This window comes from Oncorhynchus mykiss, chromosome 24 (genome assembly GCF_013265735.2).
Source record: "Oncorhynchus mykiss isolate Arlee chromosome 24, USDA_OmykA_1.1, whole genome shotgun sequence".
Lineage (NCBI taxonomy): Eukaryota > Metazoa > Chordata > Actinopteri > Salmoniformes > Salmonidae > Oncorhynchus > Oncorhynchus mykiss.
Window position 1 is genome coordinate 20,645,859 of NC_048588.1, and position 144,179 is coordinate 20,790,037.

The 144,179-nt window shown below is 42.2% G+C and overlaps 5 protein-coding genes and 2 long non-coding RNA genes across 30 annotated transcripts; 4 read left to right on the top strand and 3 right to left on the bottom strand.

Moving 5' to 3' along the window:
• Positions 1 to 12,337: 12,337 nt before the first annotated feature.
• LOC110503973 (lens fiber membrane intrinsic protein-like) lies at positions 12,338 to 14,399 on the top strand. Of its 2 annotated transcripts, XM_021582666.2 has the most exons (6): positions 12,338 to 12,534; positions 12,619 to 12,679; positions 12,966 to 13,153; positions 13,506 to 13,655; positions 13,809 to 13,943; positions 14,221 to 14,399. In XM_021582666.2, exons 2-6 carry the CDS (start codon positions 12,672 to 12,674, stop codon positions 14,280 to 14,282), a joined length of 543 nt encoding a protein of 180 aa, XP_021438341.1. In that variant the 5' UTR covers positions 12,338 to 12,534; positions 12,619 to 12,671; the 3' UTR covers positions 14,283 to 14,399. The 2 variants fall into 2 exon arrangements, with proteins under 2 accessions (XP_021438341.1, XP_021438342.1); XM_021582667.2 differs by lacking the exon at positions 12,619 to 12,679 and having other exon boundaries at positions 12,339 to 12,534.
• A 4,680-nt stretch (positions 14,400 to 19,079) lies between these two features.
• Positions 19,080 to 21,389, top strand: LOC118944018. The gene is made up of 2 exons (XR_005039314.1): positions 19,080 to 19,182; positions 19,892 to 21,389. It is a non-coding gene; the product is annotated as an uncharacterized LOC118944018 (long non-coding RNA).
• Positions 21,023 to 30,772, bottom strand: LOC110503972 (heat shock cognate 70 kDa protein-like). Of its 2 annotated transcripts, XM_021582665.2 has the most exons (9): positions 30,679 to 30,772; positions 28,769 to 28,978; positions 28,463 to 28,668; positions 28,133 to 28,285; positions 27,433 to 27,988; positions 26,821 to 27,023; positions 26,395 to 26,593; positions 21,719 to 21,951; positions 21,023 to 21,547 (listed from the first exon to the last, which is right to left on the bottom strand). In XM_021582665.2, the coding sequence occupies exons 2-9, from the start codon at positions 28,971 to 28,973 to the stop codon at positions 21,359 to 21,361; spliced, it is 1,944 nt and encodes a 647-aa protein (XP_021438340.1). In that variant the 5' UTR covers positions 28,974 to 28,978; positions 30,679 to 30,772; the 3' UTR covers positions 21,023 to 21,358. The 2 variants fall into 2 exon arrangements, with proteins under 2 accessions (XP_021438340.1, XP_036817140.1); XM_036961245.1 differs by lacking the exons at positions 21,023 to 21,547; positions 21,719 to 21,951 and adding an exon at positions 25,550 to 25,569 and having other exon boundaries at positions 26,374 to 26,593.
• Positions 30,773 to 51,902: 21,130 nt separating this feature from the next.
• Positions 51,903 to 78,872, bottom strand: LOC110503975. 2 transcript variants are annotated; one of them, XM_021582669.2, is made up of 19 exons: positions 78,112 to 78,872; positions 75,661 to 75,913; positions 64,671 to 64,825; positions 64,097 to 64,205; positions 63,081 to 63,147; positions 62,782 to 62,887; positions 61,356 to 62,267; positions 58,030 to 61,107; positions 56,780 to 56,893; positions 56,594 to 56,644; positions 54,831 to 54,925; positions 54,614 to 54,730; positions 54,184 to 54,353; positions 53,915 to 54,017; positions 53,633 to 53,794; positions 53,281 to 53,359; positions 52,979 to 53,087; positions 52,550 to 52,755; positions 51,903 to 52,438 (listed from the first exon to the last, which is right to left on the bottom strand). In XM_021582669.2, exons 2-19 carry the CDS (start codon positions 75,759 to 75,761, stop codon positions 52,290 to 52,292), a joined length of 5,883 nt encoding a protein of 1,960 aa, XP_021438344.2. In that variant the 5' UTR covers positions 75,762 to 75,913; positions 78,112 to 78,872; the 3' UTR covers positions 51,903 to 52,289. The 2 variants fall into 2 exon arrangements, with proteins under 2 accessions (XP_021438344.2, XP_036817992.1); XM_036962097.1 differs by lacking the exon at positions 54,614 to 54,730.
• A 177-nt stretch (positions 78,873 to 79,049) lies between these two features.
• LOC110503976 (phosphatidylinositol-binding clathrin assembly protein) lies at positions 79,050 to 106,316 on the bottom strand. Of its 19 annotated transcripts, none has more exons than XR_005039425.1 (24): positions 105,742 to 106,316; positions 92,916 to 93,058; positions 92,544 to 92,619; positions 92,278 to 92,395; positions 91,760 to 91,853; positions 91,370 to 91,481; positions 91,035 to 91,141; positions 90,801 to 90,842; positions 90,018 to 90,029; positions 89,108 to 89,193; positions 88,671 to 88,794; positions 88,319 to 88,452; positions 87,946 to 88,046; positions 87,630 to 87,785; positions 85,516 to 85,599; positions 85,103 to 85,198; positions 84,398 to 84,502; positions 84,205 to 84,318; positions 83,940 to 83,970; positions 83,715 to 83,814; positions 83,467 to 83,572; positions 81,369 to 81,476; positions 80,954 to 81,058; positions 79,050 to 80,485 (listed from the first exon to the last, which is right to left on the bottom strand). XR_005039425.1 is itself a non-coding variant. In XM_036962101.1 (24 exons), exons 1-23 carry the CDS (start codon positions 105,869 to 105,871, stop codon positions 80,966 to 80,968), a joined length of 2,214 nt encoding a protein of 737 aa, XP_036817996.1. In that variant the 5' UTR covers positions 105,872 to 106,314; the 3' UTR covers positions 79,050 to 80,485; positions 80,954 to 80,965. The 19 variants fall into 19 exon arrangements, 18 of the variants coding, with proteins under 18 accessions (XP_036817996.1, XP_036817994.1, XP_036817993.1 ...); XM_036962101.1 differs by having other exon boundaries at positions 83,467 to 83,529; positions 92,278 to 92,380; positions 105,742 to 106,314; XM_036962099.1 differs by having other exon boundaries at positions 83,467 to 83,529; positions 88,319 to 88,446; positions 105,742 to 106,314.
• Positions 106,317 to 118,149: 11,833 nt separating this feature from the next.
• On the top strand, positions 118,150 to 126,505 carry LOC110503365 (zona pellucida-like domain-containing protein 1). The gene is made up of 11 exons (XM_036961609.1): positions 118,150 to 118,290; positions 118,632 to 118,745; positions 119,025 to 119,245; positions 119,439 to 119,620; positions 119,986 to 120,058; positions 120,264 to 120,361; positions 120,814 to 120,894; positions 121,111 to 121,282; positions 121,517 to 121,619; positions 125,143 to 125,172; positions 125,484 to 126,505. The coding sequence occupies exons 2-11, from the start codon at positions 118,640 to 118,642 to the stop codon at positions 125,657 to 125,659; spliced, it is 1,242 nt and encodes a 413-aa protein (XP_036817504.1). The 5' UTR covers positions 118,150 to 118,290; positions 118,632 to 118,639; the 3' UTR covers positions 125,660 to 126,505.
• Positions 126,506 to 130,024: 3,519 nt separating this feature from the next.
• Positions 130,025 to 132,341, top strand: LOC110503978. Of its 3 annotated transcripts, XR_005039416.1 has the most exons (5): positions 130,025 to 130,674; positions 130,915 to 130,994; positions 131,203 to 131,292; positions 131,431 to 131,511; positions 131,942 to 132,341. It is a non-coding gene; the product is annotated as an uncharacterized LOC110503978 (long non-coding RNA). The 3 variants fall into 3 exon arrangements; XR_002470542.2 differs by having other exon boundaries at positions 131,431 to 132,341; XR_002470543.2 differs by lacking the exon at positions 131,203 to 131,292 and having other exon boundaries at positions 131,431 to 132,341.
• Positions 132,342 to 144,179: the final 11,838 nt, after the last annotated feature.

A 144,179-nucleotide genomic window follows, 5' to 3' on the forward strand; every position in this document is an offset into this window, starting at 1 on the left:
GGGGATGTCATTCAGAAACATAATGTTAACTTTCACTGCTATGCGGATGACACACAGCTGTACATTTCGATGAAGCTTGGTGAAGCCCCAACATTTCCCTCACTGGAAGCCTGTGTTTCAGACATAAGGAAGTGGATGGCGGCCAATTTTCTACTTTTAAACTCGGACAAAACAGCGATGCTAGTTCTAGGTCCCAAGAAACAAAGAGATCTTCTGTTGAATCTGACAATTCATCTTTATGGTTGTTACAGTTGCCAAGCTTGTAGCACTGTAAAATATATCATTCAAATACTGAGCTACAGTATAGTGTAAGCCAGGGTTCCCCAACTGGTGACCCGCGGGTGGTTTTATTAGGCCCCTGAAGTGTTCGTAGGCAACAACAACAAAAAAAATAATATTTTTTTACATTAGAACAAAAAACACCAGGAAATCAGTTCCAAGTTATTTTAATTTAATTTGCGGTCTACAAATGATTTGTAATTACGTTCCGGCCCCCTGACCATCTGCTCAAGACAAAATAGTCCCGTAGCTAATTCTAGTTGATGTGTAAGGGGAAAAAATTGGGAAATTATAGGGTGGGCAAATGGCGGCCTGCCCCCCTTCGTGGATCAATTCTCTCTACCCCATGGTAAAATGAGTAGAATTGCAGCAAAACTGCTCTACAACTGCAACGTTTTTCTCTACGCTGTCAAGAGGAGCGCCCAAAAATGTTTTGCTGGTAAGGTGTGGAGGCCCCCAAACACAATGTTGCTTAGGGCCTACTTAGGCTACTTTAATTATTTTCTGACTGAATCTGTGGGTATGTATGTGGGTACGCAGACCCGCGAGTCACTGCGGTCCCTCATGATGAGTTCAGATTTTTTTGTGGCCCCACCCCCCCCATCACAGTTGCCCATTCGTATTTGAAGTAATACAATTGCACAGAGAAAGGCATTTTGTTTAAAAAGGAATACTTTTTTTATCTCAAAAAGGTAGGGGTCAAAATTATTGACACCCCTGTTTTCAATGCCATTCAATATCTCACCTTGCGAGGATAACGGCACTCCTTTCTAGCAAATGTTTGATGAGTTGGAGAACACATTGGGATGGATTTTAGACCACCAGTGGTGTGTTTGGTGTCGAAATGAGAATGCATGAGCAGAAAATGATCCCATACCTACTGTAAAATATGGTGGTTTGAAGTTATTGGGCTATTTTGTTTCAACTCAATTGGTCATCATGAACTCTACCCAGTACATTTTAGCCAAAAACCTGATTGCCTCTGCCAGGAGGCTGAAACGTGGCCACAGCTGGATCTTACAGAAAGACAATAACCCCAAGCACACATCGAAATCCACAAAGAAATGGTTAATTGGCCACAAAATCAAGCAGATTTTAAAACAAAATGTAATATACTTAAATCATACTTCATGAATATATTTAAATATATTTAAGTATGCCCCTGATATACTAAATCATATTTAAAATGATTAAAATTTGAACTATTTTTAGTGCATTTAATGACGATTTATTTGTGTCTTATTAGCATTTAAGTACAGTGCATTCGGGAAGTTTTAAAAGACCCCTTCACTTTTTCCATTACGTTACAGCCTAATTCTAAAATGGATTACATACATTTTTTGTTGCAAATTTATAAAAAAATAAAAAAAAGAAATACCTAATTTACATACAGCACCTGTCAAAGTTTGGACACCTACTCATTCAAGGGTTTTTCTTTCTTTTTAGTATTTTCTAAATTGGAGAATAATAGTGAAGACATCAACACTATGAAATAACACATATGGAATCATGTAGTAACCAAAAAAGTGTTAAACAAATCTAAATATATTATATATTTGAGTTTCTTCAAAGTAGCCACCCTTTGCCTTGATGCCAGCTTTGCACACTCTTGGCATTATCTCAACCAGCTTCAAGAGGAATGATTTTCCAACAGTCTTGAAGGAGTTCCCACAGATGCTGAGCACTTGTTGGCTGCTTTTCTTTCAATCTGTGGTCCATCTCATCCCAAACCATCTCAATTGGGTTGAGGTCGGGTGATTTTGGAGGGCAGGTCATCTGATGCAGCACTCCATCACTCTCCTTGGTCAAAAGCCCTTACACAGCCTGGAGGTGTGTTGGGTTATTGTCCTGTTGAAAAACACATTATTGTCCCACTAAGCGCAAACCAGATGGGTTGGCTTATCACTGCAGAATGCTGTGGTAGACATGCTGGTTAAGTGTGCCTTAAATTCTAAATAAATCATTGACAGTGTCACAGTGTCACCCCTACACCATCACACCTCCTCCTCCATGCTTCACGGTGGGAACCACACATGACCATCACCTACTCTGCGTCTCACAAAGACACGTCGCTTGGAACCAAAAATCTTGAATTTGGACTCATCAGACCAAAGGACATATTTCCACTGGTCTAATGTCCATTGCTCGTGTGTCTTGGCCCAAGCAAGTCTCTTCTTATTATTGGTGTAATTTAGTAGTGGTTTCTTTGCAGCAATTTGACCATGAAGGCCTGATTCACGCAGTCTCCTCCTGTGTCTGTTACTTGAACTCTGTGAAGCATTTATTTGAGCTGCAATCTGAGGTGCAGTTAACTCCCCCCCCCCCCCCCCCCCCCCCCGGTGTCGCCCATCTTCCCCATTATCCCCTGTGTATGTACACCTGTGTTCGCTGTTTGTCTGTTGCCAGTTTGTTTGTTCATGAAACCTACCAGCGTTTGTTCCCCTGCTCGTGCCTGTTTCTTGCTCCTGTGTTCTAGTCCTTCCCGGTTTTGACCGTTCTGCCTGCCCTGACCCTGAGCCTGCCTGCTGTTCTGTACTTTACCCGACCTTCCTTGATTATTGACCCCTGCCTGCTCTGACCCTGAGACTGCCTGCCGTTCTGGTCCCTTTGCATCCTCTTTGGATTATTGACCCCTGCCTGCCTTTGACTTGTCATTTGCCTGCCCCTGTTTTAGAAATAAACTGTTGTTTCTTTGACAGTGTCTGCATCTGAGTCATACCTGAAACGTGATAGTACGAACTGACCATGACTGACCCAGCATTCATGGACCAGCTCCGCAACGCCCTCTCCTCCTAAGATGCCACCAATGGAAGGCACGAAGAGTTGCTTCGTGGTCTTATGGAAAGATTTCAGACCTTGACCGAACGTCACAACCAAGCATTGAACACATTGCTAGAGCAATTCCATCGGTTGTCTACTATGCAGCCTACCACGACGGTAATCTCCCATTCAGATCGATGGGTGACTACGGGAACATAAGGAGAGGAGATTTGATTTCACTTGCCTGTCTTTGGATTCCACCTCGCCTCCGAGGTATCACGGAAGTCCCCGACGGCTCTGTTGACGAGAGAACCCGAGGCTACCCGACTTTCCCAGAGTCTCCGAAGGCTGCCGATTCACCTATTCCCGAGCCCATGCAACTAGGCAGAGCTAGGCTGTCTCCAGATAAATGGCTATACAAATAAAATAAAATAAAATGTATTTATATAGGCCTTTGTACATCAGCTGATATCTCAAAGTGCTGTACAGAAATCCAGCCTAAAACCCCAAACAGCAAGCAATGCAGGTGTAGAATATCGGTGGCTAGGAAAAACTCCCTAGAAAGGCCAAAACCTAGAAAGAAACCTAGAGAGGAACTAGGCTATGAGGGGTGGCCAGTCCTCTTCTGGCTGTGCCAAGTGGAGATTATAACAGAACATGATCTAGATGTTCAAATGTTCATAAATGACCAGCATGGACAAATAATAATAATCACAGTAGTTGTCGAGGTTGCAGCAAGTCAGCACCTCAGGAGTAAATGTCAGTTGGCTTTTCATAGCCGATCATTAAGAGTATCTCTACCAAGGGGGGTTTGGTCAAGTGTTTTTCTCATCATTTACATCCAGAAGTAGAGGGGTAGCAATTCTGGTGAAAAAGAACTTACCACTTAAGGTCTTGAATTGTGTGAAAGATACATTTGGTCGCTTTGTTATAATTAATGGTACTTTACAAGGGCAGAACATTTCCATAATGAATATTTACTTCCCCCCTGCTCACCCCCCTGATTTCCTCACTAAGGTTTTTCTAGACTTTTCAGAATTAAACTCGGACACTGCAGTGGTTGGAGGAGATTTTAACTGCTTGTTGAACCCCCTTATTGATAGGTTCCCCAGCAGTATAGCTTCACTCTCTCCTCAAGCTAAGTCACTTAAAGCTATTTGTGATGATCTGGGGTCGGCGGATGTCTGGAGAGCTTTTCATCCCTCCAACAGAGAGTTCACTTTTTTCTCTGCACCTCATGGATGTCAGACTAGAATAGATTATTTTTTTGTGCCCAGGACGTCTCTGCAGTCTGTTCTATCCGCTAGGATAGGAAGCATAGTCATATCTGATCATGCTGAGGTGATCCTGGACATAAAACTCAACGGGGCATTCAATCGGTCAAGACATTGGAGGTTGAACACAACCATTCTTAAAGACCATACATTCACATCATATTTCATTACAGAGTTTAAAGCATTTCTCTCTATTAACTCTCAATGAACAGATAACCCCTCGCTCCTTTGGGAGACCTGTAAAGCGTATGCCAGGGGTCTGATTATGTCATACACAGCTACTAAGAGACGGAAAAAGCGTGAAAAGCAAAAAATGTTAGAGGGTGAATTAGGAACTAAAGAGAAGGGCTACATTAAAACGCCCATTCCTGCCCTATTAAAGGAAATATCAGTCATTAGATCAACGTTAGACTCTCTCCTAACACAGGATGCTGAAAAGAAAATGAGATTTGTCAGGCAAAAGCTATAAGAACATGGCGATAAGCCAGGAAAGTACTTGGCATACCTAGCTAAAAAGAGAGCTGACTCGCAGTCAATTGCTACTATTACTGACTCTGATGGTAATCATTTATATGAAAATAAATTGATAAGTGACTCATTTAAGAAATGTTATACAAATCTTTATGCCTCAGAACTGCCAAATGATGCACCCAAATTAATGGAGAACTTCTTTTGTAAGATTGAGCTCCCTACTATCTCCGAAGAGCAGCGGTCCCTCCTTAATGCCCCTATTACCAAGGAAGAGATAATGTTCGCAATTAAGAATCTGCAAAATGGTAAGGCCCCAGGACCATACGGGTTTTGTAGTGAGTTCTATAAAGAGTTCCATGGCCTGATCCTTGAGCCATTGCGTGATATGTTTAATCACTCATTTTCAAATGACGAACTCCCTCAAACGCTGAGAGAAGCCAACATTTCACTTATTCTCAAAAAGGGAAAATGTCCAGAGTCTTGTTCCTCGTACAGACCAATTTCCCTTCTGAATGTGGATAGAAAATTGCTTTCTAAAATTCTAGCCACAAGATTAGAGGACTCACTGCCACTAATTGTGAAAGGAGACCAAACTGGCTTCATTAAGGGCCGTAAGTCATGCAACAATGTCAGGCGGCTTCTTAATGTAATTCAAGCTTACCAACAAAGTGCCGTGGATGGTCTTGTGCTCTCCCTAGATGCTGAGAAAGCATTTGATCGTGTGGAGTGGTCTTACCTATTATTTGCTCTAAATAAATTTGTTCTGGGCGACAACTTTATAAAATGGGTGAAAGTTTTATATGATGATCCTCAGGCTGCTGTCCTTACTAATGGGCTAAGGTCAAATAGCTTCTCTATACACAGAGGTACCAGGCAGGGCTGTCCTTTATCCCCCCTCCTCTTTGCACTCGTTATGGAACCACTGGCCGAGGCCATCAGGGTAACGCCTGCTATACAGGGGCTGCTCATTGGTGATGTTCACCATAAAATAAGCTTGTATGCTGATGATGTCCTGATATTCATCTCTAGTCCCAAGACTTCAATTACAGCTCTTATTAATATTATTGAATTATTCAGCGAATTCTCAGGCTACAAGATTAACCTAACTAAGTCAGAGGCTATGCCACTTGGTAGCCTGCACTCTGTACCTAATACTTCTCCCCCCTTCCCTTTTAAATGGTCTCCCTCAGGTTTCATGTATCTGGGTATATTTGTAACTTCTAAATTACAGCAAATGTACAAAGCCAATTTTGTTCCCTTGTTTGATACAATAAGACAGGATCTGTAGCGATGGAACTCTCTCACGATTTCTTGGTTGGGTAGAATATCCCTCTTGAAAATGAACATTTTACCTAGACTACTTTACCCAATCCAAATGATCCCAGTATTACTCTCCAATAAGGTAATAAAGGATGTAAATGGATGGCTAAGTTCCTTTACATGGAGTAAACGCAAACCAAGACTTAAGATGGCAATATTGCAGCTGCCAAGTTCTATGGGCGGCTTGGGCCTGCCCAATATCAGGTTCTATCAATGGTGTGCCCACCTTTGTTATATTTCTGACTGGATCACAAATGATGACTCCTCTATTTGGTTAGACATTGTGACTTCTCTTTCAAAATACCCCTTACAGGATCTTTTATTTTTCAGAAGTTTCAAGTCTGTAGAAGATCACTGCAATAATCCCGTTACACTTAACACACTCAAAGTATGGAGGTCAGTTCAACGCTTCCTGGGAAGGTCCAAACTAACCTCTGCTCTTACCCCAATTCTTAACAATCCAGATTTCAGTCCAGGATTGCTGGATGCCGGCTTTAACTTTTGGCTTAATAAGGGCATACGCAGGCTAAATGACTTATTTGTTGATAAGATTTTGTTGTCATTTGAGCAGATGGTCGAGAAATATCCCAAAGCAGGACTTTTTCCGCTTCCTACAAGTAAGACATTATATCCTGAAGAGCACCACCTTAATTGGTAACCCTGATGTGTCTGTCATTGAAATAATGCTTTTTTTTCCCACAAAGGAAAATGTCTGTAAGTCTGTTTCATGATACTTTAAGGTCCCTTTCTGCTGTCAACACACAGAGGGTGAAACAAGTGTGGGAGAAAGAATTATCTGTTACTATTGACGAAGAAATGTGGGAGGACATTTGGAGATATGCAAAAACAATATCTATATGTAATCGTACTAGAGCAATCCAATTAAGAATAATACACAGATTGCATATATCCCCAAATCGCAGACATGCTTTTAGCCCCACTTCCTCTTCCCCTCAGTGTCTTAAATGCAAAACTGATACAGGCACCCTAACACATTGTTTATGGTCATGTACCAAAATACAAAGATACTGGTCTGGTGTTCTGCAAGAAATTGAAAAGATCCTAGGGGTTGATCTAGAATTGGACCCAGTTTCTTTACTGTTGGGTCTCCCTAGTAGGCAGGTTACTTCTGTGGGTAAGAGGAGGCTTTACAACATCCTTACCTTCGCAGCGAGGAAAAACATCCTTTTACAGTGGATTAGTGATAAGGTTCCTTCTATTAAAGATTGGCATAAGATACTATTTGAATGGGTGCCTCTGGAATATCTGACATGTACATTGCATTCTAAAACAGACCAGTTCTACAAAGTATGGGAACCTTATCTAAATTACCTAGAACCTGAGGTATCAGCTATTATGCTGCAAGGATTCTCGTAGAATGACGGGGATGTATGTATTTCAGAACTACACTGTACGTTCCATGTGTGGAACCTAATCTCTTGGTTTAAACTGAGCTTTTTTGTTTAATTTCTGTTTGTAAGTTTGTTTAAAATGTATGTATTGAGAGACGCAATGATGGTGATGGGGTGAGAGAAGCACCGAGCGGGAAGAGGAAAATGGTGTACGTATGTATGGGTGTGTGTGTGTGCGTACGCGTATATGTGTGTATACGCATGAGTGTATGTATATGTATGGGTGTATGTATGTATGAATATGTGTGTATGTATATATATATATATATATATATATATATATATATATATATATATATATATGCGTAGATATGTGTGAGTGCTGTTTTTCTTCTTTTTTTCTATGTGCTTTGTCTCTGTTGTTGTATCTCTTAATATGGGTGAAAATTGTGAAATTCCAATAAAAATACTGTTAAAATTTTTTTTTTTTTAAAAAGAGTATCTCTACCACCCCTGCTGTCTCTAGAGAGTTTAAAACAGCAGGTCTGGGACAGGTAGCACGTCCGGTGAACAGGTCAGGATTCCATAGCCGCAGGCAGAACAGTTGAAACTGGAGCAGCAGCACGGCCAAGGAGTCATCATGCCAGGTAGTACAGGCTTCACATTAAGAGCTGCCTGTATTATAGGACTACTGGTCATTTTGTCTCCACCTGTCCACTAAAAGCCCAGGCTCTCCGGTAGGAGTGAGTACTCTGGTTGGCCATACGGAGAACTCTTCCTCTCGCATTCCTTTTCATGCCATGTTGCTGTGGGGGAACCAGTCTAAATCTCTCCGGGTCCTCATTGACTCTGGGGCTGATGAGAGCTTTATGGACACTACCCTGGCTTCCGAGCTGGATATCCCCACAGCACTGGACGGGCGATCTATAGGTCGGGTCACCCACAATACCACCCCATCAATCTAGCTATGTCAGGAAACCACAGAGTTAAGTATATTTTCTTGAGATATGAAAAGTATACTTTCAGGAAGCATGTTCCTCAGCTGTGCATGTTTCCTTAGTGGAATAAACAATTGATATCATTGTCAACTTTCTCTGCACTCTCCTGAACAGAAATTAAGAAAGTACTTAAAAATTCCTCATTGGCACTGAAACTACATTACCTCGCAAAAGTATTCATACCCCTTTGGATTCTTCACATTTTATTGTTACAAATGGGACTATGCATTTAATGTGATATAGATCAGATTATAAATCAAGCATGGTTGTCATCATGGAGAGAATTTGCAGAGATGATCACATGTTCTGTTGACAAAATACTCCGTAGTCAGTTACCATGTGGAGGATGACAAGAAACACCCACATGCTTATTACCAGTTGGCCAGATACTGGTTAGATGAGTAATAGAGGCCTACGGAACTGGCTCCATACTCCTTTGGACTTATTCACATTTTATTGTTACAAAGTGGGATTTAATTGTATTTTTTTTGTCAACAATCTACACAAAATACTCTGTCAAAGTGGAAGATTTTTTTTTTTTATTGTAAAGATTGATAAAAATGTAATAGCTAAAATGTAGTCATTGCATAAGTATTCAGCCCCCTGAGTCAATACATGTTAGAAACACCTTTGGCAGTGATTACAGCGGTGAGTTTTCTTGGGTAATTCTCTAATTGTTTTACAAACCTGGATTGTGCAATATTATCCCATTATTCTTTTCATAATTGTTCAAGCTTTGTCAAGATGTTGGAGATTGTGAATTCCCCTCCCAGTGTCTGATGTAAAGCAGAATGAAGCAGGTTTTTCCCTACAATTTTGCCTGTGCTTAGCTCCGTCCTGTTTCTTTTTATCCTGAAAAACTCATCAGTATCTGCTGATATCAAGCATAGCCATACCATGTTGCACTTACCACCATGCTTGAAAATAAGTAGGCAGTTACTCAGTGATGTGTTGTGTTGGATTTACCCCCAAACATAAGGCTTTGCATTTAGGCAAAAAAGTGTATTCCTTTGTCGTGTTTTTTAGCAGTCTTACTTTAGTGCCTTGTTGCATACAAGATGCATGTTTTGAATTTGTATTCTGTATATTCGTATTCTTCTGTTCACTCTGTCATTTAAGTGATTGTGGACTCACTACAATGTCGTTGATTCATCCTCAGTTTTCCCCCATCACAGACATTGAACTCTAACTGTTTAAAAATCACCAAAACGGTTGAATACATACAGAGAATTTGAGTTCATTGTTGACAAAAATAATTAAATTAAATACATTTTAATCCCACGTTGTAACACAATATAGAGTGAAGAATACACTTGCTGTATACTTAAGTTTCTGTATACATATAGTGTACTTGATCACTCATAAGCAGAGTTTGAATGAATATACTGAATTCCAATTAGTGTTTGAAGTTGAAGTACAGTTTTAATGAGTCTGTACATTTAATGATAGTGAGCATATAGTATACTTAAAGACTGAAAAACAACTAATTTAAAGTACACTTTTAATAAGCATATTAAAGGTTGATGATAGTGTATTTATAGTATACTAAAAGACTGAAATAGCAATGAATATAAAGGACAATTTGAATAAGTGTGTTAAAGTGTAATTATAGTATAGAATATATGTACTATTATAGTATATATATATATATATATATATATATATGTAGTATATAGTATAGAATATTACATTTCATATTTTAAGTATATTATTAGAAATGTTTATATTTAAGTACACTTTAGTATACTTGTAATTGATTAAATATATTTATTTTTGCTTTGGATTTCATTATCCGGACATGAAACCCACTGAAAATCTATGGTTTGAATTGAAGAGGGCAGTCTATAAGCGCAGACAAAGGATTCTTTCTGTATGGAGAAATGGTCTTAAGATCCCTCCCAATGTGTTCTCCAATGCAAAAAGACTTCACGCTGTTTTTCTCGCAGGGTGTTAATCATTTTGACCCCTACCTTTTTGAGAGAAAAAAGAGTATTACTTGTTAAACAAACATTTTTCTCTGAGCAATTGTATGAGTTTAATAAATCCTGTTGCGACTCTAGGGGCAGTATTTTCATTTTTGGAAAAAAAAAACGTTCCCGTTTTAAACGGGATATTTTGTCAGGACAAGATCCTAGAATATGCATATAATTGACAGCGTTGGATAGAAAACACTCTAACGTTTCCAAAACTGTAAAGATATTGTCTGTGAGTATAACAGAACTGATGTTGCAGGTGAAAGCCTGAGAAAAATCCAATCCGGAAGTGCCCCATATTTTGAAAGCACTGCGTTCCAATGACTCCCTATTGAGCTGTGAATGTGCTATCAACCAGTTTACGCTTTCTACGTATTCCCCAAAGTGTCTACAGCATTGTGACGTAGTTTTACGCAATTATGTTGAAGAATAGCCGTAGGCGGCTACATTGTGTAAGTGGTCACCTGATGGCTCCCAGGGTGACTCTGTAAAATACAGAGGTAGCCATTACTCAAATCGGTCCTACTAAAAAACGAATTGTCCCGACGGATATATTATCGAATAGATATTTGAAAAACACTTTGAGGATTGATTATAAACAACCTTTGCCATGTTTCTGTCAATATTATGGAGCTAATTTTAAATATTTTTCGCCGTTTTCGTGACTGCAATTTCCGGGCGATTTCTCAGCCAAACGTGAAGAACAAACTTAGCTATTTCGCCTACAAAAATAATATTTTGGGAAAAAATTAACTTTTGCTATCTACCTGGGAGTCTCGTGAGTGAAAACATCTGAAGTTCATCAAAGGTAAACGATTTAATTTGATTGCTTTTCTGATTTTCGTGACAAGGTTGCCTGCTGCTAGCAAGTCATAATGCTATGCTAGGCTATGATAAATTTACACAAATGCTTGTCTAGCTTTGGCTGTAAAGCATATTTTGAAAATCTGAGATGACAGGGTGATTAACAAAAGGCTAAGCTGTGTTCCAATATATTTCACTTGTGATTTTCATGAATAGGAAGATTTTCTAGGAAGATTTATGTCCGTTGCATATGCTAATTAGTGTCAGGCGATGATTACGCTCCCGGACCCGGGATGGGGAGTCACAAGAGAGAGAAAAAAAGTATTACTTGTTAAACAAAATATTTTTCTCTGAGCAATTGTATGAGTTTAAAATAATATCATTTTCCCATTTATTTGAGCTTAGCTCAGTATTTTAAATATTTATTTCAAACAGTCATTTTTGCTCATCTTTATCATGGCTGTCAATAATTTCAGACCCCACCGTGTATATACAAATTTAAAACACTCACTGATAAAATGTCTTCTGATTATGTTCCCGCCTCCCAAACGACTTAACTCTCCACCCAAAAATGTAAAATACATAATTATTGATTGCTTTACCTGAAAATGTGTTAATTATGGAATAGCACTGAATAACTAGAATCACTGTTTTGTGACTATGAAATACATTTATCATCATTTGTTCAAGACACCTGCTACCCTAGCAAGGGAAAGTGTTACATAGTGACTCATATTCAGCACAGTGTGTATTTAAAGCTGCTTTTTGTATCAAGGTCAGAGAATTACTGGCCAGTTGAAATTCAATTAATTAAATGCAGTTTTGGGAGTTCAATTGTAGTTTCGATAAAGATTTTAATATTTTAACATCTGATGTTGTTATCTAAATTTAGCTTACCCAACATGAGAGCCCCAACTATACTTACAAAAAAATTCTGTGTGAAATAACTATGTGAAATGTACATTTACTGCATAGTGTGGGAGCCTATTGCCAACCCATGTCCACTGTGGATGGCAGTGCAGCATTTTGAATTGAAACCTCTGTGTCATCAGTATTACTGTGACTTACCCAGCGCTTTAATAGTTTCGTATTTTCAGCAGATTCTCTAAAACACAAAACTCATCCCCTGTGATTGGTTGTGGCTCAGCATGCTCTATTGTGCCTCGGAGCCGTTTGTTCGCCTGGTTTCCAACGCACAAACTAAACTTTCCTGCCAGGCTGGGCAATACCGGGCTCCGGAGTGTATTGACAACCCCCCTGTCTTATTGGAATTTCTGACTTTTTTTCAAAAAGGATAATAAAGGTAGGTTATTACTTACCTAAAATCTGACGTCATGTGTGTGCTTTGACATAATGTAGATGACTTAAAGTTAATATTTCTTCATAGAAAGGACAGAAGAGAGGACAGAAGAGAGAGGACAGAAGAGAGACAGATCAGTCATGTCAGGGTAAATACAGTGTATCAAAGCTAAAACTATGTGCCACATTTGAAAATACCTTGCTCTAACAAACTGTCTAAAAGCAGCAGGCCTATGGTAAAACAAGTGGAATATGAATGTGTACCTTGAAAGATTATTCTTTGGAAAATCTAATTGATTCAGACCCTTTCAACTATTCAAAACATGCAATGTTGTGTTACTCTATGCTGTATTCACCAGCCATGAGATGGTAGTGTGTAGAGATGCTTCAGTGTCCCAACCAGTTGTACTGTAGGATAACTGTCACCTCTGTCAGTGTGCTTGGCAGGATGTACAGCTTCATGGGCGGTGGGTTGTTCTGCGCTGGAGTCGGGAACATACTCCTTATTATCTCCACAGCAACTGATTACTGGATGCAGTATCGTCAATCTAACAACTACATGCATCAGGGCCTGTGGCGCTACTGTATGCCAGGGAAATGCATGACACATACAGATAGCATTGGTAAGAGCAACAAGTCTCCTTTGTCATCAAATGTACTGTAAGTTAAATAAAGGTCTTGATGAGGTCACATTCAGTGATTTGTTCCATACTGTGAATATCTAGTGTAAAATAATTTCCACAATAAAGGAATCAGCTCCATTTATTTGAGCAGGTTAAGTTGTGAATAAATCACCACATTTTAATAGTTGGTGCAATATATTGTGTAATAAGTCATTGTTAAGTGATGTCACATTTTAGTAAAATGTGAAATGTAATTCAGTAGTAGAAAGGAATAGTAGTAATGCTTGTTGGGTAAGTACCTGTACTGTACTGAGTATCAGCCTGGTCCTCTCTGTGCCCTCTCTGTCACCAGCTTACTGGGATGCCACTCGTGCCTTCATGATCCTCTCCCTGCTGGCCTGCTTCCTTGGCATCGTGATCGGCGTCATGGCTTTCATACGCTCCTCCTCCTTCAGTGGGTTTGACAAGACATTTGCTGCCGGCATCCTCTTCTTCATCTCCTGTAAGTGTTTCCTTCCCCCTCCTACTGTCATTTCTCCCTGTCACTCTCCATATCAAGCCTAGAAATAGAATGAATGCATTCCATGCTATCAAGTCCCTGTTGAGGGATGTGATAAAGGGAATAAAGCAGCGTTTGATTGACTACTCTCCACAGGTTTCTTTGTACTGCTAGCGATGGCTGTGTACACTGGGGTGACGGTGAACTACTACGGAAAACGATATGGGAACTGGCGTTTCTCCTGGTCCTACATCATGGGTTGGGTGGCCGTGGTCCTCACCTTCTTCTCAGGTAGGATGATGTGGTTCTGCCTATAGAGCTAAATGCAATAATTTACTATCAGTGTGTCCCAAATGGCCAACTATTGCCTTTAGTGTTCTACGTTTGACCAAGGCCCATAGGGCTCTGGTCAAATGTAGTGCACTATATAACCAGTAGGGTGCCATTTGAGATGACTCAGTCCAACATGATTCATTTGAATATTTTTTTCTTCTTCAGATAAGTAAATAATCCAGTGAACAGTATGTCCATGAACTGAATGGTAATGTCTTCCCATTTTCTTTTACAGGTATCTTCTACATGTGTGCCTACAGGATGCATGAATGCCCGAGAAACTCCAACTCCCGCTGATTTAAAAAAAAACAAAAAAAAACACAGCTGACACCGGGGTTTACACACCAACAGTAGCTACGTAATTTCTTGTTTACCTGATCACTATTGAATAAGCAATAAAAAGGGTAAATCCAATTGTGTTTCCTCTTTCCATTGAGTGGTATTCATCGGTCTGATAAGAATATAAACCACAGTTAAGATTATGTTCAGGTATAAGTTAGAACATTTCTTTAAAGCTGCATTGTAACTTTTTGGGTGACCCGACAAATTCATAAGAATGTGAGTAATAGATCAGTCATTCTGATTAATCCAAATCTAAGTGGTAAATATGTTTTTATTTGCACCATTTCTATGATTTCCTTTCTTAAGTTTCAGTTTTGTACAGCAGCTTCAGACAGCTGAATATACAATATTTTTCATTATGGAAATATATTTCAGTGGTTTAAATGGTACAATGATTCTCTCTACACACTATATGTGCTTTTTTTTTGTCACAACTGAAATTAGGCAAACTACTATAATTTTAGCAACCAGGAAATGGCAAGTGATTTCTGCATAGCACAGCTTTAACATCTAAACGATAAACCCTGATGGTCATCAAGACTGTCATAGGTGTCAAAATTAAAGGAGGATCTGGAAGAGTGTGAATTCAAGAGATTCTTTTTTTAATAGTTATCTTTAGCCAACAGTGCAGTACAAAGGCAAAAACATTTTGCAGTCAGAATTCTACTTGTGAAAAACATGCTCTGTATAGTAACCATTAACTGGTTAAACTGAACATGTTTAACAATAGGTAGAACAGTGCCCATGACAAAGATTCAATTCATTGGTTGCTTTCAGCATAAAAAGATGAATGACCAAAACAAACATAAGTAGTCTATGCAGATTGTGAAAATAAAGGTTCAGACCATTCCAAGCTATAGAATGTGGACCACTATTTAGCCATATCCAATCAGGAGTAAAAGTATGCTCTGTATGGTTTAGTCGACTTCCTCAATGGTTGGTTCAGAGGATCCGCCTCCTCCGGGTGTGGCACCACCAGCCCCTGGCATCCCTCCTGGCATCCCCCCGGGCATGCCCCCTGCACCCTGGTACAGCTTGGTGATGATTGGGTTACACACTTTCTCCAGCTCCTTCTGGTGGTGCTCAAACTCCTCCTTCTCTGCAGACTACAAGGAGAGAGATTACAATGAGGGACGCTATAATTGATTTTAAATATGAATGTTAACCCACTCCATTCTGGTTGAAAGGCCCAGGGCCAGTACTGTACCTGGTTCTTATCCAGCCAGCTGATGACCTCGTTGCACTTGTCCATGATCTTCTGTTTGTCCTCGTTGCTGAGCTTTCCCTTGAGCTTCTCGTCCTCCACGGTGGACTTCATGTTAAAGGTGTACGACTCCAGGCCATTTTTGGACGCCACCTTGTCCCTCTGGACATCGTTCGCAGCTTTGTACTGCTCAGCCTCCTGGACCATGCGCTCTATGTCCTCCTTACTCAGGTGACCTATGGAGAGAGGGACAGACAATGAGATGGAGGATTTGTTAAAGCATTGTTGGAGAGGACATCCCTATTTAAAATGCTGTGCATACTTTACAATGGCATAGTATTTAAAGCTACATTCGGAGATTCAGATGTTCAAGATTCAAAGGGTAAATATCAATAAATTGAAATGAACATGAACAGATTCCCAGATCCCAGACTATAGACTAAAAACGCAATCTGAGATTGGATCATCCATGTTTGGACATACAGTGCCTTGCGAAAGTATTCGGACCCCTTGAACTTTGCGACCTTTTGCCACATTTCAGGCTTCAAACATAAAGATATAAAACTGTATTTTTTTGTGAAGAATCAACAACAAGTGGGACACAATCATGAAGTGGAACAACATTTATTGGATATTTCAAACTTTTTTAACAAATCAAAAACTGAAAAATTGGGCGTACAAAATTATTCAGCCCCTTTACTTTCAGTGCAGCAAACTCTCTCCAGAAGTTCAGTGAGGATCTCTGAATGATCCAATGTTGACCTAAATGACTGATGATGATAAATACAATCCACCTGTGTGTAATCAAGTCTCCGTATAAATGCACCTGCACTGTGATAGTCTCAGAGGTCCGTTAAAAGCGCAGAGAGCATCATGAAGAACAAGGAACACACCAGGCAGGTCCGAGATACTGTTGTGAAGAAGTTTAAAGCCAGATTTGGATACAAAAAGATTTCCCAAGCTTTAAACATCCCAAGGAGCACTGTGCAAGCGATAATATTGAAATGGAAGCAGTATCAGACCACTGCAAATCTACCAAGACCTGGCCGTCCCTCTAAACTTTCAGCTCATACAAGGAGAAGACTGATCACAGATGCAGCCAAGAGGCCCATGATCACTCTGGATGAACTGCAGAGATCTACAGCTGAGGTGGGAGACTCTGTCCATAGGACAACAATCAGTCGTATATTGCACAAATCTGGCCTTTATGGAAGAGTGGCAAGAAGAAAGCCATTTCTTAAAGATATCCATAAAAAGTGTTGTTTAAAGTTTGCCACAAGCCACCTGGGAGACACACCAAACATGTGGAAGAAGGTGCTCTGTTCAGATGAAACCAAAATTGAACTTTTTGGCAACAATGCAAAACGTTATGTTTGGCGTAAAAGCAACACAGCTGAACACACCATCCCCACTGTCAAACATGGTGGTGGCAGCGTCATGGTTTGGGCCTGCTTTTCTTCAGCAGGGACAGGAAAGATGGTTAAAATTGATGGGAAGATGGATGGAGCCAAATACAGGACCATTCTGGAAGAAAACCTGATGGAGTCTGCAAAAGACCTGAGACTGGGACGGAGATTTGTCTTCCAACAAGACAATGATCCAAAACATAAAACAAAATCTACAATGGAATGGTTCAAAAATAAACATATCCAGGTGTTAGAATGGCCAAGTCAAAGTCCAGACCTGAATCCAATCGAGAATCTTTTTTTAAATTTTTTTTTATTTTACCTTTATTTAACCAGGCAAGTCAGTTAAGAACAAATTCTTATTTTCAATGACGGCCTGGGAACAGTGGGTTAACTGCCTGTTCAGGGGCAGAACGACAGATTTGTACCTTGTCAGCTCGGGGGTTTGAACTCGCAACCTTCCGGTTACTAGTCCAACGCTCTAACCACTAGGCTACCCTGCGGAAAGAACTGAAAACTGCTGTTCACAAATGCTCTCCATCCAACCTCACTGAGCTCGAGCTGTTTTGCAAGGAGGAATGGGAAAAATTTCAGTCTCTCGATGTGCAAAACTGATAGAGACATACCCCAAGCGACTTACAGCTGTAATCGCAGCAAAAGGTGGCGCTACAAAGTATTAACTTAAGGGGGCTGAATAATTTTGCACACCCAATTTTTCAGTTTTTGATTTATTAAAAAAGTTTGAAATATCCAATAAATGTCGTTCCACTTCATGATTGTGTCCCACTTGTTGTTGATTCTTCACAAAAAAATACAAAAATCTTTATGTTTGAAGCCTGAAATGTGGCAAAAGGTCGCAAAGTTCAAGGGGGCCGAATACTTTCGCAAGGCACTGTATATATATATATATATATATATATATATATGTGTCTACACTATGAGATTGGAATAATACTGTGAAATTGATTAGGTGGGATGGAGTTTTCGACTGCTTAGCGACATCACCAAGGGTTAAATTAGTTGATAGACCAATAAGAAAGAGAGTTTCAAACTTGTCTGCCAATAACAGTTTGTTTTCAGTTTTCCCCTCCCCACTCAGATCACTCCCAGAGTCCTAGCTTAGTTCTTGCTTGAGAAATGTCTCTTTGCTAAGAATCTATTTTTGTTTATTTTTGTCCTTTTAAATTGAAAACAATCACAGTAAGGTACTAAATTGTTACCCAAAAATGATTTGATATTGAGATGAAAACATAATTTTTTTGCTTGCATTCAACTAATTGCCCCTCCCCTACATTTTGGAGAGCAATTGTATGAATTTAAAATCAGAACATTTTCCCATTTATTTGAGCATAGCTCAGTATTTGAATTATTTATTTCATACAGTCATTTTTGCTCAACTTTATCAAGGTTGTCAAGAATTTCAGACCTCACCGTGTAAAATGTTTTGATAAAATGTTGTCTGACTATGTTCCCGCCTCCCAAAAGACTTGACTCTCCACCAAAAATGTTTGAATACATAATTATTGATCGCTTTTACTCAAAATGTGTTAATTATGGAATAGCACTGAATAACTTGAATCACTGTTTTGTGATTATAAAATAAATGTACCATAATTTGTTCAAGACACCTGCTACCCTAGCAGAGGAGTGTTACATAGTGACTCATATTCATCACAGTGTGTGTTTGAAGCTGCTTTTTGGATCAAGGTCAGAGAATTACTGGCCAGTTTAAATTCAATTAATTGTAAGCAGTTTTGGGAGTTCAATTGTAGTTTCGATAAAGATTTTAATACTTTAACACCTGATGTTGTGAGGGATAAGATTATCTAAATTGAACTTTCCCAACATGAGAGCCCCAACTATACTTACAAAAAAATTCTGTGTGAAATAACTATGTGAAATGTACATTTACTGCATAGTGTTGGAGCCTATTGCCAACCCATGTCCACTGTGGATGGCAGTGCAGCATTTTAAATTATACCCCTGTGTTATCAGTATTACTGTGACTTACCCAGCACTTCAATAGTTCTGTATTTTCAGCAGATTCTCTAAAACACAAAACTCATCCCCTGTGATTGGTTGTGGCTCAGCATGCTCTATTGTGCCTCGGGCCGTTTGTTTGCCTGGTTTCTGACACACAAACTAAACTTTCCTGCCAGGCTGGGCAATACCGGGCTCCGGAGTGTATTGACAACCCCCCTGTATTATTGGAATTTCTGATTCTTTTTTAAAAAGGATAATAATGGTAGGTTATTCAAATCTGACGTCATGTGTGTGCTTTGACATAATGTAGGTGACTTAAAGTTAATATTTCTTCATAGAAAGGACAGAAGAGAGGACAGAAGAGAGAGGACAGAAGAGAGACAGATCAGTCATGTCAGGGTAAATACAGTGTATCAAAGCTAAAACTATGTGCCACATTTGAAAACACCTTGCTCTAACAAACTGTCTAAAAGCAGCAGGCCTATGGTAAAACAAGTGGAATATGAATGTGTACCTTGAAAGATTATTCTTTGGAAAATATAATTGGTTCAGACCCTTTCAACTATTCAAAGCATGCAATGTTGTGTTACTCTATGCTGTATTCACCAGCCATGAGATGGTGGTGTGTAGAGATGCTTCAGTGTCCCAGCCAGTTGTGCTGTAGGCTAACTGTCTCCTCCTCCTGTGCTTGGCAGGATGTACAGCTTCATGGGCAGAGGGTTGTACTGCGCTGGAGTTGGCTCAGCTCATTTTATTTGAGCAGGTTCAGTTGGGAATAAATCACCACATTTCAATATTTGGTGCAATATATTGAATATTGTGTAATAAGTAAATGTTAAGTGATGTCACATTTGAGTAAAGTGTGAAATGTAATTCAGTAGTAGACAGGGATAGTAGTAATGCTTATTGGGTAAGTACCTGTACTGTACTGAGTATCAGCCTTGTCCTCTCTGTGCCCTCTCTGTCACCAGCGTACTGGGATGCCACCCGTGCCTTCATGATCCTCTCCCTGCTGGCCTGCTTCATTGGCATCGTGATCGGCGTCATGGCTTTCATACGCTCCTCCTCCTTCAGTGGGTTTGACAAGACGTTTGCTGGCCGGTGTCCTCTTCATCTAACCACTAGGCAGGTAGCCAAGTGGTTAGAGTGTTGGATTTAGTGACCAAAAGGTTGTGAGATCGAATCCCTGAACTGACAAGATAAAAATCTGTCGTTCTGCCTGAGCAAGGCAGTTATCCCACTCTTCCTAGGCCAAATTAGAGTTTGTTCTTAACTGACATGAGATTTGAATATGTAGGGTGGGAGCAGTCTCTATGTTAGTGATGGTTGTTTAACAGTCTGATGGCCTTGAGATAGCTGTTTTTCAGTCTCTCGGTCCAAGCTTTGATGCACCTGTACTGACCTCGCCTTCTGGACGATAATGGGGTGAACAGGCAGTGGCTCGGGTGGTTGTTGTCCTTGATCTTTTTGGCGAGAAACGCCAACTCCTGCTACTTTTACATTTAAAAAAACAAAAAAACAGTTGAGACCAGGGTTTAGGCACCCATGTAATTTCCTGTTTACCTGACCTCTATTGAATAAGAGTTAATTAAATTGTCTGTGTCTTTCTATTGAGTGGTATTCATCGGTCTGATAAGAATATAAACCACAGTTAAGATTATGTTCAGTTATAAGTTAGAACATTTCTTTAAAGCTGCATTGTAACTTTTTGGGTGACCAGACCAAATTCACATAGAAATGTAAGTAATAGATCAGCACATCTAAGCGGAAAATTTTATATTTGCACCCTTTCTATGCTTCCCATTCTTAAGTTTAATTTTTGCATATTTTACATTTCAGTTTTGTACACCAGCTTTAAACAGCTAAGTATACAATATTTTTGGTTATGTACATATATTTCAGCTGTTTAGATGGTACAATGATTCTCTCTACACACTATATGTGCTTTTTTTTGTCACAACTGAAATTAGGCAAACTACTATAATTTTAGCAACCAGGAAATGGCAAGTGATTTCTGCATAGCACAGCTTTAACATCTAAATGATAAACCATGATGGTCATCAAGACTGTCATAGGTGTCAAAATTAAAGGAGGATCTGGAAGAGTGTGATTTTTTTTAATCGTTTTTTTAAGCCAACAGTGCAGTACAAAGGCAAAAACATTTTGCAGTCACAGAATTCCACTTGTGAAAAACATGCTCTGTATACAGTAGTAACCATTCACTGGTTGAACTGAAAACGTTTAACAATAGGTAGAACAGTGCCCATGAAAAATATTAAATTGATTGGTTGCTTTCAGCATAAAAAGATGAATGACCAAAACAAACATAAGTAGTCTATGCAGATTGTGAAAATAAAGTTTCAGACCATTCCAAGCTATAGAATGTGGACCACTATTTAGCCATATCCAATCAGGAGTAAAAGTATGCTCTGTATGGTTTAGTCGACTTCCTCAATGGTTGGTCCAGAGGATCCGCCTCCTCCGGGTGTGGCACCACCAGCCCCAGGCATCCCTCCTGGCATCCCCCCGGGCATGCCCCCTGCACCCTGGTACAGCTTGGTGATGATTGGGTTACACACCTTCTCCAGCTCCTTCTGGTGGTGCTCAAACTCCTCCTTCTCTGCAGACTACAAGGAGAGAGAAAGAGAAAGGTAGATTAGTGCTCTAATATCCTTGTTGAACCACCAGACATTTGTTTAATCAAATTACAATGAGGGACTACGAGCGCTATAATTGATTTTAAATATGAATGTTAACCCACTCCATTCTGGTTGAAAGGCCCAGGGCCAGTACTGTACCTGGTTCTTATCCAGCCAGCTGATGACCTCGTTGCACTTGTCCATGATCTTCTGTTTGTCCTCGTCGCTGAGCTTGCCCTTGAGCTTCTCGTCCTCCACGGTGGACTTCATGTTAAAGGCGTACGACTCCAGGCCATTTTTGGACGCCACCTTGTCCCTCTGGACATCGTCCGCAGCTTTGTACTGCTCAGCCTCCTGGACCATGCGCTCTATGTCCTCCTTACTCAGGCGACCTATGGAGAGAGGGACAGACAATGAGATGGAGGATTTGTTAAAGCATTGTTGGAGAGGACATCCCTATTTAAAATGGTGTGCATACCTTACAATGGCATAGTATTTAAAGCTACATTCTGGGATTCAGATGTTCAAGATTCAAAGGGTAAATATCAATAAATTGAATTGTCATGAACAGATACCCAGATCCCAGACTATAGATTTACATGTCAATCTGTGATTGGTTCATCCATGTTTGGACTTTTGAATATACTGTATACATCTACACACACAGTACCAGTCAAACATTTTGACACACCTAGTCATTCAAGAGTTTTTCTTTATTTGGACTATTTTCTACATTGTAGAATAATAGTGAAGACATCAAAACTATTAAATAACACATATGGAATCATGCAGTAACCAAAAATGTTAAACAAAATCAAAATATGTTTTATATTTGAAATTCTTCAAAGTAGCTTCAAAATGCCTCATGAGCCTAGTCCAACAGTATATTATATTATAAATATTATAAATATTCAGATATTACACATTTCTAATTTTGTTAGAAAGTAATTTTCATTTAAGTTGAAGTGTACTGTTAGCGAGCTAGCTAATGTTAGCTGGCTCGCTAGCGAACTTTACGGGCATGATCTTTGTAGTAATATTATTCGTACCGCAGAGCAATTTCCTTGCTAGTTATAGCCTAATGTTCGCTAGCTAACACTGAACCTGGTTTTTGTTGCCTGCAGATTCATGCAGGGCAGTAACGTCATGAGCTGGGATTATGTATCATTGTTTAGCCAGCTACATGTCTTGAAAGTTAATGTCACTGACAACTGTTGATAGACGTTGTTGGTAAATTCAGAGCGCAGAATAACTGACAAATTTACAAACGCTCAACAGCCATTGAATATGGCCAATGTCAGTAAACGTTGGGAAAAAAGCGCAATTAAATTATTGCCAGCAGCACAGTTGCAGTCACTTGCGATCTGGATAAAATATAAAACAGCCTAACCAGCTCTGCTAGGACGAGTAAAATGGTCAGAGTGAGCTGTTCTCTCATTTGTGTCTGGAAGTCGCAAGCTAGCCAACGTTAGCCAGTTTGCTTGGGTGCTTGACTGCTGTTAGGACAGAATGCTTGGCTCAACCCTACTCCTCGGCCTCACATGCAAATTCTTAAAGAGATGGGTGGGACTAAAGCTTAAGAGGGTGTGAACTAGAGGTCGACCGATTATGATTTTTCAACGCCGATACCGATTATTGGAGGACCAAAAAAGGCAGATACCGATTAAATCGGGCGATTTTTAAAAACGTATTTGCATTAATGACAATTACAACAATACTGAATGAATACTTATTTTAACTTAATATAATACATCAATAAAATCAATTTAGCCTCAAATAAATAATGAAACATGTTCAATTTGGTTTAAATAATGTAAAAACAAAGTGTTGGAGAAGAAAATAAAAGTGCAATATGTGCCATGTAAGAAAGCTAACGTTTAAGTTCCTTGCTCAGAACATAAGAACATATGAAAGCTTGTGGTTCCTTTCAACATGAGTCTTCAATATTCCCAGGTAAGAAGTTTTAGGTTGTAATTATTATAGGAATTATAGGACTATTTCTCTCTATACGATTTGTATTTCATATACCTTTGACTGTAACAGTATAGCTTCCACTCCTCGCTCCTACCTGGGCTCGAACCAGGAACACATTGACAACAGCCACACTCAAAGCAGCGTTACCCATGCAGAGCAAGGGGAACAACTACTCCAAGTTGCAGAGCGAGTGACATTTGAAACGCTATTTGCGCGCACCCTGCTAACTTGCTAACCATTTCACATGGGTTACACCAGCCTAATCTTGGGAGTTGATAGGCTTGAAGTCATAAACAGCGCAATGCTTGAAGCATTGCAAAGAGATGCTGGCAAAACGCACGAAAGCGCTGTTTGAATGAATGCTTATGAGCCTGCTGGTGCCTACCATTGCTCAGTCAGACTGCTCTATCAAATCATAGACTTAATTATAACATAACATACAGAAATACGAGCCTTAGGTCATTAATATGGTCGAATCCGGAAACTATCATCTCGAAAACAAAACATGTATTCTTTCAGTGAAATACGGAACCGTTCCGTATTTTATCTAACGGGTGGCATCCATAAGTCTAAATATTCCTGTTACATTGCACAACCTTCAATGTTATGTCATAATTACGTAAAAGTCTGGCAAAGTAGTTCGCAACGAGCCAGGCGGCCCAAACTGTTGCATATACCCTAGCTCTGCATGCAATGAACGCAAGAGAAGTGACAATTTCACCTGGTTAATATTGCCTGCTAACCTGGATTTATTTTAGCTAAATATGCAGGTTTAAAAGTATATACTTGTGTATTGATTTCAAGAAAGGCATTAATGTTTACGGTTAGATAGTCGTGCAACGATTGTGGTTTTTTCACAAATGCACTTTTGTTAAAAATCATCCCCCGTTTGGCGAAGTTGGCTGTCTTTGTTAGGAAGAAATAGTCTTCACACAGTTCGCAACGAGCCAGGCGGCCCAAACTGCTGCATATACCCTGACTCTGTTGCAAGAGAAGTGACAAAGAAATTCATGTTAGCAGGCAATATTACCTAAATAAAAATAAAAATATATACTTGTGTATTGATATTAAGAAAGGCATTAATGTTTATGGTTAGGTACACGTTGGAGCAACAGTCCTTTTTCGCGAATGTGCACCGCATCGATTATATGCAACGCAGGACACGCTAGATAAACTAGTAATATCATCAACCATGTGTAGTTAACTAGTGATTATGATTGATTGATTGTTTTTTATAAGATAAGTTTAATGCTAGCTAGCAACTTACCTTCTTACTGCATTTGCATAACAGGCAGGCACCTTGTGGAGTGCAATGAGAGGCAGGTGGTTAGAGCGTTGGACTAGTTAACCGTAAGGTTGCAAGATTGAATCCCCGAGCTGACAAGGTAAAAATCTGTCATTCTGCCCCTGAACAAGGCAGTTAACCCACCGTTCCTAGGCCGGTGGGTTAATATTTAAAAAAAATCGGTGTCCAAAAATACCGATTTCCGATTGTTATGAAAACTTGAAATTGGCCCATTCCGATTAATCGATCGACCTCTAGGGTTTTCGATGCTGAATAGGTGTAGACAAAGAGGGGCTCTACAGTAGATGCGCCAAAACATTCCAAGGCCATTTTCTCAAAAGTGAGGTTCTAAGTTTATCAAACTTTCAAAGCAGAATTACTTTCCCATTGTTCCTCAGCTGTAGCGTATGATATACCATTTTCTAGCTCAGTCTCCACTTTGATCCAAAGTCAAATATGATTAAAAATGTTGCTACATAAGACCGGATCAAGACAGTCGGTCACATATAAGCTAGTTTAATTATCTCCTTTGTTTGTAAACAAAATAATTGTAAACAAACACTGTTCAGTCTCAAAATATGGTTAAAACTAGAATTTTGATATCATGGATGATCAGTCCTTGCATCCATAGCTAGATCTATACATTTGAGAGTGGGTACACATTTCTCCAGTCCCATCCCTCAACTTTTCCCCAAAAACAGTGGCGGGTGGGTGCGTTTTTATTGTTTGAAAATCAGATTTGTCCTTTAACCTGTTAGAGCTCTAGGGGCGCTATTTCATTTTTGGATAAAAAACGTTCCCGTTTTAAGCGCGATATTTTGTCACGAAAAGATGCTCGACTATGCATATTCTTGACAGTATTGGAAAGAAAACACTCCGAAGTTTCAGAATCTGCAAAGATTTTGTCTGTAAGTGCCCCAGAACTCATTCTACAGGCAAAACCAAGATGATGCATCACCCAGGAATTAGCATATTTTGAAAATCTGAGATGACAGTGTTGTTTACAAAAGGCTAAGCTTGAGAGATGGCATATTTATTTCATTTCATTTGCGATTTTCATAAATAGTTAACGTTGTGTTATGCTAATGAGCTTGCTGATAGATTTACACAATCCTGGATACAGGGTTTTTTTCATAGCTAAACGTGACGCAGAAAACGGAGCGATTTGTCCTAAACAAATAATCTTTCAGGAAAAACTGAACATTTGCTATCTGAGAGTCTCCTCATTGAAAACATCTGAAGTTCTTCAAAGGTAAATGATTTTATTTGAATGCTTTTCTGTTTTTTTGTGTAAATGTTGCCAGCTGAATGCTAATGCTAAATGCTACGTTAGCCATCAATACTGTTACACAAATGCTTGTTTTGCAATGGTTGAGAAGCATATTTTGAAAATCTGAGATGACAGTGTTGTTAACAAAAGGCTAAGCTTGAGAGCTAGCATATTTATTTCATTTCATTTGCGATTTTCATGAATAGTTAACGTTGCGTTATGGTAATGAGCTTGAGTCTGTATTCACGATCCCGGATCCGGGATGGGGAGATCAGAAAGGTTAACTGTAACTACTACTAAGTCTACCTTTGTCATTGGTGATGGTGATCTTATTCTCCTTGCCAGTGCTCTTGTCAGAGGCGGACACGTTCATGATGCCGTTGGCATCAATGTCAAAGGTGACCTCTATCTGAGGCACACCCCGGGGGGCTGGTGGGATCCCACACAGCTCAAACTTCCCCAGTAGGTTGTTGTCTTTGGTCATCGCTCTTTCCCCCTCATACACCTGACAGGACACAGACACACACTCAGGTCAACACTCATGTGGATACATTCTGATTCAAATCTCAAGTTTTAATGTAAACACTAACAAATAAATTAGTGTGTGGGTCAATATTGACTCCGATCCAAATTCAACTTAAATATCAACTAGAGTATATGCTAACATTTTGACACTGATGGACACAATCCATTGAGATACCTAGGAATGAGTCATAAGTACGTTCCGCTCACCTGAATGAGCACCCCAGGCTGGTTGTCTGAGTATGTGGTGAAGGTTTGCGTCTGCTTGGTGGGGATGGTGGTGTTCCTCTTGATGAGCACAGTCATGACCCCTCCGGCCGTCTCAATGCCCAGGGACAGAGGTGTGACGTCCAGCAGCAGCAGGTCCTGCACGTTCTCAGACTTGTCTCCGGACAAGATAGCCGCCTGGACAGCTGTCAACAGACACGGGGTCATCAGTCATTCTTAAACAAACCATCAAAGAATTTACAATGTCTTTTCCATATTAGTCTCCACCCGGCACAGCCAGAAGAGGACTGGCCACCCCTCAGACTGGTTCCTCTCTAGGTTTCTTCCTAGGTTTTGGCCTTTCTAGGCAGTTTTTCCTAGCCACCGTGCTTCTAAACCTGCATTGCTTGCCGTTTGGGGTTTTGTGCTGTACAGAAACCCAGCCTTTTGATATATCAGCTGATGTAAGAAGGGCTATATAAATACATTTGATTTGATTAGGGCTTCTCTGGATGAAGGTTAGAAATGGTAGAACAGGAAAAGACAGTTGACAAGAAGGTTTACTGGGCAAAGCTTTAGATAAAAGAGGGAGCTAAAAAAAATAAAGAGCCTCACCTGCACCATAGGCGACAGCCTCGTCAGGGTTGATGCTCTTGTTGAGCTCCTTCCCGTTGAAGAAGTCCTGCAGCAACTTCTGAATCTTGGGGATGCGCGTGGAGCCTCCCACCAGGACAATGTCGTGGACCTGGGCTTTGTCCATCTTGGCGTCCCTAAGAGACTTCTCAACGGGGTCCAGGGTGCCTCTGAACAGGTCAGCGTTCAGCTCCTCAAAGCGAGCCCTGGTGATGGAGGTGTAGAAGTCGACACCCTCATACAGAGAGTCGATCTCGATGCTGGCCTGGGTGCTGGAGGAGAGGGTGCGCTTGGCACGCTCACAGGCAGTGCGCAGACGACGCACTGCCCTCTTGTTGTCGCTGATGTCCTTCTTGTATTTGCGCTTGAATTCTGAGATGAAGTGGTTGACCATGCGGTTGTCGAAGTCCTCTCCTCCAAGATGGGTGTCTCCGGCAGTGGACTTCACCTCAAAGATCCCGTCTTCGATGGTCAGGATGGACACATCAAACGTACCACCGCCCAGGTCAAAGATTAGGACATTTCTCTCCATTCCCACCTAAAAACATTTTATTTTGTGAGTTAAATTATTTTTAGGGTGAAATTTGTCTCTCAAAACACATGGTCAATGGGCCTCAGGTATGCATTCCAGTTCTGAGTTCTAAGTACTGTTGTTAGTGTTGATAAATATATATAAATGAACCTTCTTGTCCAGGCCATAGGCGATAGCAGCAGCGGTTGGCTCATTGATGATGCGGAGTACGTTGAGACCTGAGATGGTCCCTGCGTCTTTGGTGGCCTGGCGCTGAGAGTCGTTGAAGTAAGCTGGCACAGTGACCACTGCATTGGTTATAGTCTGCAGGAGGAAATATTTACAACTAAGTGAACAGACAAGACAGTCTTCATTTTTGAAAGTCACCTCTACAGTGTGAGAAAAATGCATTTATATTTTGTTAAACAATTCAGTAACACCCAAAAGACCATAACATGCATTGCTATGAAGACAGAGTGATAGGACTGTTGTGATGCTCACCTTGCCCAGGTAGGCCTCTGCAATCTCCTTCATCTTGACCAGCACCATGGAGGAGATCTCCTCTGGGTAGAAGGCCTTGGTCTCCCCCTTGTACTCCACTTGGACCTTGGGCCGTGTCGAGTCGTTGATCACTGTAAACGGCCAGTGTTTCATGTCTGCCTGGACGACATTGTCGTCAAACTTCCGCCCAATCAGCCGCTTCGCATCTGGGAAAAGATAAGGGGGTAAACAGGAGTTAACGCCACACAAGTACATCTTATATACCGTACATGGTATCCGATCAATTTCTCCAAGTGAATTTCTTACCAAACACTGTGTTTGTGGGGTTCATGGCCACTTGGTTCTTGGCAGCGTCCCCAATCAGCCTTTCTGTGTCTGTGAAGGCGACGTAGCTGGGTGTGGTCCTATTGCCCTGGTCGTTGGCAATGATCTCCACTTTGCCATGCTGGAACACACCCACACATGAGTAGGTGGTGCCCAGGTCAATGCCAACTGCTGGTCCCTTTGACATGGTGTCTGAAAATGAAGAGCGATATCATTAAAACAAACTGTGTGGTGGCAAAGTAGAGATTTTTTAAGAGATCTAGGTATGAACTCATTGACCAAGGTAAGTGATCCTGAGGGTAGACTCTGGGACAACTCTGTACAACTGGTCAAGTTGGGTCTATTTTGGTATAGGCCTGTGACACATGATGCTATTTTCAGAAAAGTTCATACTTTTTGTTGTAGCCTATTGTGTCATTGAAAGACCCCGGGACCACCTGTTCAAAAAGGAGTATTGCATTATTGGATACTCCCACTGCTCTCAAGGGAGTTCTGCCGGTTTTTACTAGTGGATGTGACTTTTCATAGCAGGTTTATGAGAACTTAATAAGCAGGTTGGGATAATTACTGTGGCTTGTTAGGAGAATGAATTGTGTAATGTTAGGATAATTAGATTAAGGTTAGGAAAAGGGTTAGAAATTGCTAAAATTGTCCCAACCCCACAAATCTAGATACAAACAGGTCTGCCCTGAGAACAGTCTTAGTTTCCACTAATGCGATTCTGCATTCAAAAGACTCATCCTTGTCTTGACCTTCAATGCAACAGCTGTCTTTCAACCAGACATTCTTCAAAGCATTTCGTCTTGATACAGACAGTTATTTTAGTAGCAGGTTAGAAGAGCCATTTCGCTAACCTTAGTCTCATAAGCTGCTACGACAAAGTAACTTTGGTATCGAAGCAGCGTGAAGTGTGTTTCCCTGGTTACAGGTTGGGAGAAGGCGTGCTTTATTACAGCATTTTACATTTTAGTAATTAACAGACACTCTTAACCAGAGCGATTTATAGTTAGTGCATTCATTTTAAGGTGTCCCAACCACATAACACAGGCATAGAAAGTACATTTCTCCTTAAGTAGCTATCTGCAGTCAGTTAGAAAGGGTGTGTGTGTGTGTGTGTGTGTGTGTGTGGTGGGGGGGGGGGGGGGGGGGGGGGGTTAAGTGCAAGTCACGTTACTGTTTACGCCTGTTTTAACTGAATAGCTAAAGTAACTCCATACTTATTAACACTTTAACCAAATTAACATGATAGTGAGGAATCGCTTCCAGGATTTGTTCTATCACCTACTCAAATACAAAACAAACATTTCGCCGGGAGTTGTGTCACTGAGGGCTCTGCCCTGCCGCGGGTGGGTTGGGAAATTGCTGGAACATTCAGTTCAGCTTCATCACCATCCAACTCACGTAGGCTAGACTTGATAGGCTTGCCATTAAAATAAGTTTCACACGCAATTATTTAAACTCGAACATATGTTACCAGCACATTAGGCTACATCGACAGAGTAAACCAATTGTTCAACTGAATTGGTTAATGTTGGAAGGCAAGCCTTCTTCACAGTTAGCCTAACAAGAGAGCGTCCCTTTAAACTGCAAGCAAACTGAAACTGCCATATCCGATGACGCAATCGTTGAAACTATTTTTGCGTTCAAAAATAATGTAACCATTTTCAATTAGAATTTGGGCTTACAGGAGACGTTGAATATGGCGATTCTACAGGAGACTTGAATATGAAACCCAACCGTAGGTAACGTTTCCTGTGAATCCAGATTATGCCTAATATAGCCATTTATGCTTGCCGTTTCAGTATTGCGTCAAGCTTGTTAGCCTAACTTACTGTTTTTCCATCTCCAACAATTGTAATGCTGATATTCAACCTCAATTTATAAATGCTTACCTTATTAAAGATAAGAAATCAGACAGAAAATGTAGCTTCACCCTGAACAGTACCGAAGGTTTCCGCATCTACAATATTCTCGCAGAAACTGGGCGGGCTGGTGATTTCTGAGATATATAAAGATTTCCGCAGAACAGTCTAGAACTGAACGATGTAACCAATCAAGTCAAGATTCTTGTGTGCCCCAGGGAGGGGCAGTTAATTGAATGCAAGTGTCACAAAAAAAGTGATGGTGATGTCCGAGGCAGGCCAAAACTCCATCCCACCTTAACAATTTCACAGTATTATTACAACCTATTATTATTTTTTTTAACCTTTATTTAACTAGGCAAGTCAGTTAAAAACGAATTATTATTTACAATGATGGCCTACCAAAGCATCAGCATCCTGGGGTCCAGCGAAATTAAAGCAGTTATAAACAATTGAAAACATTACATTACATTTCACAACAGATTTCACAACACATTAAGGGTGCGTTCATAAATTCACTCTGGCTGTCTACTCCGATTTCAGAGCACTCTTGTCTGAGAGTAATACAGTTGTTGCGAGAAGTGTTAGTGTTCAAATACTGGAGAGTTGAGACCAAATCACGGACGCTGGACAGAGTGGATTTCAGTTGTAACGAAAGACAGTTTTAATGAGTCAGAGATATCTTGTCCCGCAGTTTTACGTGCACGGACCTAGTTCACATAACTCGGCAAGGAGCCAGGTGAAAAAGAGACCTATACAATGGTTACATACATTTTTATACATAGAATAAAGTAGGTGGAGTCTTGTCGTTTCGGTCTTCTTGACTGGTCGGAGGGTTGGAGGCGGGCCTTGCTCTAGCCAGAGCGGGCCCCATTGGTGCACAGCAAAAGTTCTTTGCTCTTGGGACCGGCCAGTTAGAGGGAGATGAGATGTGTGTTTATATAAGGAAGAGGGGGTCAGTCTTCTGGCTGGGTGTATGTGTTCTTACGACGGAATGTCTTTGTTTATATGAGCTATGTGTATGAATATTTATATAACAAATCCCCCTCTTCACGTCTATTAGACGTGAAAACTATAGCAGAAAGGTGGCGGTTGCAATCGTGGGTATACATAAGGTGGTGCTCCTAACCTTGTCTGATTTGCATGGTGGGTCTGTAGGTGTAGTGCTACGTTTGGGACGGGAGTGATTGGAGGGAGTGATATCAGGAAAGGAGTTAGGGACATGTGTAGGGGTTGGTGTATGTGATGTGGCAGGGTGAAATAGTTGTTCAATTAACCATGTGAAAGTCCTAGGGTTACTCCAAATATCAGTATGAATATCACAAATAAGGGACCAGATATCCCCAGCCTCACCCAGAGAGGGAGAAATTTCCCTCTAACTGGGCGAGGTTCCCTTCTCAGGGGAGGCGGAGTTTGATGCCGCATCACCTGAGGAAGGAGTGTCTTCATTTGGAATCGAATTTAGGCCGCTCAAATCAGCTCTGACTTTAGTCAGTGTTCTAGAAGGAATTGGGGCTGGGGTGCAATGTGTAAGGCGGTGTCAAGGTGTGCCTGATTTACCTTTGACCTGGACTGAGTGTGAAGTAACCTCCTTCACTTCGTACGGTCCAGTCCACCTGGGTTCCAGCCACTTTCTCTTGTGGACTGTAACCCTCACCCCGTCACCAACCTTTACCTTCAGTAGTGTCGTGTCCCCCGGCAGCTCCCCCTCCTGGACCTTGTGAACCTGGGTAGAGAGTGCTGCAGAGAGAACCGTCAGTTTTTTCACATAATTAGACATTACAATTTGTTGTACATCAAGGGCGGGCATATGACCTCCCTCCCTTGGTGGACCATGCATGACTCTACCAGTCATTATCCCAAAGCTATCTTAGCTTTTGGTTTGACGTTCCACCAGATTTTGGGATTGGGGCCTGTACACAGATCCAAATCTGTGGGTTATGCCAAATCTTTCTTCCACCTGTCTCAGGTGTTTGTTAAATGTGAGCCATTTGTCAAATTTGATTTGTCTTGGGATGCCATACCTGGGTATTAGTTTGGTTTGTAGCCACTTAAAGACTGACCTAGCATCCTCCCCTTTTGTTATTATTGCCTCTACCCATTTGGAGAACCTATCTACTATGACTAGGAGATAGAGTTTGCCTTTAGATAAATTTTCGGGGCCCATGTCGGTGTAGTCTATACTAATATCCTGAAAACATGCATTAGGTGTTACGTATGAGCCCATTGGTGTTTGATATGGTTTCTTTGGGTTGTGTCTGTCACAACCATTGCATTCGTCACAAAATAAATCATCGTCATAAAATAAGTCAGTCATATTTTTTATGTGAGGGTGCCACCAGATGTGCGAGGCCTTTTTGGAGGGTCTTTAGTTTGCCTTCGTGTGTGGGGCCATGTGTTTCTCATAAAAGTTCTGGGTCCATCAGTGTGGCCTGCTTCATGGGCATGGGCTGAGTCTGTATAGATATTCAGTCTTTCCTTTTCCTCTGATGAGGACCTGCGTCAATCCGATGATTTCAGCTAATTTGGCCGATGCTGGTTGAGGGATGATGGCTGATTGAAGGGTGACATCACGAGGTGAGCTGTTTTTTTTCAATAGCTTTTGCTACTGCAGCAACGTATCTGGAGCATGTTGACTGTCCTACCTCAATGTGGTCAAGTTTGAAGAGTAGTACATCAAGACCCTTCTCTCCCCCTCTTGTTTCTGGAATAGGACGGATGAGGTGAATCCTTCCCTTCCAGAAACATCCAAATGGAACTTGTTCTTGTAGTCAGGTGCAGTCAGAGCTGCTGCCGCTGATAGATCCGTTTTCAGGAGTGCTATGGCTGTTGATGCTTCAGCCGTCCAGGCCAGGGGTGCATGGAGGTTCCTTGATCGTAGGATGACCGGTGCTGCCACCCCCTCTGGGCCACACCCAATGGTACAACACCTGATAGGTGGGGTCAGGTGCATCATGTCTTCGTCCCAGTCTGCAGTGTAGAGGCAGTCATCAGTTTCTGTTGCATTGAGTGTGCAATGGATCTCAGCTTGGGGAGTCTTATATGGGTGCAGAGTGTAGATTTGAGCTTTCAGTTGGTTGAACTTAAACTGGATGTGAGGGGTGGCAGGCCCTGTGGGTAGGCATTTTAGCCAGTACACTTCTTGGGCTTCAGACAGTGTGGTCATCGGCAGGAGTGGCATCCTCATCATTCTTACTGGGTGATCAGGTGTTGAAGTGGGAGGGTTGGTTGTAATCTTGCTGCTCCTGCTGCATGTGGCTAGATTCTGGGTGGTTGTATGCTGGCTGTTGCTGATGCATGGGTGTGGGTCCTGGTAGCTGATGTTGCAGAGGTGGGTTTCCCCCACTTCCTCTTGCTCTCCATTGCTGTTGCTGCGGGGAGAGTGGTTTCATGCAATCTCTGGCAAAATGACCGGTAATTCCGCAGTTAAAACACTGGTAGTTTCCCCCTCTGTGTTGTCCAGTGTAGGGACCCCGTCGAGCCCATACTGGGTGTTGTTGTTGCAGGATATACTGCTGTGGGGGAGGGTATTGGGGTGGTGGGGCTGCCTGCTGTTGGATCATCTGAGAGACAGTCTGTGCCACGATTTGGGAGATGTCTGTTTTGGTTCCCGGCTCCTTCGTTTCTTCCGCCACCATCTGTTTCTTAGGTTTTTCTCCTTGTTGTGCTTCCTTCAATTGGAGTTTCAGGAGTTGTACCTGGAGGGACTGCACCTGGCTCTCAGCACCCCCTCTTTCCTTGTTGTGCTGGGTCACATGGTGGTGCACATGAGTGTTGAATTGGGTCAGAGGAAGTGCAAACAACCCTACCGTTCCTCTGAGTTTGGTTTTAACATCTCCGGGACACCCGTTGACCACCATTTCCTTCCACATGCTGAGTGTGGTATCAGTGTGATCGAATGGTTCTTCGTGGACCGATCTCCATGTGGTCTTAGCCCTGTCCAGGTATGCTGCAGGTTGCTCACCTGGGTTGATTGTAAAGGAGGATAAGGTGGCATGGTTTCTTTCTGTAGGGTATGCTCTCCGTAGAACTTCCCATAATCTGGTACGGAAGTGGTCTATGGGCAGTGTTGGGGCCCGCCATCCAAGGTCAGCTGCTGTCATGAGAGCCTCCATGGTTCCGTGGTCGGTGGCTCTTGCTAGAAGTGCTTTCATGTCTCCTAGGCAGAGTTGCAGGCCTGACGTAAGTGTCTGCAGTTGAAGTAGCCACGCTGAAGCTCCTCCATGTAGGCTAGGCATCTGTCCCATCAGTGTTGTTAAATCAGTCATTTTCCAGGGCTGGTACTCCACAGTGTGTGCATCACCTGGTGTCGGTCGCAGGGGGTACTGTCCTGCCATCTCCTGCTCTCGCTCTCTTCTATCAGCAATTCTGGAGGACCGACGGAGTGTTTCGGACCCCATTGATTCGGTAACTTTGGTTACTGTTCCTCTCATTATGCTTTCCACACGGTAGGCTCCCTCTCTGTTGTTATCTTGGTTAGCTATTAGCTCCCTGAGTTCCTTAGCTCGAGCTATTGATGATTTCAGCAGCTCCTGCATCTTAGTCACGTTTGGAGCTCCCATCGGAGCTGGGGTGAGCACCATGTCAATTTCTTCTTCGTTTTCGATATCCATGTTCTGATGACAGTCCTCCCTATCCGTCTGATAGAAGTGGTTTGAATCTAATCTTGTTTGTAAGTGTCCTCTGGTTTCAGAGGTGAGAGAGTTCACAGAGGAGCATTGCGGCCTCCGTTCCTGGGGGAGGTCTCCTGCTCCTGGAATCCCAGTTTCGAACTGTTCACATACCATATGGCCAGCCGTTATCCCCAGGGTAATTTCCCCTTTTAACTCCCCTTGGTCTATTCTCAGAACTGGAGCCTGTATTGTGGGAGGTGCCCTGGGCAGGAATGGGTTGTGTGACGGGCTCCGGTGATTTTGTCCCTTTGAGTATGGCGGGGGCTGAACTGCCTCCATTGTCAATTGTGGATATAGTGAGGGAGAAACGGCCACAGGGGGAGCCGTGGGCAAGTTCTCAGGCGGAGCTTTAACATCCCCCGACGCCACAATAGCCACGCCCATCATGTCTGGTGTGTTTTTGGGCAGCACCCTCCTACTCTCCTGTATGGCCCATGTACCTATCTTGAGCTCCCCCTCTGCTCTCTCTCTCTCTCTTGTACCTACTTTTTTGAACCTGTGTATGTTGTTTCTCTCCGCCTCACTCGCTTTTGCATGCTCTACTGCGTCCTCTAATTCTGTCTGCATATCTTGGAGTTTCCCCCCTGTAGGTGGTCCTCCGCTAAAATAACCTGCTTGTGTCCATCTTATCCGTAATCCTTTCCACACTTTCTCCACTTTCCCATACTGTTTTTTACCTCCCGCTCTATCAATCATACTCTGATCTAAATAATCATTGAATTTTAGTTTGGGCGTGGTAGCTGCAGACATTTTATCTAGTTCGTCTGATAATGTGTATAATGCGTTATTTAGGTATATTCAATCCTTACTATGTGGTGTTTATTTCTATCGTTGTATGCTTAGCCTGTCCCTGGTCGAGACAAAGGGGGTTATCAATATGTGACGCCCGCCACGTGTGTATTTCACCGGTATTTTATTTGAATTTGTTCAGCGATTCGTTTAGGTATTTTCTATAAATGATTCTGCGATTTCCTTTTGGAACAATATATCAGTGAATATATGCGGTTCTATAACAATTTTCAGAGTAATTCTAGCTCTTTAGGAAATATCGATAGAATTTCTAGACAACTAAGAGTTGTTCAGTGAATTATTTAAATACTTTCTGTAAACAATTCAGTAAATTCCTTTATGAACTTATATCAGTAAATTCGAGCGATTCTATAGCAATTGTCAGAATAATTCTATATATTTAGGAAATATGGATAGAATAGAAAAACCCCAAAATCAGTGTGTAGCTTTTAGCGTCTGTAAAACAAAGTCTGTATTAAGCTCGGCGGCTTATTTAAATACTTTCTAGAAACAATTCAGTAAGTTCCTTTATGAACTTATATCAGTAAATTCCAGCGATTCTATAGCAATTGTCAGAATAATTTTAAACTTTAGGCAATATCAACAGGAATGAAAAAAAAAACGAAAATCAGTATTTCGGCCCGGCTGCTGTCAATCAAAATTGCACGGCCATTCGATACTAAGGTGGCTTTGTCTACCAGCACGTGTGCATAATAGCCCAGTTACGTATCCCAACCTACTCCGCGACAAACGTTTCTTTCAATTTAATTTCCCCCATCTCCAAATCATGGAATGTCAACTCTGGTTCATCTTATGTTTATTGTTTGATGTGCAATAGCCACATCATTCCCGATCTCTGTCTAGTGGAAGGCCAAACTTACATATCCTGTATCTACTCGACTACACCTCTTACAAAACCTATTAAATAATACACAGCTTTTTTAATAGGGCATTTTTCATGCAGATTCATTCAATCCAACCACACCTCCACAAGACCTATTCGATGTTATATGTATCAACAGGAGATTTTACTTGCAGATCCGGTTCATCTATCATTCAACTATAACCACACCTCCACAAGACCTTATTCGATAGTACAGAACGTATCAAAATAGGAAATTTTTACTTGCAGATTCGGTTCATCTATCATTAAACTATAACCACACCTCCACAAGACCTTACTTGCAGATTCGGTTCATCTATAACCACACCTCCACAAGACCTTACTTGCAGATTCGGTTCATCTATAACCACACCTCCACAAGACCTTACTTGCAGATTCGGTTCATCTATAACCACACCTCCACAAGACCTTACTTGCAGATTCGGTTCATCTATAATTCATTCATTCGTATGAAATTCTCATTGAATTTCCAACATCCATAATTGTGTCCATTACGTGTTAAAACACAGCCACTATTTAACGTCACCTCTATACACAACCCAATACATATATAATTAGGACAGTTTTCTATGCAGATTTCAGAACAAATAGGGTCCCTGGAGGAATTTAACACATTGGTCAATCACAATTCACACATTCCTATTAAAATAACTGAGTATAGGCCCATTAATAAGAATATGTATATATATATTTTTTTACAAAACAAGATATCTTTAATCAATGTCTTAGGTTCTTATGTAAAAAATTTGGGCACCGATTCATACTCACGCCCAGTACTTTCTGATCAAAATTTGGTTTAGACTATAATACAATATGCAGATTTCGATATAACGGGCTCTGCTCACCTTTATATAGAGCGCTCCGATCAGATTTCCTGAGGCAAGATGAATGGCTGGGGAAGTCACTCTTCCGTCTGATTTTTTAGCCGTGATCAGTCTCGTCCTCTCACACTAACTTATAATAGATCGAATTCAAGAACAACCATCCTCTGCTACCAATTTTGTTAGTGTTCAAATACTGGAGAGTTGAGACCAAATCACGGACGCTGGACAGAGTGGATTTCAGTTGTAACGAAAGACAGTTTTAATGAGTCAGAGATATCTTGTCCCGCAGTTTTACGTGCACGGACCTAGTTCACATAACTCGGCAAGGAGCCAGGTGAAAAAGAGACCTATACAATGGTTACATACATTTTTATACATAGAATAAAGTAGGTGGAGTCTTGTCGTTTCGGTCTTCTTGACTGGTCGGAGGGTTGGAGGCGGGCCTTGCTCTAGCCAGAGCGGGCCCCATTGGTGCACAGCAAAAGTTCTTTGCTCTTGGGACCGGCCAGTTAGAGGGAGATGAGATGTGTGTTTATATAAGGAAGAGGGGGTCAGTCTTCTGGCTGGGTGTATGTGTTCTTACGACGGAATGTCTTTGTTTATATGAGCTATGTGTATGAATATTTATATAACAGAAGCACAGTTACAGTCACCAACGCTCTGGAAAAAATGGAAACAGCCTAACCAGCTTTTCTAGGGCAAGTAAAATGGTCAGTGAGGTGTTCTCTCATTCGTGTCTGGAAGTACTGTAGCTAGCAAGCTAGCCAACGTTAGCCAGTTAGCTTGGGTTCATGACTGCCGTTGGGAGGTCAGAACTCTCGGATCAACCCTACTCCTCCGCCGGAGCATCCAGTATGCAGTCTGAACGCTCCGATAGAAACGCTCGGAGTACACTCTGGCACTCCAGAGTGAATTTACGAACACATGCCCTCCGGCCACTCCTCTATTTTTACATATCTACAACACAAAATCCATGTGTGTATGTGTGTATAGTGCGTATGTTATCATGTGTGTGTATGCATGTGGCTGTGCCTGTGTGTCTCTTCACATTCACCACTGTTCCATAAGATATATTTGTATCTCTTTTTTAAATCCGAATTTACTGCTTGCATGATTTACTTGATGTGGCATAGTTGAATGTAGTCATGGCTCAAGGTAGTTCTGTGAGCCTCCCATAGTCTGTTCTGTACTTGGGGACTGTGAAAAGACCTCTGTTGGCATGTCTTGTGGTATGGATGGGTGTCTGAGCTGTGTGCTAGTAGTTTAAACAGACCGCTCAGGTGCATTCAACATGTCAATCTCTCCACTTACTTTGAGCCAGGAGAGATCGACATGCATATTATTGTTAGCTCTTCATGTACATTTAAAGGCCAGCCGAGCTGCCCTGTTCTGGGCCAATTGTAATTGTCCCAGTTGTAAAAGTCCCTTTTTGTGCCCACATGACTGGACAGTAGTCCAGGTGTGACAAAACTTGGACCTGTAGGGCCTGCCTTGTTGATAGAGATGTTAAGAAAGCAGAGCAGCGCTTTATTATGGACAGACCTCTCCCCATTTTAGCAACTGTTGAATATGTTTAGACCATAATAGTTTAACATCCAGGGTTACTTCAAGCAGTTTAGTCTCCTCAACTTGCTCAATTTCCACATTATTCATTTCAAGATTTAGTTGAGGTTTAGTGAATGATTTACCGCAGACAATGCTTTTAGTTTTGAAATATTTAGGACTAACCTATTTATTGGAAGTTACACTACCGGTCAAACGTTTTAGAACACCTACTCAGTCAGGAGTTTCTTTATTTTTTACAATTTTCTACATTGTAGAATAATAGTGAAGACATCAAAACTATGAAATAACACATATGGAATCATGTAGTAACCCCCCAAAAAAGTGTTTAACAAATCAAAATATATATTTGAGATTCTTCAAATAGCCACCCTTTACCTTGATGACAGCTTTGCACACTCTTGGCATTCTCTCAACCAGCGTCATGAGATAGTCACCTGGAATGCATTTCAAGTAACAGGTGTGCCTTCTAAAAAGTAAATTTGTGAAATGTCTTTCCTCCTTAATGCATTTGAGCCAATCAGTTGTGTTGTGACAGGGTAGGGGGTATACAGAAGATTGCCCTATTTGGTAAAAGACCAAGTTCGTAGTATGGCAAGAGCAGCTCTGTAACGGATCTCGTCCTCCTCTCCTGAGGTGTAGCGAGAAGGATCGGAGGACCAATGCGCAGCGTGGTAAGTGTCCATAATGTTTAATCAAAACACAACAGAACACTGGAACAAAACAACAAACGAAACAGTCCCATGTGGCAACAAGCACTGACACGGAAGACAAACACCCACCACTCAAAAGTGAAACCAGGCTACCTAAATATGATTCTCAATCAGGGACAACGATTGAACACAGAAATCCCAAATGATAGAAAAACTAACATAGACAACCCACCCAACTCACGCCCTGACCATACTAAAACAAAGACATAACAAAGGAACTAAGGTCAGAACGTGACAGTACAGTACCCCCCCCCCCCCAAAGGTGCGGACTCCGGCCGCAAAACCTAAACCTATAGGGGAGGGTCTGGGTGGGTGTCTGTCCTCAGTGGCGGCTCTGGCGCGGGACGTGGTCCCCACTCCACCATAGTCTCTGTCCTCCTCAACCGCCTCCGTGGCCTCTTTCGAGCCGCGACCCTCGCCGCCGACCTCGGACTGGGGACCCTAGCAATGGGTCCCAAATGGACGGGAGATCCCGGCAGCGCCGGACGGACGGGAGATTCTGGCAGTGCCGGCTACAGGAGGCCTGGTGCATGGAGGGGGCACCGGATGGACCGGGCTGTGGGGGAGCTCTGGTGCGCAACCTTGGCACCACTCCTCCAGGCTGAATGCCCACTTTAGCCCGGACCCTCCCGAGTGCACGCACAGGTTGACCCGGGCTGTGGGTAAGCACTGGAGCATACCACTCGCGCCTCTCCCTTCGGCTCAATACCCACATTCGCCCGGCACGCGCGGAGCGCAGGCATAGAACACGCACTGCACCCTCCCAGCGCCTCGGAGACACAGCACGCAGCGCCAGCGCAGGATACCCTGGACCGAAAAGGTGTACTAGAGACCAAACACGCTTGGCTGGCACAACACGCCCTGGCTGGATGCCTACTCTCGCATGGCACTTGCAGGGGGCTGGCCTATTGCCTACCGGGCTATGAGCGCGTACTGGCGACACCGTGCATTTGACCGCATAATACGGTGCCTGACCAGTACTGCGCTTCTTCCGATAAGCACGAGGAGTGGGGCAGAGTCAGGTTGGAGACCTGGGTTGGAGGCCTCTCGTGCCTGTCGCGCTGCCGTGCTGCCTCCTCATATCGCCGCCGCTCAGCTTTCGCTGCCTCCAGCTCTGCCTTGGGGCGGCGATATTCCCCAGCCTGTGCCCAGGGTCCCTTGCCGTCAAGTATCTCCTCCCATGTCCAGGAGTCCGGAGATTGCTGCTGCCCGATACCACGCTGCTTGGTCCTTGGGTGTTTCTGTAACGGATCTCGTCCTCCTCTCCTGAGGCGTAGCGAGAAGGATCGGAGGACCAATGCGCAGCGTGGTAAGTGTCCATAATGTTTAATCAAAACACAACAGAACACTGGAACAAAACAATAAACGTGAATAAACGAAACAGTCCCATGTGGCAACAAGCACTGACACGGAAGACAAACACCCACCACTCCAAAGTGAAACCAGGCTACCTAAGTATGATTCTCAATCAGGGACAACGATTGACAGCTGCCTCTGATTGAGAACCATACTAGGCCAAACAAAGAAATCCCAAATTATAGAAAAACGAACATAGACAACCCACCCAACTCACGCCCTGACCATACTAAAACAAAGACATAACAAAGGAACTAAGGTCAGAACGTGATAAGCTCAAATAAGCAAAGAGAAACGACAGCCAATCATTACTTTAAGACATGAAGGTCAGTCAATATGAAACATTTCAAGAACTTTGAATATTTCTTCAAGTGCAGTCGCAAAAACCATCAAGAGCTATGATGAAAATGTCTCTCATGAGGACCGCCACAGGAATGGAAGACCCAGAGTTGCCTCTGCTGCAGAGTATAAGCCTCATAAATTGCAGCCCAAGTAAATACTTCACAGAAATTCAAGTAAAAGACACATCTCTGTGAGTCAGGCTGTGTGAATCAGGCCATCATGGTCGAATTTCCGCAAAGATTCCATTACCGCCGTTGTGACGTCAGAACTCTCGGATCAACCCTACTCCTCCGCCAGAGCATCCAGTATGTGCAAATAATAAGAAGACACAAATAATAAGAAGAGACTTCCTTGGGCCAAGAAACACGAGCAATGGACAGTGGAAATCTGTCCTTTGGTCTGGAGTCCAAATTTGAGATATTTGGTTCCAACAGCCCTGTCATTGTGAGACATGGTGTGGGTGAACGGATGATCTCCGCATGTGTTTTTCCCATCGTAAAGCATGGAGGAGGAGGTGTTATGGTGTGGTGGTGCTTTGCTGGTGACAATTTCAGAGATTTATTTAGAATTCAAGGCATACTTAACCAGCATGGCTACCACAGCATTTTGCAGCAGTAAGCCATCCCATCTGATTTGGGCTTAGTAGGACTATCATTTGTTTTTCAACAGGACAATGACCCAACACACCTCCAGGATGTGTAAGTGCTATTTTACCAAGAAGGAGAGTGATGGAGTGCTGCATCAGATGACATGCCCTCCACAATCTCCCGACCTCAACCAAATTCAGATGGTTTGGGATGAGTCGGATCGCAGAGTGAAGGAAAAGCAGCCAACAAGTGCTCAGCATATGTGGGAACTCCTTCAAGACTTTTGGAAAAACATTCCATACGAAGCTGGTTGATAGAATGCCAAGAGTGAGAGAATGCCCTTGAATGAGTAGGTGTTCTAAAACCTTTGACCGGTAGTACATGCTTGACCCGCTCAGATTTCCTCCACAAACACAAAAAAATTGCCCAAAACAATAAAACCATCTCACCTGCTTTAACACTATGATTTGACACTGGTTTTCATTCAACCTTTTAATGTTTTCATCCAACCTTTCAAAACAGCATTTCTCTGTAAACTTTCCAAAAGTTGACAAAACAAAATACGCTAGACCAGGTGGATCTTTTTATGTGGTAAAATTAATTACACAAAAAATGTCGGTGGAAACGTTTTTATGCGCAAATATTGATATAGGCCAATCACCATTATACCAAAGTAGTCACGTGGAGTCACATGACGACGTGATGACATGTTGTGTGGTTCTCCCACTACAATTCATCAGGAAAGCATACAGTTTATGAGGTTAAAGATGAAATAAATTATGATGAACTTCACAGGGTCGAGAAAGTGCAAGGTGATGTGCTTTATTCTCCTTTCCAATAAATATCAATGGTCTTAAACTGGTTACATGATAATCTATGCTTGGCAAATACAAATACATTTGCTAATTTGTCCATAATAATCTCATCATGTAAACTATACATCCGCAGATAGTACTGTTGGCTAGAGCGCACCTAACAATACCCGAGCCGGCACACTCGCTATATAACCCAACATTTGTTGTGAGAAAACCATCAGTAGAGTAGAAAATGCGATGGAAACCCATTTAACTTGTCGTTTTTTATTCGGTACATTGGAATTTAACCGCAAAAAGTTATTTTTATGAGCATTACATCATCACGCACAACATTTTAGTAAATTTGATGGAAACACATCTTTGGTGCGAAAATGAGCATATTGTTTTTATGCAGATTTTTGAGTATTCGCATGAAAATCTGTCACTAATTGGATGGAAACCTACCTACTGAGATAAATATTGAAAAAAGAGTTCAGTTCACATAACAGGGCTGACCTTAAAATGAGGGACAGGTTGTTGTTGTTTTTTTTGCCAAAATATTAATCACTAATAACATGAAATAGATAATAATCTTCAGAAATGACAATGATGGTGAAAAATTTGAGAAATGTTGGGCTTAAGTGGGTGAAAATCTTACTAGTAGTCACAGAGGATGCATGTCAAAATGCATGTCAAAATGCTGAATTGTTTCACTTTACAAAGTCTGTTCAGAGTTATTGAATTTTACATGCAATGTGTTCTATATTAAAGGGCACTTAATTTAATATAACAGTCTTTAAAAATGCAATATTTGTACACAATTTCTACTTAAAATATCAAAGGGACACAAAATACACTCATTTCGTGGAATGACCTCTCATGGTCTTTCACTTTAGTTGTTTAATTTATACTGTCAGCAAAAGCATAGGCCTACCATGTAATTGTAATATGCATTGCATTTTGCATATCAACAACATAATGTGAGTCTGGTTTTATATAATTACAGTTTTTCTCAATTGCTAAAACACAATTTCTGTAACCTTGCTCCATTTCCTGAAAACATTAAACACAAAATCTCATCTTCAAGCACTATTTACATAACCTCTGACTCCTCTCGCAAAATGAAACATTCGCCTCAAAACAGTTTTACCTGTGTTCAAAATCAAACACCGCTCTCAAATCATAAACCAAGTGATCAAATTTATATACACTCTCAAGCAGTCAGTAAACAATACACAGAAAAATAGAAAACACAATGTTTAAAACTTACAATTCTCAGGGAGAAGTACATTTTTTATCTAAAAAAATATTCATATTTTTCCGCCATTGTCTTTTAATGAACGAAAACATGTTCTATCATAGTAGCTCAAAATTGATCAGAAATTACTACTCTGCTTTGCTCTTTGCAATTTAGTTTTTTGTTCTTCCTCCTCCTATTTTTACAGTACTGTACCCTGCATCTCACAAACGTGTCCTTTGTCTCTGTGATACTGTAATTCTTGTTCTTTGTTGATATGAACCTGCAACCAGTCAAAATCTATTGAGCAGTCAGTACTGTTAATAAATGGAAAGCACAATGTTCAGGGCCATACAATTTGTCCATTGTACAGTATACAGCCTACAATGCACTGTACTACAGTATACAATACTGTAAAAAGGGACAAAAAAAAGGGACAAAAAAATCAAATGAGTAAACATGTGATCAATGTGCTTCTTCTTGTCTTTGGGCTGGGTCAGGCCAGAGCACTTCGTCGACATCACACGCTATATTGTCCCTCCTGAGGCAACAGGGGAAGAAGCCTCTTGTGTGCCGTGTCCAGCCCTGACATGATTCCTCACCTATATCACCACAGGCTAAATCCATGGCTTGCAGCAGATTTACTCTGGTGTAGGGTTGTCTATCATACACTTTCCATCTCCAAGAGGAGAAAAACTCCTCAATCGGATTCAGGAAAGGCGAGTATGGAGGGAGGTACAAGTTCATAAACTGCCCATTGATGTTAAACCATTCCCTTACCTGAGCAGCTCGGTGGAAACTGACGTTGTCCCACACTATCACATAGGTGGGAATGGGATTCTCATTTAGCTCTTGACCCTGCTGCTCTTGAACCTGCTGCTCAAATAAAATATATATTAGATTGGCAATAAATCTTAGAAGGTGCTGGGTGTTATATGGCCCGAGTGTAACATGGTGATGTAGAACACCATAGTTGCTGATAGCAGCACAGATTGTGACATTGCCACCTCATTGACCAGGGACTGCAACAATGGCCCGCTGTCCAATCATGTATCGGCCTCTCCTTCTCCTCTTTGTTAGATTGAAGCCTGCTTCATCAACAAATATGAACTCATGGGGTCTGTCCAAGGATTCCAAGTCAAATATTGTCTGTGTAGAAATACAATATACTGTATGTAGGATTTTGTAAGTCGTACAGAGACAGTGCTATACTGTAGAGTACAATTAGGCTTCTGATTCACATACATTGTATGTACTGAAGAGTAATGTCATTCACATAGTATGTGTTAGTACTGTAGACAATCTGGATTACAGTAAATGTTTCTGAATGTACACTTACTTGCACATACTGAGCTCGCAGTTCTTTCCCCCTTGGTGAGTTGCACTCAAAAGGTACTCTGTATACTTGTTTCATTCGCATCCTGTTACAATGGAGGACACGGTCAGTTGTGGAAATGCTCACACTGTCAATTCCCTGGAAGTGTGTGTTGTCTTGTATCACTCGTTCCTGGATTTCTCTGAGTCGTATTGCATTATCTTGAAGGACCATGCCAACTATAACGGCCTCTTGCTCCCGAGTGAATATAGCTGTCCTTCCACCTGCATGTGGCAGCCTTGCAATTCTACAAAAAGTAGTTGTGCAGTTACAAAACATATTCATGCAGTACAATACATACAGTGATTAACTTTACAAATGTCTATTGAAACAGCTGCATATAGTGTAGTACAGTAAATTTGCAATTACAAAAATACAGTAGTGTACTGTACCTGTTCTCTTCTCTGAATGTCCTTACTATGGTGGACACAGAAAATCGGCTCAAATTGAGTTGCACTCTAAGTCCTGCTTCCCTCATTGTCAGTCCATGGACAATAATATAATTCAGTATTTATGCTGCAGTAGTTTATGTGTCAGGGGGCTAGGGTCAGTTTGTTATATCTGGAGTACTTCTCCTGTCTTATCCGGTGTCCTGTGTGCATTTAAGTATGCTCTCTCTAATTCTCTCTTTCTCTCTTTCTTTCTCTCTCTTGGAGGCCCTGAGCCCTAGGACCATGCCTCAGGACTACCTGGCATGATGACTCCTTGCTGTCCCCAGTCCACCTGGCCGTGCTGCTGCTCCAGTTTCAACTGTTCTGCCTGTGATTATTATTATTTGACCATGCTGGTCATTTATGAACATTTGAACATCTTGGCCATGTTCTGTTATAATCTACACCCGGCACAGCCAAAAGAGGACTGGCCACCCCTCATAGCCAGGTTCCTCTCTAGGTTTCTTCCTAGGTTTTGGCCTTTCTAGGGAGTTTTTCCTAGCCACCGTGCTTTTCTTCTACACTGCATTGCTTGCTGTTTGGGGTTTTAGGCTGGGTTTCTGCACAGCACTTTGAGATATCAGCTGATGTACGAAGGGCTCTATAAATAAATTTGATTTGAACATGGTCTATAACTGTTGCTCGAATTTCATCAGATATTTCCACTCTTTGTATTCCTCTTCCTCTTCGTCCTCCTCTTCCTCTTCCTCGCATACGCACTCGTCCTCTCACATTGTTTCTTCTATCCATTCTCAGACTTTCTCCTTCCCACCTTCAACAACCTGTTTGCTCTCTGAACTGGCTTATATTGGTTGTGTCGCATCATTTGAAACAGGTTAAATCAATTTTGAGTGGTTGTGTTCAATCAATGACATGTCTTCTCTATTTGTATTTGATTGTTGCCACTTGTGTTTACCAGTATGGATGACATGTGGATTAGAGTGCAGAATGTGTTTTGAGAATGAGAATGTGTTTAGAGTTTTGCTGAAAAGTCTAACTGAGATCTGCAAATTGTGTTTTACCATGTGAAATGGTTTAAGGTATTGACAACAGACTGCATATTTAGCTAAATGAAAAACTTTGTTCAGCCAATGGGTTTTAGTGTTTTAGCAATTGAGAAAAACTGTAATGACACTAAACTGAAGAAATTATAGTTATCGTTATTTTACTGTTCGAAAGGTCAGGTGTCATAACATGAAAAAGGAACCGAAGCAAGTCAAAACATGTAAACAGTCCCCTGTTGCTATGTGGGGTTTGTTTGTCCATTGCTCGTGTTGTTTGTGCTTGGATGGAATGGAACAGGGAAACTAGAGTACACGAGATGAGAGCAGAGAACACTTTTGTCTCCTCTCCTGCCATCTGACTCACACCCCACAGAGAGAGAGAGAGAGAGAGAGAGGGGGGGGGGGGGAGAGAGAGAGAGAGAGAGAGAGAGAGGAGAGAGAGAGAGAGAGAGAGAGAGAGAGAGAGAGAGAGAGAGAGAGAGAGAGAGAGAGAGAGAGAGAGAGAGAGAGAGAGAGAGAGAGAGAGAGAGAGAGAGAGAGAGAGAGAGAGAGAGAGAGAGAGAGAAAAAAAAAAGTTTGGGATTTAGCTAAAGAGACTAGTATAGACTGCCGAGTTTCAGAAGAAAGTTCTTTGTTTCTGGCCTTTTTGAGCATGTAATCGAACCCACAAATGCTGATTCTCCAGATACTCAACTAGTCTAAAGAAGGCCAGTTTTATTGCTTCTTTAATCAGAACAACAGTTTTCAGCTGTGATAACAGAATTGCAAAAGGATTTTCTAATGATCAATTAGCCTTTTGAAATGATAAACTTGGATTAGCTAACATAACGTGCCATTGGAACACAGGAGTGATGGTTGCTGATAATGGGCCTCCTTTCGCCAGCTACAATAGTCATTTACAACATTAACACTGTCTACACTATATTTCTTTTTTCTTTTTTTTTGAATTTTACCCCTTTTTCTCCCCAATTTCGTAGTATCCAATTGTGTAGTAGCTACTATCTTGTCTCATCGCTACAACTCCCGTACGGGCTCGGGAGAGACGAAGGTTGAAAGTCATGCGTCCTCCGATACACAACCAACCAAGCCGCTGCTTCTTGATCTGTCTCTCCGTGGCCCTGTTCATTGGTCTGTTCCTGAGGAGGGTAAGGTTATCCATCTTCCAATTAAATATGGTCTACGACTAGGGACACCGTCTCTCCTGACATGGCTGAAGACTGGGACCAGTCTCCTAGCTAACAGTCAGTGGGGTATTTTACATTCCCAGAACACGTAGACAGCTGTTGTGAATGCATGATACAGTGGCAGGTTATGGGTCAAATTTAGTAAAGGATGCTAGTAAAGGATGAGTAGTTCTCAATCCATGAGTCAAGGATGATTAGTTCTCAGTTCATAAGTAAAGTATGGTTAGTTATAAATGCATAAGTAAAGGATGGTTAGTTCTCAATCCATGAGTAAAGGATGGTTAGTTCTCAATCCATGAGTCAAGGATGATTAGTTCTCAGTTCATAAGTAAAGTATGGTTAGTTATAAATGCATAAGTAAAGGATGGTTAGTTCTCAATCCATGAGTAAAGGATTGTTAGTTCTCAATCCATGAGTCAAAGGATGGTTATTTCTTAGTTCATAAGTAAAGCATGGTTAGTTCTTGGTAACATGAGTAAATAATGGTTAGTTATCAGTTCATGAGTAAAGGGTGGTTAGTTCTTAGTAACATGGGGAAAGGATGGTTAGTTTCCAGTTCATGAGTAAATAATGGTTAGTTCTTGGTAACATGAGTAAAGGATGGTTAGTTCTCAGTTCATGGGTAAAGGATAGTTAGTTCTTGTTAACATAAGTAAAAAATGGTTAGTTACCAGTTCATGAGTAAAGGATGGTTAGATTTCAGTTTATGAGTAAAGAATGGTTAGTTCTCAGTTCATGAGTAAAGGATGGTTAGTTATTGGTAACATGAGTAAAGGATGGTTAGTTCTCAGTTCATGAGTAAAGGATGGTTAGTTCTCTGTTCATGAGTAAAGGATGGTTAGTTCTCAGTTCATGAGTAAAGGATGGTTAGTTCTCAGTTCATGAGTAAAGGATGGTTAGTTCTCAGTTCATGAGGAAAGGATGGTTAGTTCTCAGTTCATGAGTAAAGGATGGTTAGTTCTCAGTTCATGAGTAAAGGATGGTTCGTTCTCAGTTCATGAGTAAAGGATGGTTAGTTCTCAGTTCATGAGTAAAGGATGGTTAGTTCTCAGTTCTTGAGTAAAGGATGGTTACAATGTTATACATGTTAGGTGAGAAATAATGAAGCAACATTTCTTGCATAATGTTACAGAAATATAGCATTTTATAATTGAAGTAGCAGCAGGGCAGAATCATTTGTATGGTAGCTGACTGCCAGTCAGAGTAAATGTTTGATAGCTAAAGGCCAGAGCAAATGTTGTATGCACTTGCTTGACAGATTCATATTTTAGACTATTTGTCTTATTTAAGAAATTTCACCTGGCACCTATCTTTTGGTTTCTGTATATTCAGTAGCCTAAATACAATATTAGTTCAGTCAAAGTAAAAGTCTAAAGAAAACCTAAACCAGCAGCATAACAAAGTACAGTTTTGGTAACAGATTTAAGTACTAGTAGTCTAACTTCTCACATCCATCAGTAGACTAAAACACTCTTTTGGCGTGATATGTGTGTACAGAACTGTTTGGGTTCTCTTTGGGTGTGTGTACTGAATGCATAGTTGACTGGCAGGGCTTTTTTTGGCTGCACTCCTCCTGGCTATGGTCTGCCAAGAAATGGATTAAGACGATAAAGAGATAAATTACTCTTCAAACCCACAAGAGAAAAAGGAGCTGATGGACTTTTTGGGCACAAAAAAAAGGTCATAAAAACATTATAAAAAATGAGAGTTAATATATTATCCCATAGGTGACAAACATGTAAAGCATTTAAAAATGTAGCAGGGGGTGGCACCCACTGATGTATGAAGATTGTACTGTGTTGTACTGTACAGTATTGCACTGTGGGAAACTTCTAGATAAGGACATGCATATAGCTCTGCGTCTCTGCCACTAACAGTTTCATACTTATATTTACCCCTATGACTCATGGTCTAAATCCCAAATGGCACCCTATGCCATTGATAGTGCACTAATTTTGACCAAGGCCCTGGTCAATAGTAATGCACTATATAGGGAATAGGATGCCATTTGGGACGCTGATTGATGGGACATTGACTCTCCACTGCCCTGGATCAGATGCACCTGTTCCCTTTACACTCTCAGGGAGGGCTGGGAGCCAGACATGAGGTTGAGGTCTTTTGAGACGGTGAAGACGGACCGCCAGCTGCACTGCAGTGACACGCTGGCCCAGCTCTGTACCTCCCTTTGCTTCTCCAGCACCATGGAGTTCATGAGCAACCAGCCCTGTCTCAATGACCACTTCTGTCATCACCTCGGAACCCGCACAAAGCCCACTAGTGTGAGGATGTAGAGATTACAATTAACATACATAATATATATAATATATATATATATATATATATTATGTATGTTATAGAAGATAGCCCTATTTGGTAAAAGACCAAGTCCATATTATGGCAAGAACAGCTCAAATAAGCAAAGAGAATTGATAGTCTATCATTACTTTAAGACATGAAGGTCAGTCAAGAACTTGCAGTTGCAAAATCATCAAGCGCAATGATGAAACTGGCTCTCATGAGGACCGCCACAGGAAAGGAAGACCCAGAGTTACCTCTGCTGCAGAGGATAAGTTCATTAGAGGTAACTGCATCTCAGATTGCAGCCCAAATAAATGCTTCACAGAGTTCAAGTAACAGATTCACTTTTTGAGGCACACCTTTTAATTGGAATGCATTCCAGGTGACTACCTCATGAAGGTGGTTGAGAGAATGCCAAGAGTGTGCAAAGCTGTCATCAAGGTAAAGGGTGGCTATTTGAAGAATCTCAAATATAAATATATATTTTGATTTGTTTAACACTTTTTTGTTTACTACATGTTTCCAAATGTGTTATTTCATAGTTTTGATGTCTTCACTATTCTACTTTGTAGAAAATTGTAAAAATAAAGAAAAACTATGGAATGAGTAGGTGTTCTAAAACCTTTGACCGGTAGTATATATATATATATTATGTATTAGGCTACAGTCTCACTCTGTGGTTGGTTGTGTGTTACAGGAAGATAACCATAATTCTATGAGAGGTCCTCAGATACAGTAGGACATAAATTCAATTACCCTCAATGAAAAATATACAGGTAATGAAACAAGACATTTGGCAAATGTGTGTGTGTATATATATATTGTCTACCAAAAAGATCCCATTCCAGAATGTTACCAACAGTTTGAAAATAATGAAAATCAGTCACAGGTTCCCAAACCAGCAATTTCCTGACCATGCATGGTAAAATAATAGTCCTGCTGTTTGTGTGTGGGTCCACCTGGTGGGGCTGCTGATGCAGTGTGCTTAGTGCTTTCTGGCCAAAGTGATCTGGCACACCATGTACAAAGTCACATGTAGTGAGGGCCATTACTCAGGCAGTTATGTTTGAAGAGATGTGTACAGAGTAGACTGTACACCACTCCCACACACAGACAGACCATGGAGCTACTAAAACTTTTCACATCTTCTGGACTAACTATCAATGATCAAAACACTGAATACTCATCATTGCACATTCTTTAATTGTGGTTAATAATGTTAGGATGTACACTCGTCATGGAAAATTCTGTCATAACAAATATAAATAATGGAGTGAGTAAACTTGTTGTAATTGAGGATTAAACACCAAAAATAAGTGTGTTTCGGCTGATGATAATAATCATAATATTTGGCTTGTATGATTATCATTAATATAACATAAATGTATTAAAGAGACATATGATCATCAACTTGTTCAGTAGATTTTTACAAGTGCTTCTTCATTCCTATATATTCCAATATAAAATGTATTTGATTAATCTAGATTACACATCACAGTATATAATATAAAAAGCAACAATGTTATTTGAACTGTGGCAGGTTGAAGACTTTCTCTCAGAGTCGTTCTCATTTTAGCACAGTCTTTGCTGTGGTCAGCATTCTCAGTGGCAGCACATCCTCCACCCATTCGTTTGGAGAGGTCATCATTCGTTCCCATAGAGCTACCTCGTCAGCATTCGAGTCCATCCAATTCACCACCGCCCCATAACTTCTGCCTGTATGAAGAGATGGAGAGAATCTAGGCTTAGCCATTGTAATCAATTGAATAAAATGAACGTGTTTCTATGGAGAAATCTAGAAAATGTAATAGAAAAGTCCATTAGTACCTGTGCCAGGCCCCAGTCTTAGACCGCCCAGGAAGTTACTAGCCAACTTGTCACGGTCCCACACGGTTAGCTCCACGCAAGCCTCTTTCAGGTCTTCCTGTCTGAAGCCGTCGTACACCATGGTGTGGTTAAACACCGGCTCCACCGTCCTCCTCAGCACCCGTGTCTTCTGACGACTCTTTCTGCTCGTATCTGGGAGCACGAAGCTACGGAGGAGGTAGTCTTACAATATTATTACATATACAACCTACAACTATCCTGAGCAAAGCAAATTTGAAAGGCTGGAAATCGAGGCTAAGAAGGGAATATGTCTTTATGATAGGCCTCCACATCTTCTGTTCTCCCCAGAAACTGTAGTTCTCCTTGATCATATTTAGCCATTCATACATTTCAAATGTTGATATTATTTATGGCATGTGTCGTACGTACCACTTGACATATGGGTCGATGGTGGCCCCTCTGATGAGGGGAAGGTTCTTGCAGTCTTTCACCCAAATGTGAACCTCACCTTTGTTAGAGGGGGGGTCCTTACCTAGGCCTAGGGATCAGAATCAAGCATGATTTAGTGAACGTGTACAATAGCTTTCTATTGCATAAAAGTAATATTTTAATGTAAGGTAACTAGTTAACGAAAGCAACACATTTTCTTGATAAAATATACATTTTCTATATAATAAATTGCTTATAGAGACTGGTGACAGTTAAGACATGTGAGGCGTATAGACTCTTACTGTGGGAGACCTGAGGCAGGAAGCGTATGGCCAGTTTCATCTCCCCTCTGTCATCTGAGGGCTGCAGACTGGATGTGGGCTGAGGAGACCAGGGGAAGAAAGTCAGCACAGAGAGTACCCCAATTTACGATATAGAACCACCACCTCATTGGACAAACTCCAAACCATACTAACACCTCCACAACCTACTGTGTATAGCGGCATACACATTTCATGTCACACAATACTAACACGCACAGCCATTTAAATAAATAACAAAAGCAGAGATGTGGATTTCAGTTTTGTATTATTGTTTTAGTACAGTGCTGAATGACACCAGTACACCGACAAAGCAGGTGTGTTGTTGTCTTACCCTGGATTTCAGAGCTAAGTAGTTCATCTGGGTGTGGTTAAAGTCCCATTTGGACAGGTCCACATCAACTTCGCCCAGAAAACTGTTCCTGCCAAAGGTGTCATGGTGCCAGACGGAGAGAATGAGGGTCTGAGTTCGGAGGTACTCCATACGAAGCCGATACTGATGAAGGAACAGGAGAGAGAGGTTTTGCTAAAAGCACTTTATGTCAGACCTTATGTATGTGTAGATACATTACTCTATTTAACGTAAATCATATAGAGTTTTTAGAAAATCTCTTACTCTGAGGAGCTCGTTGAAAATGGGGTTGACAGTCTTCTTCTTCACGGACGTTTTCCTCTTCCCTAGATTGGCTTTGTCAGGCACCAGGTAACTTTTAACATACCTACGACAAGAAACACAAGAATCATACACACAAAGTACCATGTATTTCAGCAGTGTCCAATCAAATATGGAATAGTAAATAAGAAAGCAAGGCTATATATTCCCAACATTTAGGGACCATAAGGAATCCAATCAGGGGCCTAGTGTAATAGTGGTACTATACTCACGGGTCAGAGCGGCCCCTCTTCGGGTCGACGGCCGCCAGATCTTGGCACTGAGCCACAAAGATGTGGAACTCCCTGAGCTTCTGGACGTAGTTGATGGAGAACTGGATGCTCCCCTGCACCTCCACACCTCCATAGTCGCCACTGTACATTGTCATCACACTGCCACTCAGCTAACACACACACGCACACAGAGTTAAAAACGTTTAAACAGTTCACATAAAACCATAGCCATGCAGGCAGTTCTCATTAAAGTCAGGATGTGAAAAACTATCAAATTTGTGGATAACGGGACAATTAAGAGATTTAATAAGACTGTTAATATTGTATAATCATGATAGTTGCCAATAGAAAATGGTTAGGCAGAAAATGTGCATGCTTCGAATGTGAACAGTGGTTGCGTCTTAGCAGGGCATGCGTGAAGTGAACATACAGAGGACACAGATGCCATGCCAGAGGAGCTGCTGAGTTTAGTCATGGATCTGCCCGTGTTCTGCCTGCCACCATGGTAACTGTCCTCAGAGGCGGAGTCAGTGTCTCTACCATCGCTCTAAAACAGACAGCAGAGCTAGAATGCCCAGTGCACATACAGACATACAGTGTTCTTTGACCTAAAGCGCTCACATGGAATAAAGCTGCAGTGACTTTACCTCATTTTGCAGGAACGAGGGAACAGACTTGCTCATCTTCTTCAAATGCTCGGTGTCAGAGTAGAGGGATGAGGAGGCAGAGGGGAGGGTAGATGCTGAGGGAGGACATAAAGAGAGGTATGAGAGGTTAATTGTTCGGCTTGGTACTAAAACCATCAGAAACTTTTACAGATGCACAATTGAGAGCATCCTGTCTGGTTGTATCACAGCCTGGAACGGCAACTGCACCGCCCACAACCGCAGGACTCTCCAGAGGGTGGTGCGGTCTGCCCAACGCATCACCGGGGGCAAGGCCAAAAAGATCATCAAGGACAACAACAACCACCTGAGCCACTGCCTGTTCACCCCGCTATCATCCAGGAGGCGAGGTCAGTACAGGTGCTGGGACCGAGAGACTGAAAAACAGCTTCTATCTCAAGGCCATCATACTGTTAAATAGCCATCACTAGGCGGCTTCCACCCGGTTACGTAACCCTGCAGCTTAGAGGCTGCTGCCCTATATACAGTTGAAGTTAGAAGTTTACATACACTTAAGTTGGAGTCATTAAATCTCATTTTTCAACCACTCTACAAATTTCCTGTTAACAAACTATAGTTTTGGTAAGTCGGTTAGGACATCTACTTTGTGCATGAACCAAGTCATTTTTACAACAATTGTTTACAGACAGATTATTTCACTGTATCACAATTCCAGTGGGTCTGAAGTTTACATACACTAAGTTAACTGTGCCTTTAAACAGCTTGGAAAATTCCAGAAAATAATGTCATGGCTTTAGAAGCTTCTGATAGGCTAATTGACATCATTTGAGTCAATTGGAGGTGTATATGTGGATGTATTTCAAGACCTACCTTCAAACTCAGTGCCTCTTTGCTTGACATCATGGGAAAATCTAAAGAAATCAGCCAAGACCTCAGAAAAACAATTGTAGACCTCCACAAGTCTGGTTCATCCTTGGGAGCAATTTCCAAACGCCTGAAGGTTTACAATATAGCCTGTGGAAGGCTACCCAAAACGTTTGACCCAAGTTAAACAATTTAAAGGCAATGCTACCAAATACTAATTGAGTGTATGTAAACTTCTGACCCACTGGGAATGTGATGAAAGAAATAAAAGCTGAAATACATCACTCTGCTATTATTCTGACATTTCACATTCTTAAAATAACATGGTGATCCTAACTGACCTAAGACTTTTTATGAGGCTTAAATCACAGGAATTGTGAAAAACTGAGTTTAAATGTATTTGGCTAAAGTGTATGTAAACTTCCGACTTCAACTGTACATATACTTGAAATCACTGGCCACTTTAATAATGGAACACTAGTCACTTTAATAATGTTTACATATTTTTGCTTTACTCATCTCATGTGTATATACTGTATTATATTCTACTGTATTTTAGTCTATGCCACTCCGACATCGCTCATCCTAATATTTATATATCCTTAATTCCATTATTTTACTTTTAGGTTTGTGTGTATTGTTGTGAAGATATTACTGCACTGTTGGAGCTAGAAATACAAGCATTTCACTACACCCGCAGTAACATCTGCTAAACATGTGTATGTGACCAATACAATTTGATTTGATTAACCTTATCATAGATCACTTACTGTAGCTATTGAATTACCCAACAATGCTAGCATTCTACAACATCTAATAAAAAGCCTGTATTCTACATTATATTTGGTATAAACTGTCTAACCCAATATCGAACCAAAGGCAAATAACATTTCTAAGAAAGGTACAAAACAAATCTTAACCATCACTGCTTCGCCTGATGTCATCAAGAGGAGCCAGCCTTCTATCTTGTCCTGTAGGGAATGGTGGAAAACAAAGACAACATTACTTTTTCACCCCAACCTGCATTAATACTGGTACCTGACCCATCCTGACAGCACCCCTATAATGCTTGTATAGTGGTTGAGAAGACAAGGGACATTTCTCACGTGGTGGCATGGATGCTGTGATGTCCTCAAGACTTTTGGCCAGATTTCGTGGGCGGGCCTGAGCTCTCTTCAATGCCTTCTGTACATGGTCCTGATCCTCATCATAATTGTCACCTAAAATATCAGAAATTAGAGAAAGAGTTGCTCATACTGTACATGCAGATGCCTTCAATAAGGACCACACATGGACGTGTTTAAAAAAACATTACCTCTTTACACTGATAATTTACAGGGTACAAAACATTAACCTTCCTAATATTGAGTTGCACCCTCCCTCCCCCTTTTGCCCTCAGTGCAGCCTCAATTTGTCTAGGCATGGACTCTACAAGTTGTCTAAAGAGTTCCACAGTGATGCTAACCCATGTTGACTCCAATGCTTCCCACAGTTGTGTCAAGTTGGCTGGATGTCCTTTGGGTGGTGGACCATTCTTGATACAGATGGGAAACTGTTGATTGTGAAAAACCCAGCAGCATTGCAACCTGGCACCTACTACCATACCCCGTTCAAAGGAACTTAAAAATATTTTATCTTGTCGATTCACCCTCTGAATGGTACAAGTATACAATCCATGTCTCAATTGTCTCGAGGTTTAACAATCATTTTTTAACCTGTCTCCTTCCCTTCATCTACACTAATTGAAGTGGATTTAATAAGTGACATGAATAAGGGATCATAGCTTTCATCTGGATTCACCTGGTTAGTCTATGTCATGGAAAGAGCAGGTTTTCATAATGTTTTGTACACTCAGTGTATGTAGTCTGTTGTTTACAAGCTTCTTTAGAGTTTTTAAGATGGAAGAGAAAAATATATTTGAGGTTGTCAAAAATAATTTGTTTTACTGGCTATATTGTAAATATCATCACTCATAAAAGTAGACTCAAGAATGTTCTAGATCTATCCTGAACTGTAATGCTTAACTCAAACAAAGCAAAACTTGGCTACTTGGCTGTTGGCTCTATTAGACAACCATGTGATGTCAATAAAGTTACAAAAGAGTATTGTTCAACCCACAAATTAAACACAGGCAGCTGATTCCCTGCACACACTCTATTTACACTGACAAAGATAGCCAAGGACACTGCATCCTGGATGCTGCCTCATCTACAAAAACATCTACAAGTAGATGACTTCACATGGAACCCAGATAAACAAATACATTTTGTATATTTTCATGAAATGACACAGGTTACATAACACTTGTACTAAGACAACAGGGTGTTACAGTATACAGTAGATCATCAAAACTCACGGTTTGAACTGATCCTGGAGTTAGACCAAGTTTCAGACGTGCTGCTCGATGCTTTCTCAGACGCACTGAATGATGACTCACGTCCTGTGTCAGTGCTGCCCTGGCTTGACCAGAGGGCCAGGGGGCGCTGGGTTATCTTGCTATTCCTCCTGCTGTAGCGCTCCTCTGAGCCCACTAGGGTGCTGGATCTGACAAGCCCACCACTCAGGTCAAGTTCAGCCCCAGACGGGCCTTCTGCCTCCTTCTGCTCCTTCACTGCCAGGGCAAGGGCAGTGTGGACGCTGGTCTTCTCTGTGATCCCCAGGTAATGGCGGTAGTCTCTGGGAACAAAGGCCCGAGCGCGAGGTGTCAGAGATTCAGACTCGTCTGATGATTTTGAGGACCTCCTTGAACCAAGAAGTGCTTGCTTGTCAGCACTCTGTCGTCTACCCTGTGTCCTTTTAGCTTGAAAAGGACTAATATCTAGTGTCTTTTTAGGGTACAACAGAGAAGTTTGGTCCTGCTCCTCATTCATGTCTAATGTGAACATACTGGTGGCACGCCGAAGGGAACTTGCACGTCCACTTCCACTTGAGTTTCCAAAACTGTCTTTTCTAGCTTTGTGAGACCAAGATTCCTTTCCTGCAGTGCTTTGGGGCTTCAGGGCCTTTTCCTCTCTGCTGAAGTCCTCTTCTGAGCTCCTTGATACACCAGGGGCTCTTTGCAGCTCTGACTCTACGGTGATTTGAGGTGAGAAGTTGGCTTTAGTGTCAATCATAGCTCCTGATCCCACCGCAACTGATCTAGACTTTGACTGGTGCACTTTAGTGTCAATCATAGCTCCTGAACCCGCTCCAATCGATTTAGACCTCGACTGGTGCTCTCGGTCTTTGTTTCCCCTGACTAAATATGGAGGGCGAGATGGAGAAGATGGTGAAGAAGGTGAAGATGTTTTCTTAAGCCGGCTCTCATCCAAAGGTGGTCTTGCACTGACCTTTTGTGACCGGCCGGGGGAAGATTTGCTATAGAAATCAGGGTCAACACATTGCTTTAACTCAAGCATTGAGTTCTGGGCATCCATTGGCTCCTTCTTTTTGAGGCTTTTGGGTTTGTCAGAAGAGATCGGCCCTCTGCTATTCGAAGTGGCCTCACCCCAGAAGTTACGAAGATTCTTAAACTGCGAGCGGTTTGCTCCAAGACCTGGGGACGAATTCTCCAGTCTTTGATTCATTGTGAAGACTGTGAAATTCTGTCTTTTACTGTCAGAGGAAAGGTTGGAATCGCCTTTGTGGTCGCTGTCTGATTCGTTGCAGATTGACCTCAGGTCAAACTCAGACTTGGTAAACCTTTTATTCAGCTTTCCTGGGGCCGATGATGGAATTTGAGTCATGCTGGAGTCCCCTGCTTCTTTTGATTTACCTGTATAAAATATAGGCCTGTTCTTCTCCTGCTCCCAGAAGCACTTGAGCTGCTTTATCTTGTCTGCCTTGCTATCCTGTCGAGGGGGAACCTGCTTCAGAGTGTGTGGGCTATTTCCTTTATCTGTAATGGTGTGGTCTTGTTTTTTACTGGACACACATGACTGCACAAAATCTTCTTTCATTTCGTTACCCTCCTTTGTTTTTTCATTGACATAGCTCTGCTGAGTTTTGAGGGAAAACGGTTCACTTTCTTTTTCAACCTTGTGTCTAGACTGATGGAACTTCTTAGAGTCTGGGCTGGTTGCAGGCTGGAAGAGTAGTTCAGGCAGTGGATTGGGACTGAACGGCATGCCAGGTTGGGGTTTTGGTATGGCAGGTGAGAGCTTCACAGGCTGGGGGTTAACTGTGGGCTGAAGGAGCAGTTCAGGCTGAGGACTAAGTGTGGATGGGGAGAATCTCTGAGGTTCTGGACTGTGTCTGGACTGGGACACCGTGTCAGGCTGAGGATGGAGTCTAGTTAGGAAGACTATTTCTGCCTCTGAGCTTCTTCTGCCTACTGTCATTGGGGATCTTCTGAGATCTTCTTCTGTTAATGTCAAATCGTCCTCTTCACTTTGAGCCCCATGAGTGTAGCTAACATCCCAGGTTGGCAGTGTACATATCTCTATAGAGGGAGCAATAACAACACTCTGTTTGGGTGTGTATACCTCCTGTTTGTAAGGGCTAACACTCGGCTGAACACTTCTCACATCTTGACTAGCAGAGTTTTGTTGAGTATCTAGGCTTAACCGTTCATCCTCTTTTCTATCCCCGAGATTCTTCCTGGACGACCCCTCCACACTGTATGACTCTGGGCCAGGAACAGTTCTATGAGACTTATCTGCTAGTTCTCTCTCTTTCTCCATTTGTTGCTGTCCTTTGCCAGTGATTGATCTGCTGATGAGTATCTTGGGCCCGGTGTTGCCCTTCTCCCAGAAGGACTTCAGGTGGGAGATTTTGGGTGGTTGGTTCTCATCTTGGACCTCCTCCTTCTCTTTGACTTCCTGTGTTGTGACCTGTGGTCCAGTAGCTTTGGCTGGAGGGCCACTGACGTTCTTCACATCCTCTTGCCTATATATCACATCGTCTTCTCTATCTAACATCACTTGCTTGAACTCCTTCCTATATGCTGCTCTCAGCCTCTCAGCCTCAGACATGCGTCTCTTGGGCTGGTATGATCTTTCTGTATTCAGAGGTGACTGGTCAGGAGGTTGATTCACAGAGGATTCAGACTGAGATCCATCCTCTACATCTGGTGTTAAACACACTGACACTCCTTCTCCAATACTTTGTATATCCAGGCTGGGGTCAACATGCTTTCTCTTCATCTCTAGAGCTTTCCCCTCCGTCTGCTGAGACCTGCTCTCAAAGGTAGGCCGATCATCTGTATCTGTTTTCGCAGGGCCAATCACGTCTTCCTCCATGTCTGGTTGATCACTTTCAGTCTCCAGCCAGTCATTGCTGTCGGTGCTGCGGCTGAACCACTCTAAGACTTTAGATATGGAGTCGCCCTCTTCCCCTGTGGATTGGGGACTACGGGGGGCTAATTTAGAGGCAGGTTTGTGCCCTAATCGTTTTTTACGAACATGCTTATCAGGCTTATCCCCAGGGTTTTTGAGTTCATGATGCATCCATTGTTCTGAAAAAAGAAAGTTAATGAAAGTGTTATGATGAATGACAAAATAAGCTGAAGATCTGAAGGTTAGACATTTCAACAGTGGCCTAGTAATATCCTTCATCATTTGGGAGAATTCCTTTGATTGATCACGTTCCTGTATCAACAGTACCCTTAAGCCAAGCACTTGAATGACTTTGAATACATTTTCACACTGGTTTTAGATTGTAGTGTGGGCTCCATGAATTCTCACTTTCTGTCTTAGGACTTACCTACAGTGCTTGGAGGCAGACTATCGTCCTCCTGTCTGCTTGCAGTGCCCACAATGCAGGTTCTTATCATCTCCTTGTCCTGCATCTCAATGAGTTGAAAGGCTGCATGCTGAGCAGGCTGGTGGTGAGAAGGGGCTGTTAGTTCTGAACTCGGAGAGAGTGGTATGGACAGAGGTTCTGAAAATGGACCATCAGACCTCTCTCTGCTCTGAGGAGGACTCATACTGACGAACTCTCTCTGGATGAGACCATCGCTACTCTTCTGACCACCTCTGTAGGATTTATCTGTGTGTCTGTCATTATCAGAGTGTGTGACTGGTCTAAGCTCCAACAGTCTGAGAGGCTTTGGCTCACTCAGGGGCCTCAATGGAACTTTGGAACTCTCAGTTTCCCTAAGAAGAGAGGGGGTCCTCAGTGAGTTATCTGAGGGCTCCTCTGCTCTCTTCTCTCTCTCATGGGCCTCTTTCTCTCTCTCCAGCTCAGTATTGGTGGAGACTAGGGTTAAATCCTTCAGTGGCTTATGGGAGAGGTGACTCAAAGTGTTCAGTTGCTGACTAGAGGGAGAAACTGGAGTTGCATTGTTCTGTAACTCACAGATGGAAGATGGAGTACTTTTCTCTGACTGAACATCCAATGCCCCCTGGCTGGACTGGTTGGAGCCCCAGCTAGAGCCATGTTGGAGACTTCCCTGAGGGGCAGGGGCGGTAACCTTTGACCCAGCTACATGACCTTGCTGCCCAGGAACGGAGACATCACTGCCTGTAAGAGAGCTCTGAGAGCGCCGGGAGAGGAAGGTTCTCTTCTTGGGCACAGGCCTGAATCCTAGAGAGGACCCTTCGGAGGTGGCAGACCATGCTGAGTTGTGACTGGTGGAGTCTGCTGTCATGTGAATCTTCAGGGGAGATAAGGGCTCTGTGTGCGTGAGAGGGGATGATGGAGGAGATGATGATTATTTACTGTGATAAGTTCTTGCCTTGTCACAGGCCTGGTTGACATCAGTATCAACTTCCTACAGATGTAGGATCATAATTTGACCTATATTGCCACAGCTAAAATAATCCCGCAGCAAAAGGATTTGAACATTTAGTCCATAATTTTGTTTGATTGTGAATATGCTATTAGCTAGCCAAAAGGTGGCTCCATGAAAAGTGCAATACTGTTAATATAACAGTGTGTTTTTTCAGAATTTATGTAAATCACAGAGCTCATCTGAAGTCCAGGAACATTCTGAGCAACAAAAGAATGACCAAATGAAGATCCTACATTTGTAAATCAGCATTTACATTTGTAAATCAGCCAAAATAGGTTCTCATAGCATCCTGAAAGATCAGGTTACTCAATTTGACTCAACCTCATTTTCTTCTATTTACCTGTATGTTTGCATAATGCTTGATTGTGTAAAAAGGTGTATGCACTGCACTCTAACCCGTTTCAGATGCTTTCTCAGCCTCTTGATTTCCATTGGATAACTGTTTTTCTGTCTTTTCTACTTCCAGAATAAGGGATGCTCGATTAAAAGGATTGTGCCTTGGCTGGAATGAGAAGAGAAGAACATGATTAGGAAATGCAATTGGTTTATGAATCTATATTTCATAATACTGTCATACGTGATATGTCATATGGTGATTGGAAAATCAGAAGTAAATCAGAACAAGATGAAAATGCTTTGTTTGTTTATTCTGTTCATGCTTCACATATATTCTCTGCAAATTAAATCTCACATACCCTTCCCGGGGAGCGTACCACTGAATTTAGTCTCTCTTTCTCTGCATCTGATGCACTGGGGCTTTCGCTGCAAAAAAAGACAGAATGACCACTATCAAAATAGAATAGGAATTGGGGTTGTATACTATAAATGAGTAGCCCTCAGAGCACCAGGATACACTGTACTGGAATCTGTGGTCTATTTGCATTTCCTCATGAAATTCCTGAGCACCTCTGTGACTGGCTGTTCAGTGAACACGCCTCCTGCATAACTGATGCCTGCTCACATGTGATTAATTGTGACATCAAAGGGAGGCAGGGCTGTGGAAGAGCCGACTCACCTAGAGAGCTGGCTGATGCCCACTGGGAGTTAGGGAGGTAAACACAGCCCATTTGACCTCATGCATAGCATGCCAAACACACCAAGCTTCACTACAAGACTTCACTTTGTATAGACTTTAGGAAGTGGTGTAAGATATCAGAATTAAACATTTTCGTTAAACAATTTCCAAAATCTTCCAAACCCCCTCCCTACGCAAACTCTTGGCAGCCCCCCTCCCGAACTTGAACCGATTCAAATACAAGTGACTGGGCAGAGAATCATACTGCCATGTTATCTGTACAATAACAGGCAAACATACAATTAAAGGCCTATCAAATTGAATTACCGACTTCTCAAAATAATAACTTTTTATAGCATTCCCATAGTGACTGACTCCTAGCCTTGTGAGACCACATCCTGTAAGTATAACAGAGCAGACAGATTCCATGCAAACAGTGAGCACCACCTATGTTGACTCCAATTGAGTCACGAGACACACCTAAGACGCACACACACCACAGGACTCAGGAGCTGTTCAAACACCCGAGTATCTCACTCACTCTGTACAGGCAAGCACTATGATTGATCAATCATGATGAACTGCTATACTGACTTAGCCTTAAGGCATGGTTATGAGACTAGGTAGAGTAATGGGTTACAGTAGAGAGAGGAATGGGTTAGGGATGGATGAGGAAAGAGGGGTGCATTGGATCACCTGTTCTCTTGGGGCCGTGTTGGTGCCACCAGGAGCCTGGCAGGTTTTGGAGGGGGGGTGATGTCTGAGACTTTACTGCTGACTGCTCTGGGTCTGGACAGAAACCCATCTGAGAGAAAAGAGAGAGAAAGAGAAAGAGAGACAGAGACAGAGACAGACAGACAGACAGACAGACAGACAGACAGACAGACAAAAAAATACTCAAAAACCCATGTCTGCTGATGATCTGTACATACCAACCCGATATCATAAACTTTACTTATACCACAGCATTGTTGAATAGTTGTTCCTGATTGGTTAGAAGGACGTTCTAGAATGGACATTAAAACCAGATAATGGAACAGTTGGAAAGATATCGGGACACCTTGCAATCATGACGCAATAAGCGTTTAGTACTAAATACAGTACCTTTGCGGCCTGACTTTGAACTCAAAACAGTGTGGTTTGGTAGCACTCTTCAGTACACATTCTACTCTGATGTATAGCTTTTTCATTATACGGCAGTATGTGTGTACTGAGAATGACTTACTGAATGCAGCACTCAATTAGTGTTTGAACAGTGTTTTTGACCCACCTAAAGAACCTGCTTTCCTCTGCTTCATGGAGGCCAGGATGATTTCGGAGCCATGGATCTTATCCCTGTGTCTCAGAGACTTGGCCTCGTAAAACCACTCTCCTGTCAGATACTTGAGCCTGCTCTCCACTGGGGCGCTGGTTTTCTGCAGCTGTCTGATGGGAAAAACACACACAGGTGCATTACAGTATACGGTACAGTTACCCATTAAACACATTACATAAGCAGAGGTCATAGCTAGAACACAGTTCAGTCAAGGATGTGATTCTGAATAATTACCTTTAGGCAATGCCATTAAATTAAATGGATTTAATAAATGTATCACTAGTCACTTTAAATAACGCCACCTTAATAATGTTTACATATCCTATATTACTCATCTCATATGTACAGTTGAAGTCGGAAGTTTACATACACTTAGGTTTTCAACCACTCCACACATTTCTTGTTAATAAACTATAGTTTTGGCAAGTCGGGTAGGACATCTACTTTGTGCATGACACAAGTAATTTTTCCAACAATTGATTACAGACAGATTATTTCACTTATAATTCACTGTATCACAATTCCAGTGGGTCAGAAGTTTACAAACACTAAGTTGACTGTGCCTTTAAACAGCTTGGAAAATTCCAGAAAATTATGTCATAGCTTTAGAAGCTTTTGATAGGCTGATGGACATCATTTGAGTCAATTGGAGGTGTATATATGGATGTATTTCAAGGCCTACCTTCAAACTCAGTGCCTCTTTGCTTGACATCATGGGAAAATCAAAAGAAATCAGCCAAGACCTGAGAAAAACAATTGTAGACCTCCACAAGTCTGGTTCATCATTGGGAGCAATTTCCAAACGCCTGAAGGTACCACGTTCATCTGTACAAACAATAGTACGCAAGTATAAACACCATCGGAACAAGCTGCCGTCATACCGCTCAGGAAGGAGACGCGTTCTGTCTCCTAGAGATGAATGTACTTTGGTGCGAAAAGTGCAAATCAATCCCAGAACAACAGGACCATGTGAAGATGCTGGAGGAAACAGGTACAAAAGTATCTATAGCCAGAGTAAAACGAGTCCTATATCGACATAACCTGAAAGGCCGCTCAGCAAGGAAGAAGCCACTGCTCCAAAACCACCATTAAAAAAGTCAGACTACAGTTTGCAACTGCACATAGGGACAAAGATCGTACTTTTTGGAGAAATGTCCTCTGGTCTGATGAAACAAAAATAGAACTGTTTGAACATAATGACCATTGTTATGTTTGGAGGAAAAAGGGGGAGGCTTGCAAACCGAAGAACACCATCCCAACTGTGAAGCACGGGGGTGGCAGCATCACGTTGTAGGGGTGCTTTGCTGCAGGAAGGACTGGTGCACTTCACAAAATAGATGGCATCATGAGGTAGGAAAATGATGAGGATATATTGAAGCAACATCTCAAGACATCAGTCAGGAAGTAAAAACTTGTTTGTAAATGGGTCTTCCAAATGGACCATGACCCCAAGCATACTTCCAAAGTTGTGGCAAAATGGCTTAAGGACAACAAAGTCAAGGTATTGGAGTGGCCATCACAAAGCCCTCACCTCAATCCTATAGAAAATGTGTGGGCAGAACTGAAAAGGTGTGTGCGAGCAAGGAGGCCTACAAACGTGACTCAGTTACACCCGATCTGTCAGGAGGAATGGGCCAAAATGCACCCAACTTATTGTGGGAAGCTTGTGGAAGGCTACCCAAAACATTTGACCCAAGTTAAACAATTTAAAGGCAATGCTACCAAATACTAACTGAGTGTATGGAAACTTCTGACCCACTGGGTATGTGATGAAAAAAATAAAAGATGAAACTCATTCTCTCTGCTATTATTCTGACATTTCACATTCTTAAAATAACTTGGTGATCCTAACTGACCTAAGACAGGGAATTCGTACTAGGATTAAATGTCAAGAATTGTGAAAAACTGAGTTTAAATGTATTTGGCTAAGGTGTATGTAAACTTCCGACTTCAACTGCATAAACTGTATTCTATACCATCTAATGCATCTTGCCTAGGCCGCATGGCCATCGCTCATCCATATATTTATATGTACATACTCTTATTCATCCCTTTACATTTGTGTGTATAAGGTAGCCGTTGTGAATTTGTTAGATTACTTGTTAGATATTACTGCATGGTCAGAACTAGAAACATAAGCATTTCGCTACATTCGATTAACATCTGCTAACCATTTGATTTGGTTGAGAGACACACTATAGGCTAAACGTTGACAGGGAAAGGTACATTTACCACCACATGAGTTAACAATCTAAACCTATAGACATGGAAACACAATACAGAGCTTGTGCCAAATAGTTCCACATTCTTTGTGAGGAGAAACCACTTATTTCATTCAATCAGTGTTAAATGAGGGAAGGCTCAACAATGATTTCCCTTAGAATTCCTTGTTGGTGATTAAGTAATATGTTTTCTTTGTAACAACATTGTTGAGCTGAATATGCACTGAGAGTACATACAATAATTGCCTGTGAACAAGTGAGTTTGACCAAGACAGTGACACCATTACTAGTTTCTATTCATGGTTGTTCTGTGTAGCTACTCTCATATTATGAGGGAAACATAATTCCTTGGGCAAACAAAAGGGCCATACCACCACAGGCAACCACCTGAAGCTGCAGCATATCTGTTTGAACACAACTCCTCACTAATGCCACATCATAAACTCAGCAAAAAAAGAAACGCCCTCTCACTGTCAACTGCGTTTATTTTCAGCAAACTTAATTAACATGTGTAAATATTTGTATGAACATAAGATTCAACAACTGAGACATAAACTGAACAAGTTCCACAGACATGTGACAAACAGAAATGGAATAATGTGTCCCTGAACAAAGGTGGGGTCAAAATCAAAAGTAACAGTCAGTATCTGGTGTGGCCACCAGCTGCATTAAGTACTGCAGTGCATCTCCTTCTCATGGACTGCACCAGATTTGCCAGTTCTTGCAGTGAGATGTTACCCCACTCTTCCACCAAGGCACCTGCAAGTTCCCGGACATTTCTGGGGGGAATGGCCCTAGCTCTCACCCTCCGATCCAACAGGTCCCAGACATGCTTAACGGGATTGAGATCCGGGCTCTTTGCTGGCCATGGCAGAAAACTGACATTCCTGTCTTGCAGGAAACCACGCACAGAAGGAGCAGTATGGCTGGTGGCATTGTCATGCTGGAGGGTCATGTCAGGATGAGCCTGCAGGAAGGGTACCACATGAGGGGGGAGAATGTCTTCCCTGTAACGCACAGTGTTGAGATTGCCTGCAATGACAACAAGCTCAGTCCAATGATGCTGTGACACACCTCCCCAGACCATGACGGACCCGCCACCTGCAAATCGATCCCGCTCCAGAGTACAGGCCTCGTGTAACGCTCATTCCTTTGATGATAAACGCGAATCCAACCATCACCCCTGGTGAGAACAAAACGTGACTAGTCAGTGAAGAAACCTCCCAACGAGCTTCAATGCCAAACAGCACTCCTTCCATGGCCTCCAACTGCTCTTAAAACGCTAGTAAAACTAAATGCATGCTCTTCAACCGATTGCTGCCCGCACCTGCCTGCCCGCCTAGCATCACTACTCTGGACGGTTCGGACTTAGAATATGTAGACAACTATAAATACCTAGGTGTCTGGCTAGACTGTAAACTCTCCTTCCAGACTCATATTAAGAATCTCCAATCCAAAATTAAATCTAGAATTGGCTTCCTATTTCGCAACAAAGCCTCCTTCACTCATGCTGCCAAACATAGCCTCGTAAAACTGACTCTCCTGCTGATCCTTGACTTCGGTGATGTCACTTACAAAATAGCCTCCAACACTCTACTCAGCAAATTGGATGCAGTCTATCACAGTCCCATCCGTTTTGTCACCAAAGCACCATATGCTACCCACCATTGCGACCTGTATCCTCTCGTTGGCTGGTCCTTGCTACATATTCGTCGCCAAACCTTCTGGCTCTAGGTCATCTATAAATCTTTGCTAGGTAAAGCTCCGCCTTATCTCAGCTCACTGGTCACCATAGCAACACCCACCCGTAGCACGCGCTCCAGCAGGTATATTTCACTGGTCATTCCCAAAGCCAACACCTCCTTTGGCCGCCTTTCCTTTCCTCTGCTGCCAGTGACTGGAACGAATTGCAAAAATCACTGAAGTTGGAGACTTATATCTCCCTCACTAAATTCAAGCATCGGCTGTCAGAGCAGCTTACCGATCACTGCAGCTGTACACAGCCCATCAGTAAATAGCCCATCCAACCAACTACTTACCTCATCCCCATTTTAGTTTTTTTCTGCTATTTTGCACACCTGTATTTAGTGTTAATTGCTAAATTGTAATTACTTCACCACTATGGCCTATTTATTGCCTTACCTCCTTACTTCATTTGCACACGCTGTGTACAGATTGTCTATTGTGTTATTGACAGTACGTTTGTTTATCCCATGTGTAACTCTGTGTTGTTGTTTTTGCTTTGCTTTGCTTTATCTTGGCCAGGTCGCAGTTGTAAATGAGAACTTGTTCTCAACTGTCCTACCTGGTTAAATAAAGGGGAAATACCCCCCCCCCCCCCTCCCCGGTGATGTCTGGTGAGGACCTGCCTTACAACAGGCCTACAAGCACTCAGTCCAGCCTCTCTCACCCTGTTGTGGACAGAGCACTGATGGAGGGATAGTGCATTCCTTGTGTAACTCAGACAGTTGTTGTTGCCATCCTGTACCTGTGCCACAGGTGTGATGTTCGGATGTACCGATCCTGTACAGGTGTTGTTACATGTGGTCTGCCACCGCAAGGACGATCAGCTGTCCATTCTGTCTCCCTGTGGAGCTGTCTTAGGCGTCTCACAGTACGAACATTGCAATTTATTGCCTTTTCAGTCCTCATGCTTTCTTACAGCATGCCTAAGGTACGTTCACGCAGATGAGCAGGGACCCTGGGCATCTTTCTTTTGGTGTTTTTCAGAGTCAGTAGAAAGGCCTCTTTAGTGTCCTAAGTTTTCATAACTGTGACCTTAATTGCCTACCGTCTGTAAGCTGTTAGTGTCTTAACGACCTTTCCACAGGTGCATGTTCATTAATTGTTTATGGTTCATTGAAAAAGCATGGGAAACAGTGTTTAAACCCTTTACAATGAAGATCTGTGAAATTATTTGGATATTTACAAATTATCTTTGAAAGACAGGATCCTGAAAAAGGGACGTTTCTTTTTTTGCTGAGTTTATATAACACACTTTATTCGATTAAGGAAGTGATATCAGGTTTATAATCAAATAATATTTAATTGCATTTGTTTACTTTTTAAATATGCAAACTAGAGAAAAGGCTAAACTGTCATGTATTGTCATGTTGTGTCTTGTTTCTGTCCTTTCCCTTCACCCTGTCTCCCTCTGCTGGTCGTTATTAGGTTACCTTTTCTCCCCCTCTTTCCCCCAGCTGTTCCTTGTCTCCTCCTAACTACCTCGTCACCCCTTTTCCCACCTGTTCCCTTTTTCCCTCTGATTAGTCCTCTATATCTCTCTCTGTTTTTGTTCCTGTCTTTGTCGGATTCTTGTTTGTGTTTTTCATGCCTGAACCAGACTATCGTCATGTTTGCTGCAACCTTGTCCTGTCCTGTCGGAATCTGCCGGTCCATCTGAGCCTACCTATGTTTTGTTATTAAAGAAGTTCTGTTTACGTTAATTCGCTTTTGGGTCCTCATTCACGCACCGTAACAGAAGAATCCGACCAAGAATGGACCCAGCGACTTCGGATCCTCTCCACTCAGCCGTCGAGATCCAGGGAGCGATGCTAGGCAGACACGAGCAGGAATTGTCTGCTGCTCGACATGCCGTTGAGACCCTGGCCACCCAAGTCTCCAACCTCACAGAACAGGTTCACCATCTCCGCCTCGATCCACCGGCCACTTCCAGGGCTTTCGAATCTCCGGAGCCCAGAATCAATAACCCGCCGTGTTACTCTGGGGAGCCCACTGAATGCCGCTCGTTCCTCACCCAGTGTGATATTGTGTTTTCTCTCCAGCCCAACACTTACTCCAGGAGCACTGCTCGTGTCGCCTACGTCATATCTCTCCTTACTGGACGGGCTCGTGAGTGGGGCACGGCAATCTGGGAGGCAAGGGCTGAGTGTACTAACCAGTATCAGGACTTTAAGGAGGAGATGATACGGGTTTTTGATCGATCTGTTTTTGGGGAGGAGGCTTCCAGGGCCCTGTCTTCCCTATGTCAAGGTAATCGATCCATAACAGACTACTCTATTGAGTTTCGCACTCTTGCTACCTCCAGTGGCTGGAACGAGCCGGCTTTGCTCGCTCGTTTTCTGGAGGGTCTCCGCGCAGAGGTAAAGGCTGAGCCTATGCAGCTGGGAGGTATCCGCATCTCGACTAAGGAGAGGGAACGGAGAATCACCAACCGCCTCTGTCTCTATTGCGGTTCTGCTGGTCATTTTGTCACTTCATGTCCAGTAAAAGCCAGAGCTCATCAGTAAGCGGAGGGCTACTGGTGAGCGCTACTACTCCTGTCTCTCCTTCAAGATCCTGCACTACCTTGTCGGTCCATCTACGCTGGACCGGTTCGTCAGCTTCCTGCAGTGCCTTAATAGACTCTGGGGCGGAGGGCTGTTTTATGGACGAGACCTGGGCTCGGGAACATGACATTCCTCTCAGACAGTTAAGGGAGTCCACGGCCTTGTTCGCCCTGGATGGTAGTCCTCTCCCCAGGATTCAGCGTGAGACGCTACCTTTAACCCTCACTGTTTCTGGTAATCATAGCGAAACCATTTCTTTTTTAATTTTTCGTTCACCTTTTACACCTGTTGTTTTGGGCCATCCCTGGCTAGTTTGTCATAATCCTTCCATTAATTGGTCTAGTAATTCTATCCTCTCCTGGAACGTCTCTTGTCATGTGAAATGTTTAATGTCTGCTATCCCTCCTGTTTCCTCTGTCTCTTCTTCACAGGAGGAGCCTGGTGATTTGACAGGGGTGCCGGAGGAATATCACGATCTGCGCACGGTGTTCAGTCGGTCCAGGGCCACCTCTCTTCCCCCACACCGGTCGCATGATTGTAGTATTGATCTCCTTCCGGGAACCACTCCCCCCCGGGGTAGACTATACTCTCTGTCGGCTCCCGAACGTAAGGCTCTCGAAGATTATTTGTCTGTAGCTCTTGCCGCCGGTACCATAGTCCCCTCCTCCTCTCCCGCCGGAGCGGGGTTTTTTTTTGTTAAGAAGAAGGACGGGTCCCTGCGCCCCTGCATAGATTATCGAGGGCTGAATGACATAACAGTGAAGAATCGTTATCCGCTTCCTCTTATGTCTTCAGCCTTCGAGATCCTGCAGGGAGCCAGGTTTTTCACTAAGTTGGACCTTCGTAACGCTTACCATCTCGTGCGCATCAGGGAGGGGGACGAGTGGAAGACGGCGTTTAACACTCCGTTAGGGCACTTTGAATACCGGGTTCTTCCTTTCGGCCTCGCTAACGCTCCAGCTGTCTTTCAGGCATTAGTCAATGATGTCCTGAGAGACATGCTGAACATCTTTGTTTTCGTTTACCTTGACGATATCCTGATTTTTTCACCGTCACTCCAGATTCATGTTCAGCACGTTCGACGTGTCCTCCAGCGCCTTTTAGAGAATTGTCTTTTTGTGAAGGCTGAGAAGTGCTCTTTTCATGCCTCCTCCGTCACATTTCTCGGTTCTGTTATTTCCGCTGAAGGCATTAAGATGGATCCCGCTAAGGTCCAAGCTGTCATTGATTGGCCCGTCCCTAAGTCACGCGTCGAGCTGCAGCGCTTTCTCGGCTTCGCGAACTTCTATCGTCGTTTCATCCGTAATTTCGGTCAGGTGGCAGCTCCTCTCACAGCCCTTACTTACTTACTTAAGAAGTTCTGTTTACGTTAATTCGCTTTTGGGTCCTCATTCACGCACCGTAACATAAACTGGAACTTGATGATGAACCTGACTTCTTTGAAAAGCTACAGCGTCTTTGCTGTTTGCAAACTTTCTTGTGAAATATAATTCTGTTACAATAAGAGAAAGAGTGCACATGATTGGGAATCTCAAAGGTTTTGCCACTAGCAGGGTTAGGAATCATCTTTCCTTTTGCATTTGACATTTTAGTCATTTAGCAGACGCTATCCAGAGTGACTTATAGTAAGTGCATTCATTTTAAGATAGCGAGGTGGGACAACCACATATCACAGTCATAGTACAGTAAGTACATTTTTCCTCTATCAAGAAGCTATCAGCAAAGTCAGAGGGGGGTAAAGTGCGAGTGTTAGTTCACGAAAAGCCATTTTCAAATGTTTTATTTTTTTATTTGGGTGGTGTTGCGGTGAGAAGTGTGGGTGCTGTGGGATTATTTAAGATACTCTTTGAAGACGTAGGGTTTCATATGTTTTTGGGAGATGGACCCTGCTGCCCTCAGCTTCAGGGGGAAGCTGGTTCCACCATTGGAGTGCCAGGACAGAGAAAGGCTTGGACTGGGCTGAGCGGGAGCCGCCCTCCCGTAGGGGTGGAAGGGCCAAGAGACCAGAGGTGGCAGAACATAGTACTCAGGTTGGGGTGTAGGGTTTGAGCATAGCCTGAAGGTGGGGAGGGGCAGTTATTCTAGCTGCTCCATAGGCAAGTACCATGGTCTTGTAGTGGATGGAAGCTTTGACTGGAAGCCAGTGTAGTGTGGGGAGGAGCAGGGTGACATGGGAGAACTTCGGAAGGTTGAACACCAGGTGGGCTGCAGCGTTCTGGATAAATTGCAGGGATTTGATGGCACAAGCGGGGAGCCCAGTCAACAGCGAGTTGCAGTAGGCCAGACAGGAGATGACAAGTTTCTGGATTAGGACCTACACCACTTCCTTTGTGAGGAAAGGTTGTACTCTATGAATGTTGTAGGGCATGAACCTGCAGAGCGAATCACTGTTTTGATATTTGCAGTGAATGACAGGGTGTTGTCCAGGATCACGCCAAGGTTCTTTGCATTCTGGGAGGGGGACCCCGTGGAGTTGTCAACCGTGATGGAGAGGTCTTTAAGCGGGCAGGCTTTCCCTGGGAGGAAAAGCAACTCCGTCTTGTCGAGGTTGAGCTTGAGGTGGTAGGCCGACATTCAAGCTGAAATATCTGCCAGGCACGCAGATGCGTGTCGCCACCTGGGTGTTAGAAGGGAGGAAGGAGAAAAATAGTTGAGTGTCATCCTCATAGCAATGATAGGAGAGACCATGTGAGGATATGACATAGCTGAGTGACTTGGTGTATAGAGAAAAGAGAAGAGGGCCTAGAACCAAGCCCTGGTGGACACCAGTAGGGAGAGTGCGTGGTGCAGACACAGATCCTCTCCAAGTCACCAGGTAGGAGCGGCCTGCCAGGTAGGATGCAATCCAAGAATGTGCATAGCCTGAGACGCTCAGCCCCGAGAGGGTGGAAAGGATCTGATGGTTCACGGTGTCAAAGGCAGCGGATAGATTTAGGGGGATAAGAACAGAGAGAATCAGCTTCGGTGATGCGGAGAGCCTCTGTGACATAGAGAAGAGCAGTCTAGGTAGAGTTACCTGTCGTGAAGACTGACTGGTTATAGTCAAGAAGATCGTTATGAGAGAGATAGCGAGAGAGTTGGTTAGAGACAGCACGCTCAAGTGTTTTGGAAAGAAAAGAAAGAGATACCAGTTGTAGTTTTTGACATCAGAGGAGTTGAGTGTTGGTTTCTTGAGGAGGGGAACCACTTGGGACATTTTGAAGTCAGAGAGGACATAGCCAGTGGTCAACGATGAGTTGATGAGGGAAGTGAAAAGTTCTCCAGAGATGGTCTGGAAAAGGGAGGAAGGGATGGAGTCGAGCGGGCAGGTTGTTGGGCGCTGACCTCACTAGTCGCTGGATTTCATCTGGAGAGAGAGGGGAGAAAGAGGTCAAGGTGTAGGGTACTTCTGTGTGAGTGGGACCAGTGGACTCTATAGGTTGAGTGAATAAGGAGCGGATATCGTCAACCTTCTTTTCAAAATGATTGACAAAGTCGTCCGCAAAAAGGGAGGAGGGAGGGGGTGGAGGATTAAGGAGGGAGAAGGTGGAAAAGAGAATGTAAACAACCCTGGTCATGTGAAAGGGGGTAGCACAGTATTACACATGATTGGCGCTAATCCTTTTACGCTAAGGCAATGGCTGTACACAGACAAGTCAACCATACAGAGTCAGTCTCCAGTCTTCTACTGTTAGAAATAGACTTGTCTGGCCAACTCCATTACAGAATGAATAGGCCTTTGTTTCTCAACTTTTGTCTCACTGTGGAACTGCTTTGACAAGAAGGCTTAACACTGAAGCTCATTTAAGATACCCAGTTGTCCTTAGATGACACGTCTGAATGTGTAATGACATGACAAGAAATTCTAAGTATGTCTGAGTATACATCAACACAACGTTGTTTATGTAGTGGATGTGCCTCAGGATTCCATGGTTAAATGCAGTGAGGTGTATCTCTGTGTTCTACCTCTGAGGGTATCTATTTCGGACCATCGAGCCTGCATTTTTCTCTCCCACGTGGTTCTGTAACGTTGAATTGGAGTGATAATCGAATTGCTTATCTCACATTGAAGCCTCTCTGTGGTGTAGGCTGTGTCTGTATCCGGCTGAGTTATTATTATATTACAGGCAGACAAACATCACCTCACCAGCCTGTTTACCACTCCCACACAGGTTGGGGAGGTTGACATAGACCCACTGTCTTCATAGAATGAAAGGGAATGAATAGGCACTAAAAAATAAAACAATATTGAAAACATAACATTATTGCAAATATTGCATATTTACTTGCAATACACAAAGCATGTATTTGATTACATAACTATAATTTCAGCTAGAGGGTGGAGATGCTAAGTGGGGCAACACTAATGCTGTAAAAATTAGGTGTGAAAACTAGGAAATACTCTAATCACAGTCATGGTTCAGAGCTGTGAGAATATGGCTATCACAAACTCACTTGATCCTCTCCTCCTCTGCTTTCTTCAGCTCTTCGTCTCTCTTCAGCACAGTCATGATCATCGACTGTTCCTCCTCCGTCAGATGGCTCAAGTCTATCATGGTGACTCAGGTTCTCTCTCTCCCCAAGGCTGGTATGGATAGGGCCTGGAGTTGGGCCTTGTGGCCTGTTGAGGCAGTCAGTGATGGGATGTGATGGGCAGCGTCTGTCTCTAAGCTCAGAGCTCCAGAGGCATTGCTCAGGTATCTAGCATCTGCAGAGTTGATATGAATATTCAAGGTAAGGTGATAAACCTCTTCACTTCATGTCAAGATCAGGCTCTGCATGGAGAATGTTGTGAAGACTGTAAATGAACAGTCAATCATGCTGGATCAAACACTAATTCAGTCAATCATGCTGGATCAAACAGTAATTCAGTAAATCAAGCAGGATCAAACATTAATTCAGAAAAGCATGCTGGATCAAACACTAATTCAGTCAATCATGCTGGATCAAACACTAATTCAGTCAATCATGCTGGATCAAACACTAATTCAATAAATAATGCTGGATCAAACAGCAATTCAGTAAATCATGCTGGATCAAACAGAAATTCAGTAAATCATGCTGGATCAAACAGTAATTCATTTAAGTTAATGTGATTTTCCTCTGCGGTCACATGGACTAAGTGTACTCCGTATTATTTTCTCTCAACTACAAACAGCTCTGATGATGTGCAGTGGGTGGAGAATTGGACTAAAGTGGTTCAATTAATGTGCTTTAGTTTTTTCTGAACACTGGAGAGATCAACGCCTTGTTAAATAAATCACATACAGTGAGTGAAATAAGGTGATTAATCATGATTTACAGTCATTGAGAAACAAAAGACTATGTTGAGTTGGCAGTCAGTTGAAATTAGAATGACTGTAATTTTGCCATACCTATGCTGGGTATAATTAATCCCTAAATAGGTAAGGATTTATTCCGGTGTAAACGATCTGACATATTGGCTGCCTTCACACACACAGCCCAATTCTGATCTTTTTTCCACTAATTGGTCTTTTGACCAATCACATCAGATCTTTTCACATCAGATCTTTTTCAGAGCTGATCTGATTAGTCAAAAGACCAATTACCAAAAAGATCAGAATTGGGCTGCCTGTCTAAATGCCATGTTGAAACCCCTCATTCCAATGTTTTTTCCCTTCTCAATTAAATTCTGCTGACTTCCCTTAGTTTGAATTTAGACGGGTTGCCTGCTTTACTTAAATCAATCACATCTCTATAAATACATTTAATAGTTTGTGCTACCCAGTAGGCTACAATCAAAGACACAATTTGAGTATTGTTATCGCCAACTCGATGATAAAGTAAAATAAAATTGATGTTGACACTAGAATTCACTGTCAATTGAATATTCAGAGTCATGTTCCTTGATCCATAAAGCCAACTTTTGCACGTTAAATACTACACAACTCGAGTTGACCAGAGATCTCCTGTTGACTTCAGGTCAATTCTGATAGAAGTTATGAATACTTTGTCCTTCATTACCAACAGCAAATACAACACCAGCAACCTTGTGAAGACTTGTTAGTGAAAATGGCTTATAAATGTTGGGCAAACAGCTAAAAAGCATACAGCTAAAAAGTTGTCAGATAAAAAGTTACATGAATATGGAAGCCACATAATGAATGCTACCTCTGTCCTGTCTCAGTGATTTGGACATTGATGTTAGCTATTCACATTATAGTTCAATGTAAGACATTTTGTAATGTCATATTGTGGGTGTGAACTGTCTATAAATCAGAGGTAGGCTTTTTAAAAAAATATATACATGTAGTAGCCAAGTAGCAGACAACAGTGATAACTTATAAAAGGAAATGTTTTGTGCAATGTGATGTTTTTGCCTACTTAATCTGTCTCTAAGTTAGTGTAATTGGATAATTAAATTGCATCGACTCATGTCTTCTCAGAAAGAGACGCCCTTAAGCTCTTTAAAATACATTTACATTTGTTGTATATAGGACAACAATGAGATCAGCCTTATAAAGATATTTTTTTAATCATTATTATTTATATATATATTTTTTAAATGTACACCTGCACGTGCCCACGACATGAAAAACACCACCAAAAAGTTGCCTAAATAAAGAATAATAAAGAATACACAGCAAAGGTCTCTGAAGTCTAAATTCATTGTATGATATTTTCTGTCTAGCCTTAGGACGTTTGAGGCAGCTTGTAATCATATTCGTTCACAAGTGTTACCTTCTGAACTGTGAGGATTGACAGCGAATAAAAAGCCTGTGTTATGTCAAGAATAAATGTCATTGTGGATAAGGCTTCACAACGCTCTCATGTTTTCCTCATAAAACGTTTAAAATCTGAAAGAACAGTAGGTTGATATCTTATTTTGTAACGTTTTGCAGACAAATACAGACCAACCAAAAAATAGTAAGTAAAAAGTTTTACCTTGTTTTGGAAGCTACCTCTGTAGAGAAATTCTGAAATCCACTGGAGGGAGGTGGGTCAGACTCAGGGGAGGTATGCGCTTCACTCAAACGGGTTAAGTGCCCATAATGACTGCTGGTCACTGTTCAATGTCAACGGCCAACTTTGATAGCAGCCTATAATGTAGCAACTTCAAGTGTATGATGAGCTAAAATCATTGAAAAGACAGCTGTCCCAACAAAACGAGTGTTATCGTTTTTTTCACACGTGTATCTAGGCTAACGTTAATGTAATCGTACTACAATCTTATTACAGTGCCAATGCCACAATGGGAATAAATACAATTGTGTATGTACACGAGGAACACTAACAAGGTGCTAATTTATTAGCCGTGCCATCTGGCATATTCCCTGCCAACTGTGACATTCTTAACTTCAAGATCCAACCCACGAAGTCATGATGATTATTGCAATAATAGCGGTGAGTATGTTTGTCAAGGAGGAGTGTAGACCTGAGGCTTGTTGGAAGACAGTTGTTTGAACAGGCTGGCGTGTACAAATGCAAACGTGAATGTTGATAAAACAACACTGTAAATAGTCTCCAAGTGATTGCATACATGCTGTTGGAGTAAAGTATATTTCATCCAAATGTAATATACAGATATACAGTAAGCTACATTACTGTATAATAACCACAGGTGTGTAGTATAGAAATTGGACACAGGGTGGCAGTCTTGTTCAGATAAAGTATACAAGTATACAATAGTTTTGAGGAGAGGCTCCATGAAATCTCCTACAAAGGAAGTTGAGGACATAAAATATTAAAATACAGGAGGAGAAAGGCAAAAAGTCATCCAAAAGCTAAGAGAATCCACATATATACTAACCATAGTGCCAAAGATGCCATCACTGTTGCAATATTCACCAACACATTGTAATAAAAATGTTTAAGAACATCACTTTGTGGAAGCTGCTCTTTATTTGAAAAAGAAAGAAAAAAAACTCAGTCAATGTCTGCTACACGTTCTAATTACATAAACAAAAATATAATCTGCGCAGGACAAATGCAGAAAATATCCTGAATCAAACTTAGGTAGAGTCAGATTTTGATTGAATTGCTTTCATATTTCATACATCTTTCACTTCCCTCTCCGTTGAACAGTCAGTTTTATATACACAGAGCACCGATCAACAGTGCCCCTCTCTCACCCTGTTCCACTGGATCTTTATACAACTAATTTACATCAAAACTGTAACCCTTGTTTAGTGTCTGCAACACCCAGACACACTCTCCTCTCGTCTGGCTCCCAGGGAGTCAGAGCTGAGGAGCTGTTGCGGGTAGCGGGTAAAGATGCGTGCAATATAAAAGCAATTCTTTCACATTCAGAGTAAAGGCAGCCATTTAAACGGTCAGTGAGTCGATGGCATGCCAAGCTTAAAGCAAAATGGATCCCACCCCAGTGTGATGCTTCAGAAACGTGGATGAAGTGTTTTTCAACTAGACAGAAAAGTTGTTCCATTGCAAAAAACTCTAGGCACAGAATTGACTATATAGATTACTGACTCATACTGGAACCCCCTACTCCGCTTGCACAGGGGAGATCATGAGATTTGAGCTAGTAAGAATTGTTCTTAACACAAAACTTAGAGCACTAAATGTTCTCCATCATTGCATTTATATGTGTATTTTATATAATATCTATTTTCTTTTCTCTACCTCTCCAATGAAACAATCCAACGTTCATGTTTAATGCTGAAGCACTCCCACAGGTGTTCAATGTACTATAGATTTTTTCCCCCAGTCTTAAAACCAAATAATAAATAAATAAAACACACAAGGAATGTCTACTGTAAACACAGTAAAAAAGACAAACTAAAACAGGTGTAAACGTCATTAGCATCACTACTCGGTGACAGTTAAATAACTAGGAAATGGATGACTGATGATCAGAACAAGAGAGGGAAGGATTCCTCTTTCTTCATGTCCCCCCTCCCCCTCGATTAGAACACCAAGCTGTTACATCCAACCACAGTAGTGTTTCCAAATACATTAGATATCAAAGTCTCTCAGCACCCATAGCTATCTTTACAGATTATAAAATGGTGGTGGAATTCCTATAGGTTTTTGTTAATATTTTTTTTTACAGCAGCATCACTTGAGGTCTTGGACAAATGACAGAATAATGGGTGGAGAATTCTCTTCTTCCCAGCGTCATTTGAACATGGTTTCCATGGTTTTCCTCCAGTCATTGCACTGTTCGTTGTGTTCTTGACATGTCTGTATTTGGGGGGAGGGGGTGAACATTTCTGTGAAGAGTTAGACTGGCAACGAGGACAAAGCTTTGCTGCTAAGTGCTTCATCTTCTGAGAGACACTTCGTATTACATGAACTGCATCTGTGGGTGGAAATCATCATACAAGGATTGATTAGACCAGAGTTTTACCAGCTCACTCATGGTGGTGCTTAAATAGTAAACTGAATAAATGCAATGAAAAGGCATCAATGTCCTCAGAGCAAAAGCAACTGTCACAATGGCAACCTATTGGCTGAAAACTACAATACTATATTTGAAGTCATTGCATGGGGGAAAACGCATATCAGCAAAGACATAACGGCTACCGTATGTATCTGTGGAAAGTGTAAAACTAAGTAAAAAATGCTGAAATGCATCTGCTGATTGTTTAAGCGAGCAAGACACAAACCAATTAATCAGGCCCATATAAAGTGCAAGAGATATAGCCAGAGGAAAAAAACAGCAGTGGTTGATCAGGTGGAAGAAGCAGTGAAATGAAGGAAGAGTAAGCATGAGTGTAAAGCTGCGCTGTGCATGCATGTACATCCGCAAGCACAGAGCATGCTGTACCTAAGAGACGCTCTACAAGAAATCCTTGAGAGAGAGCTGTGAAAATGGGTCCTGTCCAGGGGCTCTGAGAGGACTCTGGCTGGAAGGACTAGAGGCTGCAGAGGGCTATTACAGGGAGAGGGAGAAACACATGGAGAGGAGAGGTCAGAGAGAGCAAGAGTGTGAGTGAGGAATCAGATCGGGTGAAAGACAGGTTACACCAAGGGGGGTAAAATTGCGGACTCTTGAGGAAAGGGATGACATACAGATTTTGTCCCTCTCCTCCTGAGAGGTAAGAGTAAACTAGAACACTGTTGTTAACACACACACACAGCTAATGTAACTAAGCACAGCACTGAATACACCTGGACACTGAACTCAAGTGCATGGTACACACACACACACACACACACCTGAGTATTATACAAACACACACCTGGGCGCTAGATACAGAGCTGAAGGGGTTGGGCGGCCTCATGACAGCCTGGTTGTACATCATGTTGGGTTGGTTCATCATACCCATAGAGCCAAGCTGTTGGGGCGGCTAAAGACAATAGCATAGAGAAACATCAAGCATAAGAGACATGCTACAGTAGATTGCATAGCACAGTTATTCTTATTGGCTATTACCCGTCAGTGCTCTCTCTGCTGTATGGCTATTACCCATCAGTGCTCTCTCTGCTGTATGGCTATTACCCGTCAGTGCTCTCTCTGCTGTATGGCTATTACCCGTCAGTGCTCTCTCTGTTGTATGGCTATTACCCGTCAGTGCTCTCTCTGCTGTATGGCTATTACCCATCAGGGCCATCTCTGCTGTATGGCTATTACCCATCAGGGCCATCTCTGCTGTATGGCTATTACCCATCAGGGCCATCTCTGCTGTATGGCTATTACCTCTCAGTGCTATCTCTACTGTATTGCTATTACCTCTCAGGGCTAGCTATACTTTACACCTATTCCCTTTGTAAATAACAATACATGTTATTTAGCGGACACCTTTACAAATACTTAAAAGTAGGCCTACATAAAATACAGTACATAAAATCAAGTGCATCAAGAGGTGTGTTTTGAGGAGTTATTTTAATGACATGACCGTCTATGTCATATGTGTGTGTGTGTGTGTGTGTGTGTGTGTGTGTGTGTGTGTGTGGGACAAGAAGACCAGCAGAGGAGCAATACTAGCTTATGCATGGCTACGTCCCCCAGTGCTAGCTAGTGCATGGCTACGTCCCCCAGTGCTAGCTAATGCATGGCTACGTCCCTCAGTGCTAGCATGGCTACGTCCCTCAGTGCTAGCATGGCTACGTCCCTCAGTGCTAGCATGGCTACGTCCCTCAGTGCTAGCATGGCTACGTCCCTCAGTGCTAGCTAGTGCATGGCTACATCCCTCAGTGCTAGCATGGCTACGTCCCTCAGTGCTAGCTAGTGCATGGCTACGTCCCTCAGTGCTAGCTAGTGCATGGCTACGTCCCTCAGTGCTAGCTAGTGCATGGCTACGTCCCTCAGTGCTAGCTAGTGCATGGCTACGTCCCTCAGTGCTAGCTAGTGCATGGCTACGTCCCTCAGTGCTAGCTAGTGCATGGCTACGTCCCTCAGTGCTAGCTAGTGCATGGCTACGTCCCTCAGTGCTAGCTAGTGCATGGCTACGTCCCTCAGTGCTAGCTAGTGCATGGCTACGTCCCTCAGTGCTAGCTAGGGCATGGCTACGTCCCTCAGTGCTAGCTAGGGCATGGCTACGTCCCTCAGTGCTAGCTAGGGCATGGCTACGTCCCTCAGTGCTAGCTAGCGCATGGCTACGTCCCTCAGTGCTAGCTAGCGCATGGCTACGTCCCTCAGTGCTAGCTAGCGCATGGCTACGTCCCTCAGTGCTAGCTAGCGCATGGCTACGTCCCTCAGTGCTAGCTAGCGCATGGCTACGTCCCTCAGTGCTAGCTAGCGCATGGCTACGTCCCTCAGTGCTAGCTAGCGCATGGCTACGTCCCTCAGTGCTAGCTAGCGCATGGCTACGTCCCTCAGTGCTAGCTAGCGCATGGCTACGTCCCTCAGTGCTAGCTAGCGCATGGCTACGTCCCTCAGTGCTAGCTAGCGCATGGCTACGTCCCTCAGTGCTAGCTAGTGCATGGCTACGTCCCTCAGTGCTAGCTAATGCATGGCTACGTTTCTCAGTGCTAGCTAATGCATGGCTACGTCCCTCAGTGCTAGCTAATGCATGGCTACGTCCCTCAGTGCTAGCTAATGCATGGCTACGTTTCTCAGTGCTAGCTAATGCATGGCTACGTCCCTCAGTGCTAGCTAATGCATGGCTACGTCCCTCAGTGCTAGCTAATGCATGGCTACGTCCCTCAGTGCTAGCTAATGCATGGCTACGTCCCTCAGTGCTAGCTAATGCATGGCTACGTCCCTCAGTGCTAGCTAATGCATGGCTACGTCACTCAGTGCTAGCTAATGCATGGCTACGTCCCTCAGTGCTAGCTAATGCATGGCTATGTCCCTTAGGGGTAATGGATCCAGACATCCAGCTGACAGATACTGACCATGCCATATCCCCCCATCATGCCTGTGGGTGTTGTTGCAGGGTAGGCCATGACTGGGGGGGTCTGTGGAGATACAAACACACGAATGATGACGCAACATCTTCTCCTACAGAGAATACAGCAGACCAATGTCAAGTCAAGAACTTCTTAACATTGTTTGTCTGCAACTAGAGTGATACATTAGCTAAACACTCATCACAGGCAGATAAGAGCACCAGTACTTAAGAGGCCAGTGTAGTGTGTATTACCATGGAGACGGGGTTCCAGGTGGTGTTTGGGGCTGCTTTGGGCTGCCAGTTGCTACCGCCAGTCAGCCTCTTCTCCCCAGGCTGGCTCCAGTGGATGTCACTGTAGATTAAGACAGCTAATATTAGCACTGGCTCCTAACTGCTGCTGGCTATACAGAACAGTTCTTCATCTAGCACTGACCACAGCACGTTGAAGAGACTGAACAGCATGAACAGCTGACTTACTTTTTCGTTGTGCCATTTCCAATCCCGAGATCTGTAAGAGGATAGTAATATAAATGTGAGATATACACATCCAGAAACAGTTAATTATTCTGCGATAGCTGTGTGACATAGTGCAGTCTAACCTAGGAGTATATCAAATAAAATATAAATAGACACCATGATTCACTCAGGCAAAGATGGGTGTTGATCTCTCTTAAATTCATAGTTCTCTGTTCTGGGAGTTTAACCTGAATGAAATATCCTAGCATAACGTTGTGACACCTACTTCCCACCAGGTTGGCCAGAGAGGAATCCAGGTCATCTCCCAACAGTTTGTCTGACAGCTGATTGATTGAGCACAGGGCCTGATTGGAGCCAACCATGGTGGGTTTCAGGATGTCTAAGGAGGACAGAGAGGTGTACATTGGTTGGATGTGAAACACCATGTGTATCAAACAGTATAATAGTCAACACCTCACCATCAGATTCCATGTTGTTAGCACCGGAAGCTTTGGCTCCAAAGACTGACTCAAAGTCCACTTGGAGTGCTCCTGGGGGAGGGGCCTGTGTTGCTGTGGAGTACCCTGTAAAGAGGTCAGAGGGGAGACTGCTCAGAACACAGCAGGTGCAATGATGGAGAAGTATTATTCCATTGGTGTCAGTCACAGCTGCTAAATAGTTCCAGAAAGTCACCTGACAGAAAATGGTGGTCTCCTTCTAAATGGCTAGTAGAGCTACTCTACCTCTGAATAGACCTGCTACCGTAGAGCTACAGCTTCTCTAGTACTCTACCTCTGAATAAACCTGCTACAGTAGAGCTACAGCTTCTCTAGTACTCTACCTCTGAATAGACCTGCTACAGTAGAGCTACAGCTTCTCTAGTACTCTACCTCTGAATAGACCTGCTACAGTTGAGCTACAGCTTCTCTAGTACTCTACCTCTGAATAGACCTGCTACAGTAGAGCTACAGCTTCTCTAGTACTCTACCTCTGAATAGACCTGCTACAGTAGAGCTATAGCTTCTCTAGTACTCTACCTCTGAATAGACCTGCTACAGTTGAGCTACAGCTTCTCTAGTACTCTACCTCTGAATAGACCTGCTACAGTAGAGCTACAGCTTCTCTAGCACTCTACCTCTGAATAGACCTGCTACAGTGGAGCTACAGCTTCTCTAGTACTCTACCTCTGAATTGACCTGCTACTGCAGAGGGCTCAGTGAGGTAGGGGGCCTGGTGTGGAAGGTGCTGGGCCATGGCCACTGGACCACCACAGAAGGAGTCTGACAAAGCCAAAGAATGAGCAGGAAGAAGGAGAGCAAAGGAAGGCATTTCAAGGCACGGCAAGAAAGGCAAGCAAGGCAAAGTGACAGTACAGACAAAAAGGAGACAGTTCTACTTGTTAGTGTCCCTAATTCTAACAAAATCAAAACAGGAACTGCAGAGTACAAGGATATAAAAATATATCCTATTGAAATCACCAGACTACCCTAACTATAGGGTTATTATGGGGCCACTAAACACATTACATGGGTTGAGGGGTCTATGTTTGCCTATGGGCTCAGGAAACATATGCTGGGATGGTGAGCCATCGTAGTACCTGAGATGGAGTGTTCTATCCGCACTGTGCGTTTGTAATTGGTTGAAACGGACGAGTTTGTGTCAGTAAAGGGATTATAATGATCTAGAGAATCAAAAATAATATTAGTAAGTGAAACAGATTTAAAACTTATACTGCTAAAAGGATACTACAAGAGAAAATAATCAAATCTAGAAGCAATAGCCTATTTGAATACATTATGAAACAATATATATCAGCAGCAGGAAAACCATAATTTGAACATAACCACTTAGTCAGAATAATCTTGGACATGGGTTTACTAGACACTAAAATGTGTGATAAAGCCTCATATTTGACTGAACTGGCATGGGAGCCTATCAAAAGAACATAACCAGTAACTCTACCGTCACAGTGTTAGCTGTGTTTCAAACCTTAGCTTCCATTATAGGACTGTGCTACAATAAAAATATGGCAAGTAGAGGCTTTGCATTCCGAGGTACAAAACAAACATTTAACTTTAGACAGCCATGAGATAATTTACAGTGCATTCAGAAAGTATTCAGACCCCTTGACTTTTCCACATTTTGTTACGTTATAGACTTATTCCAAAATGTATTAAATACAAATTTTCCTCATCAATCTATATACAATACCACATGAAAACAGGTTTTTGAAATTTCAGCTAATGTATTAGAAATAAAAAACAGAAATACCTTATTTACAAAAGTATTCTGACTCTAGCTATGACACTCAAAATTAAGCTCAGGTGCATCCTGTTTCCATTGATCATCCTTGAGATGTTTCTGCAACTTGGAGTCCACCTGTGGTAACTTCAATTGATTGGACATGATTTGGAATGGCACATACCTGTCTATATAAGGTCACAGTGCATGTCAGAGCAAAAACCAAGCCATGAGGTCGAAGGAATTGTCCATAGAGCTCCGAGATGGGATTGTGTCGAGGCACAGATCTGGGGAAGGGTTCCAAAACACTTCTGCAGCATTGAAGGTCCCCAAGAACACAGTGGCCTCCATCATTCTTAAATGGAAGAAGTTTGGAACCACCAAGACTCTTCCCAGAGCTGGCTGCCTGCCCAACTGAGCATTCAGGGGAGGGCCTTGGTCAGGGATGTGACCAATAACCTGATGGTCAATCTGACAGAGCTCAAGAGTTCTTCTGTGGAGATGGGAGAACCTCCCAGAAGTTCAACCATCTCTACAACACTCCACCAATCATACTTTTATGGTAGAGTGGCCAGAGAAGCCACTCCTCAGTAAAAAGGCACACGACAGCCTGCTTGGAGTTTGCCAAAAGGCTCCCAAAGGACCAAGATTGAACTATTTGGCCTGAATGCCAAGCTTCACATCTGGAGGAAACCTGGCACCATCCCTATGGTGAAGCATGGTGGTGGCAGCATCATGCTGTGGGGATGTTTATCAGTGGCAGGGACTGGGAGACTTGTCAGGATTGAGGGAAAGATGAACGGAGTAAAGTACAGAGAGATCCTTGATAAAAACGTTTTCCAGAGCTCTCAGGACCAAGACTGGGGCGAAGATTCACCTTCCAACAGGATGACCCTAAGCACACAGACAAGACAACACAGGAGTGGCTTCGGCACAAGTCTCTAAATGTCCTTGAGTGGCCCAGCCAGAGCCCGGACCCGATCAAACATCTCTGGAGAGACCTGAAAAAACGCTCCCCATCCAACCAGACAGAGCTTGAGAGGATCTGCAGAGAAGAATGGGAGAAACTCCCCAAATACAGGTGTGCAAAGCTTGTAGTGTCACACCCAAGAAGACTCGAGGCTGTAATTGCTGCCAAATGTGCTTCAAAAGTACTGAGTAAAGGGTCTAAATACCTATGTAAAATGTGAGTTTTATAAAAATTATTATACATTTGCAATCTAAAAACCTGTTTTTGCTTTCTCATTATAGGGTATTGTGTGCAGATTTGGGGGGGGGGGGGGGGGGGGGGGATTTAATCCATTTTAGAATAAGGATGCAATGTAACAAAATGTGGAAAAAGTCAAGGGGTCTGAATACTTTCCCAATGCACTGTACATGTAGACGGAAGTAACAGTTATGAGAGACTTCCTTCAAATTCCCACAGAGACACAGGAAGGATATTTCAGGAGGAACAAAGAGCATCTTTACCACTAAACATTTCATGACCAGACGTCCTAGAGGAATAGCTAACACCGTCGGAGGACACGACAGGTAAGTGAGCGGCTGCATCGACAACGACTTTTGACAGGAAAGGGTTAAGGTTTGGCATGGAGTCATCTCCAGCTTCAGCAGAGGTGAAAGGATCTAGGCAGGCAGAGGAGAGAAAGACAGACGAGATACAAAAGAGAAGAACAGGAGGACATCAGAGTCAGACAACAGGAAGAGAGGGAGAGCACGCAGAACAGAACATGGTAGAAGATAGTAGACAATAGAGTGGTCCTGTGGTGGTGGCCGTTTCTCCTACCTGCCCATGCGGTGGCCACAGGAAGCCCTGTAGAACTGGCCTGCATTGAAGGGTTAAACGTCTGCTGAATGTCAAACAGGTCACTCTCCATCTTCAGAGCACTGAGGAGAGAAGACAGCAGTGATGGGATACCTGAATCCACACTGGGACATGTAGCTAAACATCAGCATTACCAGATACACACAGAAGTATTGAGATAGAGGTTCCCCCTAACCACAGATCTAAAATCAGAGCACTCTAAATCCTAACCTTAACCACTAGGGAAATATCTGACCCTGTATCAGTGGTTAGTAGCAATTTATACATAATCCACGCTGACCTCTGGTCAACCACATGAGTGGGTAAGCTTCACAGGTCGTAGGTGAACATTTACCCATTGGAGCAGCTGGGTGTGGAGAAAAGGTCGATGGCTGGGGCTGTGCTGATAGTGACCCCGGTGGTGGAGACAGGAGATGTGTCTGTGGTGGCAAAGGAAGGCCTCTTCGAGAGCTCCTTCAGCCTCTGTTCCTGGGTGGAAAGAGTCCAAGTCAAATACAGTAGGCGATGATTGTAGTTATGCATGTGGGCCATACTGGATCCACCAAACAAGGCTTTGAATTGTTCAAATAATTGCCTGCATACTGCAACATATCACTGTCCTTCACATGTAGATGGGACAGGCAACATGAAACCATGTCCAGTCTAATCATATTGATGTTGTGATCCATGCGTCATGATGGCTGTACCTTCAGTGCTTTGAGACGAGCCTGTTCCTCCTCCAGAGCAGCCTGCTTCTCCCGCTCATCTACTTTAGTAAAAGACATCCCTGTACTGGCCAGCGAGGACACTGCATTGGATAGAGTACTGGCCCTGAAACAACAGTAAACACCTTTAGGCAGAATACTACAGCAACCCTGGCTGAAAACATCAATAACCATTACCATCAACAATAATTAAAGCAATCTTGGCTTAACAGCTTGTGCACAAAGCAAATCAGTTATTGTAGTGGCAGCCGCTTCTAGGCTACCTGCAGGGGGAATAGTGGACTCAGTGCCAAAGACACTCCAATGTGAGACATAGGATATGTCCCAAATGGCGCTCTGTTTCCTATGCACTACTTTTGACCAATGTCCCTATGTAGGGCATAGGGTGCCATTTGGGACGTAGCCCATCCTGTACATACCTGCTGGCAGCGGTGGAGTCTTTGACTTTCTTCCCCTCTAGTGAGGCCAGGTGCTGCTCCAGAGCTTCCAGAAGGCTACTGGGAGCCTGTTGTAATGGAGAACAGCAGTTAGTAAAGGCCAAGGTTGGAAACATGCAGCTACACTGTACTATATGAACACAACCATCTAAGGCAGTGGTGGGCAACCTAGTTCATCTAATGTACTATACATACACTAGCTATATGACTAGAGTTTTTCCTAACAACTTTTTGGAAAACGTTCAGCTGGTCATGTTACGTGGTGAGAAAAACTCTGGTCCCTAACTATACTGACCCATATACCACTATACTGGATTCTAGCACTTTAAAAAAATGTTTAACCTTTATTTAACTAGGCAAGTCAGTTAAGAACAAATTCTTATTTATAATGACGGCCTACCAAAAGGCCTCCTGCGGGGGACGGGGCCTGGGATTAAAAATAAATACAATATAAATATAGGACAGAATACTTTACTGGGAAGTGTTTAGCTCCTCACTAAGGGACAAACACTAACCCGAGACACTACAGAAATACATTGATGGACAAGCAGAAACAAAGGACTGTGGGTAGCCCACCACCAGTCAATGGTTGTACGCGTTTCAGCTAAAAGCCCCATTGGATGAGTGATATTGAAATGTATGTGGATGACACACACCACAGCACTTTCAACATCATATAGTATGTGGTGTTGAATTTGCAATGCCTAAGCACACCTGGGCAGCCATGTGGGATGGGCTATGTACATTTCATGTGACAGAGACCTTTGTGTACAATTTGCTTCACTCCTATAAAACACAATGTCAATCAGACACAGAGTTAGAGTAGAGGCATGCAAAGACAACACCAAAGCAAGTCACAGACACAGAAGAAGAGTGAGATGAGAATACTTACACAAACTGTGAACTAAAGGTGGAAAGATAAGGGGAAATACAGAATATAAAGGTGGTGACGGTCAGAGATAGATAACTATAACGTACTTGAAGGGTATAACTCTGTTACAGGTGCCTCATAAAAAAAATGTATTAGGGGACATAACACACAATTAGTGCACTTGTACTTTCAAGGAAAAGTATGATCCTTGGTCGAGGAGGGATTTTCCTTGGAAATACTGTAATATAACCAGTGTCACTGCAAAGACTGACTATAGCACAACAGGGGTGGGGGGGCCATCTATTAAATTTGCTGTACAGTGTGAAATCAGAAGTACTGTAAGATACACAGTCAGTTTGGACTCTAACACCTTTATTTACTGTAGATAGAGCCTAATCAAGAAGAAGAAAAATGAGAAGAAAAATAAGGTAACAATTGGCAACATGCACTGGAGGACTTCATGCACTGAGCAGTGCCTTATCTCTGGAAGACATTTGTGCAGGGTGGAGTAAATATAGTGCGTTGGAGCAACAGAGCTGATTAAATAAGAGGAGTTAATACAGAGACACATACAAAGAGAATAAAGAATGAAAGAAGAAAATAGGAAGTGACAGTGAGAAATAAGGGAGAGAAAGTGAGAGCGAGAGAGAGAGAGATGAGACAGAGTAGTAATCCAACTGTAGAGACAAATGGATAGAGTAAATTTGGTGTGTAGGCTTTTTGTTCAGAGTGTGTCTCATAAGTTTTACCAGTAGAGCCATCGTATTGCAAGGCTCATTTAGGGAGTTGAGTGTAAGGCCTTACCTGGGAAAGGTCTGGAATGTCTCCTCGATCAATCCCCACCTGCTGTCAAACGAGAATATGTGCAAACTTATAGTGGTGCCTCTAAATTAAAAAATATATATTTTCTACCACTACTTAATTTCTGCCACCACAATTTTCTCACAAAAATGTAAATATATCTGAGGATGTTCCCTTCAATTAATGTATTGAATGAATGAATAGCATCAAACTCAAAGCAGGTGAAGAAGAAATCACCTCTGCCACTTTAAGGAACTCTGAGATTCGGGTCATTCGGGTCAGGAACTTCTTGTAGATATCCAGGCCCTCTTTACACTGGGTTTTCTTCATGTCAAAGTACTTCTCTGTGGTAAAATAAAAAATAAAAAAACAGCAGGCATTTACTCTGAAAGTCTGTAGACACACTAGGGATAAACTCTGTAGAGAATCTAGTCTCCATTAGTAAAATGTAGTACTGTACATATCAAAAGATCTACAGTACAAGGATCTACAAAGCATCTCCAGACTAAACATTTTGAAAGGGTATTGATTAGAAACTAGTGAAGAAAATACAGTTGGAGTTGAGGTTTTACCCAGCAGGTTGATGATGCCTTCGTTATATGCAGCAAAAAGCCTAATGGAATCTTTGAAGAGGAGCATGAACCCTGCATTTATCACTCCGTTTGTGAGCTCATTGGCATTAACCTGAAGAAGACACATCATTCAGTTTCACATAAGCCATAAGTTGCCCTTTTAACACACAATAATGACTTTGGCTTCGCTGACAAACAATTAAAGAGCAGGTCAGTGTGGAGGAATGTGTCCATCTTTTGTTTCAGCCTGTATCTATCTCTGGTTTCAGCACTGTCCATTCAGTAATCAGTATGCCTGACAATCTGTTAGCCCCAGGAACCTTCTCATATTACAGTACATATTACAGGACCTGAGCAGCACAGTTCTGGGGAGGTTGACCTCAGACTCACATTGAAGTCGAGGAGGGCGTCCATCTGGTTTTGTATGATAGGGATGGTCTTCAGTAGCTTCTCTGTATTCATGGTCCTCATCACCCCATCCACCCTGTTGAGATGTGTGTGTAGTGTTAGATAGGTGTTAGAAGCACAAAGGACAGAGAGGGAGGGAATCAGTGAGAATAGCCGCAGCCAGTCAATTTCTACTGCATGTTAACAAATCGTTCCCAGAGTTACAGAAATACCCCTGTGATTACTTCATAGGATATAAAAAGCATTGAACAATTTTGAAAAAAATGTCATTCTGTCATTAAAACTGACAGGAATCTTGTTCTCTTCTAAACTAAATATTTGAGCTGTCATAAATATTTTAATTATTTTTACACCTGCGGGCGACTCTGCAAGGAGAAAGTGTTTATTGTAAGAAATTATTTGAGCCTTTATAACTTCATAGACATACATTCACGTAAGGAGAGGGTCAGTCAAAAAGAAACATACCACTTTCTTTTGTTGATATGTTGGGAATTTCTTACCCTCGCTTTACTTTAGTGAAGTCAAATGCAACCTGTCTGTATGACACAGCCTTCTCATTCAGATATCGACTGTACCTCCGGATAAATGTGGACATATCGTAGCCTGGGAGAGAGAGACCTGAGAAGTGATATAAATCTTACATTTGTCATGAAAACCTACATGAGAATCATGCTATAGTCGTTCATAAGTTATATTGTTTCAGCTTATAAGTATTTGTCACTAACAGTTAAGGATGATCTTGAAAACAGCAGTACTCAAACTTTACCTTGTAAACCACTTTTGTCCAAAAAATTACTGAGGTTGAATAATGTGTTCCTTGAAGCCAAGTACTGGACAAAACGCTGTATCAAAGAAAAAGAGGGATATCAACACGTGTTCTTAATTTCCATTGATCTACAGAAATAGAATGGGACCGGCACACCAGAGTAATTTCCAGATTTATATAAAAATATTGATTATGATATAAACCTAGAAATTCCATGGTTAGCAATTGATTGTCTTAATGTCTGAACTGAAAACTTCAACACTATAGCATTGCTATTATAGAAATACTATATATTACAGACAATAATGTAATGAGTGGTGAATGTAGCTATAGACAAGACTGTAGAGAGTGGTGATTGTAAGCTCAGCTCACCTCATTACCGTAGACCATGAGGTGGTGTGTGGCGATGAGCGACTTGAAGACCACCACCCAGCTCGTGCTGGTGGTCCTTTCAAACAGTGAGTCAGCCAGCTGGGGAATGTTCACGTTCATCTCATTGGTGCAATGGATCAGGTCTAAGGACGAGACAGACAGACAGACAGACAGACAGAGACATGTTAGCGATCGCTCGATGTCTACGAAGACCATGGATAATTGATGCCAGGTAGTAACAGTAGTGGCCAGTAGAGGTTAAAACAACTTTGGATACAAGGCATTTCCCCTATGGGGAGTTGAATTTTGGGTTCAAGTCAGTTAATAGTCTATGAAAGACATTGTTTTTAAATCTGTGCAAACAGACACGGGCACTTTCCCCTTAACTGCAATCTCATTCAATTAGCTTTAATTCAAGGTCTTGCTAATTGCTTAACTATACTCAAGACACTTAATTACTATGCTACGGTACTACAGGCTGCCTCTCTCTTTAATTTTTTTGCCATGGCAATTCCTCAAGAGGGTCTACTGAAGTTCAATAGATGAAAGCCTGATGAATATGTCACCATCTTTAAATCGAACAATATATTTTTGGTCAAATATCTTAAGTACTAGTAGCTCCTTCCGCCACCAGTTCTCTCCACTCGTCTATAGCCTCAGTTGGCCTAAAGCTCTACTCTAATAAGGCCCATGAACCAGTACAAGTCAGCTACTAGGCTAAGTTCCTTTTAAGCTTATTTTCTCTTCACAATATAACATTTTTTTAAGAAGAAAATGGATCCTAAACCATTTGTGTAAGTTTGCTATTTGAGGCCTGGGTCTTTTCTTGGGCACACAGACACGACAATCTTATCAGCTCTGGATAAGGAAACTGAAATTTTGTGGAAAAAGATCAGGGTGCCTTGTGAGGATCAGGCGACGAGAGGCTAATCTGCCTTTGCCTTCCGTCCTGCCAGCTAACGTTCAATCGCTAGAAAATAAATGGGACAAACTGAAAGCACGTATATCCTACCAACGGGACATTAAAAACTAAAATCTTATGTTTCACTGAGTCGTGGTTGAATGACGACATTAAGAACATGCAGCTGGCGGGTTATACACTCCATCGGCAGGATAGAACAGCAGCCTCTGGTAAGACACGGGGCGGGGGCCTATGCATATGTGTAAACAACAGCTGGTGCACGATATCTAAGGAAGTCTCAAGGTTTTGCTCGCCTGAGGTAGAGTATCTCATGATAAGCTGTAGACCACACTATCTACCTAGAGTTTCCATCTGTATTTTTCATAGCTGTCTACATACCACCACAGACCGATGCTGGCACTAAAACCACACTCAGTGAGCTGTATACTGCCATAAGCAAACAGGAAAACGCTCATCCAGAGGCAGCGCTCCTAGTAGTCGGGGACTTTAATGCAGGGAAACTTTAATCAGTTTTACCTCATTTCTGTCAGCACGTTTGCAACCAGAGGAAAAAAATTCTAGACCACCTTTGCTCCACACACAGAGACGTGTACAAAGCTCTCCCTCGCCCTCCCATTTGGGGAATCTGACCATAATTCTATCCTCCTGATTCCTGCGTACAAGCTAAAATTAAAGCAGGAAGCACCAGTGACTTGGTCTATAAAAAAAGTGGTCTGATGAAGCAGATGCTAAACTACAGGACTGTTTTGCTAGCAGACTGGAATATGTTCTGGGATTCTTCCAATGGCATTGAGGAGTACACCACATAAGACAATGGCTTTATCAATAAGTGCATCGAGGACGTCGTCCCCACAGTGACTGTACGTTCATACTAGAGGTCGACCGATTAATCGAAATGGCCGAGTTTCAAGTCTTCATAACAATTGGATATCGGTATTTTTGGACACCGATTTGGCCGATTTTTTTACACCTTTATTTATCCTTTATTTAACTAGGCAAGTCAGTTAAGAACACATTCTTATTTTTAATGACGGCCTAGGAACGGTGGGTTAACTGCCTTGTTCAGGGGCAGAATGACAGATTTTTACCTTGTCAGCTCGGGGATTCAATCTTGCAACCTTACAGTTAACCAGTCCAACGCTCTAACCACCCGATTACATTGCACTCCACGAGGAGACTGCCTGTTAAGCGAATGCAGTAAGAAGCCAAGTTAAGTTGCTAGCTAGCATTAAACTTATCTTATAAAAAACAATCAATCATAATCACTAGTTAACTACACATGGTTGATGATATTACTAGCGTGTCCTGCGTTGCATATAATCAATGCGGTGCGTATTCGCGGAAAAAGAATGGTCTTGCTCCAATGTGTACCTAACCATAAACATCAATGCCTTTCTTAAAATCAATACACAGAAGTATATATTTTTAAACCTGCATATTTTGCTAAAAGAAATCCAGGTTAGCAGGCAATATTAACCAGGTGAAATTGTGTCACTTCTCTTGCGTTCATTCAACGCAGAGTCCCTGTATATGCAACAGTTTGGGCCGCCTAATTTGCCATAATTTTACGTAATTATGACATTACATTGAAGGTTGTGCAATGTAACAGGAATATTTAGACTTATGGATGCCACCCGTTAGATAAAATACGGAACGGTTCCGTATTTCACTGAAAGAATAAACATCTTGTTATCGAGATGATAGTTTCCAGATTCGACCATATTAATGACCTAAGGCTCGTATTTCTGTGTGTTGTTATAATTAAGTCTATGATTTGATAGAGCAGTCTGACTGAGCGATGGTAGGCACCAGCAGGCTCATAAGCATTCATTCAAACAGCACTTTTGTGCGTTTTGTCAGCAGCTCGTCGATGTGCTTCAAGCATTGAGCTGTTTATGACTTCAAGCCTATCAACTCCCGAGATTAGGCTGGTGTAACCGATGTGAAATGGCTAGCTAGTTAGCGTGGTGCGCGCTAATAGCGTTTCAAACGTCACTCGCTCTGAGACTTGGAGTGGTTGTTCCCCTTGCTCTGCATGGGTAACGCTGCTTCGAGGGTAGCTGTTGTCGGTGTTCCTGGTTCGAGCCCAGGTAGGGGCGAGGAAAGGGACGGAAGCTATACTGTTATACTGGCAATTCTAAAGTGCCTATAAGAACATCCAATAGTCAAAGGTATATGAAATACAAATCGTATAGAGAGAAATTGTCCTATAATTCCTATAATAACTACAACCTAAAACTTCTTACCTGGGATTATTGAAGACTCCTGTTAAAAGGAACCACCAGCTTTCATATGTTCTCATGTTCTGAGCAAGGAACTTAAACGTTAGCTATTTTACATGGCACATATTGCACTTTTACTTTCTTCTCCAACACTTTGTTTTTGCATTATTTAAACCAAATTGAACATGTTTCATTTTTTTTTTGGCTAAATTGATTTTATTGATGTATTATATTAAGTTAAAATAAGTGTTCATTCAGTATTGTTGTAATTGTCATTATTACAAATACATTTAAAAATCGCCCGATTAATTGGTATCATTTTTTTGGTCCTTCAATAAATTGGTATCGGCGTTGAAAAATCATACTCGGTCGACCTCTAATATACAGTACCCCCGCTATTGTTATTTACAGCTGCTCTTTATTTATTTGTTACTTTTATCTCTGACTTTTTTTGGGGGGGGGGGGGGGGGGTTCTAAAAACTGCATTTGTTGGTTAAGGGCTCGTAAGTAATAATTTCACTGTAAGGTCTACACATGTGACAAATAACATAAATGATAACATAAATCTATCAACCAGCTAATTATTAGAATCAGGTGCACTAAATTAGGGTTGGAGTGAAAACCTACAGGACAGTAGTTCTCCAGGAACAGGGTTGGAGCCCTGATGTAGAGAATGGGGGATGCCAGTCAAACCTGTGCTTACCCATTCTCATTCAGAGTCAGACTGAGTGATGAACAGATCGTCAGTCTAACAACCAGGCCTGGCTTTCTGGCCTATATTCTCATGTTTTCAGGAGTCTAAGTAGGACAGTATAACCTTCCAGGGCAGCAGTTAGCATGGTTAGCTGATTATTCAGTGAAGACTGGGAGGGGCAACTTTCCCTCATACTGTTAGGTCAAGACTCCTGTACCGCAGGAGTACTGTAGGCCTAAACTCAACTAATAGGTGTGAAACAACAGGCTGGCTGAATCAATTCACAACTTTAGCATAGATCGTTCATAGGATTAAAAAGTGATTAAAAGTGGACACTTTCAGATTAAGTGACCAGTGATCACCTTGGTTTCACAGTTTTCCAGTCGTTCCAAAGGCCAATGTCTCCCAAAATAATTTAGGAAAATAAATAAAGTATGTAGCTAGCCTACTACATGCTTCAGTAGGGGTCTGAACCAGCAACCTCCACATCATTGTACCTGTGCGTCATGCAATATGCTCCCATAATCACGATGAAAATGACATTTGAACGGTAACCTATTATGCATAACCTGCTTGCAGAACTATAACATGCTTGAAATTTAAACACACATACTGAATAAAAATATTAAACAACATGTAAAGTGTTGGTCCCATGTTTCTTAAGCTGAAATAAAAAATCCCAGACATTTTCATTTTCCATATGCACAAAAAGCTTGTTTCTCTCAAATTTGTGCACAAATTTGTTTACATCCCTGTTAGTGAGCATTTATCCATTGCCAAGATAATCCATCTACCTGACAGGTGTGGCATATTAAGAAGCTGATTAAACCGCATTCTCATTACACAGGTGCACCTTGTGCTGGGGGCAAAAAAAGGCCACTTTAAAATGTGCAGTTCTGTTACAACACAATGCCACAGATGTCTTAAGTTGAGGAAGCATGCAAATTGACATGCTGACTGCAGGAATGTCCAACAGAGCTGTTGCCAAATAATGTAATGTTCATTTCTCTACCATAACCCGCCTTCAATGTTGTTTTAGAGAATTTGGCAGTATGTCCAACCGGCCTCACAACCGCAAGGGTGCATTCTGAGCCCTCTCCTGTACTCCCTGTTCACCCACGACTGTGTGGCCACGCACGCCTCCAACTCAATCATCAAGTTTGCAGACGACACAGTGGTAGGCTTGATTACCAACAACGACGAGACGGCCTACAGGGAGGAGGTGAGGGCCCTCGGAGTGTGGTGTCAGGAAAATAACCTCACACTCAACGTCAACAAAACTAAGGAGATGATTGTGGACTTCAGGAAACAGCAGAGGGAACACCCCCCTATCCACATCGATGGAACAGTAGTGGAGAGGGTAGTAAGTTTTAAGTTCCTTTAAGTTCCTTAAGTTAAGTTCCAGCTTCTATCTCAAGGCCATCAGACTGTTAAACAGCCACCACTAACATTGAGTGGCTGCTGCCAACACACTGACTCAACTCCAGCCACTTTAATAATGGGAATTGATGGGAAATTATGTAAAATATATCACTAGCCACTTTAAACAATGCTACCTAATATGTTTACATACCCTACCCTACATTATTCATCTCATATGTATACGTATATACTGTACTCTATATCATCTACTGCATCTTTATGTAATACATGTATCACTAGCCACGTTAACTATGCCACTTTGTTTACATACTCATCTCATATGTATGTATATACTGTACTCAATACCATCTACTGTATCTTGCCTATGCCGCTCTGTACCATCACTCATTCATATATCTTTATGTACATATTCTTTATCCCCTTACACTTGTGTCTATAAGGTAGTAGTTTTGGAATTGTTAGCTAGATTACTTGTTGGTTATTACTGCATTGTCGGAACTAGAAGCACAAGCATTTCGCTACACTCGCATTAACATCTGCTAACCATGTGTATGTGACAAATCAAATTTGATTTGATTTGATTTGGGGAAAAAAGATCACGTTTAACCAAACCAGCCCACGAACTCCACATCCAGCTTCTTCACCTGCCGGATCGTCGGAGACCAGCCACCCAGACGGCTGATGAAACTGAAGAGTATTTCTGGCTGTAATAAAGCCTTGAGAGGAAAAACTAATTCTGATTCTTTGGGATTTGCTCCCCAATGAGTGGGCCTGGCCCCCAGTGGGTGGGCCTATTCCCTTCCAGACCCACACATGGTTGCACCCCTGCTCAATAATGTGAAATCCATAGATAAGGGCCTAACACATTTATTTCATTTGACTGATTTCCTGAAATTAACTGTAACTCAGTAAAATCATTGAAATTTTGTTGCGTTCATATTTTTGTTCAGTATATAATTAAATGTATTAAAATGAGAGTGAATTAAATGGAGAGGTCCTTAGTTGCATTCACTGTTACTTTTGCATCTTTGTGACGAATAGCGTTTCTGAAGATGGTCACACAGATTAAAAAAGGTTTGACGCTGCCATCAAGGATCTTTTTTTTTTAAACATACAGTGCCTTCGGAAAATATTCAGACCCCATTACTTTTTCCACATTCTGTTACCTTACAGCCTTATTCTAAAATGAATTACATTGTCATTATGGGGTATTGTGTGTACATTGAGGGGGGGGGAAAACAAAGCTAAAAAAATATAATCTTACAAATAAAAACTGAAATATTACATAAGTATTCAGACCCTTTACTCAGTACTTTGTTGAAGGACCTTCGGCAGCAATTACAGCAGAGTCTTCTTGGGTATGACGCTACAAGCTTGGCACACCTGTATTTGGGGAGTTTCTACCATTCTTCTCTGTATATCCTCAAGCTCGGTCAGGTTGGATGGGGAGCGTTGCTGCACAGCTATTTTCAGGTCTCTCCAGAGATATTCGATCGGGTTCAAGTCCGGGCTCTGGCTGGGCCACTTACGGACATTCAGAGACTTGTACCGAAGCCACTCCTGTGTTGTCCTGTTGTAAGTTGAACCTTTGCCCCGGTCAGAGGTCCTGAGCAGGTTTTCATCAAGGATCTCTCTGTACTTTGCTCCATTCATCTTTGCCTTGATACTGACTAATTTCCCAGTTCCTGCTGCTGAAAAACATCCCAACGGCATGATGCTGCCACCACTATGCTTCACCGGAGGGATGGTGCCAGGTTTCCTCCAGACGTGAAGCTTGGCATTCAGGCCAGAGATTTCAATCTTCGTTTCTCATGGTCTGAGAGTCTTTTCGGTGCCTTTTGGCTAACTTCAAGCGGGCTGTCATGTGCCTTTTGAAGAGGCGTGGCTTCCGTCTGGCCACTCTACCATAAAGGCCTGATTGATGGAGTGCTGCAAAGAAGGTTGTCCTTCTGGAATGTTCTCCCATCTCCATAAAAGGAACCTTAGAGCTCTGTCAGTGACCATCGGATTCAAATAAAAAAATCAAAACAAAATCAAATGTATTTGTCACATACAGTACACATGGTTAGCAGATGTTAATGCGAGCGTAGCGAAATGCTTGTGCTTCTAGTTCCGACAATGCAGTAATGACCAACGAGTAATCTAACCTAACAATTGCAAAACTACTACCTTATACACACAAGTGTAGAGGGATAAAGAATATGTACACAAAGATATATGAATGAGTTTCTTGGTCACCTTCCTGACCAAGGCCCTTCCAATTACTCAATTTGGCTGGGCAGCCAACTCTAGGAAGAGTCTTGATGGTTCCAAACTTCTTCCATTTAAGAATGATGGAGGCAACTGTGTTCTTGGGGACCTTCAATGCTGCAGAAATGTTTTGGTACCCTTCTCCAGATCTGTGCGTCGACACAATCCTGTCTCGGAGCTCTACGGACAATTCCTTTGTCCTCATGGCTTGGTTTTTTCTCTGACATGCACGGTCAACTGTGGGACCATATATTGACAGGTGTGTGCCTTTGCAAATCAAGTCCAATCAATTGAATGTACCACTGGCAGACTCCAATCAAGTTGTAGAAACATCAAGGATGAGCAATGGAAACAGGATGCACCTGAGCTCATAAGCAAAAGGTCTGATGAGGTATGTTTTTAATACATTTGCTAAATATGCAAAAAAAAAAAAAGTTACGGTTTGTCATTATGGGGAATTGTGTATAGATTGCTGAAGATTTTTTTATTTAATCCATTTTAGAATAAGGCTAACGTAGAAAAATGTGGAAAACTCAAGGGGTCTGAATACTTTCCGAAGGTACTGTGTAACACACACACATATGTACGTATATATACACACACACACACAAGATATGGAATCATATTATGTTTCATTGTTTTGATGTCTTCACTATTCTACAATGTAGAACATAGTCAAAATAAAGAAACCCTTGAATGAGTAGGTGTGTCCATACTTTTGACTGGTACTAATATATACAGTGCCTTGCGAAAGTATTCGGCCCCCTTGAACTTTGCGACCTTTTGCCACATTTCAGGCTTCAAACATAAAGATATAAAACTGTATTTTTTTGTGAAGAATCAACAACAAGTGGGACACAATCATGAAGTGGAACGACATTTATTGGATATTTCAAACTTTTTTAACAAATCAAAAAATGAAAAATTGGGCGTGCAAAATTATTCAGCCCCCTTAAGTTAATACTTTGTAGCGCCACCTTTTGCTGCGATGACAGCTGTAAGTCGCTTGGGGTATGTCTATCAGTTTTGCAGATCGAGAGACTGAAATTTTTTCCCATTCCTCCTTGCAAAACAGCTCGAGCTCAGTGAGGTTGGATGGAGAGCATTTGTGAACAGCAGTTTTCAGTTCTTTCCACAGATTCTCGATTGGATTCAGGTCTGGACTTTGACTTGGCCATTCTAACACCTGGATATGTTTATTTTTGAACCATTCCATTGTAGATTTTGCTTTATGTTTTGGATCATTGTCTTGTTGGAAGACAAATCTTCGTCCCAGTCTCAGGTCTTTTGCAGACTCCATCAGGTTTTCTTCCAGAATGGTCCTGTATTTGGCTCCATCCATCTTCCCATCAATTTTAACCATCTTCCCTGTCCCTGCTGAAGAAAAGCAGGCCCAAACCATGATGCTGCCACCACCATGTTTGACAGTGGGGATGGTGTGTTCAGCTGTGTTGCTTTTACGCCAAACATAACGTTTTGCATTGTTGCCAAAAAGTTCAATTTTGGTTTCATCTGACCAGAGCACCTTCTTCCACATGTTTGGTGTGTCTCCCAGGTGGCTTGTGGCAAACTTTAAACAACACTTTTTATGGATATCTTTAAGCAATGGCTTTCTTCTTGCCACTCTTCCATAAAGGCCAGATTTGTGCAATATACGACTGATTGTTGTCCTATGGACAGAGTCTCCCACCTCAGCTGTAGATCTCTGCAGTTCATCCAGAGTGATCATGGGCCTCTTGGCTGCATCTCTGATCAGTCTTCTCCTTGTATGAGCTGAAAGTTTAGAGGGACGGCCAGGTCTTGGTAGATTTGCAGTGGTCTGATACTCCTTCCATTTCAATATTATCGCTTGCACAGTGCTCCTTGGGATGTTTAAAGCTTGGGAAATCTTTTTGTATCCAAATCCGGCTTTAAACTTCTTCACAACAGTATCTCGGACCTGCCTGGTGTGTTCCTTGTTCTTCATGATGCTCTCTGCGCTTTTAACGGACCTCTGAGACTATCACAGTGCAGGTGCATTTATACGGAGACTTGATTACACACAGGTGGATTGTATTTATCATCATTAGGCATTTAGGTCAACATTGGATCATTCAGAGATCCTCACTGAACTTCTGGAGAGAGTTTGCGGCACTGAAAGTAAAGGGGCTGAATAATTTTGCACGCCCAATTTTTCAGTTTTTGATTTGTTAAAAAAGTTTGAAATATCCAATAAATGTCGTTCCACTTCATGATTGTGTCCCACTTGTTGATTCTTCACAAAAAAATACAGTTTTATATCTTTATGTTTGAAGCCTGAAATGTGGCAAAAGGTCGCAAAGTTCAAGGGGGCCGAATACTTTCGCAAGGCACTGTATATGTATATATATATATATATTTTGTATCTGCCATTTTCAGCTACAATAGTCATTTACAACATTAACACATAAATATATATATATAGCAGTCTGATGGATGCCTCGTCTGATTAAGCAGGCTGTAATTTACAATGAATTGGTATATACAGCCTGAAACTAATGCCTGTGAAAATGTTCCTTACAAGTCAGAATGTTGAATACAATTACACTCACCAGTTGTCTGTGTGGTTTGTCCTTCAGCTGCTCAAAATTTGAGACAAAGTATATACCAATTAATTGTGTATTACAACCTGATTAAATCAGACTACTGGAGTCCAGAGGAAAATCCTTGTGCCTGGCCCCGACTGCCATAAAGAGCTCTCTGTACCAAATAACTATTACTCCACTGGCAAGTAACCAGGCAGCTCTGCTACACAGACAGCCAAACCATTCAGACCTCAAGTGCAAGCACAGCTTTGGCTAGGACTATAGTTGGCTTCTTGACTTCTGATTGAGCAAATATTGCAAAGGGATAGGCCTACCAACCAATATTGAGAATACAATTCTAAAACTATTTGAGTGTACTACAGTTGATTATAAAAAAATAAATATATATATATTTTTTTTAAACACCCACAATCATGAATTGATTATTGATCAAACTATACCAGTCCATTTATGCATAACACCCCATTGAAATGAAAGGGCATCCTGACACATTCTATTTCCCTTTCCTGTGAGCAATTGCTACACTTTTGTAACTAGAGACCAGGTGAGTGAGACAGACCATATAATAGTTGGAAGTGACATACACCCCTTGACTTTTCATACATTGTTGTGTTAAATGGATTTAAAAATGATTAAATTGAGATTGTGTCACTGGCCTACACACAATATCCCATAATGTAATTATGTTCTTAGAAATGTTTACAAATTAATAAAAAATGAAAAGCTGAAATGTCTTGAGTCAATAAGTATTCAACCCCTTTATGGGTTGAAAGTTCAAGAGTAAAAAAAAAGTCACATAATAAGTTGCATGGACTCACTGTGTGCAATAAGTGTTTAACATGATTTTTGCATGACTACCTCCTCTCTGTACCCAACACATACAGATAATTAAGGTCCCTCAGTCGATTCATCCACAAAGACCAGAGAGGTTTTCCAATGCCTCGCAAAGGGTACCTATTGGTAGATGGGTAATAAAAAAATACATTGAATATCCATTTGAGCATGAAGTTATTAAATTACACTTTGTGTGGTGTATCAATACACCCAGTCACTACAAAAATACTGGCGTCCTTCCTAACTCAGTTGCTGGAGTGTAAGGAAACCACCATGAGGCCAATTGTGATTTTAAAATAGTTAGAGTTTAATGCAGGGTTTCCTCTAACTTGAACTTGATTGATAAATTATAGTCACTGATTAGTAAGGAACTCCCCTCACCTGGTTGTCTGTTGTAATTGAAAGGAAAAAACAAAAACCAGCAGACACTTGGCCCTCCATGGAATGAGTGACACCCCTGTGCTAAAGTAAAACTACCAAACAATGTGGCAAAGAAATTTACTTTACAAGCATTTCGCTACACCCCCAATAACATCTGCTAAACACGCGTATGTGACAAATAAGATGTTATTTGATATGTCCTGAATACAAAGGTTATGTTTGCGGCAAATCCAACAACATCAGAGTACCAATTTATATATTCAAGTATAGTGGTGGCTGCACAATGTTATGGGTATGCTATTCATTGGCAAGGTCTGGGGAGTTTATTTAAAGCACAGGCAAAATCCTACAGGAAAACCTGGTTCAGTCTGGTTTCCAACAGACAGAGAGGGTGAAACAACCTTTCAGCAGGAAAATATCCTAAAACACAAGGCCAAATATACACTGGTGTTGCTTACCAAGATGACATTGAATGTTCCTGATTGGCCTAGTTACAATTTTGACTTACATCTGCTTGAAAATCTACAGCAATAAATTAAAATGTCTGTCTAGCAATGATGAACAACCAACTTCACAGAGCTTGAATTAAAAAAATAATAATAATGTACAATCTAGGTGTGCAAAGCTCTTAGAGACTTACCCAGAAAGACTCACAGCTGTAATCACAGCCAAAGGTGATTCTAACATGTATTGACTCAGGTGTGTGAATACTTAAGTAAACTAGATATCTGTATATCTTCATATTCAATTCATTTGAATTTTTTTTAATCATTATTGGGTATTATGTGTAGATGGGAGAGAAAAATATATATTTAATCCATTTTGAATTCAGGCTGTCACACAACAAAATGTGGAATAAGTCAAGAAGTGTCAATACTTTCAAAAAGGCACTGTACATGTGCGGTCCCCAGCAATGACACACACCTAGTAGTGATGATAATGTAGGCTACACCTTACGAGACAAAGTATTCTACTCTGAAAAATGAACAAGGTAGTTTCCACAGCTGAGCTGTTCAAATGTGGTTGTTAAACCCTCATCTTATGGTAAATAGATAAAATAGGTCTACTGAATTTACTCCCTGGAACATATATTTTGCGGGTCATTTTTGTATAGCCAAAACGTTAAATGTGTTCTATCATGGAGAACTTGTCAATAAATTGTAAGATAAGATACACTATGAATGATAAATACATGATAACTGTTTAGGTCAGGGAGGGCAGCCTAAAGCTATGCAGAATGAATGAAACCACTTAACAGGCGGCTAGAAAGCTAGCTAATGTGACAGTGATGATGAGTAGGCCTACTCTGAAATTATCATAAAATCTGATATTACTGTTAACGTTAAATAATGTTACGAGCGGTCTCATTGTATGCTCTCGTTTTGCTAAAATGTATGCTCTCGTTTTGCTAAAATGTATGCTTGATACATTTTGACAGGAGTTAACATAGCAATAACATTAGCCTATCCACTCAGGCTTCAGGCCTTATCAGCATCGCCATAACTCACGAGATGCAGACCTCCGACTGGTTTTAATGAATGACACATCAGAAACTCTCGATAATTTCGATACTTACAATCCAAATGTTTCTTTTTCGGACCCATTATTTCATGTGTGGTGGCCTTGCATACTGTTTTCGACACAGCAGATCCAGTTACACTGTGCTGGGCTGCAGTTATCCTGTCAGTAATGCTCTGCCCCGACATCTTCGTTTATTGATGCAACAAAGATTTGAAAAATCACAATGTCTATAAAGTTCCAAATTAATTGAATTATAAAATCTCCACGGTCGACACCTCCAGTCCACCACCTATTTAAAAATAAAGAAAAGGGAAAAACTTAAAGAAAAAGACAGGGCGACGAGGCAGAAGAAAAATTATACTACACAATTCTAACGTATCCAAAGCTTGATTATTTCAGTCCAGTGTTGATCCGAAAAACGCCTTTGATCAAATGTATTTCATAAATAAAGATGCGGTGGTACATTTGGTAGGCTGACTCATTCTCTGCCTATTTCTCATCCCGATCTCTCGCTCACTGGATCTCTGTGTCTTCCTATCGCCACTCCTACTGGGTTTAAAGGACTAGACGCATTCAGGGAAATGGCGGGCCTGCTCTGTTCTCAGAAATGTTAGAATGTATGACGTTTACACGGAGCATGCCGACCTGGAATCAGATTTTTACATCATAATCCATCAAATGTTATTCTGTGCAGGTGTCCACAACTGATTGTGGTTTTGGTGGGAATGTAATATGCCAGACCAAAGCAGTTAGACCTTAATCAATTTTCAGCAATAATATAATAATATTTTCCAAATCAAGGTAAACTGCTAAACAGGCATATGCCCACAGTTACTTATTTTTTTGCAACACATTTGTCCAAGTCCTACTCCCTGCAAGCTGCTATTGACTCGTTTGTGTTGATTAGGCCTAGGCTACACAGGCTCTGTAAGTGCATTCACACAGGCAGCCAAGATTCTGATCTTTTTCCACTTATTGGTCTTTTGAACAATCACATCAGATCTTTATCAGAGCTGATATGATTGGTCAAAAGACCAATTAGTGAAAAAATATCAGAATTGAGCTGTCTGTGTGAACGCAGCCGATGGAATCATCTTGGACGTTATTTAACTGTGGTTCAATTCAGTGCTACCACTTCCAAATACCACCAGGGGGAAGTATAGTGCCACAAAACTCTCAACTAACATGATCACATCCTTCATCCCCATCCCACCCTGAACAATGAACATCCATTCATCTGTTCATCATAGGCTGTAAAGAAAAAGGTTTGTACAGTTACTGTGAAAAAGCAGAATCGAATCACTCTAGGTATTAAGTATAGAAATAGTTTAGAGCCCCTTCGATAACTAAATGACTGCTAAAGTTGTTGGATAATCTCAAGTTAGATTCATTTGAACTGTTTGTAATCATTTTTCAATTACAAAGTAGCCCCAGAGCCATATATTTTATTATAATATGGCTCTGGCTCTGAGTAGGCCTATACATCACAACACTGGAAGGAAAAAGTTAAATTTGGGTGTCAAGTGCCTTGACCCATGAGGCAGGCTGTATCACAACTGGCCATGATTGGGAGTCCCATAGGGCGGTGCACAATTGGCCCAGCATCATCCGGGTTTAGCCGGTGTAGACCGTCATCATAAATAAGAATTTGTTCTTAACTGACTTGCCTAGTTAAATAAAGGTTCAAACATTTTTTTTTTGTAAAAATGGGACATAGGCTGTAATGTACAGAACCTTAAAAGGAAAGTGTTGAACAACAAATGTTTTATTTCTTAATCTTGTCTTGACAGTCCAATAGCCTATGTAAATTCTTAATGTATTATAATTACATCAGATTATTGCAGGTGCATCCATCATGACTTCACTATCTCCTCTATTCTCATTGCGCTGGATATAAAGCCCATTATTCATTTCCCTTATCCTGCTTGCCTTTCTTTTCTATTTTCAATGAAGATGGATGACTGATATTTGACTACTTATAGTATTTATGACTATTTGAGTATTTATGACACTCTCGTTATTCTCTATGTAAAGGGTTGTGTTACATACATAAACAATACAGTTGAAGTCGGAAGTTTACATACACTTAGGTTGGAGTCATTAAAACTCATTTTTCAACCACTCCACAAATTTCTTGCTAACCAACTATAGTTTTGGCAAGTCGGGTAGGACATCTACTTTGTGCATGACACAAGTCATTTTTCCAACAATTGTTTACAGACAGATTATTTCACTTATAACTCACTGTATCACAATTCCAGTGGGTCAGAAGTTTACATACACTAAGTTGACTGCACCTTTAAACAGCTTGGAAAATTCCAGAAAATGATGTCATGGCTTTCTGATAGGCTAATTTACATAATTTGAGTCAATTGGAGGTGTACCTGTGGATGTATTTCAAGCCCTACTTTCAAACTCAGTGCCTCTTTGCTTGACATCATGAGAAAATCAAAAGAAATCAGCCAAGATCTCATAAAAAAAATTGTAGACCTCCACACATCCTTGGGAGCAATTTCCAAATGCCTGAAGGTACCTCTTTCATATGTACAAACAATAGTATGCAAGTATAAACACCATTGGACCACGCAGCCGTCATACCACTCAGGAAGGAGACGCGTTCTGTCTCCTAGAGATGAACGTATTTTGGTGCGAAAAGTGCAAATCAATCCCAGAACGACAGCAAAGGACCTTGTGAAGATGCTGCAGGAAACAGGTACAAAAGTATCTATATCCACAGTAAAACGAGTCCTATATTGACATAACCTGAAAGGCTGCTCAGCAAGGAAGAAGCCACTGCTCCAAAACCACCCTAAAAAAAGCCAGACTACGGTTTGCAACTGCACATGGGGACAAAGATCGTACTTTTGGCAAAATATTCTTTGGTCTGATGAAACCAAAATGGAACTGTTTGGCTATAATGACCATCGTTATGTTTGGAGAAAAAAGGGGGAGGCTTGAAAGCCGAAGAACACCATCCCAACCGCGAAGCACGTGGATGGCAGCATCATGTTGTGGGGGTGCTTTGTTGCAGGAGTGGCTGGTGCACTTCACAAAATAGATGGCATCATGAGGTAGGAAAATTCTGTGGATATATTGAAGCAACATCTCAAGACATCAGTTAGGAAGTTAAAGCTTGGTCGCAATACTTTCAATACGCATACTTTCAAAGTTGTGGCAAAATGGCTTAAGGACAACAAAGTCAAGGTATTGGCGTGGCCATCACAAAGCCCTCACCCTATAGAAAATGTGTGGGCAGAGCTGAAAAAGCGTGTGCGAGCAAGGAGGCCTACAAACCTGACTCAGTTATACCGGCTCTGTCAGGAGGAATGGGCCAAAATTCATCCAACTTATTGTGGGAAGCTTGTGGAAGGCTACCCAAAACGTTAAACAATTTAAAGGCAATGCTACCAAATACTAATTGAGTGTATGTAAACTTATGACCCACTGGGAATGTGATGAAAGAAATAAAAGCTTAAATAAATCATTCTCTCACCTATTATTCTGACATTTCACATTCCTACAATAAAGTGGTGATCCTAACTGACCTAAAACAGGCCATTTTTACTAGGATTGAATGTCAGGAATTGTGAAAAACTGAGTTTAAATTTATTTGGCTAAGGTGTATGTAAACTTCCGACTTCAACTGTATGTCATCCTGTGGTTTTCCTCTCCCACATGGGAATATTAGCAGCATGGTTCTCGCCCAACATAAGACCCTTGCGAAATTTCCATTCATGGTCAAAGTTCAAGAGTGACCCAAAGCTCTGCTTACATTACCATAACATATTGCACTCATGTAAGCATGGGCCTTGAATTTTAGGATATAAATTACACTAAACTACTAGGATAAACTAAACTACTAGGATAAAAGCCTTATGTACTTTTATCCTAGTAGTTTAGTGTAATTTATATCCTAAAATTCAAGACCCAGCGGAATTTGGTTCTCCCAGAGTGTTTTCTTTAGTATTTTTTATCAATGAGCAACTCTTGCTGTGTCTATTACATAAGTAAGTAAGCATTTCACGATAAGGTCTACACTTGTTGTATTAGGCGCATGTGACAAAGTTTGATTGGATTTTGATATATCAATTTATTTGTGTACATTGAATAAGAGAAACTCATGGGATAGGCTCATATAAAGGGGTTTTAAATCCACTTTAAACCCAGCCCCATGGTAGGAGAATGTTATGGCTTTTTAGAAACATTGCTCACTGAAGATCAAATGGCAGAACAGTCTTTGATGAGGACTAGGTTTCCATGTCCGTGTTAAAGCTGGAGAGTCAAATTACACTGAAACTCACCAGTTTTGCGATGAACTCAGATTGTAGGATTTGCGTGTTTGTTTGGCCAGGCTGTTTTTAGAAGGTGATCTGATAGAGACTGTAATATCTGGCAGAACTCACAACTCACCTACGTGACCTTGGAGATTTCAGAACATTATAGAGGATGAACCTCAGGGACATAGGTTAGGCTATGGTACAGTGTAAAAGCTTGTCAGAATCTTACTAGGCAAACATTTCATTCCAGCATACAAATAAATTATGTTACTTGTATTATGGAATGTACAGTATAAGCTGTAAGAACCATAACATTGAAAATAAGATTTCTAAATAACGAAGAACATCTCACCCACACACACACCTTAAAAGGTGGTCTTAACAATATATGCTTCTTATTAAAAGTAATGACTTAAGTGGAACACGTGGCCAAGTAGGGCATGTGCTAGATGGTAATGGTTTCACTATGTGTATAGATGTAGGATCTTAATACACTACAAGTTTCATTTCCTGAAAAATTCTCAGCAACAAAAGTGATCAAATTTTACATCTGTATACAGATATAGGAGCTTAATTTAATCTGTATATAGACATAGGATCTTAATTTGATCACTCTTTTGTTGCCAAAAATGTTGCTGCACGACTGGAAATGAAAACTTCTAGTGTATTCAAGGTTTAGAAATGCTTCTAAAGTTAGAAATTTCCACTTTAAAATTTCAGACTTGATTTGCCCTAAAGGAAAATGTATCAGCCCCTACAAACAATGCCCATAATTTTTAATACACATAATAATTCACAATTCCTGTTGCTGAAAGACTATTTTCCTGTAGCAAACTGGCTCAAATTAAGATCCTACATCTGTACATTTTTTGTGTACATGGCCATCTGATCCTATTTGTTCTCAATGGCAGTTGTGTTCTTGTGTGCGCTTCATATTTGATTACAGCCCAGCCTCATCATGCTAATGAATAGCAGGGTCCCCTTTCCCATTGTGTGCTGAAGGCTTTGTGACCAGCTGTGGCCTAGCTTCAATCTTGCACCAAGTGTGACACATGAGGGAGGCTGCTATCAATACACTAATGCTCTTTTGGGGTGCATACAGTATTATGGGGTGTTAACAAATAAACAAAAATAAATATGACAGGACATTTAAAACTTTTAGTGTATTAAAAAGGCTTCTGGAGTTTGTGATTTCCACTTTGATATTTGTTTCAGACTTAATTTTCCCTCATGAAGTGTATATTGATCTAAGAAGGAAATACACCAGACATACAGTGCCTTGCGAAAGTATTCTGCCCCCTTGAACTTTGCAACCTTTTGCCACATTTCAGGCTTCAAACATAAAGATATAAAACTGTATTTTTTTTGTGAAGAATCAACAACAAGTGGGACACAATCATGAAGTGGAACGACATTTATTGGATATTTCAAACTTTTTTAACAAATCAAAAACTGAAAAATTGGGCGTGCAAAATTATTCAGCCCCTTTACTTTCAGTGCAGCAAACTCTCTCCAGAAGTTCAGTGAGGATCTCTGAATGATCCAATGTTGACCTAAATGACTAGTGATGATAAATACAATCCACCTGTGTGTAATCAAGTCTCCGTATAAATGCACCTGCACTGTGATAGTCTCAGAGGTCCGTTAAAAGCGCAGAGAGCATCATGAAGAACAAGGAACACACCAGGCAGGTCCGAGATACTGTTGTGAAGAAGTTTAAAGCCGGATTTGGATACAAAAAGATTTCCCAAGCTTTAAACATCCCAAGGAGCACTGTGCAAGCGATAATATTGAAATGGAAGGAGTATCAGACCACTGCAAATCTACCAAGACCTGGCCGTCCCTCTAAACTTTCAGCTCATACAAGGAGAAGACTGATCAGAGATGCAGCCAAGAAGCCCATGATCACTCTGGATGAACTGCAGAGATCTACAGCTGAGGTGGGAGACTCTGTCCATAGGACAACAATCAGTTGTATATTGCACAAATCTGGCCTTTATGGAAGAGTGGCAAGAAGAAAGCCATTTCTTAAAGATATCCATAAAAAGTGTTGTTTAAAGTTTGCCACAAGCCACCTGGGAGACACACCAAACATGTGGAAGAAGGTGCTCTGGTCAGATGAAACCAAAATTGAACTTTTTGGCAACAATGCAAGACGTTATGTTTGGCGTAAAAGCAACACAGCTGAACACACCATCCCCACTGTCAAACATGGTGGTGGCAGCATCATGGTTTGGGCCTGCTTTTCTTCAGCAGGGACAGGGAAGATGGTTAAAATTGATGGGAAGATGGATGGAGCCAAATACAGGACCATTCTGGAAGAATACCTGATGGAGTCTGCAAAAGACCTGAGACTGGGACGGAGATTTGTCTTCCAACAAGACAATGATCCAAAACATAAAGCAAAATCTACAATGGAATGGTTCAAAAATAAACATATCCAGGTGTTAGAATGGCCAAGTCAAAGTCCAGACCTGAATCCAATCGAGAATCTGTGGAAAGAACTGAAAACTGCTGTTCACAAATGCTCTCCATCCAACCTCACTGAGCTCGAGCTGTTTTGCAAGGAGGAATGGGAAAAAATTTCAGTCTCTCGATCTGCAAAACTGATAGACATACCCCAAGCGACTTACAGCTGTCATCGCAGCAAAAGGTGGCGCTACAAAGTATTAACTTAAGGGGGCTGAATAATTTTGCACACCCAATTTTTCAGTTTTTGATTTGTTAAAAAAGTTTGAAATATCCAATAAATGTTGTTCCACTTCATGATTGTGTCCCACTTGTTGTTGATTCTTCACAAAAAAATACAGTTTTATATCTTTATGTTTGAAGCCTGAAATGTGGCAAAAGGTCGCAAAGTTCAAGGGGGCCGAATACTTTCGCAAGGCACTGTATTTCATGAGTAGCCTACAACATGACACACTGCTCTTCATACGTGAATCAATGCAAACACCAATGTTATCTTGCAAGCTACCTTAACATACTATGCTCTTTATATACTGTAGAAGCGGCTCTCCTAGCGGCCGGGGACTTTAAAGCAAGAAAACTTTAATCTGTTTTACGTAATTTCTACCAGCATGTCACGTGCAACGAGAGGAAAACAACTCTAGACCACCTTTACTCCACACATAGAGATGGATACAAAGCTCTCCCTCAACCTCCATTTGGCAAATCTGACCATAATTATATCCTCCTGATTCCTGCTTACAAGCGAAAACTCAAGCAGGAAGTATCATTCACTCATTCGATACGGAACTGGTCCGATGACATGGATGCTAAGCTACAGGACTGTTTTGCTAGCACAGAGCCGTGATTCATCCAATCGCATTGAGGAGTATACCACATTAGTCACAGGCTTCATCAATAGGTGCATCTACGACGTCGTCCCCACAGCGTCCATACGTACATATCCCAACCAGAAGCCATGGATTACAGGCAACATCCGCACTGAGCTAAAGGCTAGAGCTGACGCTTTCAAGGAGAGGGACACTAACCCGGACGCTTATAAGAAATCTCGCTATGCCATCTGACGAACCATCAAACACGCAAAGCGTCAATACAGGAATAAGATTGAATCCTACTACACCGGCTCTGATGCTCGTCGGATGTGGCAGGGAACACACCAAGACAGTCATGAAGAGGGCACGGCAATGCCTATTCCCCAGCAGGAGACTTGGCATCACCGTTTGGTATGGTAACTGCTCGGCATCCGACTGCAAGGCGCTACAGAAAGTAGTGCAACGGCCCAGTACATCACTGGGGCCAAAATCCTGCCATCCAGGACATCTATACCAGGCGGTGTCAGAGGAAGGCCCTAAAAATGATCAAAGACTCCATCCACCCTAGTCATAGACTGTTCTCTCTGCTATCGCACGGCAAGTGGTACCAGAGCTCTAAGTCTCGGTCCAAAAAGTTCCTTAACAGCATCTACCCCCAAGCCATTAGACTGCTAAACAGTTAACAACTTCTTAGGGCTAGGCCCCTTTTTTTCTCAATTTTCCAAAGTAAACTGCCTGTTGCTCAGGCCCTGAAGCCAGGATATGCACATAATTGTACCATTGGAAAGAAAACACTTTGAAGAAATGTTAAAATAATGCAGGAGAATATAACACAATAGATATGTTAGGAGAAAATCCAAAGAAAAACCAACCGGAAATGTTGCTTTTTTGAGAGACCATCCTCTTAGAATGGCAAGTATAAGGTCATATTGAAAATTAGCTCCCTGCATGCAATTTCTATGGCTTCCACAGGATGTCAGCAGTCTATATTCAAGGTTTCAGGCTCGTAACTTCAAAAACAAATAAGAAAGATCCGTTTTAGTACAGGGACACAGTCTTGGAAATTCATGTTTGCGCGCGCCATGAAGACAGGACGCACCTGCTAAAATCAAACAAAGTTTAGGGGTAGATTTTCAGATTCCTTTCTCTGCATGTTGAATGAGTGGTTTACACTAATCGATGGCGCCAACTAAACTGACTATTTGGGATATAAAGAAGGATTTTATCTAACAAAACGACACTACATGTTATAGCTGGGACCCTTTGGATGACAAATCAGAGGAAGATATTCAAAAAGTAAGTGAATATTTAATCGCTATTTGTGAATTCATGAAACCTGTGCCGGTGGAAAAATATTTTGATGTGGGGCGCCATCCTCAAACAATCACTCCGGGACGCCTAGCCCTATAGTCTGGGTAGCCATTTGACTAAATGTTCAGGAGTCTTATGGCTTGGGGGTAGAAGCTGTTTAGAAGCTTCTTGGACCTAGAAGCCTCTTGGACCCAGCTCTGGTACCACTTGCTGTGCGGTAGCAGAGAGAACAGTCTATGACTAGGGTGGCTGGAGTCTTTGACCATTTTTAGGGCCTTCCTCTGACACCGCCTGGAACAGAGGTCCTGGATGGCAGGATCTTGGCCCCAGTGATGTACTGGGCCGTTGCACTATCCTCTGTAGTGCTTTGTGGTCGGAGGCCGAGCAGTTGCCATACCAGACAGTAATGCTCTCAATGGTGCAGCTGTAGAACCTTTTGAGAATCTGAGGACCCATGCCAAATCTTTTCAGTCTCCTGAGGGGGAATAGGTTTTTTCGTTCCCTCTTCATGACTGTTTGGTGTGCTTCAACCATGTTAGTTTGTTGGTGATGTGGACACCAAGGAACTTGAAGCTCTCAACCTGCTCCACTGCAGCCCCATCGATGAGAATGCGGGCATGCTCGGTCCTCTTTTTCCTGTAGTCCACAATCATCTCCTTTGTCTTGATAACGTTGAGGGAGAGGTTGTTGTCCTGGCACTACACGGCCAGGTCTCTGACCTCCTCCCTATATGCTGTCTCGTCGTTGTCGGTGATCAGGCCTACCACTGTTGTGTCATCAGCAAATGTAATGATGGTGTTGGAGTCGTGCTCGGCCGTGCAGTCATGAGTGAACAGGGAGTACAGGAGGGGACTGAGCACGTACCCCTGAGTGACCCCTGTGTTGAGGATCAGCATGGTGGATGTGTTGTTACCTACCCTTACCACCTGGGGGCGGCCCGTCAGGAAGTCCAGGCTCCAGTTGCAGAGGGAGGTGTTTAGTCCCAGGGACCTTAGCTTATTGATGAGCTTTGAGGGCACTATGGTGGTGAATGAATAGCATTCTCACATAGGTGTTCCTTTTGTCTAGTTGGGAAAGAGCAGTGTGGCGTGCAATGGAGATTGGAGTGGGTATGCAAATTGGAGTGGGTCTAGGGTTTCTGGGATGACATCACAAGCAAAGTCGATACATTGGCTTTTTTTCATTTGGGCAAAAGTCTGTCCTCTCGCCTCTTTCCCCTTTCCACTGTGACCCGGAAACAGATAAGTGGTCAAGTAGTTGAGGAGAGTGTAAGTTTGTTCGTAAAGAAGCAAGCCAGCAGTGGGATGCAGGGTGGTATGTTGCTGGATATCTGGGTCATATCCTGAGTCGTTATACTTAGGCTTGTGTGCGGCTGCTCAGCCATGGAAACCCATTTCATGAAGCTCCCGACGAAGCTCCCGACATGTGCTCATGTTGCTTCCAGAGGCAGTTTCGAACTCAGTACTGAGTGTTGCAACTAAGGACAGACGAGTTTTACACCCTACACGCTTCAGGTCCCATTCTGTGAGCTTGTGCGGCCTACCACTTCACGGCTGAGCCGTTGTTGCTCCTAGGCATTTCCACTTCACAATAACAGCACTTACAGTTGACCGAGGCAGCTCTAGCATGGCACAGATTCTGCAAACTGACTTGTTGGAAATGTGGCATCCTATTCAGTAAGGCTATTCTACTGCCAATGTTTGTCTATGGGGATTGCATGGCTGTGTGCTCAATCTTTTTTTTACACCTGTCAGCAATGGTCTGGCTGAAATAGCCGAATGCACTAATTTCAATCGGTGTCCACATACTTTTGTATATATAGTGTATCTGCCACACCCTCTTTGAAGCAATTGTTATTTTCTCAAAGGACAAAAGCATGTTAACATTTAAAAACTATACACTACTTAACCTTTTACTTATAAAACGTCTTGTACAATTAGCAACATTTGTTTTACCACTTTACACATTTATTTTGGGATTCCACCCCTGTAAACGTCATTTGCTTGATGATGCACAAGTGGAGAGAAGAGTCTCACTTCATACAAGCACATTTTCATCTACTTTCCTTCTCCTTGCTGCCTCTCTTCGATTACCTTTGACCTTTTTCAAAAGGAGGCGAGGCAGGACGTAGGAGAGTGGACGCAGGAGTTGAGCAAATCCAATTAAGAAATAGCCATTTCATAACTTCACCTCACCTGTGAGAGTTGAGGAAATTCTGAAATATTCAGAAGAGAGTGGGAGTTGATAAAAGTGCTTCAGTAGGTTATAAAGGAAAACTTTGGTCATCAGTATATATGAAATCTTTGCTTAATTGCTTTAGTTTTACAGATGAAATGTTGAAGGAGCCTGTTATATATTTCAAATGGGTTCAGGGGCCAATCACAATGGGAAAACAAAAAACATGATGTGATTGGTAAATAAGTTTTAAAAATATGACCAATAACATAATGTTTTGTTTTGTATTCTCATTGTGATTGGTCCATTAACAGAGGACACTTTTAAATATACTGCATAAAAGCCTCCTTAATCTTCTTATTGATTCTGTTTGCTCCACAATTTATGCACCTTGGTTGGATCTTGGAGCGAGGTAGCGGCAGTCTGCAATTCACTTCCCTTTGCACCTGAGAACCATTAACACACCGCCAAGCCTTGTCTGATAATGCTTTGCTGTACCAAGAGTAGTATTTGTGACCGTCATGGTTCCACCCCACGTTTACCATTTAGAAAACATCTAATCTCTAGAACAAACCGTTCAAAATGTAGAACTCATATTACCTGAGATAGATTTTTTAGTTCTTGTCATTATAAATTCATAGACCATGTTGCATACTGTTTTAAACTACTTATGGGTCGCTAAGTGTTTGTTTGAAAACAAAACAACCTTGTCCAGTCATGTTACCTTGCTGGCTAATAACCTGGTAACTTAACCTGTATGGTTTAAGATGGCACTGGAAGAAAGGAAAGAGGCTCCTGGATAGGAGATGGTCTTATGTAGTCCATATCTAATCAATCACTTTTCTGGTGCTCCTAAATACTGTTTGGTGTGCTCCTAACTTTTTAAAGTTGGGAGCACCAGTGCTACCAATGACTAAAGTACATTTAGAGCTTTGCAGCTTAAAGTTTTATGAATCAAAAGTAATATAAGTTCATGTAAACAACCTTCAAAACAAAACATCCAATTCTAGGTAGGACCAAATTACACCATAAACTCTTCAGTTTAAATCACAGAATTAACTTTACCCTAAGTGATATCCTGTGCATCACAATTACCTACACACAGCCCTGCATTAGACCATGCAGACCAGACGTGAGTTGACTTTTATGTCCATGTGAATGCAGGCCACGACCCGCTCTCCTCAGCACCTGATGACAGCTTAATTCCCAGGCCTGGCCCCCTGCTGAGGTGGCCGTTTGTGTGGGATGACAGACGGAGATCAGACCAAGGGGAGATGAGTGGGAACCCTGCAAGTCCGCTCAGGTTTCGAGCACCGTGAAAAGATTTGTCCAGGCCATTCACCTCTGATGGAGTTTCCCATGTTCTGCTGGGAAGCACTTTTTATTGAAGTGTTTCCATAATGAGTCCCCATTTCTCTCTATCTCTGTGTGGCACACACATATGCACTCACGCACGCACGTTGGCACACATATTTTGTGGTGAGAGCTGGCCTGTCCATTCGTTTTTTTGCTGCAGCCGATACCACATGGAGCACCGGTGAGCTACCAACTACACAGACCAGGGTAAGATAGGCTCGGGCCCAGGGCAAAGGGATCAGAAAAAGAAGGGAACCGGATTAAAGGGGGTTGGGGGGTCTTGGAAAGAGGAGATTTGTTAGAGTATTTAGGGGATTAGAGTAAAGGGGCTGGGATATTGAGTTTTGGAAAGAGGGGCAGTAAGGGGACCAGGGCAAGATGGTTTATGGTAAATGAGAGGTGTTGGAGGACTTTAGGGGATTTGAAAAGGCTTTTAAATAATTTGAGTACAGCACAGTTACAGACATTCATGCAACACCCTAGATATTTTGAAGATTATACGTTGTCAACATTCTGAAGGATGGAAATGTGTGAACCTCGCTCTCTAGGTGTTAAGATGGAGCGGATATGTTTGATCCTCCTGCTGATGGGTAGGACCACTTCAGTCTTGGCACAGTTTAATGGATACAACTGTGATGCCAACTACCACAGTAGGTTTCCCGGTGAGCATGACAGTCATTTAATCTCTATGTAAATTCTCTCAAATCATTTTAACTTATTCTTAGTTCTGAGAATTGTTGTAGGAATTGCTGTTTACCCTTTTATCTCATTGTCTATTTTTCTCTTTGTCTTTTTCTCTCTCTCTCTCTCGCTCTCTCTCTCTCTCTCTCTCTCTCTCTCTGTCTCAATCTCTCTCTCTATCTCTCTCTCTATCTCTCTCTCTCTCTCTCTCTCTCTCTCTCTCTCTCTGTCTCACTCTCTCTCACTCTCACTCTCTTTAGCGGAGCGCGACATCAGCGTGTACTGCGGGGTTCAGACCATGACCCTGAAGATTAACTTCTGCCCGGTGCTGTTCTCCGGCTACACCGTTGCAGACCTTGCGCTCAATGGTCGCCATGGCGATACCCACTGCCGGGGCTTCATTAATAACAACACGTTCCCCACGGCAGTACTGTTCAGCATCAGCCTCAGCACACTGGAGGCCTGCGGCAATAGCCTGGTGGTAAGGAATACACACACAGATGGACGAACACACACACACACACACCTACTGTTATGTTTTATACTTACACAGGTTTGTATTAATATGACCACCAGAATCAAATGTGTTATATATTTTGGGAGCACGTCTTGCTTGAGGCTAAGGTAGGCGTTGTACTAGATTGTGTATTTAGAGACAATGTCCCTGTCCTCAGGTGACAACAGCCTACGGGGCTAATGCCTACGGGAACATGTCGCTGGTGCAGATTGGTAATATCTCAGGGTACATCGACACTCCAGACCCGCCATCCATCATCAGCTATCTGCCCGGCCTGCTGTACAAATTCAGCTGCAGCTACCCCCTGGAATACCTGGTCAACAACTCACAGCTGGCATCGTAGGTGCCTGCAATAAACACCTGAAGGGCTTCTTTTGAATACAATTTAAGTATTGAATAAGTAGAGATATTTCAGTATTTTTGACAGATGAATTTGACATTTGAAAGATACATTTGACATTTGAAGTCAGTCAACAATTTCATATTGACCTCGAATAGTTTGTGTCTTTTGTGCCTTTTTTAAATTGATGTAGTTCTGTCCTTGAGCTGTTCTTGTCTATTAATGTTCTGCATTATGGCATGTTTCTTGTTTTGCGTGGACCCCAGGAAGAGTAACTGCTGCTTTCACAACAACTAATGGGGATCCTAATAAAACACAAAAAAAACTGTACTAAACTGTACTAATTCATTTGAACCTTTTCTAGGTCATCTGCTGCAATATCAGTGAAGGACAGCAATGGTACCTTTGTGAGCACCTTGAGTATGATCCTTTACAATGTGAGTACACAACATCAGTGTTTTTTAGTGCACACAAGGACTTCATAACAGGACCCTCATAGTGGGAATTCAATGTCAAATAATAACTTGAACATGCTGAAAATACTAAACAAATGATGAGACAGTTTTATTATATAGGAATAGACATACTGTAGCAGAAAAATAGGCAACTTTTTGATTCACGGCCAAACTCCTTTTTGTGCAGGACTCAACCTACAACCAACAACTCTCTATCCCAATGGCCGGACTGGCTTTGAAAACCCGAGTGTTTTCTGCAGTGAAAGCCACAAACCTGGACAAACGGTAAGAGATAAGGAGATCTTCAGATATGAAAAAGTTATATTTTTTGTTCTAGTTTCTACCATTCACAATATAGATGGGGATATGATCTGAGATTTCCAGCATAATGTGACCAGAAACCTATGATTATGACATTATAAGTGCTGTTTAAAAATAATGGAATCGCTGTAACCTTCTCCCACATAACCTGGATGGCATAGAATTGATATGGTAGTCAAGTACAACTGCACTATGCTATACACAGTATGTCATACACATACGCTATAATTTAAGACCTATCCTCTATGCCCCATACCAATTCAGTTCTATCCTCTTTGGTTCATTGCCATTCAGCTGTCCTCTATGACTGTGTGAAGGCGCCAGTGGTGGTGCTAAGAATGTCTGATCTATCCTGTTGTGTTGTGTGGTTAGATCTCTATCCTGTATCAGCCCCGTACTGTTTTGTCTCTCTCTAGATGGAATATCTTGATGGACTACTGTTACACCACTCCCTCAGGGAATCCCAATGATGAACTGCGCTACGACCTTTTCTTTGGGTAATCACGCTTTTTCTCAAATGATGCCAAGATAAATGACAAAAGTGTCCCATTACCCATTCACCCTCAACCACTTATCATAGAGCCCCTTACAATGGGTTCTCATGGTGAATGATAGGACATTTTTCTCATTGAGCAGTTAAAACAGGTCTAGACATTTCAGTACATTTTTGTGTGTGTTCGTGCTTGTGCACATGCGATGCTCTTTCCAAACAGCTGCCATAAAGACCCACAGACAACTGTTTTTGAGAATGGGAAGAGTCAGATGGGTCGTTTTGCCTTCGAAGTGTTCCGTTTTGTCAAACACAGACACCAGAAGATGTCCACTGTGTTTCTGCACTGTGTCACCAAGCTGTGTCGGGTAGATGACTGTGTCCTGCTCATGCCGGTAAGAACATTTGACATCTTACCAAATGGTGTGTTCAACATCAGTACAGTCAGTAGGGGGAACTTCAATGCTCTGCAAATATCAGAAAACATGTACCATATTTCTTGACTTCTGATCAATATGAAGCTTCACATAGTCCATTAATACCTAAGCACTATTCACTCTTCACTATTGAATACAGTTTCATATAAAGGAGTATATGTATGTGATTTTATATTAATATAATATTGGAAGATCTGTGGCCATCGGCGCAGGAGGGACGTAGAGGATAGCCTGGAGTCTCGGCCGTCGTCTGGGGATGCCATCATCACTGCTGGACCCATCATCACCAGGATTGGTACGCAGGATAGTTTTGTCTGAATTCAATTCGATTATTTTGATATCCATGATATAGTTGTAGAGAGAGTATTAAAACTGTATGATGTAATGTAGCCTATACACGATAATCCCTTTCGATTATTGTAACGGTTTTCTGTATGAGAAGGAGAGTCGGACCAAAATGCGGCGTGTAGATTACGATCCATGTTTAATGAATTAACACACTAAACACAAACACTACCAAAACAATAAACTTAACAAAACCCGAAACAGCCTATACTTGTGTATCCTAACACAGAACAATGACATCAGGACACTAAGGACAGGAACAATCACCCACAAACACACAGTGAAACCCAGGCTACCTAAATATGGTTCCCAATCAGAGACAATGACTAACACCTGCCTCTGATTGAGAACCATATCAGGCCAGACATAGAAATAGACAAACAAGACATCCAACATAGAATGCCCACCCAGTTCACGTCCTGACCAACACTAAAACAAGGAAAACACACACAAACGATGGTCAGAACGTGACAGTACCCCCCCTCCAAGGTGCGGACTCCGGACGCACAACTTAAACCTATGGGGGAGGGTGTGGGTGGGCATCTGTCCGCGGTGGCGGCTCTGGCGCTGGACGTGGACCCCACTCCATAACAGTTTTAGTCCACCTCCTTAGCGTCCCTAGATAGGTTACCCTCCTTAAAGACCGCTCGGGACAGAGGGGCAGCTCGGGACAGGGGTAGCTCAGCACTGAGAGGAAGCTCAGCACTGAGAGGAAGCTCAGCACTGAGAGGAAGCTCAGCACTGAGAGGAAGCTCAGGCAGGTGGTTGGATCCGGCAGATCCTGGCTGGCTGGCGGTTCTGGAAGAGTCTGGTCGACTGGCGGATCCGGAAGAGTCTGGTCGACTGGCGGATCCGGAAGAGTCTGGTCGACTGGCGGATCCGGAAGAGTCTGGTCGACTGGCGGATCCGGAAGAGTCTGGTCGACTGGCGGATCTGGAAGAGTCTGGTCGACTGGCGGATCTGGAAGAGTCTGGTCGACTGGCGGATCTGGAAGAGTCTGGTCGACTGGCGGATCTGGAAGAGTCTGGTCGACTGGCGGATCTGGAAGAGTCTGGTCGACTGGCGGATCTGGAAGAGTCTGGTCGACTGGCGGATCTGGAAGAGTCTGGTCGACTGGCGGATCTGGAAGAGTCTGGTCGACTGGCGGATCTGGAAGAGTCTGGTCGACTGGCGGATCTGGAAGAGTCTGGTCGACTGGCGGATCTGGAAGAGTCTGGTCGACAGGCGGATCTGGAAGAGTCTGGTCGACAGGCGGATCTGGAAGAGTCTGGTCGACAGGCGGATCTGGAAGAGTCTGGTCGACAGGCGGATCTGGAAGAGTCTGGTCGACAGGCGGATCTGGAAGAGTCTGGTCGACTGGCAGATCTGGAAGAGTCTGGTCGACTGGCAGATCTGGCTGCTCCATGCTGACTGGCTGCTCCATGATGACTGGCAGCTCTGGCTGCTCCATGCTGACTGGCTGCTCCATGCTGACTGGCAGCTCTGGCTGCTCCATGCTGACTGGCTGCTCCATGCTGACTGGCAGCTCTGGCTGCTCCATGCTGACTGGCTGCTCCATGCTGACTGGCAGCTCTGGCTGCTCCATGCTGACTGGCTGCTCTGGCTGCTCCATGCTGACTGGCTGCTCCATGCTGACTGGCTGCTCCATGCTGACTGGCGGCCCTGGCTGCTCCATGCTGACTGGCGGCCCTGGCTGCTCCATGCTGACTGGCGGCCCTGGCTGCTCCATGCTAACTGGCAGCTCTGGCGGCTCCTTGCAGACTGGCAGCTCTGGCGGCTCCTTGCAGACTGGCAGCTCTGGCGGCTCCTTGCAGACTGGCAGCTTTGGCGGCATCCTGCAGACAGGCAGCTCTGGCGGCTCCTTGCAGACTGGCAGCTCCTTACAGACTGGCAGCTCTATGCAGACTGGCAGCTCCTTGCAGACTGGCAGCTCTATGCTAACTGGCAGCTCTATGCTAACTGGCAGCTCTATGCTAACTGGCAGCTCTATGCTAACTGGCAGCTCTATGCTAACTGGCAGCTCTGAACAGGCGGGAGACTCCGGCAGCGCTGTAGAGAAGGAAGGCTCTAACAGCGCTAAACAGGCGGGAGACTCCGACAGCGCTGGAGAGGAGGAGGGCTCCGACAGCGCTGGACAGGCGAGGCGCACTATAGGCCTGATGCGTGGTGCTGGCACTGGTGGTACTGGGCCGAGGACACGCACAGGAAGCCTGGTGCGGGGAGCTGCTACCGGAGGGCTGGGGTGTGGAGGTGGCACAGGATGGGTTAGACCGTGAAGGCGTACTGGAGATCTTGAGAGCGGTGCTGGCACAGGACGTGCAAGGCTAGGGAGGTGCACAGGAGGCCTGGTACGTGAGACTGGCACCATCTTAACCAGCCGACTAACACGCACCTCAGGACGAGTATGGAGCGCTGACCCAGGTGCCATCAAATCCCCGACACGCTCCGTCGGGCGAATTCCATGTTTAAAACACCAACACAGCAACTCCCTCATTTCTCTCTCCTCCAATTTCCCCATTAACTCCTTCACAGTCTCTGTTTCGCTCACCTCCAACACCGGCTCTGGTCTCCTCCTTGGCTCCTCACGATAAACAGGGAGAGTTGGCTCAGGTCTGGCTCCGGACTCTGCCACACTCTCCCTGAGCCCCCCCCCAAGAAATTTTTGGGGCTGACTATGGGGCCTCCGTCCGCGCCGCCTTGCTTGCTTCGCAAACTCCATTCTCCTATATCCTTCCGCGCACTGCTCCATCGAATCCCAGGCGGGCTCCGGCACTCTCCCTGGGTCGACCGCCCACCTGTCTATCTCCTCCCAAGAAGTATAGTCCATACTGTACTCCACTTTGGGCTGTTCTTGCCTGTTGACACGCTGCTTGGTCCCTTTGTGGTGGGTGATTCTGTAACGGTTTTCTGTATGAGAAGGAGAGTCGGACCAAAATGCGGCGTGTAGATTACGATCCATGTTTAATGAATTAACACACTAAACACAAACACTACCAAAACAATAAACTTAACAAAACCCGAAACAGCCTATACTTGTGTATCCTAACACAGAACAATGACATCAGGACACTAAGGACAGGAACAATCACCCACAAACACACAGTGAAACCCAGGCTACCTAAATATGGTTCCCAATCAGAGACAATGACTAACACCTGCCTCTGATTGAGAACCATATCAGGCCAGACATAGAAATAGACAAACAAGACATCCAACATAGAATGCCCACCCAGTTCACGTCCTGACCAACACTAAAACAAGGAAAACACACACAAACGATGGTCAGAACGTGACAATTATATATTGTATAGTCTTGAAATCTACTGATGGAGGGTTATGTGAGAATAAAATGAGGTGGGATTTGTCAGTATACTCATTGGTTATTCAGTACATTTGTATTAAAATGCATGGTTGTGTTCCTCAATAATGTTGAAACTCTGAAAGCATCAATGATTGATTTTTTTTCTTTACAGATGAAACTCCAATGAATAACTCACAACTCGGTAAGCTCTCTCACTTTGGCACTGCTTGTGCAATGCCTTGACAAGTGATACATTTATTTAATCTATAAACTTTATGATGTCAAAAGATCATTTTTCTGTGCTACATATTTACATTCTTTATACATTCACTACCTTCAAAAGAAAACATGACACCATTGGATTTACAGCGGGAATTATGATAGTAATGGTTAACGCACAAGTTCCACTTCCCTTTTGTGTTTCTTAACCACTAACTGTGGTTTTAGCCTATCTGAGTGAGTATTTGTGTCTGCCCATACTTACTCTTTGTGTGTTTGTGTGTGGTAATCCAGCTGCATCGAGTGGCCACTCCCTCCCGTTGAACCCAGTGACCAGCGCTCTGCTGTCAGGTGTGGTCATTCTGGGCGTGTTCAGTCTGGGCTTCTTCCTGCTCTCGCTCCGCCTCCTCCGCAGACCCCGTCTCCCTACAGCCACACCCTCAGGAGCATGGAACCCTGGCTTCAAATAAACCTCTCGTGGGTGTGCTCTCTCTCTCTCTCTCTTTCTCTCTCTCTCTCTCTCTCTCTCTCTCTCTCTCTCTCTCTCTCTCTCTCTCTCTCTCTCGCACAAGCATTTCGCTACACTCGCATTAACATCTGCTAACCATGTGTATGTGACAAATAAAATTGGATTTGATTTGATCTCTCTCTCTCTCTCTCTCTCTCTCATTATCTCTGACTCATTCTCCCCCTCATTTTTTTTATCCATCTAACTATAACTAATAACTACAGTTTGTATTTGCACTGCAGCTAAAATAGGCAGGTGAGGTGTAATTGGTGTGAAAATACGATGCAGAATGTCAATAACTTGCAAATAAACTCACAGTAGACATAACTGGGATCTCAAACAATTATTCTAGAGTAAGAGGTTTAGCCACAAGCAATAGTTTCACTATGTGCCTATGTACCTACCAAGTAAATACATCAATACATAATAGGGACAGTTATTGTAGAACGGGACCTGTATTTTCTGAAAGGTTTACTTAGCTACTCTACCTTCCTTGAATGTGTACTTACTCTCCATTTCGCTAACGTACTCTTATCTGTCAGCTGTAACAGTCACTGTCATGCCAAACTCTATCACACATTCACGTGTACATGTACATACACATACTCAAGCGCATATTGATGCTGTAAATAGTTCATTCCTACTTTGTGTACAGGGGAACAGTATATGTTCAATAATAATAATGTTATGTACTGTTTTCCTTGTTTTGTTCTGATCCTTTGATAGACCCGTGTATTGTTTTTTTACAGGTAGTGTGTAATAAAACTGACCCAGGTCAGTATGTGAGGCTGATTTCACATCTTTTCAATACCTTAGTGTCTTTTTGTCATCCATTGCTTGGCACGGGGTCAGTTACATTAAAGAAATAAAGGGTCATTCAAATAACCCTGACACCTGGGGATGACTGATACTGTCCTCTACAAAGGCCAGCACCAAAACATTACTTGTAGCTATTTCTATAACACACTGCCTATTTTAACCTGAGAAAAGGTAGGCTTAAGTATAGTACTAACATGTGAGGAGAATTGAAGAAGTGATTCATCATCCTATATGTATGATCATGATGAATATTTATATACCGTATGTACAGTACTTATTGGTTTTAAGTATGGCTGAAATCCTGACTTCCACATAACTTGAATGTTTGTGAAAGTTTTTGCCATCAATGCTTAATTAAAGAAAACTCTAATAACTTGCTCAAGTCAGGATTTCACCCTGTGCTTATTTTATTTGAGGATGATGTGTTTTTTCCCCTTTTTAGGGAATGTGCTATTTGATGTGGAAAGTTAAACAAAGATCGCAATAATCCATTTACTACAATTACTTAATTTCGTATTATGTGTTTAAAGTTATAATCATGTTTATAGGAGTTACAGGGGGGGGGGGGGGTATTTTTCAAATAAACCTTTTACATATCAGTCTGCCTAATGATATTATTTAATGGCCTTCATAGTGCATTAGTATCATTTTAACACTGATGTTGTGGCGTGTTTGAGACTTCAAGCTAGAGTTCAATTGGACCTGATTTAGTATTTTACCCAAGGTCAAATAAAATCACAGAAGGTTTTTGAATATTGTAGAAAGTTTTCAGTTTTCAGAATAAATATGCAGGCAGTTTGTAAACAAAGATACAGCATAAATATAGCTATTTTTGTTTGAATTCAAGCTATTGTAATTCAATTATATGATGATCATGATTTATATACCTCCATATTATAGGAATATGATCCCAGTGACCTGCTATAACATGTCTAACTATAACATGCCAATGAAATGTAACCCACACTACAATCCTGCAATCTGGGCCCTTTATTGTGCTAATCCCATATTTCAGCAGCTATTATACATTATACTCTTTGTCCACAATGGCTGTTGATGACTGAGAGGAGAGAAATGAGAGCAGTCATCCCCCTCTAGATTTACTATCTTTGATAAGCGATATGTTTTGTTTTTTCATGGACAATATTCAACCCAAGTTCAGGTCACTGCCAGGTCCAAACCCAGGCTGCATTTCGTTTTTTCTAGTGACCAGAAAACACATGATCTGTGAAAAAAGGCAGAAAGACCCTGATATGTTTAAGTGTACACGTCATGACAATGACAATGTCATGTATGTGTGTCCATTATCCTCTCTATGGTTTTGTGCACTTCACAAGGGACCATGGTAACCACCCATGTGCTCTAATATGACTCTAATCAAATTTGAACTTTGGGATAACTCTGTATGAAAAGCGCTATACAAATGAAATGTATGTTTATTATTATTATTTATTCATCAGGATAAATGTTTTCCCTTCCCAGGTGGCTGACCTGACAAGATCAGGTTTTCCACTGACCTTCATGCAGTTCCTTTCAGTCCCACTACTGATTCCAGACTGAAGAAGAAGACTAGATATAGACACTAGATATAGACACTAGACATAGACACTAGATATAGACATGATGCATAATAAGTATGTGGACTCACTCTTCAAAGTCACACAGGGCACGTTTCTTGGTAACGTTTTTGGTGACATTTGCATATCATATTTGGTTTTATTTGAATTGGAGTCACATTGTCTTTTTTTCATAGGTTCATTATGCATATGTGTCTGGGTGGGTGCTTTACATTATTCAGACATGCTCTGTATAATATTAGTACTTTCCCCAACACAGGAAGAATTGAATTTGTTCAAAGTGTTTTTGATAACTGTAATCAGTACTTGCTCACTGTAATGTATTTGAAATGATCATATCAACAAAGGGATTCACTTGATTAGTATATAGGGCTTTAAAGATGACATTTTTTATGTTATGTTAATTACTCACCCAACATAAAAAAAATATAACATTTTAATGCTCATATACTACAGTGCTGAAGCCCCCTCCCTTAAAAGTGGTTGAAAACTAGGTGTGGGTCACCTAAATCGTATTAGAACTTAAAGGAAACAACAAGACGCCCCTCACATTGTGTGTGTGGTCCCTAAAGACCATGAACCATATACTTACCTGATTATTATGTTTCATATAAGCATACAAAGGGGAGCAGGATCACACACAAAGTCATAAAGCCACCTGCCCTATGTTTACCATATAACTTTGAAAGGGACTGTGTAGGGTTTCATGAATTTGCCTCCAGGATAAGTAAGACCTGGTGCTTTATCCCCAAAAGTGAATGGTTCCCACTACCTTAGACAACCCCACCAAGATGGCAATGACCCTGTTTCCAACCAATCCCAAGAAAGTATGAGAACTATATAACTAGTCCTGGTCCCTATATATACAACCTGTCGACAGTAAATGTACTACAGATTGCACACATCTAGGAATATGGAGTCATCCCTTAGCATTTCATGCTAGTCTATAAATTGGATTTTGGATTTGCACATTTTGTGCTTGACATTGACATCTGTGTGTTTTGCTGCAGATCTTCAGCGAGGACAGATTGGTGAGATGGATTTATGGAGCTTCCTCATACTGACTTCCCTGTGGATTGTGGGCCATGATCAGACCATCACCCCTGCTGAATGTGGGGCTTACGCCAGACAACCAGGTATAGTAACTACATCACTTCTACAGTTCACCTCTTGTTTACTGTAGCTAATCCTAACCATCTCAGCTTCATCCAAGACAGTGTTTATGATAAAGGATTTGAGGTGGGCCTCCCGAGTGGCACGGCGGTCTAAGGCACTGCATCGCAGTGCTTGAGGCGTCATTACAGACCCAAATTCGATCCCAGGCTGTGTCACAACCGGCCGTGTTAGGGGAGGGTTTGGCCGTGGGGGCTTTAATTGGCTCATCGCGCTCTAGCGACTCCTTGTGGAGGGCCAGGCGCCTTCAGGCTGACTTCGGTCATCAGTTGAACGGTGTTTCCTCCAACGCATTGGTGCAGCTGGTTAAGCGGGCGGGTGTTAAGAAGCGCGGTTTGGCGAGTTTTGTTTCGGAGGATGCATTACTCGACCTTCGCCTCTCCCGAGCCCTTTGGGGAGTTGCAGCGATGAAACAAGATCGTAATAGGATCATAATTGGATTGCAAAAAGGGGGTAAAATACACAAAAAAAGGGTTTGAGGTGGATAGGATTATAGTCTTGTTATTTGAATCATATCTGAAACAGCTATATTGCTTCAGAGCAGGGACACTTAAACTATAGTGGTTTATCTGTATACATTAGCTCAGAATACATTTGAATGTTTTTAATCTTACTCAGTGTCTTCCTGCATCTATCAGAATACACAGACATCTCTGTGGTCTGGGGGACCTCCTCCATTGACCTCGCTATTCAAATCTGCCCTGCCATCTAGTCTGTTGATCCTGAACCACATCATGGATAACACAGTCTGTAAGGGAACTCTGAACACCAGAGTGATTCCTCCTGTCCTCAGATTCAGCTTTCCCCTTTGCCAAGGGGACGCCTGCGGAAGTGTCTTCTTGGTGATTATTAATAGGATAATGTTTATGTATGCTCTCCTCTGCCCTGGAGGAGTGTTGTGATAGAGGGAAGGCTCGCAGCACCACTGACCTTGACTGAGGGGAATGAGGGAGCAGAGAATGTATGTTTCTGTCAGAGGTTTTGACTCCTGTGAAACTTTTAAAACATTTGAAACTTACCTTATCACGAGCTAGAAAGTAACACTAAATTGAACGCCCATTTACGCTAAAGAACAGGTGATGGCTTTCAGTCTAAAAGAAACTTCAAGGGAATGAGAGATCTCGTTTTCTGGTTTGCTTGTGTGCTGAAGAGGTGTCCTTCTGACAGAGAAAAATGCTATTTTGTACACACTATTGTACACAGCAACCTTCAAAGCCACATAGTCAACATGTGTTCCAGGAACAGGAATATTCTCAGACTTCTTCAGCCTCCAGACGTTCAATGTGAGCGCCGTGGTCCGATCATACGACCCCAACATTGGAACGGTCACCTATAATTCTGAGCTCAAGTACTTTTACTCCTGTGCTTACCCTCTGGAGTGCCTCGTCAAGAACACCCTAGTGGACATGTAAGTGAAAATATTTACTGGATATATCGCTTACATTTGAAAATCAGACACTGCTCTGCAATTGAAACTGGGCACCCAAACAGTTGTTTTGTTTGCAGCATGATATTACACAGTTCAAACACAGTTCAAAGCAGTTGATCTTTCTGTGGGGAGAGTGTTAGCCTGGGTCCTGCTGTAGTAATCAGTCAGCTACACTGGATCTAGGTACTCTGTCTGACCTTTCTCTTTTCCCCTCTTCAGGTCAGCCTCCTCCGTTACTGTGAAGAACAACAATGGTAGCTTCATCAGTGAGTTTATCATCTGAGCAATGCCCTGTTAAGGTTAGGACAACACAACCAGCACCTACGTAACACCCCCATTCATGTACACACGGCTGCGACATGGCAAAGTGGCAATTTGCCAATGTGCTGCCACCTTATAAAATAACTCTAAACCTCTACCAACATGTGTAAACATGCCTGATCATATGTCTGATCTTATGTAAGTGTGCTTTTATAATGGTGCCATCTTCCTTTCTTACATCACCAGGATGCAAACTATACCACACCCCTGGTTATCCCTTCTCTTATTGAGCACTAATGTCTACATTCAGGTTTTAGCTGCCAACCTGACTTGCCAGTAAGAACCTTCTTGTTGTGTTCCCTCTTAGCCTAGGTAATAATTAATAATCGAACAGTTTTAGAATGTGTATAAAGGGTACTAGTTGTGATCTGAATTGTCTGACTCAGTTCTGATGACCTCACTCTTTCTCTACAGATACCATGTGCTTCTGGACTGATGGTATGTGTCCGTCTCCCCACTGCTCTCCATCTCAACATTCTTTCATCTCTTTGTATCGTAAGTCAATAAAGAAAAAAACATCTTCAATCAAATATTGAAAAAGTGGTTAGTTGCCCGGTTCATATCAAATGAGTATTCATTGTTTTTTATTTTTATTTTTACATCACCTTTCTTTAACCAGGTAAGCTAGTTGAGAACAAGTTTTTATTTGCATCTGCGACCTGCGAATTAACAAGCGTACAGTCAATAACACAATAGAAAAAAAAGAAAGTCTATATTTAAGTCTATATATTGTAATACTGGGCTTGATTAAACATTTTGCCTCCTTTGCATTCAGACACAGTGCACCTGCTCACTAGATAATTTAACTATCTCCATCCAGGTTCCTCTTTATCTAGTAAGCTCAATGCAAAATGGAGGAGTAGCTACTTTGTCTAGGCACCAAGGGGCCATGTTCAATCATTAATAATCTTTCTGTATCTAGCAGTCTGTTGTCCTGCCTGTGTGCAAATGGGCAATTGTGAGGTGAGGTTCACCTTTTTTGTAAAGCTGCTCCATTGATCAGATGACCACCATGCTGGAGAATGGAGACAGCCAGAAGGCCTGTTTCTACTCTGTGATTGCACCACTTGCAGCAACTTCCAGGTACAGTACTATTGATCTGACCACACAACGTTAGGCCCAATCCATCCACAACAGATGTCACAGCTGTAGTTGTTGTCAGATTTACAAATTAAAGTAAAAAAGTTAGAAAACGAAGGGTATCCTCCAGAAGTCACATTTGGCCTGTCTAAGTTTACAGCCCGGTCTCATACACTAAACATAACATAGTAAACGAGGGACACTGTTTGGTATGGTTTTATGAGAGGGAAGGTAAAGGCAAAAAACGAAAGGAGTCTGGTTGGTCGAGGTGGATAGGTAGGCATACAATGCAAATGTCTAGCAACCCAAAGAGTCCTATTTTTGTAACATATCATAGGAATTATAATTCGTAACATATCATACGAAATGGATGATGGACATCCAAAATAATACAATCCATACCAAACGTAATATTTGATACTAATTTCAGTGTTCCGGATTTTTGTTTTCTATGTTACCTCTACCCTCACCTCAGGACCCATCAAGACCATGGCAGAGAGCTGTATGTTCACTCTCTATGTACCTTCAGTATATTCTATATAGCAATATGCTCATAATAGGACGTTATATCTTTCCTAAAAGACATTTGTTAATGTAATGATAATTTCACCATCATTATGTTCAGTAGGCCTACCTATTGTTTTCCAATTCCATTTCCAATACTAACATGTAATGCCAATTTGTTTGGAATAATCTTATGAATACTGTTTTTCTGGGGTTTTTTCAGTCTCTCTTACTTCCAAAGAAGAGGGTACGTTTTTCTTTATCAAGTTAACTCTACTATCATATGACAAATTAGTGGCAGCAAATCCTTCGCTTTTAAAGTTGTTGACATCATTCTAACAGGAAGGTCAGAGTTGCTCAGATGGGAAGAAGCTTTTCCACTGGCTGTTGGTGTAATGTGTCATGTTGCTCCCTCTCCCCTTTGTGCACAGCGCTTTCTGGTGGCCGAGGGAGCAGCTTGGGTACGTCTGTTGGCCTGGGGATTGCTGTATCAGTTCTCATTGTGGTTGGTGTGGCTGCTCCACTGATGGCTGCAACCGGTTAAGCTAATGCCAGTGTCTAAGACTACCATGCCAAAGCCCTTTGGTCATCAGGAGATAGAGACATGACATGAGATTGACAGAGTAGCATTTCAATACTGGTGGAGGTGTGAAAGTAGTGTTCTCTTCTACTCACTCAACCGTGACTATCGTTTTGGCGTTGTTTACATTTCTTTGGATCACTTGAGAAACTGTTTCGGGGGTGGTAACATGAATATTCTCATTGGTTTAAAGCCTTATGGCTCTCCTAGTAAATAACTGTGTTATACCCGGATAAAGCACTAAATAAACTTCAGTTAGTGCTAAATACAGCTGCTAGAATCCTGACAAGAACCCAAAAAATCTGATCATATTACTCCAGTGCTAGCCTCCCTACACTGGCTTCCTGTTAAGGCAAGGGCTGATTTCAAGGTTAGACTGATAACCTACAAAGCATTACATGGGCTTACTCCTACCTATCTTTCCGATTTGGTCCTGCCGTACATACCTACACATACGCTACGGTCACAAGACGCAGGCCTCCTAATTTTCCCTAGAATTTCTAAGCAAACAGCTGGAAGCAGGGCTTTCTCCTATAGAGCTCCATTTTTATGGAATGGTCTGCCTACCCATGTGAGAGACGCAGACTCAGTCTCAACCTTTAAGTCTTTACTGAAGACTCATCTCTTCAGTAGGTCATATGATTGAGTGTAGTCTGGCCCAGGAGTGGGAAGGTGACCGGAAAGGCTCTGGATCAACGAACCGTGCTTGCTGTCTCTGCCTGGCCGGTTCCCCTCTAGCCACTGGGATTCTCTGCCTCTAACCATGCCGTCCCTAGGAGGGGTGCGTCACTTGAGTGGGTTGAGTCGCTGACGCATTCTTCCTGTCTGGGTTGGCGCCCCCCCTTGGGTTGTGCCGTGGCAGAGATCTTTGTGGGCCTTGTCTCAGAATGGAAAGTTGGTGGTTGAAAAGATATCGTTCTAGTGGTGTGGGGGCTGTGCTTTAGCAAAGTGGGTGGGGTTATATCCTGCCTGTTTGGCCCTGTCCTGGGGGTATCATCGGATGGGGCCAGAGTGTCTCCTGATCCCTCCTGTCTCAGCCTCCAGTATTTATGCTGCAGTAGTTTGTGTCGGGGGGCTAGGGTCAGTCTATTATATCTGGAGTACTCCTGTCTTATCCGGTGTCCTGTGTGAATTTAAGTATGCTCTCTCTAATGCTCTCTTTCTCTCTTTCTTTCTTTCTTTCTTTCTTTCTTTCTTTCTTTCTTTCTTTCGTTCTCTCTCTTGGAGGACCTGAGCCCTAGGACCATGCCTCAGGACTACCTGGCATATTGACTCCTTGTTGTCCCCAGTCCACCTGGCCGTGCTGCTGCTCCAGTTTCAACTGTTCTGTCTGCGGCTACGGAACCCTGACCTGTTCACCAGACGTGCTACCTGTCCCAGACCTTATGTTTTCAACTCTCTAGAGACAGCAGGAGCGGTAGAGATGCTCTCAATGATTTGCTATGAAAAGCCAACTGACATTTACTCCTGAGGTGCTGACTTGTTGCACCTTCGACAACTACTGTGATTATTATTATTTGACCATGCTGGTCATTTTTGAACATTTAAACATCTTGTCCATATTCTGTTATAATCTCCACCCGGCACAGCCAGCCTGGTTCCTCTCTAGGTTTCTTCCTAGGTTTTGGCCTTTCTAGGGAGTTTTTCCTGCTTGCTGTTTGGGGTTTTAGGCTGGGTTTCTGTACAGCACTTTGATATATCAGCTGATTTAAGAAGGGCTATATAAATACATTTGATTTGATTTAACAAGTAGGATGAACCGTGACTATGGTAAACACAGATAGTTGACTACTGACCCTGTAAGAAAACCTAATCTTTAGTTGGATAGGCAACATGGACAGTGTAATGTGTATGTACAATCCAGAGCTGCATTTTAAAGTTGAATTCAAAACTTAATATTATTGTAATCTTGATTGTTGTTGCATGTTATATAGAATTAAAGATTAGTTGCAAATGACTGTACCTTGCAATCAAGTGATCTCAGATGCCATAAGGATGAGTGAAAATGATGTATACTTTAAAAAAAATCTGTATTCCAGAAAGATTACTAAAAGTTCATGTTAAGATTAATTTCTTATTTAATTAAGTCATGACCTTTATATCCAAAGGAAGTGAGACTAAGGACTGCCAACTTTTCCTGTCTAAAATAGGACTTTTTCAAATAATATATAATAATAATAATATGACGACCTATAATTTTCTGACGACCTATAATTCTTGTATCATGGATACTCAGGTCGGTTTCTGTTGCTTTACTTTTGGATTGATGCTTAAAAACTTGTAACGAATCTCTTTGTTGTCTGAGGAGGAGTAGGAAGGATCCGACCAATATGCAGCATGGTAAGTGTCCATGTTAATTTATTAGACTGAACACACAAAACCAAAATAACAAAGTGAAAGTAAGAAACTAAACAGTTCTGTCAGGTGAATACACAAAACAGAAAACAACTACCCACAAATCATAGTGGGAACACAGGCTACCTAAGTATGGTTCTCAATCAGAGACAACGATTGACAGCTGCCTCTGATTGGGAACCATACCAGGCCAAAAGCAGAAATACAAAACACATCAAATGCCCACCCCAACTCACGCCCTGACCACACTAAAACAGAGATATAAAAAAGGAACTAAGGTCAGGACATGACAATGGCTTAGATCCCGCTAACGGGATCGATATGACAACAGCCAGTGAAAGTGCAGGGCGCCAAATTCAAAACAACAGAAATCTTATTATTAAAATTCCTCAAACATGCAACTATTTTACACCATTTTAAAGATAAACTTGTTGTTAATCCTACCACAGTGTCAAATTTCAAAAAGGCTTTACGACGAAAGCACACCAAACGATTATGTTAGGTCTGCACCTAGTCACAAAAACACAGCCATTTTTCCAGCCAGAGAGGAGTCACAAAAAGCAGAAATAGAGATAAAATGAATCCCTAACCTTTGATGATCTTCATCAGATGACACTCAGAGGACTTCATGTTACACAATACATGTATGTTTTGTTCGATAAAGTTCATATTTATATTCAAAAATCTCAGTTTACATTGGCGCGTTACGTTCAGTAATGTTTTGCTTCCAAAACATCCGGTGATTTTGCAGAGAGCCACATCAATTTACAGAAATACTCATCATAAATGTTGATGAAAATACAAGTGTTATGCATGGAACTTCAGATAAACTTCTCCTTAATGGAACCGCTGTGTCAGACTTCAAAAAAGCTTTACCGAAAAAGCACACCATGCAATAATCTGAGTACAGTGCTCAGACAACAAAACAAGCCATACAGATATCCGCCATCTTGTGGAGTCAGCAGAAGTCAGAAATAGCATTATAAATATTCACTTACCTTTGATGATCTTCATCAGAATGCACTCCCAGGAATTCCAGTTCCACAATAAATGTTTGATTTGTTCGATAAAGTCCATCATTTATGTTCAAATACCTCTTTTTGTTTGGGCGTTTAGTACAAAATCCAAACTCATGAGGCGCGGGCAAGTCCAGGCGAAATTTCAGACAAAAAGTCATATTGCAGTTCGTAGAAACATGTCAAACGAAGTATAGAATCAATCTTTAAGATGTTTTTAGCATAAATCTTCGATAATGTTTCAACCGGAGAATTCCTTTGTCTGTAGAAATGCAATGGAACAGAACTCTCACATGAGCGTGCGTGATCAGCTCATGGCACTCTGGCAGAGCCCTGACTCAATCAGTTCTCATTCCCCCCTCCGACACAGTAGAAGCATCAAACAAGGTTCTAAAGACTGTTGACATCTATTGGATGCATTAGGAAGTGCTATATAAACCACATAGACACTGTATATTCGATAGGCAATGACTTGAAAAACTACAAACCTCAGATTTCCCACTTCCTGGTTGGATTTTTTTCTCAGGTTTCTGCCTGCCATATGAGTTCTGTTATACTCACAGACATCATTCAAACAGTTTTAGAAACTTCAGAGTGTTATCTATCCAAATATACTAATGATATGCATATATTAGCAATTGGGCCTGAGTACCAGGCAGTTTACTCTGGGCACCTTATTAATCCAAGATACTCAATACTGCCCCCAGCCATAAGAAGTTAAACTCTATGTTGTGGAAACTGTTATCTGAAACCTTTGTATATTTCCAAGAAGTGAATGGTTTTAGTTGTGTATATACACCGCCAAAACTATGTAGACACATGAAAGTATGTAGACCTTCAAATTAGTGGATTCAGCTATTTAAGCCACATCTGTTCTTGACAGGTGTATAAAATTGAGCTTACAGCCATGCAATCTCCATAGCGAAACAACATGGCACCGTCATAGGATGCCATCTTTCCAACAAGTCAGTTTGTCAAATGTCTACCCTGCTAGGGCTGCCCCGGTCAACTGTAAGCGATGTTATTATGAAGTGGAAGGTCTAGGAGCAATTACATCTCAGCCACGAAGTGGTAGGCCACACAAGCTCACAGAACAGTACCGTGGAGTGCCGTTCTCACTACCGAGTTCAAAACAGCCTCTGGAAGCAACATCAGCACAATAACCGTTCGTCTGGAGCTTCATGAAATGGGTTTCCATGGCCAATCAGCCGCACACAAGCCTAAGATCATCATGCGCAATCCAAGCATCGGCTGGAGTGGTGTAAAGCTCGCCTCCATTGGACTCTGGAGCTATGGAAACGCGTTCTCTGGAGTGGTGAATCACGCTTCACCATCTGCCAGACGGATGAATCTGGGTTTGGCGGATGCCAGAAGAATGCTACCTGCCCCAATTCATAGTGCCAACTGTAGAGTTTGGTGGTGGAGGAATAATGGTCTGGGGATGTTTTTCATGTTCCAGGCTAGGCCCCTTATGTTCAAGTAAAGGGAAATCTTAATGCTACAGCATACAATGACATTCTAGGCGATTCTGTGCTTCCAACTTTGTGGCAACAGTTTGTGGAAGGCCCTTTCCTGTTTCAGCATGACAATGCCCCTGTGCACAAAGCAATGTCCATACAGAGATGGTTTGACGAGATTGGTGTGGAAGAACTTGACTGGCCTGCACAGAGCCCTGGCCTCAACCCCATCAAACACCTTTGGGATAAATTGGAACAGGCTAGGCTACTCTACTTGAAGCCAGAGATGCTTCTCTTGTTGCAGAGTTGTGGCCAGTTCTATTTCATGTGAATATCAGAAAACGAATGAAAATTCTGTTTATTGAAATGTTCAAAACTCACTCAAAATGATTGCCAATAATAAACGGACCTCCTCTGACTGGGTTGAAATGGAACTGACCCTAATCCAATTTGTAATTGAAAAATGTAGGGCGACAAAATAAATGGAGAAATTAAAGAGCCTATTTGATGGAATGTAAACACAGACTGCCTTTTCATTACCATACAGTAAACATTTGGTAGATTTGTTCATCTGTCATAGGATGATTTTCCTTCTAAGTCCAGTACAGTACATGCTGCTCTTCCAGCATCTTCCCACTAGAGGGTATCTAACCACCATTTTCAGTTTTTCAGCATAGTGTTAATGTTGGTGAGTCTATGATTTACTACTACTCTAACAAACGAAGGATATAGTGATAGAGAGGAATCGTCAAAGATAAGCTTGTGCTGTCTGCAATGCAGTGGTAGGGAGTGCCTTTATTGTTTAACTGGCCTTCCAGTAAATTAGAGCACTTACAGTGCCTTTGGAAAGTCTTCAGACCCCTTTGACTTTTTCCACATTTTGTTACGTGCCTTATTCTATAATGGATTAAATAAAAACAAATCCTCAGCAATCTACACACAATACCTCATAATGACAATTGCGAAAAAAGGGGGGAGGGACTTGGTCAGGGAGGTGACCAAGAACCCGATGGTCAATCTGACAGAGCTCCAGAGTTCCTCTGTGGAGATGGGAGAAACTTCCAGAAGGACAACCATCTCTGCATCACTCCACCAATCAGGCCTTTATGGTAGAGTGGCCAGACTGAAGCCTCTCCTCAGTAAATGGCACATGACAGCCCGCTTGGAGTTTGCCAAAAGGCACCTAAAGACTCTCAGACCATGAGTAGCAAGATGCTCTGTTCTGATGAAACCAAGATTGATTTCTTTGGCCTGAATGCCAAGCTTCATGTCTGGAGGAAACCTGGCACCATTCCTACGGTGCGTGGGGGTGGCAGCATCATGTTGTGGGGATGTTTTTCAGTGGTACGGACTGGGAGACTAGTCAGGATCGAGGCAAAGTTGAAAGGAGCAAAGTACAGAGAGATCCTTGATGATAACCTGCTCCAGAGTGCTCAGGACCTCAGACTGGGGCGAAGTTTCACCTTCCAACAGGACAACGACCCTAAGCACACAGCCAAGACAATGCAGGAGTGGCTTTGGAACAAGTCTCTGAATGTCCTTGAGTGGCCCAACCAGAGCCAGGACTTGAACCTGATCGAACATCTCTGGAGAGACCTGAAAATAGCTGTGAAGCAATGCTCCCCATCCAACCTGACAGAATTTGAGAGGATCTGCAGAGATGAATGGGAGAAACTCCCCAAATACAGGTGTGCCAAGCTTGTAGCGTCATACCCAAGAAGACTCGAGGCTGTAATTGCTGCCAAAGGTGCTTCAGTAAAGGATCTGAATACTTATAAAAATGTGATATTTCAGTTTTTTTTTATTAGTAATTTAGCAAACATTTCTAAAAATCTTTTTTTTCTTTGTCATTACAGGGTATTGTGAAAAGATTGAGGAGGGGAAAAAACAATTTAATACATTTTAGAATAAGGCTGTAACCTAACAGAATATGGAAAAAGTCAAGGGGTCTGAATACTTTCCGAAGGCACTGTATATCATGATGTCTCTTCAAAGTAATCTTAGCACCATATTCTTGACAGGTAAAGTGAGTGGTCTGGCTTTGTTTGATAATGGTGTCCTAAAAAATACAAGGTGAATATGTTGTGTGACCTTATGAAAAGTGATCTGCCTGAAATAGGGGGGAAAGGTCGAGGCACTGTCCTTAGCCTTTTAAGTGGGCCATATAACAAACTCTGTGACAGGATGACCCATTTTGAAACAGCAGAAGATAAATCAGTTGTGTAAGTAATCACCGTAATGATTAGTGTAATTGTGTGTTAGGCATAAATATCCCCTCTCTTTATAAGGGCTTCTTTATAGGTGAATTAAAATAACAAGGACAGGCGTGTGCTTCTCTAATAGTGTGGATATTAACCTTTAGCTACAGATGGTTCTCTAAAATGTTAATACTCTGGATCTAGTCTGGGGAGTGGTTGGTTTGGAACTCTGTGTTCTGTTTGGTTGCTCTGCTTCTGTTGCTACTGTATTTATCTGGGCCTAACTTGACAGGCCAGATGGAACACATGACCATTACAGTAACACAATAATGCATGCTCATGATGTGATTTGTTTTAGGTAAGTGCCTGTTAGTATTGTTGGGGAAAACAGCTGCCTGCAACCAGTGCCTTGCCTTCCACAGATTCGTGTTGCTTTATATACAGTACAGAATAGAAATAAATCATGCATTCAGTTGAGATTGAATTTTGCCAATGTGGGAGAAAATCTTATGTGGTTTTAGAGTATACACCTTTTTTGAGCCACACTCACCACAGAATGACAGAAACAAGAAACAATCACTATCTCAAGAGCTGTCTCACTGGGCACAGACTTCAATTCAACATCTATTTCACATCTGTTCCACGTCATTTCATTGAAATGACGTGGAAACCATGTTGATTCAACCAATGTGTGCCCAGTGGGGTGAGACTAATGAATCTATTGATCCGTCTTTAAGTATAAGAGCACAAGGCGAGACCCAAATGCAGACACAGGAGGCAGATGGTTGAGCTCCGATATTTATTACAACAAAAGAGGTAGGCAAAAGGCAGATCGGGGACAGGCGAGAGTTCATAAACCAGGTCAGAGTCCAAACAGTACTAGGGGATAGGCAGGCTCGAGGTCAGGACAGTTAGAGTGGTCAGGCAGGCGGATTCAGTGTCAGGACAGGCAAGCATCAAAACCAGGAGGGCTAGGAAAAAACAGAGACTGGGAAAAATAGAAGATAGGAGAAATGCTGGTTGACCTGGCAAATCAAGATGAACTGGCACAGAGATACAGGAAACACAGGGATAAATACACTTGGGACTAATGGAGAAAAGAGGAGACACCTGGAGTTGGGTGGAGACAATCACCAAGACAGGTGAAACTGATCAGGGTGTGACATTAAGGGTAATATTACACTGACTCAGCTGTACATTATTTTGGGGATTCTATTGCTGAGCAACTGTTTGCATGGCACTGTGCTATAATTGGTCAGACAGGACAAGTATGAAGGATTGATAGACCTGGCCTACTGTAATTCAGGTCAGCCATATGAAGAGTGAGAGTCTATCAATTTCACGTACTAAATCAACAAAGCCTTCTCTTTCTTTCTTTACAGACACATCGCTCTGTCTGTCATAGAGCTCTGTATTCTGACAGAATTGAAAAGAGTGTTAATGTTGGCATGGATACAAGGCAGGTAAACTGCATGGCCCTTAGAACAGATATGACCAGCTGAAGATGCATTAGATGACACATTAGATGTGGCCCCAGAGACACTAGTACACCAGATTTAGATGTTTGAAAGAGGATTGGGTGTGTGCACAATCATGCATGTATATGTGTATTTGTGCATATGTGCTCACATGTCACACACATGTGTGTGCCATGTGTGTGTGACTGACATCTCTTTCAAAGAGAAACCTGACCAGTTGCTCTGCAGGTCACCGTGGGCATCTCTTTAGATACAGAGCCTAGACCCACAAATACATGTTTTAACCAGGAGAAGTGTTAGAAGATAAAGGCAGAAAGTTTATGGTCATGCAAAGGTGATTTCTAATCTTATGATCCAAGCACCTGGTTTAGATTTGGAATTTCTCAAATTGTCTCCCTATTTTCCGCAGGTATGTGGATATGAGACAACAAGAGGGTTGGGTCTGTCTCTGTCTTTATGCAAACAGTACAGCAGACAAAGAAAGACAAAAGTATGTCAAATCCCCCCAAAAGGAGGGGTAATACTACTTTCGAGGAATAGCCCTGCTTGTCTTCTTGACCGCTACACAAACGTATTACACATATTTTACTAGACTATTATAAAACTATAGGTAGACTATTATAAAACTATTGGTAGACTATTATAAAACTATAGGTAGACTATTATAAAACTATAGGTAGACTATTATAAAACTATAGGTAGACTATTATAAAACTATAGGTAGACTATTATAAAACTATAGGTAGACTATTATAAAACTATAGGTAGACTATTATAAAACTATAGGTAGACTATTATAAAACTATAGGTAGACTATTATAAAACTATAAGTAGACTATTATAAAACTATAGGTACCTACAGAAGAGTAGAGTAAAGAAAACCCCTGTGGAATTTCTAGGTGAAGTGGTGGCCACCCAAGAAACAGGATTTGAGTGTCCGATTCACAACTCATCAGGAGTCCACCAAACCCCCGTTAAAGCATGGTGAAGCTCATCTATTGACTCTGGTTTGAGACTTTTACTTATTTCAGAATAAACTTGAACAGCGTTGATCTCTTCCTCTCTCTCTCTCTATGAAATTCATTCCCCTGTTCCCATCTTGATATCCCATATAGTCTTAAATACATCTTCTGAAATGGGTAAGATCATCATCACCCTGACCTGCTTCATCTTAACATATTTGTCAAGCAAGCCACCATTCTCTCAACATTGGGCCCTTGTTAATGATTGATGCGGCACCTCTTAATGTGATGGATGAAGCCCCCGCTGCATGCCGGGATAGGGGGCAGAAGGCTCCTCCTGTCTACTCTGTGAGTGTAAGTGAAGGGAACACGCCTTGTGTCTGTCTCTCATGGAACAAAGGCACATTTAATTTAAACTCCATCAATAATGCACAGCCAGGCAGACAGAAAGCAGGGAGGGGCTAAGGCAGAGAGGGGCTGAGGGAGTGGGGGAGCACTGAAGAGCACCAACCTTAATTTGATAGAAGCAACATTTTCTTAAAAATGTATTTGTCAGATATGCACACAGTAATGTCTTAGCTTTTGCTTTATCAACACTCACGGCTCATGGCTTTTACAAAAACATGTGTTTCCTTTTAAAAGATTCTGGTGCATCCCTTACAACCTCCTAAGTGGTCATATTGTCAGCAAAAGGGAAGTATGTAGAACAGATACAGTGCTGACATTGTCAAGCCAGCACATATATTATGGCAGACCCCTGATTTTGCAATCACAGAGTTAGTAGTCAACAGACTTGGGGGCAGAGAGTGGAGTAGGGAGGATGGGAGGGGGAGTGGTTGAAAGGAAATGTTGTGTGGTGCAATCAGCAGAGAGTAGAGAGTGGGACCATTAGTGTGGAGTTTGTGGCTGGCTGTCTCCCTGCAACCACACCTACTCTACTCTACTGGAGGAACGCATGCCCACTTAGCCCTGCTGACCCAACACTAATGCAGTCTACAGGGAGGCGTAGGGGGAGGTAGGCCAGCCACCCCCACATGGCGTTATCAGAGACACCCTTGGTGCACTCACACAACACAAATGCCCTCTGACACTCAGAGATGGGTGACGGTGCACAAGTCCACGTGTGAGCCGCTGGGAGACCTGAGGGGCAGGATCACCTTTCATAATTCATGGAGGGAGCCAGACGTCCCCAAACTGGGGGCAGACTGCCTGGGGTGTGGGCCTGCTAAGCTAAACCAACCTGTTTCATTATGCATATGGTACATAGCATACTGTGACCCAAACTCACAGACAGACAGACAGACAGACAGACAGACAGACAGACAGACAGACAGACAGACAGACAGACAGAGACAGACAGACCCTCATACTTGTACATTGGCACTTTAACCTTCCAGCCACAGCTACCAAGTTGATGGGGTCCATGTAATTGCATGCCCTCCATGGCGAATAGTGGAGAAGACCCCCCTCTCATCTCACTCAGGTCTTTTGAGTGATTAGGCATGAAAGGGGAACTGGCGAGCTGATCACGCA

Bases quoted from the DNA above. Each gene is read 5' to 3' on its own strand.
- LOC110503365 (XM_036961609.1), top strand. From the start codon at position 118,640: ATGGAGCGGATATGTTTGATCCTCCTGCTGATGGGTAGGACCACTTCA. The intron at 119,621-119,985 runs GTAGGTGCCTGC...AACCTTTTCTAG, and splicing joins AACAACTCACAGCTGGCATC to GTCATCTGCTGCAATATCAG. The intron at 120,895-121,110 runs GTAATCACGCTT...CTTTCCAAACAG, and splicing joins CGCTACGACCTTTTCTTTGG to CTGCCATAAAGACCCACAGA.
- LOC110503976 (XM_036962098.1), bottom strand. From the start codon at position 105,871: ATGTCGGGGCAGAGCATTACTGACAGGATAACTGCAGCCCAGCACAGT. The intron at 85,600-87,629 runs GTAAAGATGCTC...TTGATTCTCTAG, and splicing joins TGGTCATGAAATGTTTAGTG to ATCATTATAATCCCTTTACT. The intron at 83,530-83,714 runs GTAATACACACT...GTATCTCCACAG, and splicing joins CCTGGAACCCCGTCTCCATG to ACCCCCCCAGTCATGGCCTA.
- LOC110503975 (XM_021582669.2), bottom strand. From the start codon at position 75,761: ATGATAGACTTGAGCCATCTGACGGAGGAGGAACAGTCGATGATCATG. The intron at 56,894-58,029 runs GTGAGTTTTGAT...CTGATATTTTAG, and splicing joins CTCCAGGATCAGTTCAAACC to GTGACAATTATGATGAGGAT. The intron at 54,926-56,593 runs GTTAAGATTTGT...GTCCTCCCTCAG, and splicing joins CATCAGGCGAAGCAGTGATG to CATCTACCCTCCCCTCTGCC.
- LOC110503972 (XM_021582665.2), bottom strand. From the start codon at position 28,973: ATGTCAAAGGGACCAGCAGTTGGCATTGACCTGGGCACCACCTACTCA. The intron at 26,594-26,820 runs GTGAGCGGAACG...GTGTCCTGTCAG, and splicing joins AGCCTGGGGTGCTCATTCAG to GTGTATGAGGGGGAAAGAGC. The intron at 21,952-26,394 runs GTAGACTTAGTA...CTCTCTCCATAG, and splicing joins CACCATCACCAATGACAAAG to GTCGCCTGAGTAAGGAGGAC.
- LOC110503973 (XM_021582666.2), top strand. The intron at 13,656-13,808 runs GTAAGTGTTTCC...TACTCTCCACAG, and splicing joins CATCCTCTTCTTCATCTCCT to GTTTCTTTGTACTGCTAGCG. The intron at 13,944-14,220 runs GTAGGATGATGT...TTTCTTTTACAG, and splicing joins GGTCCTCACCTTCTTCTCAG to GTATCTTCTACATGTGTGCC.